We start from the raw sequence: 144,179 nt of genomic DNA, 5'->3' as shown, positions 1-144,179 counted from the left end.
ACCACTATAACTCTAAAAGTACAGGAGATATACATACACTCGCTGTTACTGACATATAGGAAGTCACATATGACATTTCATTTGGCACCATGACATCTGACAGAGTTATTAGTTAAAAAAACAATTTTTGACCTTTCAAGGTCACTCAAGGTCAAACATTATCTGGTCAAGGTCAAACATTATCTGATTCCCTTCTAACCAACACCCCTGACAAAAAGTACATTCCGGCAAGTCCTCGGTCTCTGACCGATTTCTAGTTTGTTTGTTTGCTTTCTTGTTTGTTTCCTTGTTTGTCCGGGCGATATCTCAGCCATGATTTGAGCTAGGAAGCTGAAATTTGGGCACAATAGTGAGCAAGTACTTTGTCAAAAACGGTATTATTTTTTTTTGATAAATCAATTAAGTGATGAGTTACTTAATTATTATCGATTAATTGAGTACTTATATATTTCCTTTCTCTTCTGGGCATTATCTCAGGCACCTTTTGAGTTAGGAAGCTGATATTTGGACATGGCAATGTCTAAGTGATTTGGCTGTAAAGGCTATTTCTGATTTATTGTACACCGCTCCTTTCCTATGCCATCTCCAGGCATTGCAAATCGTCATTGCCGGGCACCAAAGGGGGCTCGGCAGTGACGCACGCTGAAAGAGAGTACTCAGTTTTCACTCTGGTTTCTTGTTTTCTTGTTTTCTTGTTTTCTTGTTTTCTTTCTTGGTTGTCCGGACGATATCTCAGCCATCCTTTGAGCTAGGAAGCTGAAATTTCGGCACAAGAGTGAGCAAGTCCTTTCTCAAAAACGGTATTTTTTTTTTGATTAATCAATAAATTGAGGAGTTATTTAATTATTAGCGATTAATTAAGTACTTCTTTAATTAATCAAATTTCCTTTCTCTTCTGCCCATTATCTCAGGCACCTTTTGAGTTAGGAAGCTGATATTTGGACATGCCAATGACCAGGTGATTTGGCTGCAAAGGATATTTTTGATTTATTAATTAATCAATTAATTATTTAATGATTCGATTAATGACAAAAAAATGTTTTTTTTTTAAGTTACAGATTCTGATGAAATAGTGGTAGTTTATGTGTTCTCTGACCAAATTGATTAATAATTTAATTTTTTTATGATTATTATTTATTTATTTTCATTATTAATCATTTATTTATTTTCTTTCTCATTTGGCCAATATCTCAGGCACCTTTTGAGCTGGGAAGCTAATATTTGGACATGAGTGACCAAGTGATGTGGCTATCAAGGATATTTTTGATTTATTGATTAATCATTTCATCTATTAATTATTTATTGATTAATCGAGTAATTATTTATTGAGTAATCAATTAATTATTTAATTTTTTATAAATGACTTATTTAATTAAATTTCTAAAAGATACATCTTCGGATGAAGCACTAGTGGTTTAGTTATGCGATTAGCCAATTGATTAAGAAAATATTTTATGATAATCTTTTATTGATTTTAATTATACAATTAATCAATCAATTAGTGTACACCTCTCCCTCCCAATGCAGCCTCAATGAGCTGCACTGCGGTATTGCCGGGCGCCTTAGGCGCCCCGGCAATGCCGCGCTGCAGCATATTTAATTATTTGGCATGGGGCGGTGTACTTTGAATGTATGTGTACTTGTTGATTAATTTATTAATGGATTATTTAATAATTCGATAAATGACTTGATTAATTTTTTTTTTAAGTTACAGATTCGGATGAAATAGTGGTGGTTTATGTATTCTATTAGCCAATTGATTAATTGTTTAATTTTTTTATGATTATTTTTTATTCTTTTCATTATTAGTCATTTATTTATTTTCTTTCTCATCTGGCCAATATCTCAGGCACCTTTTGAGCTAGGAAGCTAATATTTGGACATGACAGTGACCAAGTGATGTGGATATAAAGGATATTTTTGATTTATTGGTTAATCAATTCATCGATTAATTATTTATTGATTAATCAATTAATCTTTTTTTTTCATTTAATGACTTATTTACTTGATTTTCAAAAAGTTACAGCTTTGGATGAAGCACTGGTGGTTTAGGTATGCTATTAACCAATTGATTAAAATATATTTTATGATCTTTATTTATTGATTTTAATGATGCAATTAATTAATCAATCAATTATTATACAAATCTCTCACCCCAATTCAGTCTCTATAAGCTGCACGGTGGTATTGCCGGGCGCCAAAGGCGTCCAGGCAATGCCACGCTGGAGGATATTTATTTATTTGGCATGGGGGCGGTGTACTTTGAATGTATCTGTACTTGTTTATTTCTTTTTTTATACATAGGCTAAGGCTCATAATAGAGCTCACACACCAACAGACACACACGGACGATCACTACCGTCACTTCCTGGGAGACTCTGGGTACCAGCGACGTCATAACAATGGCACCGCTTTTTTCACCATACTCAGCGGGGCATTTCCTCAAGAGGAATTTCCGCTACTTTCCTGTTATCCCGGACCTTTTACGTCAGCGTTTTTTTTTTTTTACCTCAGCGGTCTGTTTCCTCACCCTAATGCTAACTCTAACCCTGAACCTAATGCTAACCCTAACTGTTACGTGGTCCTCCCAGTAACTACCTGGTCTCGGTGACCCCCGGACCATGGGAGGCACCCCGCCAGAAAGATATATGATTTATACGCTTTCGTAACGCAATCAATATGAATTCCAGTCAATAAGAAACCCCACACCAAGGATCCAGAGTAATCAATAATATATTCCCCCAAGGAATCAACAACCATCAACAATCAATCACTAAGATGGCCATCTTACATAGGTGTCCCCCCCTGTCCCCACTCACGACCACTTGGGCCACTGTCCCTCACAATGTCTCTCTTCTCCGCACACGGGCGGTGAAACGAACCCCGGGCGGACGTGCTCCAAATGTGCACGTCTCGTACCGGGGACAGCTGCTGCAGCGCACACCTCCTTGCCACGCAACGGGGCAAAACCAAGCGCGGCTTGCAACGCGCGCGAGGCCCAAGGTGCGACCCGTACGCGTCCTTGTAGACGGTGAGGCGAACTGTGCCAGACGCTGGGTTCCGTGCACGAACCCACGGCAACTTGACGTGTCAAGGGGTAAGTACCCCGCGCAGGTAACTCCTTTTGTCAAACGGGCTTTCAAACGCAGCGTCCTCCACGCTGCTCAATATCGATACCAACTCTCGTCGGAGCTCGGCGAGGAAGAGGAAGAAGATCGTCGCTTCTCCAGGACCTCGTGTCTTTTCTTCTTCCGTTTCCGGTCTCCTTTTTCCCAGAAGGGCTCCTGACCCTTTAATCACAACAACCATTACTCGACTACACATTGATAAGCAAAGACCTGAATAGTAATCCACATAAATCCGTAACACTAACCCTGAACCTAACCCTAATGCTAACCCTGAACCTAACCCTAATGCTAACCCTGAACCTAACCCTAACCTAAAAAACGCTGAGGTAAAAGGTCCGGGATAACAGGAAAGTACCGAATCTCCTCCTCCCCATGGATGCCAACCAAAGGGGATTGTCCGTGCTTTACCTTTTCAAGCAAGCAAGTAGCACATGCCATTTTTAAAGTCTTTGGTATGATTTGAACCAGTCCAAACCGGATGGGTGTTTTTTTAGGAGACACCATCTCATTACTGGATGGCCGTTGACTCCCTACCAGTGATGGGTGTCGGTTTAGTCGCTGACAACCTGACCATGCGGCAGGTAGCACTGGGTTCCATGTTACCGGTGGCAGTTCCAACAGACACCTGATCAATAAAGTCCCAAAAGACTGACTGGCACTTCAACAAACTAAGGATATATTCCCATATGCTGATCGAGTTATAGTGATCCATGGACTCATTATTGTTGGCACACAGACTCATTACAGACGCAGTGAACCAATGTAGCAATTTTTGGTAAACAGGCCGACTAATTGGTCCGTCAGCAAAGCGACAGGTAGGCTCTGCTAGTATTCTAGTAATATAGATAACTACTTGAGGACTATCTCCGAGCTTAGCTCACGTGGGCCTGGACTTCAAATCAACACGTAACTCTCGCCCGTGTCTTGATTGGAACAGTTAAAAACTCGGTGCATCGGCATCTTGAACGCGAGAATAACGTCTGTCAATGAGCTGTGTGCTTGTGACATCACGTGAATGGACGGAAGTTGCTCATTTGAATAACGGAAGTGAACATAGTCCGATTTTATAACACGAATATCCGGCTTATTACCCTCCCAAAAGTTTCTATTTTTGCACTAATGGGTCAGGGATTTCATCCTCTAAAACATATTTCTTCCAAAAATTCCATGAATTTGTCCCTTTATTATCAGGAGCGGTAGATATGGGAGACCAGTCCTGATGAGAAATGGCTGCTTGCAGTGCCTGCCAATCTGCTGAAGTGAAATTTACTCGCCGGCTCTGAAGACTCGCCGGCCTTGAGGCAGCTCTCTGAGAATAGCCAGACATATGCTGACTTTCACAAGCATATGATCAGATGAACCAATTGGGGCAGAGGGAGAACAGGAAACATTTGCGGGAAAGTTAGTCATTACCAAGGCAGGATTTGCCGTTCGGAGAAATCTGGGTGGAAAAGTTCACAGATCGAGTGACTCAAGTCCGTTGCTTAAGTGCCATGGCTGATGAGATGGGTACCAACACCCAGTCAAGTTGCATGGTGACAATTGAACTCGCCACATATGAGGAAGAGAGAGTTGGGATGAGTGGTTAAAAGTTTGTCCATGTTGTCAGAGAGATGTAGCTAGAGTAATAAAGGGCAGGACAACACACCGATGAACAAGAAGTGGTGGCAGGGGGGGAGGGGAGGGGGAGTCGCAGCTAGAGGTAATCCTGGGGGTTTGGAGGTGTAAGGTAAGTACAGGGACAGTGGGAAATTGTGTTCTTGATGTAAAGAGCAACTCCATCACCGGGATGTGGTTCAGGCCTATCAAATTGGAGGAGATAGTAACTGGAGAGAGATACTAAGGAGTCAGGGACGTCCTGTGGGGGGAAAGATTCTGTTAAACAGATGATGTCCGGTTTATCGGCAGAGGCCTGGATTGAGAGATCCATCAGGATAGAGTGGAGACCTCAGATGTTTGAGGTCCCTACAGTTACAGATGGGGGGAGGGTTTGCAAGGTGAGGCTTTGGGGGGAGGGTTGGATGAGGGGTTTCAGTTGGGAAAGGTTTGAGTGAAAGGTGCGGAGTAAGGTTTTAGTGTAAGGTGCGGGGAAAGGTTTGAGTGAAAGGTGCAGGGGAAGGTTTGTGTGTAAGCTGCAGGGAAAGGTTTGAGTGTAAGGTGCGGAGGAAGGTTTGAGGGTGAGGTGCAGGGAAAGGTTTGAGTGTAAGGTGCGGGGGGAGCTTTGAGTGTAAGGTGCGGGTGAAGGTTTGTGTGCAAGGTGCGGGGGAAGGTTTGTGTGTATGGTGCAGGGAAGGTTTGAGGGTAAGGTGCAGGGAAAGGTTTGTGTGCAAGGTGCAGGGAAAGGTTTGAGTGTAAGGTGTGGAGGAAGGTTTGTGTGTATGGTGCAGGGAAGGTTTGAGGATAAGGTGCAGGGAAGGTTTGAGGGTAAGGTGCAGGGAAAGGTTTGTGTGCAAGGTGCGGGGGAAGGTTTGAGTGTAAGGTGTGGGGGAAGGTTTGTGTGCAAGGTGTGGGGGAAGGTTTGTGTGTATGGTGCAGGGAAGGTTTGAGGGTAAGGTGCAGGGAAGGTTTGAGGGTAAGGTGCAGGGAAAGGTTTGTGTGCAAGGTGCGGGGAAAGGTTTGTGTGCAAGGTGTGGGGGAAGGTTTGTGTGTATGGTGCAGGGAAGGTTTGAGGGTAAGGTGCAGGGAAGGTTTGAGGGTAAGGTGCAGGGAAAGGTTTGTGTGCAAGGTGCAGGGAAGGTTTGAGTGTAAGGTGCAGGGAAGGTTTGAGTGTAAGGTGCAGGGAAGGTTTGAGTGTAAGGTGTGGGGGAAGGTTTGTGTGTATGGTGCAGGGAAGGTTTGAGTGTAAGGTGCAGGGAAAGGTTTGAGTGTAAGGTGCAGGGAAAGGTTTGAGTGTAAGGTGCGGGGGAAGGTTTGAGTGTGTGAGGTGAGGGGAAAGTATTGACAGGGTGGGGTTGGGTGGATGCTTTTCCTGATTCCATATTCCCAACTTTGACAGAGATAACGATCATTGGGTGGGACATTTGAACGGTTGTTAAACGCACGGAGAAACGCTGCGCTGTATGAATGGGGGTGTGGGGAAAGGTGGGTGAGGTTTGTGGCTGAGGTTTGTGGACGAGGTGCAGAGCAGACAAAAACCTCAGAATAATAATCCTTTTGAAGGAGAAGAAGAAGAGGCGTATATCGTGGTGGAGAATAAGCACAAATCTGACATTTACAAAAGAGATACAAGGGTTAATTGAAATCATAGGCGTGGTTTTACTTCTCTATTTGGGGGGGGGGGGCAAGGGCTTAATATTAATAATGTGTAGCTGGGTCTGACTTCCAAAATTACCGTTTGTTAGTGTAGTTAAAGTTTACGTGAAATCACAAATACAGTTTACGTTCATTATTGTTACTCACGTTTAAATACAGGATGTTTTTATCTTAATTGTAAACTACTGAAAAAAATTAAGGTGGGGCATTGCCCCCATGTCCCCCCCCCCAAACTCCGCTGGTGGTTGAAATGCATTCTTATAATGATTTTTTAATATTTTCTATTTAATGAAGAAGCATTTGTACTTGATGAAGATTCCGTTTGGAGAATAGAGGGAATGGGGGGAGGGAGAGGTGGGGAGGGAGGGGTTGGGAGGGAGGGGTTGGGTGGGAGTAGAAGGAAATGAAATGGAAATGAGAATCGTTATGGAGTGAAGTATCGTGCATATTGAAAAGAAATTTAAATTGAAACGAGGAGAGGAAAATTAGATAGGACTAGCTGAGGTACCCGGCTTCGCCCGGGTTGAATAAGAATAATACAAATATATGATGAAAAGAACATGTATATTTTAGAGCAATATCACAGTACATTGCCTACATGACGTTTTGTCAATTTTCAATTTCTCAAAACCTCTTGGTATACAACATTTCTGGTTAACTTTGGGGTTTCCTGGGAAAGGGATTCCTGCGACAGAGTTGTTATCGCTGTGACAGATAAACCTGCGTGACAGGTTTTGCGGTTGATTCCGAAGAGAATCATTAGAGTGCCGTTACGTCTCGAGAACGGACCGTTGGCCGTTTTGTCTCGCGCCTGATTTCGCATCGCTCCAGGTTCTTCACCTCGCTTCAACCATTTTCACAACCATCCAGACGTTAATCTGGTGTGTGTGTGTAACGTGGATTTTGAGTGGGAATTTGCGGTTCGTCGATTGGGAGCCGTTGAACGTCCATACCCGAAGGTGTGATTTCCCAGCCGCCTCTTGAGGACACTTTTGCCTATCTTTGGCAGTGTGACTGTCAACCGAGCGGGATTCTGGTCTCGATACAACATCGTTCTGACGATCGCTTCAACATCACCCGTCCCACAATACCCGACCTGTCCCACAGTACCCGAGCCGTCCCACAGTACCCGAGCCATCCCACAGTACCCGAGCCGTCCCACAGTACCCGACCCGTCCCACAGTACCCGACCCGTCCCACAGTACCCGACCCGTCCCACAGTACCCGACCCGTCCCACAGTACCCGACCCGTCCCACAATACCAGACCCGTCCCACAATACCCGACCAGTCCCACAACACCCGACCCGTCCCACAACACCCGACCCGTCCCACAACACCCGACCCGTCCCACAACACCCGACCCGTCCCACAACACCCGACCCGTCCCACAACACCCGACCCGTCCCACAACACCCGACCCGTCCCACAACACCCGACCCGTCCCACAACACCCGACCCGTCCCACAACACCCGACCCGTCCCACAACACCCGACCAGTCCCACAACACCCGACCCGTCCCACAACACCCGACCCGTCCCACAACACCCGACCCGTCCCACAACACCCGACCCGTCCCACAACACCCGACCCGTCCCACAACGATTGAAATGGCAGACTTTGCAGCACCGAGTCAGCTCTGACTGGAGCTAAAAAGCTTTTGACTCTCACAATCGGCAAAGCCAGAGGAGCCCAGTGCCTGGAAGCAGGATGAGGGGAGGTCGGTGGGTACGTTAGTCATTACCGTGTCTGGGAGAGAAGGACTTGCACAGATATGGGTTTGGGAGATTGTGGCTTGGGTCAGATTCCCAGAAGGAATTCGTAGCAATGCCGTTAACCACGATGCCGTTAACCACGATGCCATTAATCACGATGCCGTTAACCACGATGCCGTTAACCACGATGCCGTCCATGGGCATTTCCACTGTGAACACCAACGTGCATTTCCTGGGTTTCACCTGCGCTCCTGCAGCGCCGCACTCTTCCGCATTTGGGGAAGGTCGAGATGAAATCGACCGTCGTTGGTTAACCAAAAAAATATTTCCAACAGTTGAAATAATTATTGTTTCCAACAGTTGGAATTTAATGAAATTTGAATTCGAATAAAATCTCAACTAAAAAAAAAACCGTTTATTCGTTCTTGACGTGAAAAAATGGCACGCATTTTGTCATTATGTGCGACTTTACGTCATTCGTACGGACGTGAAAACATTTGTTTTCCTTAAAAATATATTTAAAATAAATAAAATAGTACATAAATTAACAATAAAAGAAGCTAAAAAAACAATTTAAAATACAATAAAAAGCACATTAAAAATATATAAATATGTACGTACAGTATACTGTACGTACGCGCAACCGCTGCTTCGCATTCACAACAGAGGCGACGTACAGTATTCCTTTACTCTGTCTGTGTTAGCCATGGGTCCGAAGAAGGATAATGCTCATGTTTCCAAGCATAATGTGGTTACGATGGACGATAAGGTAAATCTGATTAAAAGGTATGGAAAAGGTGGAAAAGTGTCGGTGATAGCGCATAGACCTTATCGCGAATCGGAACCGCAATGCGTCATGGGATCGGAAAGGGGCAATAGCGCCGCCACACACTACACCACGGAATTGCAGCTGGCGCGGTTTTTTAAACCATTGATATTGTTACGGTCCGCGGATTAGAGATGTTGTTTGCCGAGCGGAGGCTCCGCGACCGAACAGTTGTTCCCCGACTCACCCGATTCACCCAGACGTTGGCCGTATCGCGCCACCGCTATTCAATCAGGAAAAGACTAAGACGACGAATGCAAAGAGGAAGAAGAAGACGTACAGAAGAGTAACGGGGTTTATTATTATTTACACACACAAGCAAAAAGAGCCGTCACGATTATTTACAGGGGACATGAGACGCAGGTGACACAGTGCAAATGACTAGCTTACCTAACAGGCTTAATTAATACCCAGGACAGAACAAACAAAGACGACTCACACGGGGAATGATGATAGGAATTGGCTGGAAGGAGAGGAAAGTCCAATTTGTTCGGCAGCACGAATCGGCGCGTTCGGCAACCGCCGTCACTTCGCGGCCCTGCTCCAAACTGCCATCCAGGCCCCAAACGGCTGTCGAGTCTTGTTGCTACTGTAGACGCTGCTGCTGGCGAGCAAGGTGACCAATAGCAGGCTTTGTGCTTCCCTGGATGATCTGCTTTTGGACCTCACGACTCAGCCCTGCTCTGACGACCCAGCTCTTTCCTGTCCACCTCACCACGCAGCTCAGCTCAGCCTTTCAGCTCATCTCTTGGACTCATCTGCTTGTCTTTTTGGGGAGCGCCCCGCGGCGGGTTATATAGGCCCCGCCCTTCACCCTTTGCGAACCTCCCCCAAGCATTCTCTCTCCGCCCTCTCAAGCCAAACCCCTCGTTCTGGGTTGGATGAGCGGGGCCGACTTACTCCTCCCCTCTATGACGAGGTGGAGACCCACCTTTCTTCCCCAACCCTGCCTCGTGGTCAATGGCGGCTTTGGAGGGGATGTAATTGCCAAATTGAGGCTTGGCCATTACGAAAGGGGAAATGGAGGTTTTTGGGAATGGGAATGAAGGGAATCTATCTCTTTTACTCGGTGCAATGGAGTGTCATGTTAATGGACGACAAGGCCTTACCCTAAAACACATAATAAGATATAAGCTACTGAACAAGGGTTTTATCGGGTCCTGCAATGTGGTGTTTCATGGAATAACTACCGGGACGCCCCTTTTTACTTTTACACAACACTGGAGGCAGGAGGCGCAGAATAAACAATAATAATAATAAGCACACAATAAAAAAAATACAGTCCTCATATCCACAACACTACACCCTCCTCCTCTTAGGCACGTCCCGGGCCTACAACGTTTATTTAGTGTGACACGTAGGTGTAGTTCCCTCTACTTTTAACCTGACCCTGAGTGTGACAGTTTTAAAACATAGATAGATGTGTCCCGCTGCTCCATTGCACCCTGCCTAACAGACTCACGCCCACAGTTAACCGAATTGCGGAATGGTCTTCAAACTACACACTGACGGTGGGGAGCATTATTTACAATTGACGCTACTTTTATTTACAAAACGTAACCCAGGACCTGTAATTGTTCTTTCTGGGTGGGGGGGGGGGGGGGGGGGGGAAGACAGTCTGCTCTGCATCGACGCACCATGAAAGCACCCAAAAACGCACCAATACACCCTCAAGCACCCATCGGTGCAGTCACCATTGTCCAATGAAAATAAAAACAACAACCCCTAACCCTGCAGGTGATCTCTTGCTCTTTGGCTCCCCCTGCTGGCTATTATTATTTCTTCCAGTTGTTGTCTTTTTTTCCTTTGCTGGTGGCCTATTTGCAATAAAATGCACCTAACGTGTCTGTTTTTATTTTCTTTATTTATGGCCCACAGGGCCGACTAGTGTGGTTCACCTGTGGGGCATCGGTGCCCTGTGATCAAGGTCCGCCAGCAAGATTTCGGGCCCTCATGGCCGGTTCCAGCAGAGGGGCCATGCCCCAACCCATGGGGTCCATCAGTGGTGCTCGGCCACAGACATGTGGTCCATATGTGGTGCATCGATGCAGACAGCTGGTTCTGGGAGTTCCGGGCGCACAATGGCGGACTCACGCACGCTCCGCTTGGCGCCCAATGGCGCACAGGTCATGTGGGAGACAAAAGGGGGACAAGACAGATGAGCGAGGGGTAAGGTCACAAGGGTACACATCAATAAGGCAATGCAAGGTGAAATGCGTACGGAGGGCGAAGTGAGAAAGCTCGTCCCTACCGTACGTCACCCCCCTGTCACCTACACTACCCTTGCCCTTACCCCATATGTACAAAATCTACACATTTACAAATTCGTCGCTACTGTCACGTCTTCCCCCTATTGCCCTTATACCAAATTCGTCACCACAATCCTTCTAGCCAAAATTTGCCATCACCAATTCATCATCAACCCTCATAAGGAGGAAGAGATGGAACATCAAGCACAATGTCACACCCACGTCATGATGCGTCTCACAATCCAAAACATTTGCACATAAAAAATAATCAAAACATGGCATCGTGTGGAGGTACGTCACCTCAGGTGAGTGGATGCAGATGGTGCGAGGGGACTCCAATCCTAACTATCCTCTAAATGACTTTAACACACGTTACACTACCCGGGGTCTCTCCCTGCCAATCCATTGGCCAACTTACACTATGGGTTCTAAAAACCAATTCCCATTGACCAAACTGTGGTGCTTCTCAATTTGGGGTCTCACTCCCCCGATTCATCTCCCGGTGCCCTTGCACAATTTCTGGGCTGTGACGTGTAGCTCTCCCAGCAGGTCTACCCACCTGCACACCTCCACCACTGTAGTTGCCACCCGAGCTTACCTAGCTCCTCACCCTAACCTATCTAATTGGGGAAGGCCCCTCCTGGCTCTGTCACCCCTTGGTGCCCTCTGGCACTGGGCTACCCGGGTCCGTCCTCCGGATCCTCGGGCCCCATCCACAACAACTCTACCGGCTCCCAGAGCCCACCTGCGGCCTCACCTGGCCGACATCCTCACAGTGGTGGAGTGCCCAAACCAACTACACACACTAACAGGCTACACGCCCAGCCATTTCCACAACACTAATGCACCCATTCAAACATCATTCTTCCACCCGCACCACAGATGCCAATATCCAACCACAATTTACCTATACCCTCTACCTAACACTTACACTACCCGCCCCGGGTATTCGTGATGGGGGTCCACTCTTCCCCCATTCACACCTTCGCACCATCCACTCCACTCCATAGTTTCCACCATACTCACTCCACGATCATCCATTCCAATACTCCATATACTCCACACTACCATTTATTCCATACACCTGTTCCTCATACCTGTTGTTGCACACCTGTGCACTCACACCTGGTGCCACCTGCACCCTCCTCCTCTTCCTGGACCAGTTGGTCAACACAACACACATCACCATTACTCACTCAAACACTGCTCCATACACCTGTTCAGTTGCACACCTGTGCAATCACACCTGTTCAATCACACCTGTTCACCATACACTTCCAATCCTCAAACACACGGCATCATCTCATCTAACTACTCCCCTCTGAAACTTGCGCTTCCCAGTCGCCCCTTTAAACTATTGCGCTCCCACGTCATTATCATCCACTCTAATCTACCTGCGTCCCCACTACAGGTATCAGTCACTAACTAACCTTAACGTTACCTAAGGTCATCTCTCTAGGGCCCTACACATTATCCAAACCCTCCCTCGGCGAGCTTACACTGCCATAAACCCCATAAAACTAGTGCTCCTTTGCCCCCCGCTGTGAGGGATGGTGGATTGGCCATCCCACCACATCGGGGACGTCCCACTATCAATTTTGCTTACCAAATTCCAACCAATCAAAATTTTTCCAATTACTGCCAATTCTATTCACTTTTCTAAATTTCGTATCAAATCACTATCACTATCATCATCATCTTCACCGTCCGCTATATCCTAGCCTCGGTGCGTCATGACATCATTAAACTCGGCTTTGCAAAGCCGAGCAATGAATTCGGGTGGTTTGGTCGCCTGCAGGTTGAATCCGTCTGGCTTTCGGTTCAAGGGAGGTGGTTTGGTCGGGCCGAGATTCCACGCACCATCTCGGCGCGGTACCTTGCGGTCCCGGGCCCGATGGCTCAATCTCCCCCGGTCGGAACCCCGCCCCCACGAGGGGGCACCGTTCCGCTTCCTCCCACTCGCCCTTGAACCGTACCGGTCGCCTGGCCCGACAAGGCTCGGACCCGACCGTGCGGGGCGGGGCCAAGCCCGAATCGGCAACGACGCTTCGAAGAGAAACGACGCAGCTTCGATCCGCGCCGGGCCCTGCATCCAACAAAACACACCGCGCCCCGAGTGCTCGCATCGGCTATCCGTCGCCCTAAACGCTAACCCGGTTACCGTCGATGCTTCACCTGCATGCTCACACGCATACGCTACCCCTTTCACCCTCACCGAGGTCGGTGCATCAACGCCGTCCGTACATTCCACCAATGCACTCCCTGTTACACACCACACCTCTTGCGCACACTCGCTGTTCGCACACTCCCTCGGTCCACACCTCTCCTCCGTTACGTCCTCCGTAACACTCACCATGGGCATGCACTCTTGCATCCACCCACTACCGCGCTCACATGGGCTCTCCCACACCCGCGCCATCACCAACTCAGGTGTGCTTCCTCGCATACGTTCCACCACCACCTTACTCTCCGTGTCACACTCCGTACATCCCGACGTGCATTCTCGCTCGCACTCGGTTTCACACTCGCGCTCCGATGTGCCCTCTCGCACCTGCGCCATCACCAACTCACTCTCCGTGTCACACTCCGTACACCCTGTTTCACACAGACCCTCCGACGTGCATTCCCGCTCGTACTCGGTTTCACACTCGCGCTTCGTAACACGCTCACCCCTTGACGCACACTTTTTTCTCACACGCGTGCCATTTCCACTCACACGGGACCCTTCACCAACGCCCGGATGCTTCCTCGATCCCAAGCGCGCGAAAATCCTTTTGTCGCCAAACATCCTTCTACAAAATCTACCCGCACAATATACAGCACGACTCACCTGGGGGATTCCCTTTTCCACGCGCACCTGAAAACTCTTTATTTGGTTAGTGAGCATATGATCATGATTTGAGCAGGGACTTTGTACATATTCCATTTCTCCCTGCAATTCCCGGGCTACCTCCGTCATCTCTTCAATTTTAATTCCCAGCACTGCTTTTTCTTTATTCACCTCGACGACCGCTGGCTTTAATAAAACACCCTCCTCTACCTCAGCGGTCGCCGGCTGCTCCAAACCCCGTGTCGCGATTTCTACCCCGGTCCAGTTACCCGTGCTTTTCTCAACTTCGTTCACCCAGTGCTTCTCGACCCGCGTTACCTCGTCGTGCACCCTTGGGACCCCGCCCGACTCGCGCCTCATGTCCTCCATCATTTTTTTATTATCCCTTTTTGCCTCTGCTATCCGTTTTTCCACTTCACACCTGGATTCCTCCCTCAATTTTTCCAGATCACACCCGGATTCGTCTGACATGGCGTCCCTCTTCCAATTATACATTGACTCTTCCATAGAGGCTCTCATTTGTGTCAGAAAATGCACCCAGTTCATCGGCGCCGCGGGCACGGCCACTGCGGTCACGTGCGCGGCGCAATTTGGTGCTGCTGCAACCTCGTGCGCAAAGGCGCCATTTTGCGCGTCTGAAACCTCCGCAACCACATTGCCATTTTTCTCCCCCTCTCTTTCATCCACATACATTTCCCCGAGGTCCTGGGTCGATTCCACCCCGTCTATCTCTCCCACCGGCATCCCGTCGCCTTGACCAGCCATGGCGCGATTTCAAAATTCGGGTTTTGCTTTAAAACAACACAAATTTCGGTGGTTCCAAATTTTGACCAAATTTTTTCTAGCTGTTTTAAAAATTTGGTTCGGGCCTCGTATCTCACTCCCTGACACCAATTTGTTACCGCCAATAGTACAATTGGTGTTCCAAAATTTGGGCTAAATAAATTTAGTCCCAGGTTCGAATCCCAACTCCTGACTACCAATTTGTTACGGTCCGCGGATTAGAGATGTTGTTTGCCGAGCGGAGGCTCCGCGACCGAACAGTTGTTCCCCGATTCACCCAGACGTTGGCCGTATCGCGCCACCGCTATTCAGTCGGGAAAAGACTAAGACGACGAATGCAAAGAGGAAGAAGAAGACGTACAGAAGAGTAACGGGGTTTATTATTATTTACACACACAAGCAAGAAGAACAGTCACGATTATTTACAGGGGACATGAGACGCAGGCGACACAGTGCAAATTACTGTCTTATCTAACAGGTTTACTTAATACCCAGGACAGAACAAACAAAGACGACTCACGGGGAATGATGATAGGAATTGGCTGGAAGGAGAGGAAAGTCCAATTTGTTCGGCAGCACGAATCGGCGTGTTCGGCAGCCGCCGTCCCTTCGCGGCCCTGCTCCAAACTGCCGTCCAGGCCCCAAACGGCTGTCGAGTCTTGTTGCTGCTGTAGACGCTGCTTCTGGCGAGCAAGGTGACGAATAGCAGGCTTTGTGCTTCCCTGGATGATCTTCTGCTTTTGGACCTCACGACTCAGCCCTGCTCTGACGACCCAGCTCTTTCCTGTCCACCTCACCACGCAGCTCAGCTCAGCCTTTCAGCTCATCTCTTGGACTCATCTGCTTGTCTTTTTGGGGAGCGCCCCGCGGCGGGTTATATAGGCCCCGCCCTTCACCCTTTGCGAACCTCCCCCAAGCATTCTCTCTCCGCCCTCTCAAGCCAAACCCCTCGTTCTGGGTTGGATGAGCGGGGCCGACTTACTCCTCCCCTCTATGACGAGGTGGAGACCCGCCTTTCTTCCCCAACCCTGCCTCGTGGTCAATGGCGGCTTTGGAGGGGATGTAATTGCCAAATTGAGGCTTGGCCATTATGAAAGGGGAAATGGAGCTTTTTGGGAATGGGAATGAAGGGAATCTATCTCTTTTACTCGGTGCAATGGAGTGTCATGTTAATGGACGACAAGGCCTTACCCTAAAACACATAATAAGATATAAGCTACTGAACAAGGGTTTTATCGGGTCCTGCAATGTGGTGTTTCATGGAATAACTACCGGGACGCCCCTTTTTACTTTTACACAACACTGGAGGCAGGAGGCGCAGAATAAACAATAATAATAATAAGCACACAATAAAAAAAATACAGTCCTCATATCCGCAACAATATTAAAATAAAAAGTAGCCTATAACCACCGGGATTTTATGCTGATTCCGAATCTGTGTCTAAAACTTTTCTCCGATGTGTAGTTCTTGAGTTATAAGCGGACATCAAGACAGACAGACAGACACTCCTCCTTTATATATAGAGATAGGATAGTGTTGAGGAAGTATGTAGATATAAGATATATGGGAATACACCAAGGACTAAATATAAAGCAGGTCACACTTTCCATCTGAGGAAGGCCTTCAAAAAGGCCGTTTAAGCCTTGACAATACAAATGAACAATACAAAATGAATACATGCACAAAACGACAAACTCATTTGAATAAAATATTGCAATGGATAAAGCAGCAACACATTGACAAATGACACACACAAAGCAGGACGAATCCGGTTCGGAAAACTCAGCATTGGTGAAGTGGGATTGAGCTCAAATTGCACCATGCACATGCGGAGAACCAGAACCGGAAGTTTAAAGTCCCTTTAGAGTTTAGACCATTTCGATCCTTCAGACCTTTTGACCTTTTTGACCTTTACGCCTTTTGACCTTTAGACTTTCAGACCTTTACAACTTTTCAGAACTTTGGCTGTTACAACGAGACCATTTAGACATTTCATTTGCAATCGATGACCTTTTATTTAGTGCAGTCGTGGCCAAAAATATTGGCACCCTTGCACTTTTTCAAATAACTCACAATTTTCTCTAAAAACAAGTTGAAATTGACAAAGTATCTCGTCTCCACAATTCTTTATTTCACTGTTAATATTCCAGAACCTTTCTTTTTGATTCAAAACTTAATATATCCTTTTAAATCAGAAAATAAAAATAAATGGCATTGACAAAATTATTGAGAACCCAGACTTAATATTTGGTAGCACACACAGCCTTTGGACAAAATAACTGCAGTCAAGCGCTTCCTATAGCCATGAATGAGCTTCCTCCACCTCTCTACTGGCAGTTTGGCCCACTCTTCTTGTGCAAACTGCTCCAGTTCTCCCAGATTTGAAGGGTGCTTCTCCCAACTCCTGTTTTCAGATCTCCGTGTATGCTGTATGTGTCTGCATTTTAAAAAATGCATTTTCTCGGCAACCATTGTTCCGATTGATACAAAATTTTACCATAGAAGCGCCTCCGCATGTAGAATTTTTGTATGCATAGCTATGACGTCATAGGTCACGTAGTACGGACGCCATCTTGGAAAAACGTTACACCCCACGTAACGAAAAAGTTATGCGAAAACGTTACGTTATGACGTCAAACGAAAACGTTACACCTTACAGGGGAGTCTCGCGAGATCTCGGAGACGGTGGGAGGGATTTTCGAAGCTCCACACGGTCTCCACGTTTTTCGAAGTTAAGTCTGTTCACAATTGTATTTTGTCGAAACTGTATTTATCTTTCGGTGTGTGAAGTTATTGTGTGCAACTTTGGTTGTTTCTCGGTGTTTATCTTTCATAAATTGATCGTCTGTTTGCCGTGTCGCGAGCAAGGCCTTTGCCGCGTCGCGAACTATTTGAAATCGAAGTTAAGTGATTGTTCCCATTTGTATTTTCATTAAAACTGTATTTATTTATGGTGTTGTACGTATATTTTGTCCCGACGAAGATTTTTCGGTGCAAATCTTTCATACCTGTATTGAAAATCGTGTTAATTCGTGTCGTGTCTTGAGGCCTTGTACAGTGTACACTGTACAACCTTGAGGCTTTGTTTTTCTCTCAGCGGTCCGTCGTTTGTGATCCAATAACTTTCGTTCTCTGTATTCCCAGCCTTTTCACCCATAGCCTACTTCCTTGTGTAAATCTCAACTCAAAAAAAAACAAAAAAAAAAAACATTTCCTTCTCTGTTCTCATTCGTTTATTCATTCTTATTCGTTCGTTCGTTCTTCGACCACGTGTTTCTCCCCCATTTCCCCAGATAGTTTTCACTGTTATTAACCTTCAATGTTTACACTTTCCCCTCAAGTTATGTATTCCGTCATATTTTATAACACCTTTTCTTCTTCTTCTTTAAAAGGCTGCTTTCGACTTGCTCACCAAATCAATTCATCCCAAAAAAAATATCCATCTCCTATAGTGCCTTTTTTCTACATTCCCTGAACTCTCCTGCACTCCATCCTCCATCCAGCGTCCTTAAACGTATTTTTAACTCGAAGGTCACAAGAAACTCATTTTGCAATAAATGTTCGTTTCCCATAAATCGTACACTTTCTAAAATCCAATCTCACCCCTTCCCTCCAAATCTTCCCCATCACCCCTCCCCTCCAAATCTTCCCCATCACCCATCCCTTTCAAATCTCCCCCCTTGCCCCCTCCCTCCTAAACTACCCCCTCACCCCTCCCCGCCAAGACGCCCCCTCGCCCCTCCCCTCCGAGACTCCTCCCTCACCCCTCCCCTCCAAATCTCCCCCATATCCCATCCCTTTCAAATCCCTCCCCTTGTCCCTTCCCTCCCAAACTCCCCCCTCAACCCTCCCCTTCAAATCTCCCCACCCTCATTGCTTCTCAATTTCCCCCCTCTCACTCCCCCTCCTCAAAGCGTCCTCCCCGCTTCTTCCCCCTTCCAACTCTCACCTCCATCTCCCCCAACCTTCTGCCTCGCTCTTCCCCCTCCTCAAATAACACCTCATTGTGCCTCACCCAATCACCATCAAACCTTTTGTCCGCCCCATCCTTCCCTTTCTCCGAGCTATTCTGAAATCTCTGACACACCTTCAACAGCTCTCCCTACCTCTTCCACCTCTTCCACATCTTACCCTACCCCTCCTCCCCCCCTGTTCTGTATCTGATGCTCCCCCTTCCTCTTCATTAACGGTATGGACCTCAAACATCCGGGGCCTTCGTTCAAACTTAACTGATCTCTCCATACAGGTTGCTTCTGTCAAACCAGACGTGATCTGCTTAACAGAAACTTTCCTCCTTTATGATGTCTCTGATTCCTTAGTATCTCTCCCGGGCTACTCCCTCCTCCGGTATGATAGAGCTGAGCCTCGTCCTGGAGGTGGGGTTGCTATCTTTATCAAAAACTCTCTTCCTCACTCGCCCTGCACTGCACTCTCTCCACCTCACCCCCAGGAATACCTCTGGCTACGGCTTCCCCTTCGCTCCCACCTCTTGTTCATATGTGTGTTGTACCGTCCACCAAACAGTGATGACTCCATCTACATCTCGCTGTCTGATAATATGGACCAACTTCTATCTACTCATCCCAACTCTCTCTTCCTCATATGTGGTGATTTCAACTGTCATCATGCCAGTTGGCTGGGTGTGGGTACCTCTCTCACCAGCCATGGCTCCTCAGCAAAGGACTTCTGCGACTCATTGGGACTGACACAATCTGTCAATTTCCCGACCCGGATCTCAGTCAATGGAGTATCTTCTCTTCTGGACTTGGTTATGACTAACTTCCCTGAAAATGTCTGCTGCTCTTCTTCTGCTCCAATCGGATCATCTGATCATGTCCTTGTTAAAGTGGACATCTCTCTGACCATCCTCAGGGAGCCTGCTCAGCGTCGACGAGTCTGGCATTTCACTCAGGCCAACTGGCACGGTCTTCAAGCAGCCATCAATCATCTGGACTGGTCTCCCATCTCTACCACCTCTGACATCAACTCATCCTGGGAATTCTTCCAAAGTAAATTGCTCTCTCTCATGCACAGATTTATCCCATCTCGTCTTCAGTTGTCATACCCTTCCTCCCGTCCATGGTACACGGAATGTTGTGGTGAGGCTGTTGCCCAGAAACAACTTGCCTTCGTCTCCTGGAAAGCAAATCCAACGGAAGGAAATCTCATTTCCTTTCACAAAGCCCGAAACAAGTGTGTGTCCACCCTCAGGAGAGCCAGGAAACAATATCTCTCCGTTCTCAAGTCCGAACTCTCTTATTTGTCTCCCTCTTCCAAATCCTGGTGGCATCTGGTCAAATCCGTTTCTGGTGTTTGTTCCCCCTCCATCCCCTCCCTTACCTCAAACGGCTACACAGCTGACTCCGCACGTGAAAAAGCTGAATGCCTCAACTCTGTGTTTGCCTCTAAATCTTGTGTCCCAAACCCATCCCTCTCTGTACCCACCATACCCAGTCGTACCCTGCTGCTCCTGGACTCCGTGTCCTTTCCTCCTGACAAGGTGGAAAAGTTTCTGTCAACCCTCGACTCTGATTCTGCAACTGGACCTGACGGCATCAGCCCACGGGTCCTAAAATCCTGCTCTGCCGCTCTATCTCACCCTCTCTCTGTTCTCTTCACCCTCTCTTTTGCTCAAGGTCAACTGCCATCTGCTTGGAAATCAGCCAACATCACCGCTATGCACAAAAAAGGTGCAAAAACAGATCCTAGCAACTACAGACCAATCAGCCTTCTCCCAATTATCAGCAAAGTCATGGAATCCATCATTGCTTCGGATATGAAATCTTTCCTCTTCTCCAATGGCTTGATATCTGATCATCAATTTGGTTTCAGACCAGGTCACTCTACTCTGGACATGCTGCTTCTGCTGTCTCAACAATGGATGGAGGTCCTCAATGCCAAACAGGAAATTAGAGCTGTCTCCCTCGACATATCACGTGCCTTCGACACGGTCTGGCACCCCGCTCTGCTCACCAAACTCTCCTCCTTTGGTATCCATGGAAATCTCCACACATGGCTGGCGGACTTCCTCTCTAGTCGTCGTCAACGTGTGGCCCTGAATGGGTTTCTCTCATCTCCTCTTCCTGTTCAGGCTGGAGTTTCCCAAGGCAGTGTTCTGGGCCCCGTGCTTTTTCTGGTCTTCATCAATGATCTCTCTGACTCTCTTGAAAATCCTCTCTATCTCTTTGCTGATGACTCCACTCTCTGCCGCTCCATTCCTCTTCCCTCAGATCGGCAGTCTGCAGCCTCCTCACTCTCTGAAGACTTGGACAAAATAACAGACTGGTCAAACAAGTGGAACATGTCTTTCAATCCTGACAAATCTCACACTCTTACTATGTCTCTCCGAAAAGATCGACTGGACAACCCTCCCATCTACTTTCTCAACAATCCTCTCCAAGAAGTTCTGTCGCTCAAGCTTTTGGGTCTCACTATCTGCCATGATCTTTCTTGGGAAAACCACATTTCCAAGCTGGCCTCTAAAGCTAGTCGCCGACTGGGCATCCTCCGTCGTGCGAAGTCCTTCCTCGGCACACCTGAGCTCCTCAACACATACAAGGCTTTCATCCGCAGCTCAATGGAATACTGTTCTCCCCTATGGGTCGGTGCTCCTGCCTCACCTAGCTCGGTTTCACGCTGTTGAAACCAAAGCTTTCAGAATTATTGGAATCTCCCGCGATGAAGCTATCTCTGAGGGCCTTTCACTCACTCACCGCAGGCAGGTAGGTGGTCTTTCTGTCTTCTACCGACTCCTCTCCGGCCTTGCACCCCCAGCTCTCTCTGTGCTCTGTCCCCCAAATATTCCTACAGGTCGCACAAGATCTGCCAGCAACCCTCTGATGGTTAAACTGCCGAAATCTCGGCTCTCTGCTCACCTTCACTCTTTCAATCCTCTTTTCTCCCGCCTCTGGAACAAACTCCCTCACTCCCTTCAATCCCACTCCTCCCTCCAGGTCTTTAAAACAGCTGTTCACCACCATCTCTTATCTTCCCCCATCCAAAACCTTGATCTTTTCTACCCCCGCTAATTCACCCCAGATCCACCTTGTTTGAAATTCCAACTTCTTTCCTGGAAGTCCTGGCAGTGTCCATATGTTTTATACCTCTCCCACCACCCCCTTCCCATGCCCCCCCCCCCCCCCCCAAAGCCCTCGCCCTCTCTCAGATCTCTCGATGTCTCCATGTCTCTCGGTCCCTGCTCTCAAATGTTGTGTTTGTGTCCTTCCCCCTCTCTCCCCATCTTGTCTACCGCTCCCGATGTTATATGTTTTATGTGTCGGTTTGTCGTTTTGTGTGATTAATGTTCGCTCTTTCACGAGCCTCGATGTTGTATACAAAAAACCAAAAAAAAAAAAAAAAAAAAAAAAAAAAAAACCTCTACATTTCCCAAACCACTCAATGGAAAATTTGAAACATGGCTCATTGTCAAGTACTCACCATGGGGAATAAGATATGTTGATGGTGATGTCATCGGTGCCTTAATTATGACGTCATAATTCGACAAGTACAACGCTCGATCTGATAGTATGAATAAAACAAAAATTCCTCTGCCACTGTTAGACCGATGGATACGAAATTTTGAGAATATGCGCTCCTCCTGTATATTTTTGAATGATAATTATAACGTCATAGGTCACGTGGTACAGACGCCATCTTGGAAAAAATCGAAAAAAATTCCACCTCTATACACCGAAAAACTGCCTCATGGAAAAAAATTTAAACATGGCTCACTGTCAAGTACTCCCCTTGGGGAATAAGATATGCTAATGATGATGTCATCTGTGCCTTCGTTATGACGTCATAATTCGACAAGTACAACACGTATCTTATCATTGTGATTTTTTTTTTCTCAGCAACTGTTGGTCTGATGGGCACGAAATTTTCACCATCGGAGCGCCTCCTCATGTAGCATATTTTCATGATAATTATAACGTCATAGGTCACGTGGTACAGACGCCATCTTGGAAAAACCGAAAAATGTTGCGCTTCTATACACCGAAAAACCGCTCCATGGAAAAAAATTGAAACATGGCTCATTGTAAAGAACTCCATATGGGGAATAGGTGTTGTTAACTACGACATCACTGGTGCCATAATTATGACGTCATAATTCGACAGGGACAACTCTTAGTCTGATCAGTTTGAAAAGTATTGGGCATGATCTTTGCAACAATTATATTAGAGAATACAAATTTATGATGTCATCGCTCACGTGGTCTGGCAGCCATATTGGATCAAAGAAAAAAATGTTCAAAAACAGAAGAGTTGGCTCACAACAAGTTGACTGCGCAGGGTAAGTATTCTATGAATACCATCTCGTTGAGTTGGTGACGGATGGTGCGAGTTGAAACTGTCATACTTTGTGTCTGAGGTCAGCTTGAATCTGTTTGGCAGTTGATCGAGGTGCTTTCTCCACCATTCGAACAATCCTTTGCTGCAATCTTTGATCAGGTTTTCTCTTGCGGCCACGTCCAGGGAGGTTGGATACAGTGCCATGGGCCTTAAACTTCCTGATAACATTGCGTATGGTGGACACAGGAACATCAATGTCTCTGGAGATGGACCTGTAGCCTTGCGATTGTCCATGCTTGGCTACAATCTTGTGTCTGACCTCCTCAGACAATTCTCTGGTTTTCTTTTTCTCCATGCTCATTGCGGTACACACAGTGACACAAAACAGCAGAATGCCTCCTTTTCTCCATTCAAACTGGTTGAATGAGTGATTTTTTAATATTGCAGGCACCTGTAACTCACCATAGGTGAGTTCAATTCCAAAGTAAAGGAGAATCACCTAATTGAAATCTAATTATTTCGAACAACTTCTAAAAGGTGCCAATATTATTCAGGCAATTTTAGGATTTCTGTGTGGAATAAGCTATGATTTAGTAATTTTTTCAGCTTTTTTTGTTTTGTTCCCTGCAAACCATAGAAACACATATGTGGATACCAAAAGATTTTTTAATTTCAACAATTTTCTGGAAGAAAAGGTGCATTATTATAAAAATGTGCAAGGGTGCCAATATTTTTGGCCACGACTACATCCTTCCATTTATTTGCCACACAAAATACACCACACAAAGCAAGTCCTGGTGGCATCTCTGATTGCTCTTTCTAGATTGTTTTATCTTTGGTTTGGAGAAAGTGATAAAAACTTGTATTTGTCAATACAATGCTTTTTTTTTTGTTGTTCCACCTTTAATGACGCACAAAATGTTTTGATTTGTATTTCAGATGGCGGACAAAAAAGCCAATGAGACTTCAAATGATGTGCTATTTCAGCAAGTGGACAACGACTATTTCCACGAAAAATACGGTACATGATAGCAAATGGGAAACATTCGATCTCAGCTTTCACCTTCCATTCACCTTTCAACAACAACAACAACAACAACAACAACATGCATTTTAAGGCCATTTTCCCTGCTAGACCGGGGGTTAGCCTTCCGGTCCCCATGACAATCTTCTCCATCTTGCCCTATTTTCTGCATCTCTCCTTGTTAATCCCCTTGCCCGCATTTCTTCTTCCACCATCTTTAGCCAAGTCTTTCTCGGTCTTCCCCGTCCTCTACTTCCTTCTACATTCATTTCCATCACTCTTCTCAACCAGTCACTTTCATCCTTCCTCAACACTTTTTTTTTTTTTTTTTTTTTTGTATACTGAATCGAGGCTCGTGAAAGAGCTAACATTTATTTCACAAAGAAATCAACCAGACAAACAAAATATACAAAAAGAGGGAGCGGAAGACAAGATGGGGAGAGAAGGGGAAGCACACAACCACAACATTTGAGAGCAGGGAGAAGTGTGGGAGGGAGAGGGCTTGGGGGCAGGAGGCGTGGGAAGGGGAGGGGGGGGGGGGAAAGGTATAAAACACAAGGGGACCGAAATTAGCGGGGGTAGAAAAGATCAAGGTTTTGGATGGGGGAGGATAAGAGATGGTGGTGAACAGCTGTTTTAAAGACCTGGAGGGTGGAGTGGGATTGAAGAGAGTGAGGGAGTTTGTTCCAGAGGCGGGAGAAAAGAGGAATGAAGGAGTGAAGGTGAGCAGAAAGTCTTGATTTTGGCAGTTTAACCATAAGAGGGTTGCAGGCAGATCTTGTGCGATCTGTAGGAATATTTGGGGGACAGAGCCCAGAGAGGGCTGGGGGGGCAAGGCCAGAGAGGACTCGGTAGAAGACGGAAAGACCACCAACCTGCCTGCGGTGAGTGAGTGAAAGGCCCTTGGAGTTAGCTTCATCGCGGGAGATTCCAATGATTCTGAACGCTTTGGTTTCAACAGCGTGAAGACGGGCTAGGTGTGAGGCAGGAGCACCAGACCAGAGGGGAGAGCAGTATTCCATAGAGCTGCGGATGAAAGCCTTGTATGTGGTGAGGAGCTCAGGTGTGCCAAGGAAGGACTTCGCACGATGGAGGATGCCCAGTCGGCGACTGGCTTTGGAGGCCAGATTTGAAATGTGGTTTTACCAGGAAAGATCATGGCAAATAGTGAGACCCAAAAGCTTGAGTGACAGAACTTCTTGGAGAGGATTATTCAGAAAGTGGATGGGAGGGTTTTCCAGTCGGTCTTTTCGGAGAGACATCGTAAGAGTGTGAGATTTATCAGGATTGAAAGACATGTTCCATTTGTTTGCCCAGTCTGTGATTTTGTCCAGGTCTGCAGAGAGTGAGGAGGCTGCAGACTGCCGATCTGAGGGATGAGGAATGGAGTGACAGAGAGTAGAGTCGTCAGCAAAGAGATAGAGAGGATTTTCAAGAGAGTCAGAGAGATCATTGATGAAGACCAGAAAAAGCACAAGGCCCAGAACACTACCTTGGGGAACTCCAGCCTGAACAGGAAGAGGAGATGAGAGAAACCCATTCAGGGCCACATGTTGACTACAACCAGAGAGGAAGTCCGCCAGCCATGCGTGGAGATTTCCATGGATACCAAAGGAGGAGAGTTTGGTGAGCAGAGCAGGTTGCCAGACCGTATCGAAGGCACGTGAAATGTCAAGGGAGACAGCTCTAATTTCCTGTTTGGTGTTGAGGACCTCCATCCATTGTTGAGAAAGCAGAAGCAGCATGTCCAGAGTAGAGTGACCAGGTCTGAAACCAAATTGATGATCAGAGATCAAGCCATTGGAGAAGAGGAAAGATTTCATATCTGAAGCAATGATGGATTCCATGACTTTGCTGATAATTGGGAGAAGGCTGATTGGTCTGTAGTTGCTGGGATCTGTTTTTGCACCTTTTTTGTGCAAAGCGGTGATGTTGGCTGATTTCCAAGCAGATGGCAGATGACCTTGAGCAAAAGAGAGGGTGAAGAGAACAGAAAGAGGGAGTGAAAGAGCGGAAGAACATGCTTTTAGGACCCGTGGGCTGATGCCGTCAGGACCAGTTGCAGAATCAGAGTCGAGGGTTGACAGAAACTTTTCCACCTTGTCAGGAGGAAAGGACACAGAGTCCAGGAGCAGCTGAGTACGACTGGGTATGGTGGGTACAGAGAGGGATGGGTTTGGGACACAAGATTTAGAGGCAAACACATGACCAAACCATCTCAACCTGTTCCTCTTCACAGCATCAATCACAGGCTCTATTCCCATCATCTTTCGCAATTCATCATTTGTCTTCCTCTCTCTCAACGATACTCCACACATCCATCGAACCATTCGCATTTCCACCCTTTCCAACCTTCGTTGCTGCTTTACGTTCATTACCCATGTCTCGCTCCCATAAATCACAACACTTCTCACACATGCAGCATACACCTTTCCCTTCAGCTTCAATGACACTCCCCTCCTCATCAGCACGCCACTCAGTTCCCGAAACTTCTTCCATGCACATCTCACTCCAGCAACCGTTGCCGAGTCTGATCCACCTTCTCCATTCAGCATGTCTCCGAGGTAGCAAAATGTTTTCACACCTTCCAGTTTCACGCCGTCTCCAAGATCCAACTCAACATTTCCTCCATCTGCAGCTCCCTCTGTGCACACCTTACATTTGAATGTAGCTGCCACACTGGTTAATGACCCTCTCAGACCACTACATTTTTGATGAACCCATTCAGCGCACATTGTACATTGAATGGAGTTCACTCCGACACCCTTCCTGCACACAGCACAGGGCCACTTCCCAGTTCTTTCCACTTCACCACATGCTTTACCACTTGCCATCACCTTCGTCTTTCCGATATTCACCTTCAGACCTTTTGTCTCCATACATTCCTTCCACTTGTTCATCTTTTCCTTCAGTCCATCCATACTTTCCGCAATCAACACCAGATCATCTGCATACAACAACTCCCAAGGTAAACCCTCCTTTACGTTCTGAGCCAGCACCTCCATCACAGCTACAAATAGTAGTGGACTTAGTACCGACCCCTGATGCACTCCCACCTTCACCTCAAACTCACCAATTTTCCCGTCCTTCGTCCTTACAGCTGTGCGCGCTCTTTTGTACATTGCCATCACTACTCTGATCAACCATTCCTCCACCCCTAACTTCCTCAATGCCCATGTCAATACTTTGCGTGGAACCCTATCGAATGCTTTCTCCAGATCAACAAACCCAAGAAACAACTTCTTCCTCTTCTCCATGTACTTCTCCTGCAACTGCCTCAGAATAAAAAGCGCGTCTGTCGTTCCTCTTCCTGGCATAAATCCAAACTGCATTTCGTCGATCTTCACTTTCTTCCTTATCCTCCTCTCCAACACCCTTTCCAATACCTTCATGCCATGCTCCAATAACTTTTTCGCTCGGTACGAGCCACACTCCAGAGGGTCACCTTTCCCCTTGTATAGAGGGACGAGGGTACTCGGTTCCCAATCCACTGGAATGCGGCCTTCTTTCACCACCAGATTACAGATCTCTGTCATTCTCTTCACACCCCAACTTCCTGCTGCCTTCAACATGTCTCCCACAACTCCCGTCGGCTCTCCCACTTTTCTACTCTTCATTGCTTTTATCGCTTCCTCAACTTCCTTCTCAGTTATCTTCTCTGCCGGTCCTAAAACTGGGTTACTCTCTATGTTGCCATCCCATTCATTCTCTGTGTTCAACAGCATTTCCATATATCTTTTCCATCTTCCTTTATTCCATCTGGGTCCACAACGATTTGTCCCACTTCATCCTTCAAGCAACCCACCCCCATCACATCACACCTCTCTTTCGCTATCTGCTTTGCAATCCTGAATACTGCTCTCTGACCCTCTTCCAAATCCAAGCGTTCTCCGAACATTTTCCTACATGCCTCCTGCGCCTTTGCTTCCTCTTTCTTTGCAGCCTTCTTGGCTGCCTTATAACCTTCATGCTCTGCTGTTTCTGCTCCCGTACCCTTTGCCTTCTGCCATTCCTTGAACTTCTTCCTCCTCTCGTCAATCCTCTTTCCAACTTCATCATCCCACCCCCATGTTTCCGAGTGCCTCGGTGGTCCTTTTGCCCATCCACATACCTCACCAACGGCTCCCAACAGACTATATATCTTTCATTGACATCCAACCACTTTCAAGCTCAACCACATCATCCTCTACCGTACTCAGCCTCTCTTTTTATGCCTCCCTTACTGTCACCTCTTTCAACCTCCACACCTTCATTTTCGGTTGGTACTTCACCCGCCGAGCTCTCCTCGCACGTTTCACCCTTATGTAGCAGACAACCAAGTGGTGCTGTGAAACAGCCTCCTCCCCCGGGATCACCTTTGTGTCCCGGAGGTGCCCCCTATCTCGCCTAAGCACCATCAGGTAGTCAACGGTTGTCGTCGACCCACCTGACGTGTATGTAACAAGCTTATTATCCTCTTTCTGGAACTGAGTATTACAAATCAACAAATCAGCTCCATCAGCAAACTCCAAAATCCTTTCACCTTCTCCATTTCTCGCACCATATCCGTAACCCCCATGAACTCCCTCAAAACCATCCATACTCCTTCCCACATGTCCATTTAGGTCTCATCCTACCACAACAACTTCCTCATCTTTCACGTTTTCCATCAGCTTCTATATCGCACACCAGAACTTGTCCTTCTCTTCATCGCTCCGACCAACCTGCGGAGCATATCCCGAGATGACGTTCACCAAGAGCTTTTCAATCATCATTTTCACCATCATCAACCTATCACTCACTCGAGTCACACTCACCACACTGTCTACAAACTCCTCAGAAAACAGGACACCAACACCATTCACGCCGTCCAGGCACCCTTGCCACACAAACTTGTATTTCTGTCCCTGCCTACCCTTCACCATTCTCACACCACTTCCCTTCCATCTCGTCTCTTGCACACAACATATGTCCACTCTTCTTCTGACCAATACTTCCACCACTTCTCCTGATCTCCCTGTCATTGTCCCTACATTCCATGTCCCAAACCTCAGAAACCGATCTCCACTTCGGGCTGTACCCTGCCCAATGCCCATATGTATTTGTAATTGTCATGGTTCTCTTTTTGAGGCAATGTTTTTATGGCCGGATGCCCTTCCTGACGCCAACCCTCTTAGTCGTCTCTTCCGACACGCAGGGTTACGGTGTACCTATTCTAATCCAGGGTACACACTGGGAAACGTTTAAAACACGGAAATTCTGGCGGGGGGGGGGGGGGCATCACGGCATCACGGCTGCTGGGGCCCCGTCAGCACCGCACCAAGTTCGGCCCGGTCAGCACCACACCACGTTGGCCCGGTCAGCACCACACCACGTAGGCCCGGTCAGCACCACACCACATCGGCCCGGTCAGCACCACACCACGTCGGCCCGGTCAGCACCACACCACGTCGGCCCGGTCAGCACCACACCATGTCGGCCCGGTCAGCACCACACCACGTCAGCCCGGTCAGCACCACACCACGGTGGCCCGGGCAGCACCACACCACGGTGGCCCGGGCAGCACCACACCATGGTGGCCCGGGCAGCACCACACCACGGTGGCCCGGTCAGCACCACACCACGGCGGCCCGGTCAGCACCACACCACGGCGGCCCGGTCAGCACCACAACACGTCGGCCCGGTCAGCACCAGACCACGTCGGCCCTGTCAGCACCACACCAAGTCAGCCCGGTCAGCACTACACCACGGCGGCCCGGTCAGCACCACACCACGTTGGCCCGGTCAGCACCACACCACGTTTGCCCGGTCAGCACCACACCACGGCGGCCCGGTCAGCACCACAACACGTCGGCCCGGTCAGCACCAGACCACGTCGGCCCTGTCAGCACCACACCAAGTCAGCCCGGTCAGCACCACACCACGTTGGCCCGGTCAGCACCACACCACATCGGCCCGGTCAGCACCACACCACGTCGGCCCGGTCAGCACCACACCACGTCGGCCCGGTCAGCACCACACCACGTCGGCTCGGTCAGCACCACACCACGTCAGCCCGGTCAGCACCACACCACGGTGGCCCGGGCAGCACCACACCACGGTGGCCCGGTCAGCACCACACCACGGTGGCCCGGGCAGCACCACACCACGGTGGCCCGGTCAGCACCAGACCACGTCGGCCCTGTCAGCACCACACCAAGTCAGCCCGGTCAGCACTACACCACGGCGGCCCGGTCAGCACCACACCACGTTGGCCCGGTCAGCACCACACCACGTTTGCCCGGTCAGCACCACACCTCGTTTGCCTGGTCAGCACCACACCATGTCGGCCCGGTCAGCACCACACCACGTTGGCCCGGTCAGCACCACACCACGTCGGCCCGGTCAGCACCACACCACGTCAGCCCGGTCAGCACCACACCACGGCGGCCTGGGCAGCACCACACCACGGCGGCCCAGTCAGCACCACACCACGTCGGCCCGGTCAGCACCACACCATGTCGGCCCTGTCAGCACCACACCAAGTCAGCCCGGTCAGCACTACACCACGGCGGCCCGGTCAGCACCACACCACATCGGCCCGGTCAGCACCACACCGCGTTTGCCCGGTCAGCAACACACCACGTCGGCCCGGTCGGCCCAGAGCCTGGCGCGAAGTGCAAGGACATCAGCACGTCCAGTGCCAGTCACAGTCGTCATCCGAAAACAGCTCCGGTTGGTGCGAACCACTCGGTCAATGGCGCGAACCAGGTTCCGACACGCCCTTGCTCGCTCGGCCCCGACGAAGGCCTCGCTGGGTGTTCTCCAAACAGGGGCAGAATCGCCCAAGCCGCGCTGGATTTCGGCAGTGGAAGCCTTGCTCGCTCGGCCCCGATGGAGGCCTCGTTGGGTGTTCTCCAAACAGGGGCAAAATCGCGCAAGCCACGCTGGATTTCGGTGGCGGAAAGCAGCCACGAAGCGACGATATTCGGTCGGGCTGTAATGCGAACACCACGGCGGCCCGGTCAGCACCGCACCCTTGGAAAGGACTTAGATATATAAGCAAGCCTCCTTGCTCGAGCGGACCGGAAGCGGAGATCTCCTTTCATTCGATCTAACCTTACAGAACTGCGGAATGTACGACAGGATATTTGGCACAAAATTCCTGTAATTGTGCTTCAGTCGTATACAGGATACATTAGTAAAAGAGCGATCACACTCAAGAAGGCAAAGGACAGACACACAAAATATTGACTGATACTATGAAATGACACTGTTTTGTCATCACCTCCTTTCCCCTCCCGCCCCCCCCCCCCGCCCCCACTCCCTTTACCCGCACACGAAGTGAAAACCTGGGTTAATTAATCGGTTCCTGTCCGTCCGTCCATTTACAAACTTCATTTGTTTAAATTGAATGTTATATTTTGTTATAACACGAATCGGAACATGAAAAGGAAGACAAGTTTGCTGTTTTACAGAACTTTGTCTCTGAATTTGTCCCGATCACACATGTGCAGAGAGGAGTAAGATAATTTTTTTAGTCTGTCTGCCTGTCTGGCAGTCAAACAAAATTGTAAATTATTGTCAATCAATCAAAAATGGCGGTAAATTCCGCAATTAATTAATTTATACGACCTTTACAATCTTTATTTTATTTAAATTGAATATACTTGAACATTGGAGAACACAAATCGCCTTCTTTGCACTCCATTGACATAAATTTTAGCAGTACTTGGACATGTTAAATCGGGTGGTTTATAAGGGTGGTGTATAAGACTATAAGACTGCTTCAGTTGCGCTAAACTTCTGTATATATTTTTAAAGATCTTTTAAATTATTATTTTATTTAAACGAGTGCACCCACTCCCTATGGGGGGGGGGGGGGGGGAGCAGGAAGGGTCATTCCTCTCTGGGATATTTAGATTACTGTAGATCTAGGGTCGGGCATTAAGAGCATCGGGGGTGTGTTCGTTTACCAAGTTTCTTGTGGAGTGCTCGCCAAGGGATTTAAGCATTCAATCAAGCACTCCATTCAAAACCGTTAAAGAATAGCTGGCTTGGCAAGCGCTAGATAGCTGCTTAGAACTGAACACACCCCGGGTTTTCTCCCTTTCAGTTTCGTGTTAAACAGCATTAGCGTCTGTTTAAAAAGGTAATCAAACGTGTTTGTGGTTTATAATATTTTTACTTCGGGTAGGGGCCGTTGCTCCCAGGAAACACCAAGCTAAGGTATTTAAAAACATTAACACGGTGTTTGTTTGACGAGGGAAGGAGGTTGCCGGAGGTTGCCGAATAAGACGATAACCTTTCAAATTTGATTTTCTCATCACAAAATTTTTTATGTACTTAGAGGAAAACCAAAGATAGGTTAAGAATCAGCGTCACAAGAGCTTTAATTATATCTGATGAAAATGACTTGTTTGCAAGTGTAATTTGATGAATTTACCCTAATGTCTGAATATTATTGGATTAATCCAAACTTTTGCACAGCACTGTAGATTATATGGAAATATAAATAACTAAAGCGGCACCCGGTAGAGCGCATATCTCCGCCAGGCTGAGCAGTCGACTTTTTGTATCCCACTGATAGGCCGGATCTGCATACTGAGCTGAACCTTATTATATGTTGAAGGCTCCAAGCATGGACTATATAGTCCTCATCGAGGCTAGGCCTTAAATAAAAGAGCTGCATTGATAGAAAATTGAAGAAAGAGTGAATAGTCTAAGAGCTAAGTCTAAGAATAGTAAAAGAGTGAAAAAAAAAAAAAAAAAAAAAAAAAATAGTCTAAGAGCTTTTACGAAAGTACAAATTTGTTTTTTGAAAGGGGGAAAGTCGTAAGTGTTTGTTAATACATGAGAAGGTAAAGAGTTCCAGAATTTGGCAGTGGCGGGGAAAAACAAACATCATAACCGCCCAACCTTGAGTTGCCAATGGCCACACAATAATCTTGTTCGTGTCACCTAACCAACTCATCCACCAAGTTTTGTCATAACCCGTCCACACCTTTTTGAAATATCGTGGTATATATCGTTATTGGACCCATCTCTCAATGGTGAAGAATCATCTAGGAAATAATAATAAAAACATCGTATCTGAATTCGGATCTTCACCAAAATCAAAATCTAATCATTTCGTCCTTGTCACATACCCAATCTCTCCACCAAATTTCGTCCAAATCCGTCCACAACATTTTGAGATATTCTGTCCACAGACAGACAGACAAACAGACAGGGGTGAAAACATACGGTAACGGCCGTCTCGCACTGACGCGCAGCAGATGGGCTGGTAATGCCTATTTGTACTTATTGTGACTTTGCCCGTTGTCATTTTGACACAATTATTTTTTAGTCTTCTCTATATTCTCATAAATATGGTTTGCTGAATATTTTATGACAAAAGCTCAAATGGTAAAAAAGAAAAGAAAAAAAAGACAAACACATAAGCAATTGCAAAACCCAGTCTCCCGCTGCATGGGCGGATGGGCTGGTGAGTAGTTCTCAATCTGGTGTTAATGATGAACGATTTTGCTTTTTTAATCTGACTGTTATGGAACAAACCCAGATTGACGACTCAATGGCAATTACATTGCCCACTGAACTCTCCTCCCATACAAATTTTTCTTTCCTCTATTGTTTGCATCATTTAAACTTTGCTCTTCAATAAGCTTTGTACTTTCTTTTCCTGTGTCATTGGGTAATGATTTATGTCTGATAATCCAGGTCTCCTAAAGCATATGTATCCACACACTTTTTGAAGAAAGAAAAAAACGGGGGGCTATCGTAATCGGCTCCTCCGTTTGTCTGTCTGTCCGTCACGCTATGTCCTCCTAAACTGTTGGGCAGAAATTAACCTAACTTGGTAGTTATGATCACCACATGGTACGAAGGTGCAAGAGCAAGGTCAATAGGTGGAATACCAAAATAAGGCAATTACGGGCACATCTTAAATGAAACTTTGTACGGTATCTGCAATAAAGATTGGAGGGGGGGGGGGGCATTTAATATTTAAAAAAACATTGGATTTGACTGCCAGTTCATGCCCCAGAGGGAACCTGGGGTCAAAGGGGTTAAAACATGTTTAACTCAAAATTTTACATTTGGGTAATTGCTGATGGAACTTTTCGCCATCTTTCAACTTTGCTTTATGTGGGAAACGTGGGGATTTGCGTTGGCATGCCATAGACTTCGCTCTAATTTGACTTAGGTATGATCCTATATTCACAAAACTTTGGCTTATTGATGTGTTTCTTCAGACAGTGTGAATGTTGTGAAAGAGGAGCCATGTTTGGAGGATCCAAATAATGTCGAGGAAATACCTTCCGATGGTGGCAGATTTGTGAAAATGGAGAATCCAACATCTGGAGGTTTGTATTATGAAAAAACATTTTTAAAGAAAATGTTATAGTACTTGTACATGCGTCATTTGATAACCCACTGCATTATTTTTCCTTTCCAGGTTTTCTTCAACAAATGAGCTTGATGAGTGTGAGGAAAATGGAGAAAAACGAGCTCCGTGCAGTGACAAAGTTTTTCCATTTAAAGAAACTCAGCGCAAAGGAAATTCTCACTGAAATCATGGCAGTTTTGGGGAACGGGGCCGTAACACTCGGCATGGTTAAGAACTGGATCGCAGAGTTTCAGAGTGACCAAGACAACACAGATACTGAATCAAGACCAGAATTGCCATCATTATCCATCATCGATAATCATATCGGCCAAACTGAATCGATGGTTTACGCCCATCGGTGACTTTTCCACGCGTAACTGATTTTAAGGAAAAAATTTAACTTGGACTATATAGAAGGACAATCGCCAAAACTAAACCCCCCAGGTCATGTTTTTACCCTTAAGCAGAATTCAGAAATCGTATTATTGCGCATGTCAATAATTTGAATTGTGGACTTGAATGCTTTCTTTTTGCTGCCATTCCCCTTATTTTGCCTTTGCCACTTTTGACTACTCATCTTTCCTTTACTGAAGACATCGCTTGGAAAAAACAATAATCCTCAATTTCAGTTGGACTTTGTTTGGAAGCAAGAGGGATGCCTTTTTAATTGCTTTAAGAAACTTTTAATGCTCTGGCCCAAATGTGCTCTCACATCTGGTCCAATGCAAATTTACAATATGCTCAGAGGATTGCTACATCCGGTTTTCCTCTTTGTAAAGCACTTTAAAAACCCTCCATATGTCGAATATTCATTGAAGGGAACAAAACTGTTAACAGAGTGGAAGCTCCCATTGAACATTTAGCTTTTATTTTGCAGATATCTATTCATCATGACATTATCTCAACCTGATGAGATCATGACTGTGATTGGCTGAATTGTTTTGCATGGCAACCATCTCATAACTTGGCTTGATTGTATGCGGTATTTCAAAAACCGTTGAACATTTAGCTTTCATATTGCAGATATCTCTTGCTCGTGACATTATCTCAAACTGATTAGATCACGGCTAGGAGTGACTGAATGGTGTTGCCATGACAACCATCTCTGTCACTTGGCGTGTGTACGTGATATTTTAAAAATCATTCAAGATTTAGATTTCATATTGCAGATATCTATTCCTCAACCACGCAAAAGGTGGGGGACCTAGAGTATCAGCTCATTGTTAGTCCACTACCAGTTTCGCCAGAGGGGACTGTAGGTTTGCTCCTGTATGTCTGGCCATCTGTCCGTCTGTCCCACCTGTGATTTTTCAGACTTTTCCCCATTACCCTTTAACATATTGTCATGTGTTTGCCCTGCAGTGAACACCGCAGGCGACACGGATGACCAAACGACCTTAACACTCCGAGGCGTTCAATCCAATGATGACGGTATTCTTTACATGCGAGTGAAAGGAGGATGACGAACTTACCTGGACGGCTTCACCCGACGTCTTCACACCTGGATAATCAATCAACTCAAACCGACACAGAATTAAAATGTACAAATAAACAGGTTTAATGAAAATAAATGCCAGCAAACAGTAAAATGCGCGATAAGACTAATATCCAAAATGGGACGTCCCCACACAGACCCGAATACAGACAAAGGGAAATATAAAATAACGAAAATAAATGCGTTATTTTGGTGGGCACTTAGCTCCGAGCTGTTCTTCAACCTCGTCAGGAATCGTCCCGGATCGTCACAGGCCTCTGCCTAACCGCAGGCTGCACTGCCCGTGGGTGGGAACTAGGCCTCGCTGCGCATTCGCTCACTCCTGGCTCCAAGTGCTAAGGGAACAGGCCAAGCCCGCTCGGTCACTCCAGCCGTGCTCGACCTCACAATCTCGTTCACAAACACGACATGCCATGGAAAAGAAAATTCGGCCGTGCCTTCAATCCGAACCCCGTGCAAACAGAGCACTACGAAATGTTCACGTGACCGGAACTTGACCGTTCACCACCAAAGCCAGAAGATGCGAGGAAGTCAAGAGCCTCGACCATTCGCTATCAAAGTCCGGACCCAAGAGATAAAATGTCCGCCCTCCCACTCCTTTGTACTCAAGGCTCTGACGTCATCCATCCCGACGCAACCAATCCAATACCACTCCACCAGTCTGTCTTTATGTGTGTGTGTGTGTGTGTGTGTGTGTGTGTGTGTGTGTGTGTGTGTGTGTGTGTGTGTGTCCATGTGTGTTTTTGTGTGGTAAAATGGGCGTATCTTTTATTAATAAAGATAAAAAGGTACGTATTTCATTTATCACTCATTTTAGGGGAACTCAAATGGTTCGTGTCATATTAAAACTTGATGTGATAGTAGATCTGGTGATGACGTCATGGCTGACACATATTTGCAAAGCTCCAGCACCTCAAAATTTGTCACTACAGCACTGGAGCTTACACGATCGAGCAGTGTCTGTAGGTAAGTGAGTGAGTGAGTCCGTAAACACTTCAGTCATTATCACTTGAACGAAACACAATTTTCATGAAACTTGGACATAAACTTCATATCTGATTCCGAATGAAGGTGTATTGATCGCATCAAAATCTGCACTCATTCGAGGAGTCAAGTCTACGGGGGATTGGGGAGGGGATGCGGCAAGGTGACGGAGGGTTTGAAAATAGGTATTTCCTCTCTTCTCCAAAACTCCACACACAATTTAAACGAAACTTGACTACAACCTTCATCACCTGTGATGTACCAAATTTGTTCACGGTGTGGCGGGCACAAGGGGTAATAATTCCGCGCACCAGTGGGTGGCGCGAGCGTCCAGGCGGGGAACTAAAATGCATGCCCCGCCTTTCGGCCGATCGGCCACGCCCGGGGGCAAGGTGTGGCCTCGGGACATATATGCGGGCTCTAAGTTCGAGCCCGCCCAGTGCTGATATGTGAGCTCTTAATAAAGACTCTTGTTTGTATCCACGCGTTGTGGCCTACCTCTCTGGCAATCGAGTCGTGTGTGCACAGCACCACACTGGTGACCCCGATTGGTTCAGCCGTTGCTGACCCCCGAACGCGCCATGGCTACCAACGCCGTCGCAATCAAACTCCCGGAGTTTTGGGAAGCGCAAGCCGACGTTTGGTTTGTGCAAGCCGAAGCTCAGTTCCAACTCCGGGGCATCACGGCGGACGAGACCCGGTACTACCACGTGGTTGCTGCCCTCGGGCCCGGCACTGCCACCCGCGTCGTGTCCATCCTTCGGCCCCCGCCGGGTGACCACAAGTACGAGGCGCTCAAACGTCTCCTCCTCACCACGTTCGGGCTCGCGGAGGTCGAACGTGCCGACCGCCTCCTGGACCTTCCCGCCCTCGGCGACACACGACCATCCGTCCGGATGGATTTCATGCTGTCCCTGCTTGGAGACCAGCGCCCAGATTTCTTGTTCCGCGCACTTTTCCTCCGCCAGCTACCGATACAGGTGCGCCTCACGCTGGCCGGTTCCAAAATCACGGAACCCCACGCCTTGGCCGGAGAGGCCGACAGGTTTTTCGCGGCCTGCGACACGCGGTCGGTTTACGGTGCTGCCGTAGTGGATCCCGGTGCAGAGGCTACAGCGCCCCCGGCTTCCCTCGTGGCCGCTGCTGCGCCCCACCCACTACCGCCGCCGCCACCACCACCGCCGCCGGCACGGCCGATGCGGCTGCCACCGCCGCAAACCTGGTGCTACTACCATGCCAGGTTCGGCCGCAAGGCTAAAACATGCCGCCCGCCGTGTTCTTTTGACGGGTCGGGAAACGACCGGGCCGGCGCTCACTTGCGGCCCTCAGCGTCGGCCATTCCGGCAGCCTCCTGTTCATCACGGACACCTTGTCCGGGCGCCGTTTTCTTTGCGACACGGGAGTGCAGGTAAGCGTCCTCCCTGCCTCCGCGTCCGACAAGCAAGCCGCGGGCCGGGGCCCCGCTTTGCTTGCCGCCAACAGTACACCCATCCGCACATTCAGGAAGCGTTGCCTCTCACTGCGGTTCGGAGGGCAGCGCTTTCAATGGTCGTTCATCACCGCCAGCATGCCAATGGCCCTGCTCGGCGCGGACTTCCTATGTGCGCATGGGCTGTTGGTCGACGTTGAGCGCAGACGTCTCGTCCAGGCCGAAACCTTCAGCTCGCTCGCTTGTTCGCTGAGCGGCTCGTTGAGCAGCTCGCTGAGCGGCTCACCGAGCGGCTTGCCAAGCGGCTTGCTAAAAGGTTCCGTCCCGGTGAGGTTAGTCTGCACGCTTCCGGCAGCGGACGAGTTTACCCGCCTCCTCGCCAGTTTCCCGGCCCTCACGCGGCCCACCTTCTCAGCGGTGGCCGTCCAACACGGGGTGGAGCACCATATCCCCACGGTCGGGCCGCCGGTCTACGCCCGGGCACACCGACTCGACCCCACGAAGCTCGCCATGGTGAAAGCGGCGTTCGCCACGCTGAAATGGCTGGGTATCGTACGGCGCTCCAACAGCACTTGGGCCTCTCCTCTGCACATTGTGCCGAAGCCCGGCGGCGGATGGCGGCCGTGCGGTGACTACCGCCGGCTCAATGATGCCACCACCCCCAACCGCTACCCGGTCCTGCATATCCAGGACTTTTCCGCCCGGTTGGCAAACACGACCGTGTTCTCCAAGGTGGACCTCATCCGGGGCTACCACCAGGTCCCCGTACAACCGGACGATGTCGCAAAGACGGCCGTCATCACCCCTTTCGGCCTCTTTGAGTTCCTGCGGATGCCTTTCGGGTTGAAGAATGCGGCCCAGGCGTTCCAACGGCTCATGGACAGCGTCTTGTGCAACTTACCTTTCATCTACGTCTACCTGGACGACATCCTAGTCGCGAGCGCGTCCCGGGAGGAGCACCTGTTCCACCTCTGCACGCTTTTCGAACGCCTGGGCCAGCATGGCCTGATCATCAACCCCGCAAAGTGCCGTTTCGGCGTCGCCGCCATCGACTTCTTGGGGCACCGCATCACCAGGCACGGGGCCGTCCCTTTACTGGCCAAGGTGGAGGCGGTCAGGGGTTTCCCGCGCCCCCGCACGATCAAGGGGCTCCAGGAATTCTTGGGCATTGTAAATTTTTACCACCGCTTCGTGCCCCACGTCGCGCAGCTCCTCCGCCCCCTGCACGAGGCCCTCCGGGGCAAGCCTGGCGCTTGCCCGCCCAGTGCTTACGTGCGAGGTGACATCGCCTGGTCGGAGCCGATGGCTGCGGCGTTTGCGGGCGCAAAGCTGGCCTTGGCCAACGCCACCATGCTGGCGCACCCGGCGCCCGATGCACCGATCGCCCTCATCACCGACGCGTCGGACTACGCGGTTGGTGCGGTGCACGAACAGTGGGTGAGTGGTGCTTGGCAGCCGCTGACGTTTTTTAGCCGGCAGCTCCGCCCGCACGAACGCCGGTACAGCACCTTCGACCGGGAGCTGCTCGGGCTCCACCTGGTGGTCCGACACATCCGCCATCTTCCCGAGGGCCGCCCGTTCACGGCCTTCGTCGATCACAAGCCCCTTATTTTCGTGATGGCCAAGTTCGCCGAGCCATGGTCGGCCCGGCAGCAACGTCACCTCTCTGCCGTGTCCGAGTACACGACGGACATCCGTCATGTCGCGGGTAAGGACAACCCGGTGGCGGATTGCCTTTCCCGGTCCGTCGCACACGCGGTCCACCTCGGGATCGACTATGCCCGGATGGCGGCGGACCAGACCGCCGACCCCGACGTCCAGGCCTTGCGGACTGCCGTCATGGGCCTCCGCGTCACCGAGGTGCCGTTCGACGTCGCGGGCACTGCCCTCTTGTGCGACGTCTCCCTCGGCCGGCCTCGCCCCATCGTGCCCGCTGGCTGGCAGCGCCCGGTTTTTGACGCCATCCACGGCCTGTCCTACCCGGGCACGAAGGCCTCCCAGAAGCTCGTCGTGGCGAAGTTCTTCTGGCATGGCCTCAGGAAGAACGTCTATGACTGGGCCAGGACGTGCCTCGCGTGCCAGCGCACGAAAGTCCACCGCCACACCCAAGCCCTGTTGGCCCCATTTACGGTGCCCGAACGTCGGTTCGACAATGTCCACGTCGACTTGGTGGGACCTCTGCCCCCCTCGCGGGGTTTCACCCACCTCCTCACCATGGTGGACCGCACCACCCGGTGGCCGGAGGCCGTGCCATTGGCGGCGATGGCTGCGGCTGACGTCGCGCAAGCCTTCATTGCCACGTGGGTTGCCCGGTTCGGCGCCCCCTCGGACATCTCGTCCGACCACGGCCCACAGTTCACCTCGGAGCTCTGGGGAGCAGTGGCGCAAGGGCTCGGCGTCAAGCTGCACCGCACCACGGCCTACCACCCCCAGGCCAACGGCCTGTGCGAGCGCTTCCATCGCTCAATGAAGGCCGCGCTCCGGGCCAGCCTCCGCGACGGCAGCTGGGCCGACAGGCTCCCCTGGGTCCTGCTGGGCCTCAGGACGGCGCCCAAGGACGACCTGCGCACGTCCTCGGCGGAGCTGGTCTTCGGACAACCACTGCGGGTACCTGGCGAATTTATCCCCGACTCCACGGCCCCTTGGTCGTGTGCGAGCGCAACAGCGCTCTGCCCTTCAGGAGACCGCCAGGAGGTTCGCCCCGGTGTCGACGGCACACCACGGTTGCCCGTCCTCCCACGTCACCCCGGAGCTTCGCACGGCGGAGTACATTTTTGTCCAGCACGACGCCCACCGGGCACCGCTGCGGCCCCCGTATGACGGGCCCTTCCGCGTGCTGGAGACCGGGGACAAGCATTTCACCGTGGACATCGGCGGTACTCCAGATCGTATCTCCGTGGACCGCCTCAAGCCGGCCCACCTCGACCTGGACCACCCCCCGCAAGCAGCTCTGCCTCCGCGTCGAGGCCGCCCCCTCGCGGGCAGACCCCCGGCACCCCCAGCCCCGCCGTCCCGCTACCCCCCAGCCCTGCACGCATCGCCAGAGGGCGTTTCACCCGGGTCTTCCGGCTTCCCCGCAAGCTCACGCTTCAGGTGCGCGGGAATTCTGGGGGGGCGCGTGTGGCGGACACATTGTCAGTGGGCAATAATTCCGCGCACCAGTGGGTGGCGCGAGCGTCCGGGCGTGGAAGCGCAGCTCGGGCCATGCCCGGAGCAGAGGCGCAGGGTGGAACGGAGATACATGCCCCGCCTTTCGGCCGACCGGCCATGCCCGGGGGCAAGGCGTGGCCTCGGGACATATATGCGGGTTCGATAGTCAAGCCCGCCCAGTGCTTACGTGCGAGCTGTTAATAAAGTGTTTCAGTTTGTACAACGCGTTGTGGCCTACCTTCTTTGCAAACGAATTGTGTGTGCACAGCACCACAATATCCTATATGCAGTACCTGCAGTAAGAGTCGTACTGCCGAGAAGAGGCCCACTCGGAAGTTCAAGAAGTAGTTGGTATTCTGAAGGAGAAGCCAAATATCATCGGCAAACGGGAGAGCCTTACGTGATAATTATTGCTGTGGATTCCTCGTCAAAAATTAAACGAGTGCTGCACTACATGTAGTAGTAGGTGATGATAGCTACATGAATAAACGGCAACCAACATTCTCTTGGTGTTGAACTCTACTCAACATGTATGAGTGCTATAATAGCAGTAGCTGCTGATAGATAGATCCATCTATGAGTGCTATAATAGCAGTAGCTGCTGTTATATAGATACATCTATGAGTGCTATAATAGCAGTAGCTGCTGATAGATAGATACATCTATGAGTGTTATAATAGCAGTAGCTGCTGATAGATAGATACATCTATGAGTGTTATAATAGCAGTAGCTGCTGATAGATAGATACATCTATGAGTGCTATAATAACAGTAGCTGCTGACAGATAGATACATCTATGAGTGCTATAATAGCAGTAGCTGCTGATAGATAGATACATCTATGAGTGCTATAATAGCAGTAGCTGCTGATAGATAGATACATCTATGAGTGCTATAATAGCAGTAACTGCTCATAGATAGATACATCTATGAGTGCTATAATAGCAGTAGCTGCTGATAGATAGATACATCTATGAGTGCTATAATAGAAGTAGCTGCTGTTATATAGATACATCTATGAGTGCTATAATAGCAGTAGCTGCTGATAGATAGATACATCTATGAGTGCTATAATAGAAGTAGCTGCTGTTATATAGATACATCTATGAGTGCTATAATAGCAGTAGCTGCTGTTATATAGATACATCTATGAGTGCTATCATAGCAGTAGCTGCTGATATATAGATACATCTATGAGTGCTATCATAGCAGTAGCTGCTGATATATAGATACATCTATGAGTGCTATAATAGCAGTAGCTGCTGACATATAGATACATCTATGAGTGCTATAATAGCAGTAGCTGCTAATAAATAGATACATCTATGAGTGCTATAATAGCAGTAGCTGCTGATATATAGATACATCTATGAGTGCTATAATAGCAGTAGCTGCTGATATATAGATACATCTATGAGTGCTATAATAGCAGTAGCTGCTGATAGATAGATACATCTATGAGTGCTATAATAGCAGTAGCTGCTGATATATAGATACATCTATGAGTGCTATAATAGTAGTAGCTCCTGATAGATAGATACATCTATGAGTGCTATAATAGCAGTAGCTGCTGATATATAGATACATCTATGAGTGCTATAATAGCAGTCGCTCCTGATAGATAGATACATCTATGAGTGCTATAATAGCAGTAGCTGCTGATATATAGATACATCTATGAGTGCTATAATAGCAGTAGCTCCTGATAGATAGATACATCTATGAGTGCTATAATAGCAGTAGCTGCTGATATATAGATACATCTATGAGTGCTATAATAACAGTAGCTGCTGATAGATAGATACATCTATGAGTGCTGCTGATAGATATATGTATAAATGCGAACCAGACATTCTTTTGATGTGGTTTATGTCCTCTTCCATGTCTGCCAAACTGCTCAATATGCATGTACCGGAACCATGAAGTTGTGGTGCTGTGCACACACGACTCGATTGCCAGAGAGGTAGGCCACAACGCGTGGATACAACAAGTGTCTTTATTAAGAGCTCGCACTTCAGCACTGGGCGGGCTCGAGCTTAGAGCCCGCATATATGTCCCGAGGCCACGCCTTGCCCCCGGGCGTGGCCGATCGGTCGAAAGGCGGGGCATGCATTTCAGTTCCCCGCCTGGACGCTTGCGCCACCCACTGGTGCGCGGAATTATTGTCCCTTGTCCCCACCACACGCGCCCCCCCAGAATTCCCGTGCACCTGAAGGGTGAGCTTGCGTGGAAGCCGGATGACCAGGCCGAAACGCCCCCTGGCGATGCGTGCAGGGCTGGGGGGTAGCGGGACGGCGGGGCTGGGGGGTGCCGGGGGTCTGACCGCCGGGGGGCGGCCTCGACGCGGAGGCAGAGCTGCTTGCGGGGGGTGGTCCAGATCGAGGTGGGCCGGCTTGAGGCGGACCACTGAGATACGATCCGGGGCACCGCCGATGTCGACGGTGAAATATTTGTCCCCGGTCTCCAGCACGCGGAAGGGCCTGTCGTACGGGGCCGTAGCGGTGCCCGGTGGGCATTGTGCCGGACGAAGACGTACTCCGCCGTGTGAAGCTCCGGGGTGACGTGGGAGGACGGGCAACCGTGGTGTGCCGTCGGCACCGGGGCGAACCTCCGGGCGGTCTCCTGCAGGGTGGAGCGCTTTTGCGCCGCGGACCAAGGAGCCGTGGAGTCGGGGATAAATTCGTCCGGTACCCGCAGTGGTTGCCCGAAGACCAGCTCCGCCGAGGACGCGCGCAGGTCGTCCTTGGGCGCCCTCCTGAGGCCCAGCAGGACCCAGGGGAGCCTGTCGGCCCAGCTGCCGTCGCAGAGGCTGGCCCGGAGCGCGGCATTCATCGAGCGATGAAAGCGCTTGCACAGGCCATTGGCCTGGGGGTGGTAGGCCGTGGTGCGGTGCAGTTTGATGCCGAGCCCTTGCGCCACCGTGCCCCAGAGCTCCGAGGTGAACTGGGGGCCGTGGTCGGACGAGATGTCCGAGGGGGCACCGAACCGGGCAATCCAAGTGGCGATGAAGGCTTGCGCCACATCAGCCGCAGACGTCGCCGCCAATGGCACGGCCTCCAGCCACCGTGTGGTGTGGTCCACCATGGTGAGGAGGTGGGTGAACCCCCGCGAGGGGGGCAGAGGTCCCACCAAGTCGCCGTGGACGTGGTCGAACTGACGCTCGGGCACCGCAAACGGGGCCAATGGGGCCTGGGTGTGGCGGTGGACCTTTGCGCGCTGGCACGCGAGGTACGTCCTGGCCCAGTCGCGGACATCCTTCCTGAGGCCATGCCAGACGAACTTCGCCGCGACGAGCTTCTGGGAGGCCTTCGTGCCCGGGTGGGACAGGCCGTGGATGGTGTCAAAATCCGGGCGCTGCCAGCCAGTGGGCACGATGGGGCGAGGCCGGCCGAGTGAGACGTCGCACAGGAGGGCCGCGCCCGCGACGTCGAACGGCACCTCGGTGACGCGGAGGCCCGTGATGGCGGTCCGCAAGGCCTGGACGCCGGGGTCGGCGGTCTGGTCCTCCGCCATCCGGGCATAGTCGATCCCGAGGTGGACCGCGTGCGCGATGGCCCGGGAAAGGCAATCCGCCACCGGGTTGTCTTTACCCGCGACGTGACGGATGTCCATCGTGTACTCGGACATGGCAGAGAGGTGACACTGCTGCCGTGCCGACCATGGATCGGCGACCTTGGCCATCGCGAACACAAGGGGCTTGTGGTCGACGAAAGCCGTGAACGGGCGGCCCTCGAGCAGATGGCGGAAGTGTCGGACCGCCAGGTGGAGCCCGAGCAGCTCGCAGTCGAAGGTGCTGTAGCGGCGTTCGTGCACGCGAAGCTGCCGGCTAAAAAATGCCAGTGGCTGCCAAGCACCACGCACCCACTGCTCGTGCACCGCGCCCACCGCGTAGTCTGACGCGTCGGTGGTGAGGGCGATCGGTGCATCGGGCGCCGGGTGCGCCAGCATGGTGGCGTTGGCCAGGGCCAGCTTTGCACCCGCAAACGCCGCGGCCATCGGCTCTGACCAGGCGATGCCACCTTTGCCCGGCTTGCCCCGGAGGGCCTCGTGCAGGGGGCGGAGGAGCTGAGCGACGTGGGGCACGAAGCGGTGGTAAAAATTTACCATGCCCAGGAACTCCTGGAGCCCCTTGACCGTGCGGGGGCACGGGAAATCCCTGACCGCCTCCACCTTAGCCGGTAAAGGGACGGCCCTGTGCCTGGTGATGCGGTGCCCCAATAAGTCAATGGCGGCGACACCGAAACGGCACTTTGCGGGGTTGATGATCAGGCCATTCTGGCCTAGGCGTTCGAAAAGCGTGCGGAGGTGGAGCAGGTGCTCCTCCTGGGACGCGCTCGCGACTCAGATGTCATCCAGGTAGGCATAGATGAAAGGTAAGTCACGCAAGACGCTGTTCATGAGCCGTTGGAATGCCTGGGCCGCATTCTTCAACCCAAAAGGCATTCGCAGGAACTCAAAGAGGCCGAAAGGGGTGATGACGGCGGTCTTTGGGACATCGTCCGGTTGTACGGGGACCTGGTGGTAGCCCCGGATGAGGTCCACCTTGGAGAACACGGTCGTGTTTGCCAACCGGGCAGAAAAGTCCTGGATATGCGGGACTCGGTAGCGGTCGGGGGTGGTGGCATCATTGAGCCGGCGGTAGTCACCGCACGGTCGCCATCCTCCGCCGGGCTTTGGCACAATGTGCAGAGGAGAGGCCCAAGTGCTGTTGGAGCGCCATACGATACCCAGCCGTTCCAGCGTGGCGAACTCCGCTTTCGCCACGGCGAGCTTCGTGGGGTCGAGTCGGCTTGCCCGGGCGTAGACCGGCGGCCCGACCGTGGGGATATGGTGCTCCACCCCGTGTTTGACAGCCACCGCTGAGAAGGTGGGCCGTGTGAGGGTCGGGAAACTGGTGAGGAGGCGGGTAAACTCGTCCGCTGCCGGAAGCGTGCAGACTAACCTCGCCGGGACGGAGCCTTTCAGCAAGCAGCTTGGCAAGCCGCTTGGTGAGCTGCTCAGCTAGCTGCTCAACGAGCCGCTCAGCGAGCTGCTCAACGAGCCGCTCAGCGAACAAGCGAGCAAGCTGAAGGTTTCAGCCTGGACGAGACGTCTGCGCTTAACGTCGACCAACAGCCCATGCGCACATAGGAAGTCCGCGCCGAGCAGGGCCATTGGCACGCTGGCGGTGACGAACGACCATTGAAAGCGCTGCGCTCTGAACCGCAGTGAGAGGCAACGCTTCCCGAATGTGCGGATGGGTGTACTGTTGGCTGCAAGCAAAGCGGGGCCCCGGCCCGCGGCTTGCTTGTCGGACGCGGAGGCAGGGAGGACACTTACCTGCGCTCCCGTGTCGCAAAGAAAACGGCGCCCAGACAAGGTGTCCGTGATGAACAGGAGGCTGCCGGAATGGCCGACGCTCAGGGCCGCAAGTGAGCGCCGGCCCGGTCGTTTCCCGACCCGTCAAAAGAACACGGCGGGCGGCACGTTCTAGCCTTGCAGCCGAACCTGGCATGGTAGTAGCACCAGTTTTGCGGCGGTGGCGGCCGCGTTGGCCGTGCAGGCGGTGGCGGCCGCGTCGGCCGTGCTGGCGGTGGTGGTGGTGGCGGCGACGGTAATGGGCGGGGCGCAGCAGCGGCCACGAGGGAAGCCGGGGGCGCTGTAGCCTCGGCACCGGGATCCACGATGGCAGCACCGTAAACCGACCGCGTGTCGCAGGCCGCGAAAAACTTGTCGGCCTCTCCGGCCAGGGCGCGGGGTTCCGTGATGTTGGAACCGGCCAGCGCGAGACGCACCTGTATCGGTAGCTGGCGGAGGAAAAGTGCGCGGAATAAGAAAACGGGCGCTGCTCCCCAAGCAGAGATAGCATGAAAACTCATTCCGGACGGAAGGTCCAGGAGGCGGTCGGCACGTTCGACCTCTGTGAGCCCGAACGTGGCGAGGAGACGTTTGAGCGCCTCGTACTTGTGGTCGCCCGGCGAGCGCCGAAGGATGGACACGACGCGGGCGGCCATGCCGGGCCCGAGGGCGTCGACCATGTGGTAGTACCGGGTCTCGTCCGCCGTGATGCCCCGGAGTTGGAATTGAGCTTCGGCTTGCACAAACCAAACGTCGGCTTGCGCTTCCGAAAACTCCGGGAGTTTGATTGCGACGGCGTTGGTAGCCATGGCGCGTTCGGGGGTCAGCAACGGCTGAACCAATCCGGGTCACCAGTGTGGTGCTGTGCACACACGACTCGATTGCCAGATAGGTAGGCCACAACGCGTCGATACAACAAGAGTCTTTATTAAGAGCTCGCACTTCAGCACTGGGCGGGCTCAAACTTAGAGCCCGCATATATGTCCCGAGGCCACGCCTTGCCCCCGGGCATGACCGATCGGTCGAAGGCGGGGCATGCATTTCAGTTCCCCACCTGGACGCTCGCGCCACCCACTGGTGCGCGGAATTATTGTCCCTTGTGCCCGCCACAAAGTGATATTTCGTGGCGAGGAATTCTAGTCAAATATGTATGAATGCTATGGCAATAGCTGCTGATAGATACATGTATGGCAACCGGACATTATACTTAAAAGCCGAAGTTTTGGTCTACCATTGTTATATGTATCAGTAAAGCGCGGTGCTACGAGCGCTCCTTGCTTACCAAGAAGGAAGCGGACAACGCGGGTAAAACAAAAGAGTCTTTATTGACAAGAGGTCACTGTAGCACTGCCGCGCTCCGGGCTGCGCACCCGGTGTATATCCTGAGGCCACGCCTACCCCTCGGCGTGGCCGCCGCCCACTTGGTGCGCAGAATGATGTCACCACACCAGTGGGCTTCCGTGACCGCCACACGCGCCCCCCCCCCCCAGAATTCCCGCGCACCTGGAGGGCCAGTTTGCGGGGCAAACGGATGACCCGGCCGAAGCGCCCTCTGGCGACCGGCGGCGTCCGGGGTGCAGGGACGCCAGCTGGGATGCCCCCGGCTGTACCCGGGATGGGTGCCGGACCGGGGGGCGGCGTGCCGGCGGTGCTGGGCGGTGCTGGGGGTCCGCCCGCAGGGGGGCGGCCCCGACGCGGGGGCCCAGCCACCGGCGGTGGGTGGTCCACGTCGAGGTGGGCCGGCTTGAGGCGGTCTATGGAGACCCGGTCAGGACTGCCGCCGATGTCCAGGGTGAAATGTTTCACTCCGGTCTCCAGCACGCGGAAAGGCCCGTCGTACGGGGGCCGCAGTGGTGTCCGGTGGGCGTCGTGCCGGACGAAGACGTACTCCACGGTGCGGAGCTCCGGGGCGACGTGTGTAGGAGGGCGCCCGTGGTGCGCCGTCGGCACCGGGGCGAACCTCTGGGCGGTCTGCTGCAGCGCGGAACGCTCCTGCGCCACGGACCATGGTGCCGTGGGGTCGGGGAGGAACTCGCCCGGCACCCGCAGCGGTTGTCCAAAAACCAACTCCGCCGCGGAGGCGCGTAGGTCGTCCTTCGGCGCCGTCCGGAGGCCCAGCAGGACCCAGGGGAGCCTGTCGACCCAACCGCCGTCACGGAGGGTGGCCCGGAGCGCGGCCTTCAAGGAGCGGTGGAAGCGCTCACACAGGCCATTGGCCTGGGGGTGGTAGGCCGTGGTTCGGTGCAGCTGGACCCCGAGCCCCCGCGCAACCGCCTCCCAGAGCTCCGAGGTGAACTGGGGGCCGCGGTCGGACGAGATGTCCAAGGGGGCGCCGAACCGGGCGACCCAGGTGGCGATGAACGCCTGTGCGACGTCCGCCGCCATCATCGCCGCCAAAGGCACGGCCTCCGGCGACCGGGTGGTGTGGTCCACCATGGTGATGACATGGGTGAAACCCCGCGAGGGGGGCAGAGGTCCCACCAGGTCCACGTGAACGTGGTCGAACCGACGTTCCGGCACCGTAAACGGGGCCAAGGGGGCCTGGGTGTGTCGGTGCACCTTTGCGCGCTGGCACGCGAGGCACGTCCTGGTCCAGCCGTGGACGGCCTTCCGGAGGCCATGCCAGACAAACTTGTCGGCGACCAACCTCTGGGAGGCCTTCGTGCCCGGGTGGGACAGGCCGTGGATGGCGTCAAAAACCTGGTGCTGCCAGCCTGCGGGCACGATGGGGCGAGGCCGCCCGAGGGAGACGTCGCAAACGAGGGCCGTGCCCGCGCCGTCGAAGGGCACCTCGGTGATGCGGAGGCCCGTGACGGCGGCCCGCAGGGCCTGGACCCCGGGGTCGGCGGCCTGGTCCGCCGCCATCCGGGCATAGTCAATGCCAAGGTGGACTGCATGGGCGACGGCCCGGGAAAGGCAATCGGCCACCGGGTAGTCCTTTCCCGTGATGTGCCGGATGTCCATCGTGTACTCGGACACGGCCGTGAGGTGCCGCTGTTGCCGGGCCGACCATGGCTCGGCGACCTTGCCCATCGCGAAAACCAGTGGCTTGTGGTCGACGAAGGCCGTGAACGCACGGCCCTCGAGCAGATGGCGGAAGTGCCTGACCGCCAGGTGAAGCCCAAGCAACTCGCGGTTGAAGGTACTGTAACGGCGTTCGGGCGGGCGAAGCTGCTGGCTGAAGAACGCCAGCGGTTGCCAGGCACCACGCACCCATTGCTCGTACACCGCGCCCACCGCGTAGTCCGAGGCGTCGGAGGTGAGGGCGATCGGTGCATCGGGCGCCGGGTGCGCGAGCATGGTGGCGTTGGCCAAGGCGAGCTTCGCGCCCGAGAACGCCGCCTCCATCTGCTCGGTCCAGGTAACGTCACCTTTGCCCGGCTTCCCTCGAAGGGCCTCGTGTAAGGGGCGCAGGAGCTGGGCGATGCGGGGCAGGAACCAATGGTAAAAGTTTACCATGCCCAGGAACTCCTGGAGCCCCTTGATCGTGTGGGGGCGCGGAAACCCCTTCACCGCCTCCACCTTGGCCGGTAGGGGGACGGCCCCGTGCCTGGTGACGCGGTGCCCCAAAAAGTCGATGCCGGTGACGCCAAACCGGCACTTGGCGGGGTTCACGATGAGGCCATGCTGGCCCAGGCGTTCGAAGAGCGTGCGGAGGTGATGAAGGTGCTCTTCGCGGGACGCGCTGGCGACGAGGATGTCGTCCAGGTAGACGTACAAAAAATGCAAGCCGTGCAAGACGCTGTCCATTAGGCGCTGGAACGCCTGAGCCGCATTTTTCAAACCGAAGGGCATCCGAAGAAATTCGAAAAGCCAGAATGGCATGATGACAGCCGTCTTCGGGATGTCCTCCGGCCTGACAAGGACCTGATGGTAGCCGCGTACGAGGTCCACCTTTGAAAAGAAGGACATCCCCACCAACCGGGCGGAGAAGTCCTGGATGTGGGGGACGGGGTAGCGGTCGGGGGTGGTGGCGTTGTTGAGGTGCCGGTAGTCCCCGCACGGTCGCCATCCCCCGCCGGGCTTGGGCACGATGTGGAGCGGGGACGCCCACACGCTCTCGGAGCGCCGCACGATGCCGAGCCGCTCCAGCGTAGCAAACTCCGCTTTAGCTACCGCGAGCTTCGTCGGCTCGAGGCGGCGTGCCCGGGCATAGACCGGTGGCCCGGCGGTGGGGATGTGGTGTTCCACCCTGTGTTTGACGGCCCCCGCCGAGAAAGTGGGCCGCGTGAGGGCCGGGAAACCCGCGAGGAGGCGGGTGAATTCGTCCGCTGCCGGAAGCGTACAGATGAACCTGGCAGGAACCGAACCGCTCAGCAAGCCGCTCGGCGAGCCGCTCGATGAGCCGCTCTGTGAGCTGCTCAATGAGCCGGGCAGCGCGCACGCGAGCGAGCTGAACGTCTCAGCCTGGACAAGCCTTCTGCGCTTTACATCCACCAGTAATCCATGAGCACATAAGAAGTCCGCGCCGAGCAGTGCCATGGGCACGTCGGCCGTAACGAACGACCAATGGAAAACCTGCCCTCCGAACCGCAGAGAAAGGCAGCGTTTTCCGTACGTGCGTATAGACTTACCATTGGCCACAAGCAGCGCGGGTCCTCGGCCCGCGGTTTGCTTGTCGGACGTACCGGCAGGAATGACACTCACCTGCGCTCCCGTGTCGCACAGGTAACGGCGCCCGGACAAGATGTCCGTTATGTACAGGAGGCTGTTCGAATTGCCGATGCTCAAAGCCGCCACCGAGCGTCGGCTCGCCCGTTTCCCGACCTGCCAAATGAGCAGGGCGGGCGACACTGCCGAGCCTCGTGGCTGAACTTGGCGTGGAAGAAACACCAGGTGGGTGGCTGCGGCGGCGGAGGCCGCGGTTTTCTTTGCGGCGGCGGCGGTGGTGGGTGGGGCCTGGCGGCCGCCACGAGGCGCCCCTCGGTGCAGGGGTGGGCACCCGCAGGAGGTTCGGGCTCGGGAGCCGCTATGGCCCCACCGAAACTCGCCTGCGTGTCCAAAGCCGCGTAGAACTTGTCGGCCTCGGCTGCGAACGCACGGGGTTCCGTCGTCGCGGAACCGGCCAATGCGAGGCGGACTCGTGCCGGCAGCTGGCATCGAAATAACGCCCGGAATAGAGCGTTCGGGGTTTCGTCGCCCATGAGCGACAGCATATGGTCCATTCGGACCGACGGTCGCGTGTCACCGAGCTCGGGGAGGTCCAAGAGGCGATCGGCCCATGCATCCACCGTGAGGCCGAACGTGGCGAGGAGGAGACGCTTGATCGCCCCGTACCTGCCGTGGGCCGGTGGGTTCCTCAGGACCGACACGACGTGGGCGGCCGCGCCAGCCCCGAGGGAGGCGACCACGTGGCAGTAGCGTGTCTCGTCCGCCGTGATGCGTCGAAGCCTGAACTGGGCTTCGGCCTGCAGGAACCAGATCTCCGCCTGAGCTTCCCAGAACTCGGGGAGCTTTATCGCTACCGCGTTGGTTGCCATGTCGGGTGGTCAGCGACGGCTGACCAGAACGTCGGAGGGTCACCAATTAAAGTGCGGTGCTACGCGCGCTCCTTGCTTATCAAGAAGGAAGCGGACAACGCGGGTAAAACAAAAGAGTCTTTATTGACAAGAGGTCACTGTAGCACTGCCGCGCTCCGGGCTGCGCGCCCGGTGTATATCCTGAGGCCACGCCTACCCCTCGGCGTGGCCGCCGCCCACTTGGTGCGCGGAATGATGTCACCACGCCAGTGGGCTTCCGTGTCCGCCACATCAGCAAATATTAAAAGTAAACAGAACTTAATGTGACATAGGTTTCTTTATTTTCTTTATTTGAATCGTATCAGTGCGTATGTATACGAAGGTTTACTCATTTAGAAATCATAACATTGTAGTGGTTACCTTATGCACATGTCGCAGTTACCTTATTCACTTATCCGCATGTGACGGTTACCATTACGATGGGTTTGGTATAACCCACGCACACGGGCGTTTGGTTGTGTCGTCGTGACGTCGTGACGTCGTGACGCACGCGCGGCTGTTGGAGCCACGCCCTCCGAAAAGGGTGCTTGTTTTATATAAGCCGTTACGACTTCCCTTCGCTCCGCTAGCAGTTGCTGGAGATTTCTGTACAATAAACTACCTTTTGTACCCAACGAAATGGCCTTTTCTTATCGTCTTCGGCAACCGCTAAAACATGATTCATCATCTATGTCAGATCAAGTATATTTAAGAAAAAAACATATTGTGCGTTGAATAATCCATTAAAATTTCACTCTGAAAAAAAAAAAAAAAACCCTCCCGCCCTACCCACTTTTTTGAAAAAAAGTGATGATAAACAGGAAAAAAAATTTAACCAGCCTTATTATGTGCTTCTCCAGGATACTAGACAACTCTTGTATGGTGCTGTTCTCTATTGCGTTCTCATCTTGTGTAATACTGCGCATTGTTATTTGCATATTCTGTATCTATTATCTTATTCTAATATCTACCATCGCTTTCTTTGTCTTGCAGATTGATTGTTCATCGTTGTTGCTAATAAATCTGCATTCAATTGATACATCCTTGTTTATGAACAATCAACTCATCTGAAGATGCCTGCTGCAGTCTGCCCCTTCCCGAGCTGTGTCTACGTTACTGACAGCACTGACAATGCCGTTGCTGCTATCCAGCTCTCCATCCACGCCATGACTCACACGTCCATTGCACCAGCCAAACCGGACAAAGTCAGCCGTCCTCGTATCCAAACCGGCGGTACCAGCGAAGATTGGCAATATTTCACCAGAAGATGGGATGGTTACAAGGCAGCGACCCAGATAATCGGCAATGATGTTCGCGTTCAACTCCTTGAATGTTGTGATGATAACCTACGACGTGACCTCCACCGCAGCAACCCACGCATTGAAATCAAGGACGAGGCAGCTATACTACAAGCCATTCGGTCCCTTGCTGTCCGAGAGGAGAATACCATGGTGTCCCGCGTCAACCTCCACAACATGCGACAGGACCGAGAAGAACCAATTCGTACCTACGCAGCCCGTCTGGCTGGTCAAGCTGAGATCTGCAAGTTTTCTGTTGTATGCTCATGCAATCCCCCTACTGATGTCAACTACACCAAGGACATGGTTCGCGATGTCCTATGTCGGGGACTCGCCGATCAAGATATACAACAGGACATTCTCGGCGATCAAAATCAGAACATGAGCTTGGAGGAAGTTCTCATTTTCGTCGAGGCCAAGGAAGCAGGGAAACGTTCCCAGAATGCCTTGCTCGATAGTGAAGGCGCTCATGGCGCAAGCCAATACAAAAACTGGAAGAACAAAAGAGCCCTGATCACTACCGACAAGCAGGCGGCCATTTGTAGTTATTGCGGCAAAACTGGTCATGGCAAACAGCCGAACATCGACCAAAGGCGTCAATTCTGCAATGCCTACGGGAAAACATGCAGTAAATGCGCCACTCGCGGCCATTTTGCACATGTCTGCCGGGGAGGCACGAAAAAGGCGGACAACAAACCTACGGACAAATCAATGGATGCTCATGATGTGGAAGAAAGCAGCCAGGTCCACGATCTCCTCTGCTCTGTCACGGAACGAGAAACGGCCATTTGGAAGCCGCAAATTAAAAGGGCCATGGCCACCTTGTCAACTCCACTACACCTCGACCACCATATATTTGACCACCTCTCTGGCTGGACCAAGAAGAAGTCTCAACCACAGCCATACATAAAACTCATAGCACGGATCGATAAGGAATCTTATGACCATTTCGGCCAGCCACTGTCATCCCGACCAAAATCGGCCAGGCTCCAGGCCATGGCCGACACTGGCTGTCAAAGCTGCCTCACAGGACTTAATATTTTCCACAAACTCGGGCTGCGTAATGAAGACCTGTTACCTGTCAACCTGAAGATGAATGCTGTTAACAGTGGAAGGGTCCGGATTATCGGCGCCATGCTCCTACACCTGTCTGGTCGCACAGCCAATGGCGACATTATTGAAACCCGACAAATCTGCTACATCTCACCTGACACACGGAACATGTATCTCAGTCGTGAAGCATGCGTCGATCTAGGCCTCGTGTCTAGTAGCTTCCCAACCATTGGCGAATCCAACACAGTTGGTGCTGCAGTGGCAGCAGTTATCGATGCAAATTGTAACTGCCCGGAAAGATCGCTTCCCCCTACACTGCCTACATCTATCCCATTTCCGGCCACTGACGAGAACCGAGAGAGGCTGGAGAAATGGCTACTGGAGTACTACAAAAGCAGCACATTCAATGTCTGCGAACACCAGCCACTACCCCACATGGAAGGTCCGCCTCTCACACTGATGGTTGACCCCGAGGCAACACCAAAAGCGGTGCACACCCCAGTGCCTGTCCCCTTACACTGGCAGGCAGAAGTCAAGGCTGGTATCGATCGCGACATCAGGTTAGGGGTTCTGGAACCGGTGCCAATTGGTGAACCAGTGACATGGTGCAGCAGAATGGTCGTCTGTCCAAAGAAGGATGGGACCCCACGGAGGACAGTTGATCTGCAACCACTGAATGCGCACTGCACACGTGAGACCCACCACACCCAGTCACCCTTCCATCAAGCAATGGCGGTGCCACATAACACCAAAAAGACGGTAACAGACGCCTGGAATGGCTATCACAGCGTTCCAATCAGAGAATGTGACCGCCATCTGACAACGTTCATCACACCATGGGGCCGATACCGTTACTGCACCACTCCCCAAGGTTACATCGCTTCAGGTGATGGATACTCCAGACGATTTGACGAAATTGTATCGGACTTCAAAAACAAGTCCAAATGTATTGATGATACCATCATGTGGAGCGACACATTGGAAGAGAGCTTTTTTCAGGCATGCAACTGGCTCGACCTGTGCGGCCGTAATGGGATTACGCAAAATCCGACGAAATTCCATTTTGGTCAGGACACGGTCGAATTCGCTGGATTCGAGATCACCATGGACAGTGTACGACCATGCCAAAGGTATCTCCAAGCGATACAGGACTTCCCCACACCAAAAACAATTACTGACATTCGCTCCTGGTTTGGGCTAGTCAATCAGGTAACATACTGCTTCAGCATGACCGAGAGGATGCGACCTTTTCGGGACCTCCTAAAACCATGCACCCCCTTCTACTGGGATGCAACACTACAATCCCTATTCGAAGAATCAAAACGACTCATCATATCTGAAGTCGCAAATGGGGTCCGGATCTTTGACAAGGAACGGACAACATGTCTCGCAACTGACTGGTCGAAGGATGGGATTGGCTTCTGGCTCCTCCAAAAACACTGCAGATGCCCTGGTGAAACCCCACAGTGCTGCCCCGATGGCTGGAAAATCACCCTTGCTGGAGGCCGCTTCACCCATGCAGCGGAGTCGCGCTATGCTCCGATAGAGGGTGAAGCTCTAGCAGTGGCCGACAGCCTGGAAAAAGTAAAGTATTTTGTGTTGGGATGCAAGAACCTGATTATTGCCGTCGATCACAAGCCCTTAATCAAGCTTCTTGGTGACAGACGATTAGAGGACATCCATAACACGCGGCTTGCCAACTTGAAAGAAAGGACCCTAGCATATCGTTTCCGAATTATCCACATCCCGGGAAAACGACACTGCGTACCAGATGCGATTTCACGACATCCGTCGGGTGCCAGACCATCGGAACGACTGCCACTGGTGGATGACATTTCCTCCATTATGGATGTGGCCACATCGACTACACTAAGACAGCACACCTTGACTGGGCTGTGGACCACAGATGACGACACTGGCATGGAAATGGCTATTTCTATGGCAGCCATCAAGACACTCGATTCTGTGCGGTCCGTCACTTGGGACGATGTTCGGGACGAAACAGCAAGTGACACTCAGATGCTGCAGTTACTCAATTCTATTGAGCAGGGTCTACCTGCCAGTCGGGACGATTTCCCTGTGTCCATTTTGGAATACTTTCCCTTCCGTGAACACCTCTACACTATTGATGGCATAGTGGTCTACAAGGGGAGGATTATCATCCCACCGAAGCTACGGAAGCTTGTCCTTGAGAATCTTCATGCTGCTCACCAAGGAGTCACGGCTATGACCACCCGGGCCAGCAGCTCGATCTTTTGGCCTGGAATCACTCCCCAGATTCATGAGATGCGCGATCGCTGCTCACACTGCAATCGGATGGCCCCATCGCAACCAAGCGCTCCACCTACAGCCTCAGCTGAACCTGCCTACCCTTTCCAGTACGTTTGTTCAGATTACTTTCATCACAAGGGTCGGAGTTATTTGGTCACCGTTGATCGTTACTCTAATTGGCCAATCATTCAGCTAACAACTGGCGGGGCACAAGGCCTAGTGAAATGTCTGCGGTCGAACTTCGCCACTTATGGTATCCCCGACGAATTGGCATCTGACTGTGGGCCAGAATTCACGGCACATGACACCCAAGACTTCTTGCGTCGGTGGGGCGTTAACCATCGGTTGTCATCCACTGCCTTCCCACACAGCAACTGTCGTGCCGAGATCGCAGTCAAAACATCGAAAAGATTGATCACCGATAACACTGGTTCCAATGGTGAACTAGACACTGATCGGTTCCAACGTGCAATACTCCAGTACCGGAATGCACCGGATCAGGACACTAGGTTGTCTCCAGCCATGATCATCTTCAAGAGGCCAGTCAAGGACTTCATACCCATCATCCCAGGCAGATACTTGCCATCGGACACCTGGCGGGAAACACGCAACAATCGTGAGGAAGCTTTGCGCATTCGGCATGCCAGGGAGATCGAAAGACTCTCTGAACACACGACAAAACTACCTCCACTGGCCGTCGGGGACCATGTCCGGATCCAGAACCAGACCGGCCTGGAACCACGAAAATGGGACCGGACCGGAACCGTGATTGAGGTAAAACAATTCGATCAATACGTTGTCAAGGTGGATGGCTCCGGAAGAATCACTCTCCGGAATCGTAAGTTCCTGCGACGTTTTACGCCTTTCAGCATGACAACTCCCACTACGACTGGCAAAAGTGGCATGCTGCCAACCGTTATGCCAAGTGTTATGCCAATCGTACCGAAATACTTAATGTCTGGTACCCAACCCATCGCCGCTCCAAGAGTCTGTCTCAATCCTGTTACCACTCCCCAGAAGGGTGAACCCCAACATGTCATTGCGCCGGGCTTACCTTCACAGACACTCCGCTCCACCACCGCGATGACACCACCCGCGAGAGTCGCTAACCAACCACATGTGCAGACCACCGCCACACCTCCACGGTCACTGCCTATTTCTGCCCCCTTGACGGTTCGGGTGATGATGGACCAGCTGGAGGGGACTCCGGCGTCGGACAGGGCGATAGTGAACCACCCACCGGAGACTCCCACAATGGACCAGGAAATTACGAACTGCCCTCAGAGGACTCCAACGATTGATCGGGTGGTGACGGGCCGCCCGAAGCGAATTATCAAACCACCAGCCCGATTCAATTCAGTAGAATATCAATTATAAACTCATGTGATCCTTTTTCTCGGTCTCCAGTTTCGTTCTATTCTGTGTCACAATTGAACGTTTTTGGGAAAGGGAGATAGACAACTCTTGTATGGTGCTGTTCTCTATTGCGTTCTCATCTTGTGTAATACTGCGCATTGTTATTTGCATATTCTGTATCTATTATCTTATTCTAATATCTACCATCGCTTTCTTTGTCTTGCAGATTGATTGTTCATCGTTGTTGCTAATAAATCTGCATTCAATTGATACATCCTTGTTTAGATACAACAGGGATAATCTAGATTCTAGATTCTGGTCAGGTGTGCCAGATACACTGAGCCGACAAAGCAAAAGACTGCAAATCCGTTTTACAATTTATAAAAATAAACGGGTTAAACAATATAAAGTCTCCCGTAATTATTTGCTTTAGACGGTGCTAAGCCGAGTCGAGTGGCATACATAGAGTCTCGTGGATCTGAAAACGCCATTTAACGCAAAAGAGGAAGAGGAATCCTGATGTTCACTTTTATTTTTGCACTGTAATGTGTCGGCGGCATACAAATTGCTGTCGTCACAAACAATCTTCTTACAAAGAGGAAGAAGAATAGTGTGCCGTAAACAGGAAGTAGTCAATAACGATTAAGAACTTCCGGGTGATCTTCTTGTGAACCTCGTGCTGTAACAGAGACAAAGGTTCGGTTCATGTGATCGGATCGGATCGCATCTCATCTGAAGAGGTTTGTCCGGAGAGCTTCATTTTATTATTAACACTGAGAAAGATGTAAAACTTTTATGTAAAGATAAAATAATTATCTGTTCGTTGATGACGGGAATGAAGATAAGTTAAACGAGTTTTTATTAAATGTATGTTGAGGTATTTGATTGTTCATTTAATGAGGTGTTTTTCACTCGTGTTGTTTTATTCACTGCATTGTTTTATATACACGTCATCACTAAACTTCGTACATCGATGGTTAAACCTCATTCTTCCTTTTAAATACAAACCAGGCAGAAAGTTTTTGTAATCAACTTGTAGACCCAATGTCACCTCTAAATCAGTAAATGAGGAGGTGTTATAAAGCTTGTAGATGATGGGTGAGGGATCTGTAGCGTTGGGACCGACACTTTTTTTCGTACCAGCTGCTACATCCAAAACTAATGTTGGAGAATATTCTCTAAAAAGTCGTTTAGGCTTCATGTTATATTGTTGCGAATATGGAATTTGGCCTCCATATCCGCTTGTAAATATTCCCCTATTTTCCCCAATACTCCCCAACTATCCCCAATCCCCCATTCCCTAGTCCCATTGTCTGTAAACAACAATCAGTAGAGCCGACCTTCCCCTTATTCCCCCATTAAATGTCGTGCCCAGGTCCACCGCACCACACGTAGACAACTTTCGGACATCTTGCTAGTTATTCTTAGTCTATGTCAGTTAAGGCCTCGTTTCCATTAATTATGACTCTTCGTTGCACCAGAATGTGATTATATGGCACCAGTAGTGAGTTTAGGACCTTTCCCATACCTCCTCCCATCTTCTTCCCCCGTCTACAACAACAGAGGGGCACGGCGCTGCGCGGGGGGGAGTGTGCGTCCTCCCACCGGCTCGGTTAGCCGCCATCGACAATGCGCTCCAGACAACGCGCTCCAGACCATGCGCTCCACGGGGTTACCACAAAGGGGCTCCTTGTCAGCTCCTCGTCAAGGGCGGAGCCGGTAACCCCCCCGCACGCACCCAATGAGAAGCAACGTGCCGATTCCACGAGGCGGAGCTAACGAGCCGAGGGCGTGTCACTCCCCGCCGGATATACGCGGCCCCGCGCCGGATGTGACGTCAGATGCGCCCCCAGCTGAAGAGAAAGAAGGACCTGCGAGCGCTGAGAGAGATGCGCCCCGCCTGAGAAAGAACGTTACCCCCGAGCGCTGTGACCTCCCCGCATCTTTGGACCGGACTGTACCCTGCCTTGAGCCAAGAGTGCACCTTGAGCCATCGCTACTTGCCTTTCCTTGCCATCAATCCCCGTGTGAGTCAGCCGTTGTCCCGTTTACCTGTCGTCTGTCCGGGGTTAAGATAAGCCTGTGTCTAAGTGCCCATCTTTTCTGTGCTTTACCTCTAGCCCCTGTAATCTAACCTTTTCCGTACGAATATAATTGAGAATCGAAACATTGGTGTCTGTCATTATAATCCAGCCGTGTGTCTTCTTTTTCCTTATTGATCCAGCGTAGCGCGGCTCCGTCAACGTTCGAGTACAATCGGGTAATTTGTGCGGACACGACGGCCATTCCGCTCGGCCCACCTTAACATCAAAGTCGTGTCTGTAACAATTGGTGTCGAGGAGTGAGATTCGGACCCGGGACTAAATTAGTTAGGCCCAAATTTTGGGAGGGAAAATCGATTCGGAGCGCGTACTGCGCTCGACAAAATCGATCCGGAGCGCGGTCCCGCGGTTACTGCGCTCGACGAAATTATAACAGCAAAATTTGGATTTGTGTTACGAAACTCGAATTTTGAAAGTCGCGCTATGGCGGATCAAGACGGCTGGGGTCCGGTAGGGGAGAGTGAAGCAGGGTCGGTCCAGGACCAAATTGAGACACGTGAGGAGAGCGAAACAGCGGGGGTAGCAGACGCGCGAAATGGCGCCTCGCACATAGCTACGGCGGCCGCACCCGCTGCACAAGTGGGAGGGATGGCCCAGATGCAGGTCCTCATGGAGCAATTTATGGCGCAAATGCAGGCGTCCCTCAAACTGCAGAGTAACCAATTGGGGGTAATGGGGAACCGGATGGAGGCTCAGAGTGAGCAAATGGGGGTAATGAGGGACGAAGCGAGGGCTCAGAGTGAGCAATTGGGGGTAATGAGGGACGAAGCGAGGGGTACCGGTGAGGGGTTAGACAACGGGATAAAAGAAGTGAAAAATGGGTTAATGGGGGTAGAAAATAGAATGGCTGCCCAGGAGAATCAGATAGAGGGAGTGAAAAATGGGTTAGAGGGGTTAGAAAACAGTATGGAAGGCAAATTGAGGGACATGAGGGACCAAGCGGAAAGGGAAGTTAACCAAATGGGGCAGCAGATAGAGGGGGTCAGAATGGGGGTAGAAACCAAACTGGATGCTCACAGGGAGGAAATGGAGCAGATGAGGGTGGCATCTGGGCAGGAGATGCAAGTGATGGGAGAGGAGATCAGAAGAGGAGTGAGTGAGGAGGTCGGAGGAGTGCGCGAGGAGGTGAGGCACTGTAAGGAGCACATGGAGAAGGAGGTGAGAAAGGGGACTGTAAAGTTACAAGGGGGCATAGAGGACCTGACGCAGGAGGTGGAACAGCTGACGGAGGGACAAAAAGGACTAACGGAGCAGGTTCAAAGGAACACTGCGGTATTAGGAGGGTTAAAAGTGACACAGAAAGAACTAAAAGACGACTTGATAGCGACGAAGAGGGAATGTCAGATGGTACGTGAGGGACTGACAACGAGGTTGGACGAGGTGATAGAGGTAATGGAGACGAAGGATCGGCAGGTGAGGACGCACATGGAAACGGTCAAGGTAGCCTTGGAGGACGAGCTTGAGGAGACGTACCGGGGAATAAAAGAGGTGAAGCACAAATTAGAAGAAGTGGAAGAAGGGATGAGCGAAATTAAGAAGCGACGGAGAGGGGATAAGAAAGAGATAAAAGAGGAGATAAAAGAATTGGTCCAAAGTCTGTGTTTGGATCGTGATGATGTGCTCATTAACCGGATGAGGGATTCGCAGGTGATGGAGGAGAAGCGAAGAGGAAGAGGACCCGGTGTAAGTGGTGACCAATATGGTCGTGCGTATGATGCGCCAGGGGATTTAAGAAGCTTGGGGGTCGAGATAGACCCGGGTGTTCGTGAGAGGCCGTTGGTGAAGTGTGCGACAGGTCTGGTGTGCGAAAAAGGAGGTGTGCAAGAAAGTCCGACTCTGAGGTGCATGAGGAAAGAGTGCGCTGTCAGAAGTAAGGAAGAGTGTCCACCTGTGGTGAGTGTTACAGAGGGTGTGACGGGAGAGTGTGTGCGAGGAAGGTGTGTGACGGACAGGTGCATGGGGAAAGAGTGCGCTGTCAAAGGCAAGGAAGAATGCACACCTGTGGTGAGTGTTACAGAGGGTGTAACGGGAGAGTGTGCGCGAGAAAGGTGTGTAACGGACGGGTGCATGAGGAAAGAGTGCGCTGTCGAGAGGAAGGGTGAGTGCGCGACCGAGAGTGGAGGTGAGAGTAGTGAGAGTGAAACGGAGCGTGAGTTGGTTGTGGCAGGTGAGCGAGGATGTACACCTGGAATAGAAGGATGCACACCTGGAATGGTAGAGCGTGAGTGGGAATGCACGCTGGAATTGGTAGTGAGACACGTGGTTGGGTGTGCGGGTGAGAGCACACCTGTGATTGTCACAAAGGAGGTGACCGAGACAGGGGCGCGAAGAGGTGTATTAGTGAGGTGTGCGAGCGACGAATGTGTGCCAAGGTGTTCGGTGGTCAGGTGTGTGACCAAGTCGGTGAGCGGAATGAGTGTACCGAGGTGTGTAAGGAAAGGTACGAGGAGAATGGGAACGGCTGCATGTATGAGCACGAAAGGGGTAGCGTATGCATGTAAGCCTGCAGGTGAAGCGTCGACGATAACCGGGTTAAAGGTTAGGTCGACTTTTAGCCGAATCGGGCCCTCGGTGCGTGCCGGGCTTCGCGTGCCGCGAGAACCAGCGGAGATCCGAGCCACGGCGGGTTCGAAAGGACCGCCGTGCGCGATCCACGCTGGGCCTCGCTTTGAACGGCCGCGTCCAGGCTCCACTAGGTGGAGCGGGCAGCTGGATAGGAAGGGTCGTCATGGCGACCACGTTTTGTGGAGACGTGCCGGCAGGTCGAGATCGGGACATTGGATGGCTTCACGCCGAGGTGGTGCATGGGATCTCGGCCCGGGTAAGCCTCCGTCCCTGCCCCGAATGCGGGACGCATCCAGCCGCTGGCACAAAACAACCAGCATCCATTGCTTGGCTTTACGAAGCCGGGCTTTGGACAGGAATTGGCGCACCGAGAGGCAGTAGTGAGTAGACTGGGTGATGAGGTTAGTGTTTTGGACCCAAAATTAGAGAAAAACAAAATTTGATGATTGGCAAAGGATTGGCAGTAGTGATTGGCAGATGATGGGTAGTGATTGGCCAAATTTTTAATTTGTTGAAATTTGATGTGCAAAATTGGTAGTGAGAGACCCCCGATGTGGTGGGATGGCATCCCTGCCACCCTTCCCATAGTGGGGGGCAAAGGAGCAATAGCTTATGGGGTGTATGGCAGTGAAAACTAGCCCGGGTGGGTTAGGATATGGTGTGTAGGGATCTAGCGAGGATTGACATTAGGTAACGTTAAGTTTAGTTAGTGACTGATACCTGTAGTGGGGGACGCAGGTAGATTAGTGTGGATGATAATGACGTGGGAGCGCAATAGTTTAAAGGGACGACTGGGAAGCGCAAGTTTCAGAAGGGAGTAGTTAGATGAGATGATGCCGTGTGTGTGTGAGGATGGAACAGGTGTGATTGCACAGGTGTGCAACTGGACAGGTGTGTGGAGCAGTGTGTGAGTAGTGAGTGTGTGGATCAGCGCGAATGCGCTTGGGGAGAGAAGGGTGCAGGTGGCACCAGGTGTGAGAGCACAGGTGTGCAAATACAGGTGTGTGGAGAGAGTTGGAGTAAGTGGTACGGAGTGGTGTGCATGGTGTGAAGGTGTGAATGGGGGAAGAGTGGACCCCCATCACGGATACCCGGGGCGGGTAGTGTAAGTGTTAGGTAGAGGGTACAGGTAAATTGTGGTTGGATATTGGCATTTGTGGTGCGGGTGAAAGAATGGTACATGGATGGGTGCATTAGTGTTGTGGAAATGGCTGGGCGTGTAGCCTGTTAGTGTGTGTAGTTGGTTGGGCACTCCACCACTGTGAGGATGTCGGCCAGGTGAGGCCGCAGGTGGGCTCTGGGAGCCGGTAGAGTTGTGGATGGGGCCCGAGGATCCGGAGGATGGACCCGGGTAGCCCAGTGCCAGAGAGGGCACCGAGTGGGGAGAGCGCCAGAGGGCCTTCCCCAGGTAGTTAGGTTAGGGTAAGGAGCAGGTAAGCTCGGAGGCAACTGCAGTGGTGGAGGTGTGCAGGTGGGTAGACCCACTGGGAGAGGTACACGCCGCAGCCCAGAAATTGTGCGAGGGCACCGGGAGATGAATCGGGGGAGTGAGACCCCAAATTGAAGAGCACCACAGTTTGGCCAATGGGAATTGGTTTTTAGAACCCATAGTGTAAGAGGGCCAATGGTTTGGCCGGAGAAAGACCCCTGGTAGTGTAAAGTTGTTAAAGTCATTTAGGAAATAGTTAGGATTAATGAACCTGTCGCACCATACGCAGCCACTTGCCTGTGGTGATGATGATGACTCCACACCTGTGTTTTCTTTGTTTTGTGTTGCAGGAAGTAAGAATTGTTGTGAGGATTTGTGAGACGCATCACGACGTGGATGAGACATTGGGGTGATTCCATCTCTCCCTCCCTAGGAGGGACTGATGATGAATTGGTGATGGCAAATTTTGATGTTCAGTTGAAAATGGCAAATTTGATTGGTTAGGAGGGAGAGAAGACGAATTTGGTATATGGGAGGAACGGGGAAGACAGTAGGGATGTTTGTTGATTTGTAAAGTAGATGTTTATGAGTGGTGTTGTGTTGTGTGGATACAGTAAGGGGTAAGGGAGGGGCCATGTAGGTTACCTGGTGGGGGGGGCGTACGATAGGAACGTACCTGTCTCACCTGGTTCCCATGTGCCCCCAGTGTGCATTACCTTATATTGCGTGCACTTTTGCGCCCTTACCACCTTACTCACTTGTCTGCTTCTTTTGTCTCCCGCCTCCGAGGATCTGGCTTTGGGGTAGAGAGAGAGGAGAGAGAGGTGCTGGCTACGCAGTTGTGGGCCTGCACTTTCGCTGTTGGCTGCCTGGATCGATACACCATATGGACCGCAATGTTTGTGGCCACCCACAATGGACCGCAGTTCGTTTGCGGCCAAGCACCACCCGTTGATGGACCTATGGGTCAACGTGGCACCTATGCCATACAGGTGAACCACTAATAGTTAACACCACTGAAGGCCACACGAAGAGCAAGAGACACCTGCAGGGTTAGGGGTTGTCAAATTTATTTTTATTCCCATGAACAATGGTGACTGCACCGGATGGTGCTGACTGTGTGGTGGGGTGGTGCTTTTGATGCTGGGAAAGGGTGCTCTGCACGTTATTAAAGGCCGTCGGCCACAGAGCACTCGTGGGTTGGTGTATCGATGCTGGCAAGCGCGCTCTCTCTATGCATAACATCTGCATGTGTTCCTCCAAAAACAGGTCCTGGATCGTAGTGTAAATAGCAGCGTAGTCGTGTAAATAGTGCTCCCTACCGGCTGTATGTTTAGTTTGAGGATTCTTTCCGGATTCGGTTATCCTGTGGGTGTGTTTCTGTGAGGAGAAGGGTGCAACGTCGCAGGGGGACATATTTACTCATTTGTGAATATCTGTAAAACTGTCGCACTCAGGGTGGAGTTAATAGTAGAGGGAACTACATTGCGTGCCACACTAAAGTAGGTAAAAATTTATCGGGTCGGGACGCCCCGAGGGTAGAGAAGGGTGCAATGTTGCGAATATGGAATTTGGCCTCCATATCCGCTTGTAAATATTCCCCTATTTTCCCCAATACTCCCCAACTATCCCCAATCCCCCATTCCCTAGTCCCATTGTCTGTAAACAACAATCAGTAGAGCCGACCTTCCTCTTATTCCCCCATTAAATGTCGTGCCCAGGTCCACCGCACCACACGTAGACAACTTTCGGACATCTTGCTAGTTATTCTTAGTCTATGTCAGTTAAGGCCTCGTTTCCATTAATTATGACTCTTCGTTGCACCAGAATGTGATTATATGGCACCAGTAGTGAGTTTAGGACCTTTCCCATACCTCCTCCCATCTTCTTCCCCCGTCTACAACAACAGAGGGGCACGGCGCTGCGCGGGGGGGGAGTGTGCGTCCTCCCACCGGCTCGGTTAGCCGCCATCGACAATGCGCTCCAGACAACGCGCTCCAGACCATGCGCTCCACGGGGTTACCACAAAGGGGCTCCTTGTCAGCTCCTCGTCAAGGGCGGAGCCGGTAACCCCCCCGCACGCACCCAATGAGAAGCAACGTGCCGATTCCACGAGGCGGAGCTAACGAGCCGAGGGCGTGTCACTCCCCGCCGGATATACGCGGCCCCGCGCCGGATGTGACGTCAGATGCGCCCCCAGCTGAAGAAAAAGAAGGACCTGCGAGCGCTGAGAGAGATGCGCCCCGCCTGAGAAAGAACGTTACCCCCGAGCGCTGTGACCTCCCCGCATCTTTGGACCGGACTGTACCCTGCCTTGAGCCAAGAGTGCACCTTGAGCCATCGCTACTTGCCTTTCCTTGCCATCAATCCCCGTGTGAGTCAGCCGTTGTCCCGTTTACCTGTCGTCTGTCCGGGGTTAAGATAAGCCTGTGTCTAAGTGCCCATCTTTTCTGTGCTTTACCTCTAGCCCCTGTAATCTAACCTTTTCCGTACGAATATAATTGAGAATCGAAACATTGGTGTCTGTCATTATAATCCAGCCGTGTGTCTTCTTTTTCCTTATTGATCCAGCGTAGCGCGGCTCCGTCAACGTTCGAGTACAATCGGGTAATTTGTGCGGACACGACGGCCATTCCGCTCGGCCCACCTTAACATCAAAGTCGTGTCTGTAACAATATATTAGAATCTACCTGGTCTGCTCATTGTCGAGGCAGGTATCTCTTTTCAGTACTCCAGATCAAGGCAAAAGCAAAAAATAGGACTGTGGGTCCTGAAGCTCACCTGGATCAGGAGCAGCAGTCACTCAAACCCCTCGCTGACCCTTTTAGACCCAGATTTTTTTTTATATGCCGTGAACAAATTTGGTACATCACAGGTGATGAAGGTTGTACTACAACCTTCATCACCTGTGATGTACCAAATTTGTTCAACTTGTAGTCAATGTAGATGTACTACAACACAACTTGTAGTCAAGTTTCGTTTAAATTGTGTGTGGAGTTTTGGAGAAGAGAGCAAATACCTATTTTCAAACCCTCCTTCACCTTGCCGCATCCCCTCCCCAATCCCCCCGTAGACTTGACTCCTCAAATGAGCGCAGATTTTGATGCGATCAATACACCTTCATAAGGAATCAGATATGAGGTTTATGTCCAAGTTTCATGAAAATTGTGTTTCGTTCAAGTGATAATGACTGAAGTGTTTATGGACTCTCACTCACTTACCAACAGACACTGCTCGATCGTGTAAGCTCCAGTGCTGTAGTGACAAATTTTGAGGTGCTGGAGCTTTGCAAAAATGTCAGCCGTGACGTCATCACCAGATCGACTATCACATCAAGTTTTAATATGACACGGACCATTTGAGTTCCCCTAAAATGAATGAAAATTAAATACATACATTATACCTTGATTAGTAAAAGATACGCCCATTTTACCACACATATACACACACACACATAAAGACACACATACACGCACATATACACATAAACACAAACACATACACATGCACACACATGCACACACAGACACACAGACATAGACATAGACACACATACACACACACACACACACACATACACACACAAAGACACACTTACACACACAAAGACACACACATAAAGACACACACACACAGACACACATACACACATACACACACATACATACACACACATACATACACACATAAATACACACATAAAGACACACACACACACACACATAAAGATACACACGTAGACACACATACACACACATATACACAAAAACACACATACATACACATGCACACATAAAGACACATACACACTGTAGTGAAATTATACTGAAGGCGAACCCAGGGAGTGCTCGCTTATCCCACTAAAAGGGGCGTCTATAAGACCCGGGACAACCGGGGCGCACGGACACTCCAGCGGCACTTACTGTGACATAGTCCTGTAGTTTGAATGGTACGTACGCCCCAATATGCTGCGCTTGCTTTGTTTTACCTATTGATATCGGACATTGCCCATGTAACACTCTGATTCTAATGTCTGTTGCATGAATGTATTTTACAGGATGTTACTTCAGATCTAAATGATATTAAACCTACCCAAAGGTCAAGTCGTGTCTGTGCTTGATTTTCACGACATTTAATATCATTTAGATCGCCGAAATGACTGAACACAAGATGATCATGGTACCGATTCTCGGCGCCGACGCTCACGCTGAGGGGTCGGGATCGGAGTTCACCCACTGGCTCAAAACGCTGGAGAATTACTTTGCCACTCACGAAACAGAGCCCACCGCTGCGATGAAGCTGTCCGTGTTACAGTCGAAGGTCCATCACACCGTTTTCCGGAGCATTGCTCGATTTGAGACGTACGCTACGGCTCTGGCTGAACTAAAGCGACTTTACGTAAAGACATGGAGCGCCGTGCACGGCCGGCATCAACTCTCCCAGCGGCGACAACAACCGTCGGAATCGATCGATCGCTACGCGCAGGAGCTTAGCTACCTATTGGCGGACTGCGTGCAGGAGGTACGGACCCACGAGCAAGTGCAGGACGACTTGCTCCGAGATTCATTCGTCTCCGGAATTAATTCTGGAGTCTTGAGGCTCCGACTCTTGGAGGTCGCGGAGCTGACATTTACGGAGGCACTATGGCTGGCACGCGTCTTTACAGATGCCCGTGAACAATCCACCGCTTATGATCACCCACGAGTCGTGGCGGGGACTTCTCAACTCGCGCGACCAGAGAGGGTTACCGCCGAGGATATGGGGGAGGACCCGACCACCACGGCCGAGACTCTGGGTGCTCCTGAAGCGGACTCCGCTTCCGGCCCTAACTGCTGCAGCCGCTGCCCGGCCACGGCCTGACCGGTATGCGAAGTGTTATTTTTGTGGGAATCGGCAGCACCCTCGATCTGAATGCCCGGCTCGGGAGGCCATATGCCACCTGTGCTCCACCCAGGGCCATTTTGCAAAGGTCTGCAGGAAGGCCGCACGGGGCACGCGCACCCGCGCGACCTTGAATGGGCTTATCGCTGAGCCAACGGATCGAGCACCGGACGGGGCGCCTCACTCGGCTTTGATGAGCCGACCTCCTTCTCGCGGGCCTCTGGCTGCACGCACGACCTTGGTGAGATACACCGGGCCGCCGAAACAAATGGCGCGAACGCGACCGGCCGCGGAGTGACCGACCTTGACTGGCGTTCGACCGCCTTCTTCAAACAAGCGACATGCTCCTGCTTTGGAAACTCCTCTCGATGTGCGGCAAACGCAGCACGTGACTCGAGCGCCATCTGACGGCGGCTCTTACAAATTACATGCACTCACTCTGGCATGTGAAACTGCAGATGGCAGTGATCCTTCTCACGTGACTCGAGCGCCATCTGGCGGCGGCTCTTACGACTTACACACACTCACTCCGGCAAATGAAACTGCAGATGAGCCAACTATGCGCTTGTCACGAGGATCCTCCATGGGCTGCCCGAATGACCGGCAAACTGCAGCCGGCGTGGGAACGTCCTCTGACAGTGGGTATTACGATTTATATGCTCCTGCTGAGGCCCAACCTGCCGACGATGCCCGGAAGATTGCAGCCGGAGTGGGATCCACCCGCGAGACGCGATCTTCCCGCCCGGCCGGTACAATACCTGCCGGGTCTGCCGGCCTTGCGCAGGCCATCATTCCGCTCAAGGTCGCGGGCGTTTTTGCGCAAGCTTTGATTGACACGGGGTCTACGGATAGTTTTATCGATCAACGACTAGTGCATCAACATGGGTGGCCGGTTCTCGGGACAACACGACGGATCTTCATGGCCTCCCAAGGACTTTGGTTGAGCACAAAAGGGGCATGTCGATTGAAACTTGTGATAAAGGGACGCACGTTCCCGGACGTGTATCTCATGGTATTACCTGCTTTATGTGCCGACGTTCTGTTAGGACTTCATTTCCTTAAGCGACATGGACGTTTGGAAATAGACTTCGGTGGGCCGGACACGCTTGCTGTGTGCGCCCTCGCTCAGATGGACGTGGAGCCTCTCTCGCTGTTCCCCAACCTGACCACTGATTGTACCCCTGTAGCCGTCAAATCGTGGCGCTACTCTCGCGCAGACGCGCAATTCATTGCGGAAGAAACGGCCCAGCTCTTAAAGGACGGTATTATAGAACCCAGTAGGTCACCGTGGCGGGCTCAAGTCTTAGTGGTGCGAAGTGAGGCCCACCGCCGGCGCATGGTAATCGACTACTCACAGACGATTAATCGTTTTACACAGCTGGATGCCTACCCCTTACCGGGGATGGATGCCCTGGTACGCCAGGTGGCCCTGTATTCCGTTTTTAGCACTCTCGATCTGCGTAGTGCGTATCATCAGGTCCCCATCTCTAGGGCTGATCGCGTCTTTACAGCCTTTGAATCGGGTCAGCGGTTGTACCAGTTCACTCGACTCCCTTTTGGGGTAACTAACGGGGTCGCTTGTTTTCAGAGGGCTATGGATGACCTCGTTGCGAAGGAGAACTTGACCGATGTCTTTGTCTATCTGGATAATCTTACTGTTTGTGGGTATGACCAGGAGCATCACGACGCTAATCTGAAGCGCTTCCTCGAGGTCGCGCGGAAATATCGCCTAACCATGAATGCGGCTAAGTGTCGTTACTCTCTACGCACGGTAGATCTTTTGGGGTACACCGTGACCCATGGCTCTGTCTCTCCGGATAAGGAGCGTCTGCGACCTTTGCTCGATATGGCTCCGCCTAGCGATCGGGCTTCGCTGAAACGCGCTCTTGGGCTGTTCGCCCACTATTCAAAGTGGGTGCAAAATTTCTCCGCGAAGCTCCGCCCCCTCGTGGCCTGCGACACGTTCCCCATGGGCCCGGCCACCATGGCGGCCTTCGAGGGCCTTAAAGCCGACATCGCTGGCGCCGCTGTAGCGACGATTGACGAGAGTGCCTCTTTCGTTTTGGAAAGTGATGCCTCGGATCATGCGATAGCGGCGACTCTCTCCCAAGGGGGACGCCCTGTGGCTTTCTTTTCGCGGACTCTCACCTCCGCTGAGCGGAGGCATTCGTCTGTCGAAAAGGAAGCGTACGCGATCGTCGAATCAATTCGGCGATGGCGGCCGTACCTGCTTGGGCGGTGTTTCCAAATCGTCACGGACCAACAAAGCGTTGCATTTATGTACGACACCTTACATGCTCAGCGCATTAAGAATGAGAAAATCACCCGTTGGCGTATCAAACTCGCCGACTTCTGCTACACCATCAAATACCGCCTGGGGGAAGGATAACCTGGTCGCCGACGCCTTATCGCGGCCGGCCACTTGCGTGGGGGTTGTAACTTTGGAGGGACTGCGTGTCTTGCATGGCACTATGTGTCATCCCGGGGTGGCGCGTTTCGTGCATTTTGTGCGCAGTGGTAATCTGCCGTACTCGATTGAGGACATCCGCCGGATCTGCCGTGATTGCACTATCTGTGCGGAGCTCAAACCGCGTTTTTACAACCCTCCTATGGGGACGCTGGTTAGGGCTACTAGACCGTGGGAGCGCTTGGCGATGGACTTCAAAGGGCCGCTGCCGTTGTCGAGTAACTCTTGTTATCTGCTCACTATCGTTGATGAGTATTCACGATTCCCCTTTGCTTATACGTGCGGGGATATGTCGGCTGCCACGGTTATCCGGTGCCTGCAGAATTTGTTTTCTATGTTTGGGTATCCGGCCTACGTGCATACCGATCGGGGAGCGGTGTTCCTGTCTCAGGAGGTGAGGGGCTACTTGCTCCAGAATAATGTCGCTTCGAGCTACACCACCCCGTACCGGCCCCAAGCGAATGGGCAGATCGAACGCTTTAATGGGATTATATGGAGGGCCGTCATGCTAAGCCTCCGGACCCTCGGCCGAGGCCTCGATAAATGGGCGTGGTCGCTACCTGCAGCTCTAAACTCGATCCGGGCTCTCCTATGTACCGCCACCAACCAGACTCCTCACGAAAGACTGTTCCACCACCCTAGGAGCTCGGGTAGTATCCAATCTTTACCCAGCTGGCTCGCTGAGCCGGGGCCCGCCTATCTCAAACGAGCGGTTCGCGCTAGCAAGTACGACCCCCTGGTTGATAAGGTGCGGGTCCTCCAGGCTAATCCCGAGCATGCTCGCGTGTTAACGGCGGACGGCCGCGAGTCTACTGTCTCCGTACGCCATCTCGCCCCATGTGGGGACGACGACAGGGATATCGACGAACCCATCTACGAGTCTATGGACTCTACCGAAGCTTCCTCTATGGAACTACTACCGTCACTTCTGTCGTCACCCACTCCCTTGCCAGAAGGCGCTGGGTTGCCCCCTCCGACACCCACCTCCGGCGACTATTCCGACGCGGGGGACTCCGGGCTTGGGGACGCCGTACCTGGTAGTTTCCGAACACGAACTGGCAGGGTAGTTCGCCGCCCCGACCGCTACGGGTGGACCGACTGACGTGGATTGACGTGACCCATCCGTTTATTGCTGACGCTTGCTTGCCACCTGCCGGGCGGCAGTATAGTTCTAACGGCGGGGAGAATGTAGTGAAATTATACTGAAGGCGAACCCAGGGAGTGCTCGCTTATCCCACTAAAAGGGGCGTCTATAAGACCCGGGACAACCGGGGCGCACGGACACTCCAGCGGCACTTACTGTGACATAGTCCTGTAGTTTGAATGGTACGTACGCCCCAATATGCTGCGCTTGCTTTGTTTTACCTATTGATATCGGACATTGCCCATGTAACACTCTGATTCTAATGTCTGTTGCATGAATGTATTTTACAGGATGTTACTTCAGATCTAAATGATATTAAACCTACCCAAAGGTCAAGTCGTGTCTGTGCTTGATTTTCACGACACACACATAAAGACACACAAACACATACACACATAAAGACACACAAACACATACACACATAAAGACACACAAACACATTCACACCATAAAGACACACAAACACATACACACATAAAGACACATACACAAACACACATACACACATAAAGACACACACACACATACACATGCACACATAAAGACACACACACACACACACACATATACACATAAAGACACACACATACACCAGCACACATAAATACACACACACATAAAGACACACACACACACACACACACATAAACACACATACATACACACACATATACACATAAACACACACACACACACACACACATAAATATACACATAAACACACACACACACACACACACACACATACATATACACACATACACACATAAAGACATACACACATGAACATACATACACACATGAACATAAACACACATAAACACACACACACACACACACACGTACACACATAAAGACACACACACACGTACACACATAAAGACACACACACATACACACATAAAGACACACACACATACACACATAAAGACACATACACACTTGAACACATATACACATAAACACACATACACACATAAAGACACACACACACATACAGATGCACACATAAAGACACACACACACACACACACACACACACATACACATAAACACACACACACACACACACACACACACACACATAAATACACACACACACACACACACACACACATAAAGACACACGCATACACACATACACACATAAAGACATACACACATGAACATACATACACACATGAACATAAACACACATAAACACACACACACACACTCACTCACTCACTATCTCTGCCATGCCGGTCTGTCTGTGTCTGTGTGTCTCTCAGCCATGCCAGTCTGTCTGTCTCTGCCGCGCTGGTCTGGGTCTGACTCTGTCTCTGCTGTACCGGTCTGTGTATGACTCTGCGTCTTCCGCCGCCAAGCAAACATCACTCATCCTTCGATGTGTACGTCTCCCATCCAAGCACAAACCTAGTTTCTGAGATGACAGGATTCTGCGTGTTGAACCTGAAAAGTTTAACAAAGTGGAGACTTCTCGGTGCATGTGTCTGAGACAATTGCAGTGACAGGAAAATAAAAACAGGTTTTATATGTATGAATTGTACAGGGTGTCTCAAAATACATGGAACCCATGTCACTGCTAATAATTCTGCCAATATTAATGTTCTTGTTCTTTTTTTTCAGATTTGAAGAGAGGAGACCATAACAACTAATAATTATCAATCAAAATGCCTTGGACGAAGGAGGAAAAAATATTTTGCGTCACTACTTATTTGGAGACGAAATCATTCAAAACGGTGCAAGCAAAATTTCGCAGGAAGTTCAACTTCAACAACTATCCCCAGAAAAACCAAATTTATCGTTGGGCACACAAATTTCAAGCCACTGGATCAGTAAACAACCTCAACAAGAAGGCAGAAACACCCAGTTCTGGCAGGAAGCTGACTGCAAGATCTCCTGACAATGTGAATGCAGTGAGACATTCTGTCGGAAGGAGCCCGAAAAAGTCCATCCGAAGACGTAGCCAAGAGCTGGGTCTTTCACGTGCGTCAGTGCAAAGAATCTTGATCAAGGATCTTCAGCTGTACCCATATAAGATCCAGATGAAGCATAAACTCACACCAGCTGACATGGCAAAACGTGTAGTGATGTGCCGGTGGTTCGAGAACAAGATCGAAGAGAATCCTGACTTTCTTGATGATGTTTGGTTCAGCGACGAAGCACACTTCTTGCTCTGTGGGCATGTCAATAGCAAGAACAATGTGTTCTGGGGCACACAAGCCCCAGACGAGGTGCTTCAGAGGCCCTTGCACTCTGTGAAATGCACGGCCTGGGTGGCCATCTCAAAACATGGCATAATCGGACCGTTTTGGTTTGAAGACGCAGACGAGGAGGCAGTCACTGTCACAAAGGAGCGTTACATTGTGGTGCTCAACAAGTTCTGGAGGGGACTTGGGAGATGTGGTGGCGTGAATCGAGATGTGCAATGGTTCCAACAAGATGGGGCAACTGATGCAGTGGCTGATGCAGTCACGGTGGAGTGGCTGGACCACCGATTCCCTGATCGGCTGATCAGCAGGTGCCGCGAACCCGAGTGGTCTCCGCATTCACCCGATCTGAACCCCCCAGATTTTTATCTCTGGGGGTTCTTGAAGGACCACGTGTATGAGAATCGTCCTCAATCCATTTCTGAACTGAAAGTGGCCATCACCCAGAAGATTCGTGCCATCAGGAAGGAAGAGTGTGTCAGGGTGATTGACAACTTCGCTCGTCGGCTTCAAGTGTGTCTAAGGCGCAAAGGCGGTCATTTGGAACATGTGCTCTAATAAATGTATCCTTTGAGCTAGAGACCTCAAATCTTCAGTTTTTTTATTGTTATCATATCAGCTTCCAGGAAATGTAATCTTTTTTGGAGTTTCTTGTCTGAATAATAAATTATCATGTTAATGGGTTCCATCTATTTTGAGACACCCTGTACTTTGTATTAAACAAGAGGATAAACTCTGACCCTGAACGCGACATGACGCTGATGTCGTATGTGTAAATTTTGCCAACACATCACTTTCAAACTAGGATAGCATCCGTGTGCTCCTCAGGTCTTTGAAGATGGAGATTTTTGGTCACAAATACATGGAATTAGAGTGGCCGATCGAGCTTATGCCCTTATTATGGGCTCATCAGGATAACGTACTGACAAATCATTTATTTGTGACCATGCTTCACAGCTCAGAGGTGAGTGTGGCTGTCTCTTATGTATACGATACTGTCAGTGTAAATGTGGTGATCAAGCTGGATACGTTTACCGTTTAGCTAAGTGGTTCCCAACCTTTTTGTACTTGCGACCCTTTTCTCAAAACTCCGAAACACACGCGACCCCCCCCCCCCCCCCACCACCAGCCGTTTCAGTTTTACAAATTTTTCTGAGAAGGAAAAGGGAAGAAAGAGAAAACAATCATTAATTCATCAATTTTTACAAATTTTACTGCAATATTCCTTGCACATTATAAAATTCGGGTAATTTTCGTTAGTTAGTCAAACCAAGCTCATCATTTTTTCTCACTGCCATCCATCGTCACACAATCCATGATCGTCATCACTAACATATCATCATCTCTCCAACCTAGCTAGTGGGATGGTTGGGGTTGCATTTGAGCAGCGAGTCTTGGAATTCGTGGCAGGGTGTTTGTAAGAGCCAATCTCATGTCATCCTCGACATCCAATCTGTTCCTGGTCTTCTTTTTGATGTGGACGAGGGTAGAAAATCCGGCCTCGCAGAGGTAAGTGGAGGCAAATGGAAGAAGAACACGTAAGGCCAGCATGCTGGTAGTGAAGAAAGGTAGAGACCTTTTCCATGACGTCAACAGCTTTTGTAGTGGTTTCAAGTGCACTATAGAAGAGGAATTCTTCTTTGATGTCTAAATGAATGTACCTCACGAAGACGAGCAACTGAGAACATGAACTCGCATCCGTTGATTCGTCGAGTTGAAAGGAGAACAACGGAGAATCTTTGATTTCATCCCAAACCTGCTCTTTCACATCCATAGACATATGAGAAATACGCCTCTGAAGAGTATTGTTGCGGATCTTGGTCGTCGGCTCTCCCCTTATCAAGGGGGGGTTAATCCCCTTGTCTTGTTATCTGGCCGACCCGAGTCCTGGGGGTTATAACGCTCCTTCTGGTCGGTATTAGGTAGGGTTATTTGTCAATTTAGTCCCAAATACCTAATTACGAACACCGACCGCGAAGCAGGGAAATAACTCCCGCCCGAACCACGGCGTTAGTGGACACGCCGAGCGAAGTCAGCCGCGATTCGGGCCGTTAACAGGGACTAAACCGGATTCTGAGCGGTTCCTAATCGTGCCACGTTTACCCAATGAGAGAAAAGACGGATGCGATCGGATAAAAGGAAAACCAGGAAGAACAAGTAATTTATTTACAATTTGTACAAGAAGGAGAAGAGGAAACAAAATAAATATACAAGATAGGAAGAGGAAGAAGCAGAACACAGGGCAGTCTTATGGCAGTCTTACTTAATACCCAGGACAAACATACACACTCACACGGGGATTGTAGATGGTTGATGGAACAGGTAGAGGGTCCGGCGATGGGGTCCAGGCTCCGGTCCAGCGGCGAAACCCGGCAGGCAGCTCCGCGTGTAGTTGAGCGCGACTGGACAGTTTTATATAGCGGGGGGAAGCTGGTGTTCTGCGTACGTAATATGTGCACACTTGTGCCAAACGCCCTCTCTCCAAAGTCCTCCTTTGATAAAGGTGCGCTCTCCCAATTGTCCAATGCAACGCGCGTTTCCCAGCGAGTCCTTAACAAGCGCTGCCGTATCTCTCTTTCAAGCCAATGCAATGCGCTCGCTGGCAAGTTCTTTGATCAGCGCACTCTCCCGACCAAGTCCGAGTTCTGCGCACCAATCCTTCTCCGCGTAAGTCTTCTTACAACGCGCGTGCCTCCAACAAGTCCCGTAAGCAGTTCTCTTAACAGCGCCAGCGAGTGAGTCCTCTTACAATGCGCGCGCCTCCAACCAGTCCCTTTGTACTGCACGCTGCCGCTGGGAGTCCTCTTTCAATAGCGCTCTCCCAATTAATTCTCTCCAACAAGCGCGCCTCCGACTCCTGTGAAAGGGCTTTGCGCTCGCTTATATATCTCCACCAGCAAAACGCTCCGCGAGCCCAAAACCACGCCTGTCGGCGATGTCCCTTCGGCCCTGGTTGGCTGGTGAGGGCTTACCGGCTCCGCCTTTGACGGCTGGATGACGTGGCCACACCTTCTTCTTGGCGTTCTGCCCCCTTTCTCGGGCCTCACCGCGTGGCTTATGGCGGCGTTTGGATGGAAGCCCAGCGAGGCTGCGAACGCTGCTAACAAAGGCGCTTAACAAATTGGGAGGGGCCATGAGGCAGACTGGAGGGCGTGTAATGGCGTCGCTTGGAGAGGGAGGTTGCAAACTGAATGGAATGGGGCCTACTTCTTATTTGATTGACACAACGCAGATTCAACTATTGGAAACACGGCCTTATCTAAAACACATACTAATGAAATAACTGGAATCCTATAGTGGCCTACGTGTTGCTTGTGGACTAACTAGGGGTGCTACCTTTAACCTTTAATGATGTTGAATTTATTTACACAAGTGAGGGTTCTCAAAACTGCAACAGTATTATTCGACAAAGATACTTGCTGCATCTTCTTCGCGCTGGCTTCCCCGAGAACGAGCTTCACCATCTTCAACATGCAGCGTTTGATAAGTTTCCCTCCAATGGTGTGAGGCTTTTTGTGTTTGGCAATTTCCAACACAACTTCATATGAGGCCTCCACTGCTGCTGCACTATGTTGCTGAAAAGACCCACTAGCATCGAGCTTTTGACGTTTGAGAAGAATCATGACGTTTGAAGAACTCCAAATCCTTCTCTGCGTGTTCCGGATGCTTCGTCTCTAGGTGACGCTTGAGTTTCGAAGGTTTCATTGACCGCACTCAGGACAACATGGCACAAGACGCATTGTGGTTTCTCGACGCCGTTGTTGGCGAGTACTTTGGTGAAGCCAATGTCGAGGTAGTCTTCCGAGTATTTGCGCCTTTTAGCCATTGCTTCAGATCTGTAAATACAAAAACCCGGAAATAGACTATGTTCATCTCATATCGGCAACACATCGAAAAGAGCGAGCGAAAAATATAGCCAACTCCACCGGCACAACATTATGTTGTGTGTTCTAGGTATCAGTGAAATGAAAGTTTTGGTAATGTTCCCTTCTCCCAAGGCTACCAAGTTCTCCCAAGGCTTCTCGACCCCCCCTCCCCAGCTCACCCTCCGTGACCCCATGGGGGGTCGTGACCCACAGGTTGGGAACCCCTGATTTAGCTGGATACGTGATCAAATTGGATAAGATAATAACTCACAAAGTCCCGGATAAGATAATAACCCGGATCTCACCATCCCACCATCGTCCCACCCAGATTCGTCCCACCATCCCTCAAAATTGCTGCTGTTACCCCCATTCTGAAAAAACCTGGACTAAACCCTGACACCCTAAATAACTTCAGACCCATCTCCAACCTACCCTTTCTGTCAAAGGTTTTGGAACGCGCTGTAGCCACTCAACTCAAGCATCACCTCTCTGCCAATAACCTGTATGAAACATTCCAATCCGGATTCCGGTCCAACCACAGTACTGAAACTGCTCTCCTCAAAATCACCAACGACCTTCTCCTCTCCTCTGATGCTGGCAACCTCAACATTCTCATCCTCCTCGACCTCAGCGCTGCCTTTGACACCATCGATCACACCATCCTCCTCACCCGACTTGAAACCACCTTTAACATTACCGGCACTGCCCTCTCTTGGATTAAATCATACCTCTCTGACAGACGTCAGTTCATCTCCATCAATAACTGCAAATCCCCCACTGCTCCCCTCCCCCAAGGTGTCCCTCAAGGTTCAGTTCTTGGCCCCCTCCTCTTTATCCTTTACCTGTCCCCCCTCGGTCACTTAATCCGCCGTCATGGTCTCCAATTCCACTGCTTCGCCGATGACATCCAGCTTTTCATCTCCACCAAGTCCATCTCCACCGCCACCCACTCTATCCTGACAAACTGCATCACTGAAATAAAATCCTGGCTTCAAATCAACTTCCTCAAACTTAACTGTGATAAATCTGAAATAATCATCATTGGCCCAAAAACGCTCACCAAGTCCACCCATAACTTTGCCCTCAACATCGACGGTTTCCCAGTGTCCACCTCCCCTCACATCCGGAATCTTGGCATCATCTTTGACCAAACCCTCTCCTTCGACAAATACACTAAACAGATCACAAAGACAGCCTTCTTCCACCTGAAAAACATCGCCCGTCTCCGTCCATCCCTCTCCTCTGTGGCTGCAGAAACCCTCATCCACGCCTTCATCACTTCCCGTCTGGACTACTGCAATAGCCTCCTTTATGGTTCACCCTCAACAATCACCAATAAACTCCAATACATTCAGAACTCCGCTGCCCGTCTACTCACCCATTCCCGGACCCGTGACCACATCACCCCCGTCCTTTACAAGCTTCACTGGCTCCCCATCTCCCAGAGAATCCAGTACAAAATCCTCCTCTTGACCTACAAAGCCCTCCATAACCTGGCCCCATCCTACCTGGCTGACCTCCTCTCCAGACACACTCCCACCCGCAACCTCCGCTCTGCTGGTACCAACCTCCTGACCCCCCCCATCCGGACCAAATTTAGATCCTGGGGGGACAGGGCCTTCTCCATCGCTGCTCCCACCCTCTGGAACTCGCTACCTCACACCATCAGAGACTCCTCCTCACTCACCACATTCAAAACATCACTCAAGACCCACCTGTTCAACACTGCATTCAACATTTAACCCACAGCATCTAACCCCTGACTATCTCCTCTCCTTCTCCCTCCTTTGTGCTTTGAATATTTCCCTATTGATTCTTCTTTTTTTGCAATTGTCTTTATGTTTTGCTATGCGTTATGTTTTGCACTCTGTCAAAGCGTCTTTGGGCTTCCTGAAAAGCGCTATATAAAATAAATGCATTATTATTATTATTATTATCTCAGTCAAACTGAGTAAAGGAAATACCATGTCTAACCTTTCTGTGATTAACATAAGCATTGTATCCTTGGCAGATCATGGATGAAATGGAGAGCTTCTTGGAATGGCTCAAGTCCCAAGGCCTGAGAGCAGAAACGGCCCAAGCAGTGATCGATAAGCTTGGAATTGAGAATCAGAAGGTTATTCGAGCTTGTACTGAGTCGGATCCATTACGGACCGAGCTCCTCTCTCTTGCCGAAGAGAAATTACAATTTGCAATGTATGCTGACTTCGGTAAATTTATGAATTCTTTTTCGAAGCCACAAGATGTCCAGATTGCAGGTTCTTCTCTGTTGGGAAGTATTTTCGTCACCTTCGAGAATGTTATTCGGGAACTTTCCCGTTTCTGTGAAAAGATTTTCGGATCCAAAAATGTGCACCAGGACAACGTTTCTGGTTTCTGTGGAATCGGGCTGAGTGATTTCCGCAGTCTCCAATTTCAGGATGATGGATTAACACCCAAATCTGGTACGTGACGTATTTTTAAAAATACAACAAGTAACCTTATGACAACAAGCATGTCAACAAGTAACCTTTATGTTCTGTGATTATTTTTTTATTTTTACCTCTGCCACCAAAGGTGGTTGGAGGTTATGTTTTCACCCCTGTCTGTTTGTCTGTGAGCAGGCTATCTCAAAACATTGTGGATGGATTCTGATGAACCTTGGTAGACAGGTTGCGTGTGTGACGAGGACGTATTGGTTAGATTTTGGTAAAGATCCGGATGCGGATCCTATAATTAGCCCTTCCGCTGCACAGCAGGAGACAGAGTTGTGTGTGTGTGTGTGTGTGTGTGTGTGTGTGTGTGTGTGTGTGTGTGTGTGTGTGTGTGTGTGTGTGTCGTTAGTTTTTGTCGTGTAGCGGGAGCATTGACTGGTGGTATTTCAGCAGCGGTAAAAACTGCTAATGAAAGGAAGGCTCAAATACAGGCTCAAAAAGAGTTGGAAAGACATAACAAGGAGTTGGAGAACCAAATTAGTGGAAGTGGTGTAATTGTCGAATTTGCTGAAAAACATGAAAGCCTACCTGATAAATCACTGCTTCCTGATAAATCACTGATAATCCAGATAAATCACCTACCTGATAAATCACTCCGGTGTGTGTGTTTGTGTGTTTGTCTGTCCGCTCACTTATACTTGCCGACAGGTCACAATTTTAAACCGATCCTCACGAAACTTCACCAAATGGTAGAGTTGGTGGTCTGACAGAATCTTATTTTTTTTTGAGGCCAAAGGGCAACCACTTTCCTTCAAATTTCTAAAATCCTCAATTTTCATTCGACTGATTTGAAACTTGAATAGGGTTTACATATCAGCAAACTGGATTCAACCACCAAATATTTTTGACATCAACATAGGCCAAAAGGTCAACAACCTTCTCAAATTTCAAAAATCTGCAATTTTCATCTGATTGACTTGAAACTTAAATCGGATTTTCATATCAGCTAACTGAATTCAACCCCAAACTATTTTTGAGATCAGCATCGGCCAAAATATCAACATAGGCAAAAGGTCAACAACTTTTCAAATTTCTAATATCCGCAATTTTCATCCGATTGACTTGAAATTTGAATCGGATTTTCATAGCAGCAGACTTTCATAGCTGCAGATCACCAACACTACATGGCCAAAAGTATGCGGACACCCCTTATAATTAGTGGATTTGGCTGTTTCAGCCACACCCATTGTTGACAGGTATATATAATCAAGCACACAGCCATGCAATCTCCATAGACAAATATTAGCAGTAGAATGGGCCATACTGAAGAGCTCAGTCACTTTCAACGTGACACCGTCATGGGATGCAACCTTTACAACAAGTCAGTTCGTCAAATTTCTGCACTGCTAGAGCTGCCCCGGTCAACTGTAAGTGCTGTTATTGTGAAGTAGAAACGTCTAGGAGCAACAACAGCTCATATGTGAGGTGGAAGACCACACAAGTTCACAGAACAGGACCGCCGAGTGCTGAAGTACGTAAAAATGCTCTGTCCTCGGTTGCAACACTCACTACTGAGTTCCAAACGGCCTCTGAAAGCAACGTCAGCACAATGAGTTTTCGTCGGGAGTTTCATGAAATGGGTTTCCATGGCCGAGCAGCTGCACACAAGCCTAAGATCACCATGTGCAATGCCAAGCGTCGGCTGGAGTGGTGTAAAGCTCACTGCCATTGGACTCTGGAGCAGTGGAATAGCGTTCTCTGGAGTGATGAATCACGTTTCACCATCTGGCAGTCCGACTGACAAATCTGGGTTTGGCGGATGCCAGGAGAACGCGACTTGCCCGAATGCACAGTGCCAACTGTAAAGTTTGGTGGAAGAGGAATAATGGTCTGGGGCTGTTTTTCATGGTTCGTGCTGGGCCCCTTGGTTCCAGTGAAGGGAAATATTAACGCTACAACATACAATGACATTCTAGAATCGAGACGATTGTGTGCTTCCAACTTTGTGGTAACATTTTGGGGAAGGCCCTTTCATGTTTCAGCATGACAATGCCCCTGTGCACTGTGAGGTCCATACAGAAATGCTTTGTTGAGATCGGTGTGGAAGAACTTGACTGGCCTGCACAGAGCCCTGACCTCAACTCCATCAAATAAAAATTCCAGCTCTTACAACTCTTCCTTCCTACATTCCCTAAACTCACCTGCATTCCACCCCTCCTCCAACGTTTTCAAACGGATCTCTGACTTGAAAATCACAAGAAACTCATTTTGCAATAAATGTTTGTTTTCCATTAATCGTCCAACACTTTGTAAAATCCAAACTCATCCTTCCCCTCCTAAATTCCCCCTCACCGATCCTTTTCAAATCTCCCCCTTGCCCCTCCCCTCATAAACTCTCCCCTCCCCTCCTCCTAAACTCCCTCCTCACCCCTCCCCTTCTAAACTCCCCACCCTCCTTTTTTCTCCAATTCTCCCCTCGAAACCCTCCTCAAAGCGTCCTCCCCACTTCCTCTCCCTTCCAACTCTTACCTCCATCTCCTCCAACCTTCTTCCTCGCTCTGCCCCCCCCCCCCCTCCCTCAAACAACACCTTACTGTGCCTCATCCAATCACCATCAAACCTTTTGTCCTCCTCATCCTTCCCTTTCTCCTAGCTCTTCTGAAATCTCTGACACACCATCAACAGCTCTCCCTACCTCCTCCTCCTCTTCCTCATCTTACCCTACCCCTTCCCTCCCCTGTCCTGTATCCGATGCTCCCCCTTCCTCTTCCTTAACGGTATGGACCTCTAACATCCAGGGCCTTCGCTCAAACCTCATTGATCTCTCCATACAGGTTGCTTCTGACAAACCAGACATAATCTGCTTAACAGAAACTTTCCTCCTTCAAATGTCTCTGATTCCTTAATATCTCTCCCTGGTTACTCCCTCCTCCGGTATGACAGACCTGAGCCTCGTCCTGGAGGTGAGGTTGCTATCTTTATCAAAAAACTCTCTTCCTCATTCTCCCTGCACTTCCTCATTCTCTCTCCACCCCACCCCCAGGAGTACCTCTCGCTACGGCGTCCACTTCGCTCCCACATTTTCGTCCCCCATCGCACCGCGGAGCGAAAGGGGGACTATGGTTTTCCCCTCCGTCCGTGTGTGCGTGCGTGCGTGCGTTGAACATTGTGAGCGGAATATCTTGAAAAATAAATGAACTACTAACTTCTAATCCGGTGTGTGGGTGTACCTAGGCATAAGGAAGAACGCTATTGAAAATTGGGTCACCACGTCAAAATCCAAGATGGCCGCCGCCATATATGTCTGAACCTTGTGAGCGAAATATCTTGAAAAATAAACGAACTACTAACTTATAATCTGGTGTGTGGGTGTATCTACGCATAAGGAAGAACGCTCTTGAAAATTTGGTCGCCACGTCAAAATCCAAGATGGCCGCCGCCATGTATGTCTGAACCTTGTGAGCGGAATATCATGGAAAAATAAGCGAAGTACTAACTTCTAATCTGGTGTGTGGGTGTATCTAGGCATAAGGAAGAACGCTATTGAAAATTGGGTCGCCAGGTCAAAATCCAAGATGGCCACAAAATCCAAGATATGTCTGAACCTTGTGAGCGGAATATCTTGAAAAATAAACCAACTACTCACTTCTAATCTGGTGTGTGGGTGTGTCTCCAACCCACTCGCAAATATTATCGACTCTTTCCACATTTCCTGCGTCTTCCACTTTGTCAACTCACATCACTTCACCGACGGGGGACCTAGGCGTAACGCTTCTGTTCATATGTGTTATGTACCATCCACCAAACAGTGAAAACTCCATCTACATCTCGCTGTTTGATAACATGGACTAACTTATATCGACTCATCCCAACTCTCTCTTCCTCATATGTGGTGATTTCAACTGTCATCATGCCAGCTGGCTGGGTGTGGGTACCACTCTCACCAGCCATGACACCTCAGCAAAAGACTTCTGCGACTCACTGGGACTGACACAATCTGTCAATTTCCCAATCCAGATCTCAGTCAACGGAGCATCTTCTCTTCTAGACTTCGTTATGACAAACTTCTCTGCAAATGTCTGCTGCTCTTCTTCTGCTCCAATCAGTTCATCTGACCATATGCTTGTTAAAGTAAATATCTCTCTGGCCATTCCCAGAGAGCCTCTTCAACGTTGACGAGTCTGGCATTTCACTCAGGCTGACTGGCACGGTCTTCAAGCAGCCATACGTAGTGTGTTCAAAAAGTATCCTACCTTTATTTTTCGTGCGTAAAAAAAAGAAGCTAGGGAGGCGTTGATTGGTGCACGTATGTAGGCGATCCTAATGCACACGTGTGAATTTTTTCCCACCTGCAGAAGCTGTCATTCGACGGCAGACCGCCGATGAGTGAGGACATGTAAGTGAGCGCCGTCGGATTTTCGTTTTTGACAAAATGACAGAAAAACTTGAACAACGCTACTGCATCAAATTTTGTGTTTTTTGGCCTCGGGGATGTTGGATGCTTCCATTGTGATGACTGCAACTTGGTTTCTCGGTCGTACCCATAAACCCAGGACTCATCGCCAGTGATCACTGTGTTGAGGAAGCTGGGATCGCTGTTCACAGTCTCCAGCATGTCCTGTGCGATCTCCAAACGAAGTTGCTTCTGCTCAATCGTTAGCAGTTTTGGTACGAACTTCGCTGAGATTCTCCTGAAGCCCAAATCCTCCTTCATAATGGAATGAACGGTGTTGAATCTTGCGGATCGTTTCCACTTGGGAATCGCCAAGCTTTACACAAAATTTTATGCAGTAGCGTTGTTCAAGTTTTTCCGTCATTTTGTCAAAAACGAAAATCCGACAGCGCTCACTTCCATGTCCTCCCTCATCGGCGGTCTGCCGTCGAATGACAGCTTCTGCAGGTGGGAAAAAATTCATGCGTGTGCATTAGGATCGCCTACATACGTGCACCAATCAACACCTCCCTAGTTTCTTTTTTTTTACGCACGAAAAATAAAGGTCGGATACTTTTTGAACACAGTAGTAAATCATCTGGACTGGTCTCCCATCACTACTGCCTCTGACATCAACTCATCCTGGGAATTCTTCCAAAGTAAACTGCTCTCTCTCATGCACAGATTTATCCCATCCCGTCTTCAGTTGTCATACCCTGCCTCCCGTCCATGGTACACAGAATCTTGTGGTGTGGCAGTTGCCCTGAAACAACTTGCCTTCGCCTCCTGGAAATCAAATCCAATGGAAGGCAATCTCATTTCCTTTTACAAAGCTTGTTTGGAACAAGTGTTTGGAACAAGTTTGGAACATCTGGAACAAGTGTGTCTACGCTCAGGAGAGCCAGGAAACAATATCTCTCTACTCTCAAGAGTGAATTCCCAAACCTGTCTCCCTCTTCCAAATCCTGGCGGCGTCTTGTCAAATCTGTTTCTGGTGTTTGTTCCCCCTCCACCCCCTCCCTTACCTCAAACGGCTGCACAGCTGACTCCGCACGTGAAAAAGCTGAATGCCTCAACTCAGTGTTTGCCTCAAAATCTTGTGTTCCAAACCCGTCTCTCTCTGTACCCAGTCGTACCCAGCTGCTCCTGGACTCTGTGTCCTTCTCTCCTGACAAAGTGGAGAAGTTTATGTCAATCCTTGACTTTGATTCTGCAACTGGACCAGGCGGCATCAGCCCACGGGTCCTAAAATCCTGCTCTGCCGCTCTTTCACGCCCTCTCTCTGTTCTCTTCAACCTCTCTTTTGCTCAAGGTCACCTGCCTTCAGCTTGGAAATCAGCCAACATTTCCACTCTCCACAAAAAGGTGCAAAAACAGATCCTTGCAACTGCAGACCAATCAGCCTGCTCCCAAGTATCAGCAAAGTCATGGAATCCATCATTGCTTCGGATATCAACTCCTTCCTCTTCTTCTCAATGGCTTGATCTCTGATCATCAAATTGGATTCGGACCAGGTCACTCTACTCTGGACATGCTGCTTCTGCTGTCTCAATAATGGATGGAGGTCCTCAATGTCAAACAATAAATTAGAGCTGTCTCCCTTGATATGTCACGTGCCTTCGATAAAGTTTGGTATCCCGCTCTGCTCACCAAACTCTCCTCTGCATGGCTTGCGGACTTCCTTTCTGCTCGTAGTCAAAGTGTGACCCTGCATGGATTTCTCTCATCTCCCCTTTCTGTTCAGGCTGGAGTTCCCCAAGGCAGTGTTCTGGGCCCTGTGCTTTTTCTGGTCTTCATCAATGATCTCTCCGACTCTCTGGAACATCCTCTCTATCTCTTTGCTGATGACTCCACTCTCTGCCGCTCCATACCTCATCCCTCAGATCGGCAGTCTGCATCCTCCTCACTCTCTGCAGACCTTTTCAAAATCGCAGACTGGTCAAACAAGTGGAACATGTCTTTCAATCCTGACAAATCCCACTCTCACTATGTCTCTCAGAAAAGACAATCTGGAAAACCCTCCACAACGACTGGACCACTTGAAGAATCAAAGTTTTTAACGCCAGTAAATTCCCGAATTTTTTTTTCGTTGAATTTTACAATTTTTATTTTGTTGAAATTGAATTAAATACTTGAACACTGTTGAACACAAATCGCCTTCATGTTACTTCCAATAACTTACAGTTTAGCAGTACTTGGACATGTTAAATAGAGTCGTGAATCAGGGTAATGTGGAAGACTGCTTAACATCTGGAATTTTTCTTTTTAACAATCTTTAACTTCATTATTATATTTAAACTGAAGTATACATTCCATGGCGTAACATGTTCTATGAACTCTCAAGATGGTTCTCAATCTCATTTCCCTGCAAAAGTCTGATGTTGATTTGTACACAGGTGATGTCCATTCTGTAAATGTAGAAGGCAGACAACACAACAACGATTCATCTGTCACAGAAGATTCAAAATGTGCTTCTGCAAAGGAAGGTTCAGATGACATTCACATGACAAACGGAAGTGTTTCCTGTTTTGCAACTGGTGAGTGGAAACGTAAAAAATGAACATACAATCTTTTGTGTTGAGAAAATATATAATTTTCGGAAATGTGTGAAATATCTTGCATTTTGATTTTGTAAAAAAAAGAAAGAAAAAAAGTTCTTTGTTTCTGTAGAACAATCCAGAAGTAGTATGGGACAAATAAGGTACAGTCGCAGCTTGACAATGAGGAAGAAGCTTTATTTGAAGAAACAATCACGAAATCAAGACTCACTTCCTATAAATTACAAGTGCATGTCTGTGCCTCGCAACACCAAGATGAATATTAAATTAAACATACACAAAAAGGTTCTAGAAAGGCGAATACGTTATAAGTGTAATGTGTGCAGAATGGATTTTGCTTCAAAGAGTAACATGAAAATACACATGAGGATCCACACTGGAAAACTCCCTCACAAGTGCTCTGTCTGTGATAAAGGTTTCTTGACAAAAAGCAATTTGAAATTACACATGAGGATCCATACAGGAGAGCGTCCTTACAAATGCTCGATATGTGATAAAGGTTTCTCTAAAAAAGAGTTTGAATAAACACATGAGGATCCATACAGGAGAGCGTCCTCACAAATGCTCAATATGTGATAAAGGTTTCTCTAAAAAAGACAGTTTGAATAAACACATGAGGATCCATACAGGAGAGCGTCCTTACAAATGCTCGATATGTGATAAAGGTTTCTTGACAAAAAGCTATTTGAATAGACACATGAAGATCCATACAGGAGAGCGTCCTCACAAATGCTCAATATGTGATAAAGGTTTCTCTAAAAAAGACAGTTTGAATAAACACATGAGGATCCATACAGGAGAGCGACCTTACAAATGCGCGATATGTGATAAAGGTTTCTCTCAAAAAGGCGGTTTGAAAGTACATATGAGGATCTATACAGGAGAGTGTCCTTACAAATGCTCGATATGTGATAAAGGTTTCTCTGAAAAAGGCAGTTTGAAATTACATGTGAGGATCCATACAGGAGAGCGACCTTACAAATGCGCGATATGTGATAAATGTTTCTCTCAAAAAGGCCATTTGAAAGTGCATATGAGGATCCATACAGGAGAGCGTCCTCACAAATGCTCGATATGTGATTAATTTTTCTCAGAAAAAGGCAGTTTGAAATCACATATGAGGATCCATACGGTAGAGCGTCCTCACAAATACTCAATATGTGATAAAGGTTTCTCTGAAAAAGGCAGTTTGAATAAACATATGGGGATCCATACAGGGGAGCGACCCACACAAATGCTCTATGTGATTAAGGTTTCTCGAAAAAGGCAGTTTGAATAAACGAATGAGGATCATGAATAAACATATGGACAAAAAGCAATTTGGAATTACATAGGATCCATACAGGAGAGCGTCCTTCCAAATGCTCAATATGTGATGAAGGTTTCTCTCAAAAAGGCAGTTTGAAAACACATATGAGGACCCATACAGGACAATGACTTCACAAATGCTTGATATGTGATTAATGTTTCTGTCGAAAAGGCAGGTTGAAACACATATGAAGATCCATACAGGAGAGCTGAAATCTGAAATACCAGGATATGAAAAATGAGGTTAAGAGGATTTAAAAATTGAACAAACCTGAAATTGTACCAGTGATTGTCAGAGCAACAAGGAATCTGGAAAATCAAGAAAACCCTAACGAGTACTGAAAAAAACATTATAGGGAATATCACGACAAACTAGCTACAGGTGGAGGCTGTCAGAGGTTCAGTGAGGATTCTAAAACGAGCCCTTGGAACAAAGCTACGAGAATGAAGTTTCACAAACTGGTTCATGAATAATGATCCGCTACCGAAAAATGAAGTGGAGATTTTGAGATCTGGGAGAACTGCCTACCACCTCCTAAAACCCGCCCCTGGAGATAACAACCAAGGAGAGAGAGCGTCCTTTCAAATGTTCTATTTGTGTCAAGGATTTTATTTCTAAATTGAGCTTGAACTTCCATAGTGCAACCCATGCTGGAGTGCTCGCATAAAAAGTGCGCTGACTGTGGGGAAAGTTTTGCAGATAAAGGTTTGTTAAATTCACAAAGCATGACCCATGTCTGGTTCGATGTGCCCTCCTTGTAAGCGATTGTCAGCAGTCGGCAAGGTATTTAGTGAACCAGTAAGGAGAAAGCTATCATGAAAATGCACAGTCCTTTGGGCATATTCCTTGTAAGCACAACTCCTCAGAGTACCATCTGTAATCCATGACAACCAGCACCCCAAACCCCTTGATGAAAGCCATACGGCTGGCTGTCGCCAGAATGTCCACAACAATGACTGCAAATTGGTGTCAGAAATCAAGAAGAATCTCAAAATGCTAACCCCATCTGCATCCTCAAACTAAGTTTAAAGAAAATGACAGTTTTTTTAAAATGTAAAATTTATTAACTTGGTTTTCCATATTCTCATAACAGAGGATTGTTGAAAAGTTCATGCCAAAAACTCAAATGGGAACAGAACTTAATTTCTCAATCTGATCTTGGATATCATCGTGCTTCTTTTAGGGCCTTCCTTAGGTTGCTGTTTGTAATTCCTATCTCTGTCCTTGCCATGTATCCAGCCAAATTCCATTTTAATTTTTTGATTGTGACCACTGTTTAGGAATTTTGTTTTCTATCTGATTTAGTTGTTTTTCTTGTCCCTTTTTGGTTATGCTCAGATGGCATCTTTCCATGGCATTTTGAACATCAATTTTTAATCAATCTTTGCTGTATTCCATGTTTCATTGCCATGTGTGATATTGGGAGAACATCCTTGTTGTAAAATTGTTTATCAGAAGACTCCTGCCTATGTTTTTCATGAACCTTGAATTTGTGAAGGGTTTTACAATAAAGAGAGGTCCTCAAAGCACAAATGCACTGTCTGTGTTATTGTGAATATGGAATGGCACATTATTATCAATTTTATCAGTCGGTGGAGAGTTTGGAGTTGTCCATGTCCCCATAAGTAATCCTGATCAAACCAAGAGTTGTTCACCAATCCAGTTGAGAGCCTTGCATAGCATTCACCATCATGGCATGACTTCACTTCATGCAATGACTGATTGTTGCCAAGCAGCTCAGTTACACAGGTCCCAATGTGGAAGGCCACACAGCTGGTTTCCACCACATTTTCTCAACACCAATGGTAATGCATTGTTAATGGAGGGAATACCTTTAAACACAGACTTCATAAGAAGAGAAGAGGGAAACGAACCCGATGTGGCCACTGACCAGACCACACAGTAAGAATTATTCCAAAAAAAAAAAAAAAAAAAAACTTCCACAAAGATCTTTGCAACTACAGACCAATCAGCCTGCTCCCAATCATCAGCAAGGTCATGGAATCCATCATTGCTTCTGACATTAAATCCTTCCCCTTCTCCAACGGCTTGATCTCAGATCATCAATTTTTATTCAGACCTGTCTCAACTCTGGCCACTCGACTCTGGACATGCTGCTTGGGCTGTCTCAACAATATATGGATGTCATCAATGCTAAACAGGAAATCTGAGCCGTCTCCCTTGACATATCTTGGATACAGTCTGGCACTCCGTCCTGCTCACCAAACTCTCCTGTATGGTGTTCTTTGGTAAAATGCCAGGGGCATAGAAAAGGCCCCTTTATATAAGTGCATGTGCCATTTGGCAAAGTATAGAAAAGAAGGGACATTCCCAAGGAGGGACAAGGGGTGCCAATTTGATTTGTACACCTGCGTGAAGAAGTAAATGTATTTTATTTGTCAGATGTAGGGCACCCCTTTATATGAACTTTTCTATAGCATTACTTGGTTCCTCCTCAGAATACAAGGGTAGTCCAGCATTCACACGAGATTTTTTGAATGCCCATTATTTTGTACTAGCGGGGTCACCCGTGGGAATCCCACGGGCATGGATGTGTGTGACATTTCGACATATTGAGTTATATGCTGCACATTCATTTTTACAAAATGGTTACTGGCAAGTCATCAGATCCAGAAATGGTGTGATGAACACAATTTATTTATTTCACATAATATGTGACCCCTCACTCCTCTCCACCTGACACTCTCCTGTCTCCACCTGACACTCTCCTGTCTCCACCTGACACTCTCCTCTCTCCACCTAGCACTCCTCTCCTCTCCAAACCCTCACATCCCTCTCCTTTCCAATCCCTCACCTCTCCAATCCCTCACACTCCTCTCCTCTCCAATCCTTCACACGCCTCTCCAATCGCGCCTCACACTCCTCTCCAATCGCGCCTCACACTCCTCTCCAATCGCGCCTCACACTCCTCTCCAATCGTGCCTCACACTCCTCTCCAATCGTGCCTCACACTCCCCTCCAATCACTCCTCTCCAATCGTGCCTCACACTCCTCTCCAATCACGCCTCACACTCCTCTCCAATCGTGCCTCACACTCCTCTCCAATCGCGCCTCACACTCCTCTCCAATCGTGCCTCACTCGCCTCTCCAATCGGCTTTCCCCGTCTCGTTTCTCTCCTTTTTCTCCCGTCTCGTTCTTTTTCTTGCTCCAAATCGGCCCGTCGGAATCGGAAATCGGCCCGTCTCGCCCGTCGGCCCGTCGGAATCGGAAATCGGCCCGTCTTGCTTTTGTGCTTGTGCATAAATAAATTGTGTTCATGACACCATTTCTGGTGTTGGGCTAGCGGCTAGGGTGCCGGCTTAGGATCCTGGGTTCGAATCTCGGTCGATCGCCGAATTAATGCCAGGGGGGTTGACTCAGCCTGTCATCCTTCCGAGGTCGGCTAATTGAGTACCAGTTCACTGGTAATTCCCTGTTTGTCGTTGAAGGCGGCAAAAAGGGTTGGCGTCAGGAAGGGCATCCGGCCGTAAAACATTGCTTCAAAAAGGGGACAAAAAAACAACAACTACCACGGTCCCCGAAAAGGCCAACCCCCGCTTTGCGGGGAAAAATGGCCTCTAAACGGTGGTTTTTACACCATTTCTGGATCTGATGACTTGCCAGTAACCATTTTGTAAAAATGAATGTGCAGCATCTAACTCAATATGTCGAAATGTCACACACATCCATGCCCGTGGGATTCCCACGGGTGACCCCGCAAGTTTGCATTGACGTTCGTCGATGGACTCGTTCGCCCGTCTCATTCGTTTTCTTGCTGCATCCTGTTCAAGTCTGCGTTCTTCATCGATCGTCTCATTCATTTTGGAAATAGAAGTTTCCACGCAGCGCATGAATTGTCACGATCCTCAAGAGGAATTTGTCTCGTAATCATCAAATGATAAATGGCAAGTAAATTATATTGTGGAAAATTAAAGATTTCAAATAAACCTATTTAAAGTGTATTCGCACATAACTAATTTTAAAAAACGAAGAAATATCTCTCGGTAATTTCCTGAAACATATTTTACTTCCGGCTAATAATGTTGAATTAAATAAAAACGAAGAAATATATGTCGGCATCATTGTTGACGTTTTTGTGACGACTGTCATCAAACGAAAAAGTAATATATCTTAACGGAAAAGCAAAAGCGAATTTTTAATATATATCGACACGTTGCCGTCGGTGTCATGTTGGGCGGTGTATGATACACCATGACGCGATTTTTAAAAATATATCTCTGCATTTTCCCGCGTGTGTGGAATGTTCTCAATTATTGCTGACACCGAGTCCAAAACCATCGATAAAAATGAAATCATATGGTGAGTTAGATTGGAGATAAAGGCGTGAGAGAGACTCAATGGCCTTGAAGTTGAAGTTACAGGCGTTTGAGAATTCATTTCGTTCTATAAACGGCAACTTTCATTGGATTTCCTTCCCGTTTTTTTTCAACCGAGTCGAAAACTATGTTAGCGACTGTGAAAAATGAAATGATATATCGAATTTTTAATATGTATCGACACGTTGCCGTCGGTGTCATGTTAGGCGGTGTATGATACACCATGACGCGATTTTAAAAAATATATCTGCATTTTCCCGCGTGTGTGGAATGTTCTCAATTATTGCTGACACCGACTCTAAAACCATCGATAAAAATGAAATCATATGGTGAGTTATATTGGAGATAAAGGCGTGAGAGAGACTCAATGGCCTTGAAGTTACAGGCATTTGAGAATTCATTTCGTTCTATAAACGGCAACTTTCATCGGATTTTCTTCTCGTTTTTTTTCAACCGAGTCTAAAACTATGTTAGCGACTGTGAAAAATGAAATGATATATCGAATTTAAAATAGATATCGACACATTGCCGTCGGTGTCATGTTGGGCGGTGTATGATACACCATGACGCGATTTTAAAAAATATATCTCTGCATTTTCCCGCGTGTGTGGAATGTTTGTGGAAAATTAAAGATTTCAAATAAACCTATTTAAAGTGTATGCGCACATAACTAATAAAAAAAACGAAGAAATATCTCTCGGTAATTTCCTGAAACATATTTTACTTCCGGCTAATATGTTGAATGAAATAAAAACGAAGAAATATATGTCGGCATCATTGTTGACGTTTTTGTGACGACTATCATCAAACGAAATAGTAATATATCATAACGGAAAAGCAAAAGCGAATTTTTAATATATATCGACACATTGCCGGCGGTGTCATGTTGGGCGGTGTATGATACACCATGACGCGATTTTAAAAAATATATCTCTGCATTTTCCCGCGTGTGTGGATTGTTCTCAATTATTGCTGACACCGAGTCTAAAAGTAAAACCATCGATAAAAATGAAATCATATGGTGAGTTAGATTGGAGATAAAGGCGTGAGAGAGACTCAATGGCCTTGAAGTTACAGGCCTTTGAGAATTCATTTCGTTCTATAAACGGCAACTTTCATTGGATTTTCTTCCCGTTTTTTTTCAACCGAGTCTAAAACTATGTTAGCGACTGTGAAAAATGAAATGATTTATCGAATTTGATTTGAAATAAAACTGGGGGAGAGCAAGACACCACGGGCCTACAAAACAGGACTCAAAGCTATGCGAGTTAATAAAATGGTGGATATTTGTTTATAGCCACTCCCAGAATGGGTGGAGCTATGGGTGGAGCTACTCTGCAAACCGAGTAAGCCACACCCCGGACAGACACCCAACAGATAGACAGACAGACAGACAGAATCATCTACGGCTATTATAATATAGATTGTTTGGCAATTTTCTACAAGCTATGGAATGTCCTTTCTTTTCTTTGCCACATGGCACATACCCTTATATAAAGGGGCCTTTTCTATGCCCCTGGCATTTTACCCAAGAATGTACCTTCTTTTCCACAGTTTTTCACAAGGCACATACCATGCATGTAAAGGGGCCTTTCCTATGCCCCTGGCATTTTACCCAAGAATGTCCCTTCTTTTCCACAGTTTTTCACAAGGCACATACCATGATAAAGGGGCCTTTTCTATGCCCCTTGCATTTTTCACAAGATACATTTTAAATACAAACAAAATGCATTTGTTCATCGTACAAAACTTTATTCAAGACGATATAAAATACTTGAAAAAGTGACGGGAAAAATATTCAACCAAGACAGGATTTGAACGCACATTCCCCAGCTTGGGAGTCTGATGCTTTATCCATTAGGCCATTGAGCCAGTATGTTAGAATAAAACAAACAAAAAAAAGATCGGAGGTCAAACAGCGGCGTTACACCGTTAGATTTTGAGAAATTCTTAACGCCAGTAAATTCCCGAATTCTTTTTGGATGATTTTTACAATCTTTATTTTATTTAAATTGAATTAAATACTTGAACACTGTTGAACACAAATCGCCTTCATGTTACTTCCAATAACTTTCAGTTTAACAGTATTTGGACAAGTTAAATAGGGTGGTGAATAAGGGTGATGTAGAAGACTGCTTCAATCGTGCTTAACATCTGGAATTTTTCTTTTTAACAATCTTTAACTTCATTACTATATTTAAACTGAAGTGTACATTCCATGGCGTAACATGTTCTATGAACTCTCAAGATGGTTCTCAATCTCATTTCCCTGCAAAAGTCTGATGCTGATTTGTACACAGGTGATGCCCAATCTGTAAATGTAGAAGGCAGACAACACAACGATTCATCTGTCACAGAAGATTCAAAATGTGCTTCAGCAAAGGAAGGTTCAGATGATATTCACATGACAAACGGAAGTGTTTCTTGTTTTGCAACTGGTGAGTGGAAACGTAAAAAATTAACACACAATCTTTTGAGTTGAGAAAATATTTAATTTTTGGAAATGTGTTAAAATATTTTACATTTTGATTTTGACAAAAAATAGAATGTTGTGTTCTTTGTTTCTGTAGAACAATCCAGAAGTGATATGGGACGAATAAGGTACAGTCGCAGCTTGACAGTGAGGGAGAAGCCTTTTTTGAAGAAACAATCACGAAATCGAGACACACTTCCTATAAAATACAAGTGCATGTCTGGGCCTCACAACACCAAGATGAATATTAAATTAAACAAACACAAAAAGGTTCTAGAAAGTGGAATACGTAATAAGTGTAATGTGTGCAGAATGGATTTTGCTTCAACGAGTAACATGAAAATACACATGAGGATCCACACTGGAAAATGCCCCCACAAGTGCTCTGTCTGTGATAGAGGTTTCTTGACAAAAAGCAATTTGAAATTACATATGAGGATCCATACAGGAGAGCGCCCTCACAAATGCTCGATATGTGATAAAGGTTTCTCTCATAGCGGCAATTTGAAATTCCATATGAGGATCCACACAGGAGAGCGTCCTCACAAATGCTCGATATGTGATAAAGGTTTCTCTCAAAAAGGCCATTTGAAATTACATATGATGATCCATACAGGAGAGCGTCCTTACAAATGCTCTATTTGTGATAAAGGTTTCTCTGAAAATGGCAGTTTGAATAAACATATGAAGACCCATACAGGAGAGCGTCCTTACAAATGCTCGATATGTGATAAAGGTTTCTACCGTAGCGGCAATTTGAAATCCCATATGAGGATCCATACCAGAGAGCAACTTCACGAATGCTCGATATGTGATAAAGGTTTTTCTCATAGCGGCAATTTTAAATTACATATGAGGATCCATACAGGAGGACGACCTTACAAATGCTCGATATGTGATAAAAGTTTCTCTCAAAAAAGTGATTTGAAATCACATATGAGGATCCATACAGGAGAGCGACATCACAAATGCTCGATATATGATAAAGGTTTCTCTCAAAAATGCGATTTGAAATCACATATGAGGATCCATGCAGGAGAGCGACCTCACGAATGCTCGATATGTGATAAACGTTTCTCTCGAAAATTCAGTTTGAAATTACATATGACGATCCATACAGGAGAGCGTCCTCACAAATGCTCAATATGTGATAAAGGTTTCTCTGAGAAAGGCAGTTTGAAATTACATATGAGGATCCATACAGGAGAGCGTCCTTACAAATGCTCAATATGTGATAAAGGTTTCTCTCAAAACAGCAATTTGATTAAACATATGAAGATCCATACAGGAGAGCAACCTTACAAATGCTCGATATGTGATAAAGGTTTCTTTCAAAAAGGCAATTTGAAATCACATATGAGGATCCATACAGGAGAGCGACTTCACAAATGCTCAATATGTGATAACGGTTTCTTTCGAACAGACCATTTGAAATCACATGTGAAGATCCATACAGGGCAGCGACCTTGCAAATGCTCGATATGTGATAAGAGTTTCTCTCGAAAAGACAGTTTGAAATTACATATGAGGACCCATACAGGAGAGCGTCCTCACAAATGCTCGATATGTGATAAAGGTTTCTCTCGAAAAGGCAGTTTGAAAATGCATATGAAGATCCATGCAGGATAACTGAAATATGAAATACCAGGATATGAAACTTAAGGGCAATACCACTGGCGCTCCACTGGTGGAATAAATAGTATACTGCACCGACTAAGGGTATTTTAAACCAATTTCAATGGTTTCTTGAAGACAGGTCAGCATGGAGAATCATACTAACATAATCATAAGACTTTAAACAAACAAACCAAAAATACCTATTTTGGGGGGCAACGCCCTCTCCCCCAACCCCATATACCTCCTAAGACCCCAATTTTTCTAATGCCTTGAACAAACATTTGTTCATCATGGGTGATTAAGGTTGTGGTGAAGTTTCATCGAAATTGTGTGTGTAGTTTCAGAGGAAAAAGCAAATTCCTATTTTGTGGGGTCAAACCTGGATCCACTTTGACTCTCGGTAGAACCCCTTGAACCCCGATATTTTTTAAATGCCGTGAACAAACTTTAGTCTCAACACAACAAATATTTTTTTTGCCAAATTTGGTCGCAACCCCATCAGCGGTTTCGGAGAAGAAGTTTCAAGTGTTTTCGGACTTACGGACGAACATGCCATTGCATAAGCTCCCCTAAACTTCGTTATGAAGTTTTAAGCTTCTTCGTTTTCATTATGAAGCTTCGTTTCCAAGCTAAAAATGAGGTTAAGAGGATTTCGAAATTGAAGAAACCTCAAATTGTACCAGTGATAGTCGGAGCAACAGGGAATCCGGATGATCAAGAAAACCCTAACTGAGTACTTTAAAAACATTCTGGGTGAATATCACAACAAACATGCTGCAGGTGGAGGCTGTCAGAGGTTCAGTGAGGATTCTAAAACGAGCCCTTGGACCAAAGCTACGAGAATGAAGTTTCACAAACTGGTTCATGAATAATAATCCTTTAGCAAAAAAGGAGGTGGAGATTTTGAGTTCTGGGAGAACTGCCTCCCACCTCCTAAATATACCTTGTAAGCACAACTCCTCAGCGTACCATCTGTAACCCCTGACAACAAGCCAGCACCCCAAACCCCTTGATGAAAGCCATACGGCTGGCTGTCGCCAGAATGTCCACAACAATGACTGCAAATTGGTGTCAGAAGGCAAGAAGAATCTCAAAATGCTAACCCCATCTGCATCCTTAAACTACATTTAAAGAAAATGACAGCTTAAAAAAATGTAAAATTTATTAACTTGGTTTTCCATCTTCTCATAATAGAGACTTGTTGAAAAGTTGATGCCAAAAACTCAAATGGGAATGAAACTTAATCTGTCAATCTGATCTTGGATATCATCGTGCTTCTTTCAGGGTCTTCCTTAGGTTGCTGTTTGTAATTCTTATCTCTGTCCTTGCCATGTATCCAAACATTTTGAGTTTTTTGATTGTGACCAGTGTTTAGGAATTTTGTTTTCTATCTGATTTCGTTGTTTTTCTTGTCCCTTTTTGGTTATGCCCAGATGGCATCTTCCCATGGCAGTTTGAACATCAATTTTTCATCAATCTTTGCTGTTTCCCATGTTTCATTGCCATGTGTGATATTGGGAGAACACCCTTGTTGTGAAATTGTTTATCAGAACAAAACGCTTGCCTATGTTTTTCATGAAACTTGAATTTGTGAAGGGTTTCACAATAAAGAGAGGTCCTCAAAGCACAATTAATGCACTGTGTTATTGTGAATATGGAATGGCAAATTATGATCAATTATCAGTCAGTGGAGAGTTTGGAGTTGTCCACGTCCCCATAAGTAAACCTGATCAAACCGAGAGTTGTTCACCAAATCAGTCGAAAGCCTTGCATAGCATTTACCATCATGGCATGACTACTGTTGAGGAATTTAGACCTGAAGTAATTGATGAATCAAGAATTCAATGTCCAAACCTTTTGTCAGAAGAAGGATTGACAGATTTTAATTCCCGAGGAGGATCTCACTTTTGTTTACAAGAAGATACACAGTAAGAAACAATAAACCCTTTCCAAACCAAGAAGAACAAACTGCAAATCAAGAAGAGCATACTGCAAATCAAGAAGAGCACACTGCAAGATACACAACAAAATCCTAAGTCAAAGTCCTAAAGTGAAAATCCTGGTACAGTAGAGATGTACATCAAAGAAAACGTCATAAAGACACACCAAATACACCAGCATACACAGTATACAATATCAACATGCAGTATTTACAACCAATCAGAATCCTAAAGCTCTGCAGTCCAGAGCATACTTTTATACTTGTGAAGAAGAGAGAAATGGGGGTGGGGGCTGAGGGAGACAGGGAGGAGCTAAATAGGATTGGTTGCATGAAGAGAAAAAGGGGAGGAGAGTGTTGGGGATTGGTCGAATGAAATATGGGTGGGAGGGATAGAGCAATGGGGATTGGTTGGATGAAATATGGGTGGGAGGGGTAGAGCAATGGGGATTGGTCGAATGAAATATGGGTGGGAGGGATAGAGAAATGGGGAAATGCAATTCGATAGGTCGAGTGAAATGCGGAGCTGGGCAGACATCCCGCTGAGTGGGGAGAGATTAGGTCTGCATAATTGTGTAAGACCACCAGATTCTTGTACCAGATGCGCCAAACATCTACTGCATATAAACGCCGTTGAAAGGCGGCGCCGTGTGTTTCACCGTTTTCGCTTCCAGATTGATCGTTTATCAGCAATAAACCTCCGGAAATATACCTTTATTGGACACAGTTTCGTCTTATATTTCACCCATCGACAGAAAAATATACGATCTTTCGTTCTATGGCATTACCTGTTATGACCGTTGAAGCCTGAATTTTGCTTCGGACTCGACGGTCATTTTCCGCGATTCCGCGGCAACAGTCACCTAGTGGCGCGCTAGTCGCTACACGTGTTTGTTTAGATAATGATTAATGATACTGATAATGAATAATACTGATACGTGACTGATAATGATTGAGACAGTCATCATAGTTTGTGCAATTGATAAGACCTGTACATGCTGCTCAGTGCTGTGCATCCAGTGTGCATGATATTTTATTCATATACTGGACAAAGAATATCGTTTGCTGAACAATGCTGTATTTGTATGTACTTTGTGAATTAGGCTCACAAGATAATGACTTGACCTTTGAATCACACTTCTGGCTGCCAACTTAATATCCCGTGGGGTTTTCAAGTGTAAGTAGTATGATGCCACATGCATTTCTTGTCCTTCATGGATAAGTCAAGCCTAGTGTACATACGTCTTGTAAATGGGGCTTCACCAAACATGTGTGTGAAAATTCTATACATGTCGGCCGACTCGTCATTTTGCCTTGATATTTTGGCATGACAGCTTGGGCTAGCGTACAGATGGCGGGCGATGATTTACAGTATTTGTGTACAGTTGCAATGCAGATTATGCTGCACATAATAAATACAGCAGTAGTAGAAGAAACATGTGCGTGTTTGTTTCCCATAAATTCCAATTAAAATCAGTGCTGGTCACAACTTATTTGCTCGGAAAAAAAGTGAAAAATACAGAATATTGGCAAGGTGCTAAAAAAATAATTGGCACTCGGCCAATAACTCTTATGGTACTTTTATTTACTTTACTTGTCCAACATCATGCTTGAAAAAAACCTTTAAACCCTAGAAATTGATTCTGATTGTAAATTACTGGTTGGTATTTTTGCGAAATTTTCTAGATTTCCTGGCATGAAAAGTTGAAAAACTTGACATTTTGGGGAACACATGAATATTTAAATTTTTGTTTTCATGAATTTGTAATTGTCCAATTTGACCAACCCTGCTATTTTATGAAGGTACAGGGTTGGTACTTTAATGCTGCAGGTATAACTCGAAATCCATAATTTGAGCATCTGGTACAAGAATCTGGTGGTCTGACACATATCAAATCTTCTCAATGAGGGACATCTGTTTTTCCTTTGTCCACACCAGACTTTGTGGAGCCTTGAACTCTTTAATTTATCTTTCAAGATTTCAAGGACATAAGGAGGTCATTCACTTACTGTCTCAATGTAAAGCCTGACACCTTGTAAGAAATAAGTGGGTATATCTTTTACATATTATATTTCTAAATAGAAATTTGGAAATACCTGAATGAGTTTTGCAAGCACATGTCATCTTTTAACATTATTGTTCACAGGATTTGAGCATTTTGCGAGTTAATTAGTGACATGAGAACTTAATGAGTAGTGATAGAAATTTCAATCGACCAAGATTAATGTTAAACTTCAAACAGGCATGTAATTAAATAAGAAGTCCTTATTTAATTTATTACTGCATCAATTATAGGTATTTATTCCCCAATATGTCATAAAAGAGTATATGAAAAACCATACGCAATTTGTCAAGATTTTAAAACTCAGTCATAAGACCAATTGCTGCATGCGGAGCATGTTGCCTCAGGGAAACAGTTATCACTCGGTTGCTATGACAACCACATTCTTTGTCAAACTCCAAACTCAACTTTTCCAAATAAGTCAAAAGATCATTATATTGAATATATATATATATCTATCTATATATATATATATATATATATATATATATATATATATATATATATATATATATATATATATATATATATATATATATATATATATAATTTAGGGTGGGCTTCAAAAAATCAAAATGCAGATTTTCTCTGGGACATGGTCTATTGTTGTTCCTTTTGGTGTCAAAGGAAACCATACCAAATTTGAATGGAATCCAATAATATTTAGGAGTGCCACATCAGTGATGAATTTTCCCCCATGCAAAAATGGAATTCCCATTTTTTGGGCTGTATATACACAAAATAAATACATAATTATATATATACATTAAATATAATATTAAAAATAAATATATAGTAAATATACATTAAATAATAAATATACATAAATACACATTATACATTATATATATAGTTATATACAATATATTATACATACAGTTTTGAGACTTCCTATGATCACTATCTGGGCAATTTTCATGCATGTTTTGTACAGGTTCCCGGGGTCAGGGGTACGCTTTTTTAGTGTGTAATATGTAGGCCTAACTTATTGACTGTGGCTCTTTTGTAGAGAGTGACCCTGTGGAGTAAGAATTAACAGGATTTTACCCACATTCTTGCTTATTGTGCAGATATGGCATGTGCTAGTACCAGTGTTTCATTGCAAACTCGGGCTCAGGATAATGTGTATCTCATTGGGTCCACTTCTGGAGATGCCATCAAAGGTGCCAAGCTCCCCGACTGTGCATCAATCTCTTGTCCTGTTTTTCCATCACCTGAAGAAGGAGAATCGCACTGCCCGGGAGAGTGCAACCCTCACCATTGAAGAGGTTGTGAAGTTCTGGGAAAAAGCTCACCTACCTACAACGACGAAGCAGCACTGCATCCATCGTTTGGAGAGGCTATATGAAGAATGGAGGAGCCTCCAAAAAGGTGCAAAGCGGGGTGGTGCGACCCAAGAGAAAAAGGAAGCATCCTTCAAGGCCTCCTTGGAGAAGACGTTTGATCTTAGGCATGCAGATTCGGAGGCCATAATCACCAACCCCGAGGACAGGAAGTTTCTTCACGATCAATTCTCAGAGAGGAAGGCTTAAATGGGATCTGTAGACACTGTGTTGGAAGCAAAAACGAAGCGAAAGAAAGAAAGGGAAGAAAAGGAGAAGACTAAGGCAGAGAAGGAAAATAAGAGACAGGAAATGGTCATGAAGGGTGCTACTGCTATGGAAGTCACAGACTCAGACTCTGACTCTGAGACCACGGCACAGGCTGGTTCTTCATCATCTGATGGTGGGATATCTCGTCCCAAGAAAAGAAGGCCTATCAACATTGTCACTCCTGAAGTCGCAGCTTCTTTGGATCGTACGAAAACAAGTGACCGAATGGCTGTCCACAACTTGGCATCCATTTGTAGAGCAGTAGGATGGGATCCTGCAGAGCTGGCACTGAACCGATGGACAGTGCGGCGGAATCGCATGATGCATCGATGCAAAACCATGGACGAAATAAAAGAAGCATTTCATCATAATGTGCAGGGTCCTTTAGTGGTCCATTGGGATGGAAAGCTTCTTCCCGATGTCACTGGAGATTTTGTGCATGTGAAGGTGGATCGTCTTCCAATCCTTGTGTCCAACCAGTACAATGGAATGGAGCAGCTGTTGAATGTTCCCAAGTTACCTGACGGGGGAGGAGAAGCTATGACAACCACTGTAGTGGACACACTGAAGAGCTGGAACCTTGTGGGCAAGGTGAAGGCTTTGTCTTTTGACACAACGGCCAGCAATTCAGGTGTTCGTGGAGGGGCTGCTGTCCTCATTGAAAAGAAGCTACAGACTGAACTACTTCATTTGGCTTGCCGCCATCATGCGCACGAAATCATTCTGGGAGATGTTTTCACCACTCTTTTCGGTCCTTCATCAGGCCCTGACATCCAGCTTTTTAAGCGGTTTCAGGCAAAGTGGCCGTCCATTGCCCATCACCAACCAAAAAATGGATTCACAGATCCTGATACGGCAGCTGAGTTTGCACAGAACAATGACATGATGGATGAAGCTCTGGAATTTGCTCTTGTGTGTTTGAAAGATTAGCAGCCACGAGATGATTATCGTGAACTCCTAGAACTGACTGTCATCTACATGGGAGGAATCCCACCTCGTGGAATCCGGATCATGGCTCCAGGAGCAATGCACAGAGCCAGATGGATGGCAAAAGCACTATATTCACTACAGGTGTTCATGTTTCGGTCAGAGTTCCACTTGACACTTCGAGAGGCGAGAGAACTCCGAGCCTTCAACATTTTTGTCTGCCTTGTGTATGTACAGGCTTGGTTTCGGGCTCCACAAGCTATTGAGGCTCCCCTGAATGACATTAACCTCTTCAAGAAGTTGGAAAAGTTTGAACAAATCAATCAGAAGATGGCTCAGGCAGCCTTGAAGGCACTTGGCCGCCACACGTGGTACATGAGCCCAGTACTAGTGGCATTTGCATTCTTTGACACCAGAATTGACAAAGAAAGCAAGATCAATATGATTGAAGCATTGAAAAATGACGGTGAAAACCCCTCTCCAAAGAGACCAGCTATCAAACGAGGAACCGCCCTGTCAATCGCTGGCCTCATAACAAAACACACCAAGCATTTCTTCAGCATCCTAGGGACCCCAACTGATTGGATGGATAAGGATCCTGGTTCATGGGAGCAAGAAACCAGCTTTCAGGAAGCAAAGAAAGCCGCCAGTGGCTTAGTCGTGGTGAACGACAGGGCAGAAAGGGGTGTCGCATTGATACAAGACTACAATAAGCTCCTTACAAAGGATGAAGAGCAAAAGCAAGCTCTGCTCCAAGTTGTTGCTGCTAACAGGAAGATGTACCCCGATGCCAAGAAGGCAACAGTGGTGAAACAGGCCCAGAAATAGGAGTTACATTTCTCATTATATTTGGGTTTTTTAATATTATGTGATATGGTGTCTCTTCATTTTATGAACTGAACATTTGGATTGTTATCATTGAATTTGAGTTTTCATAGCAATATAGTGCTATTTGTGCAGCTATTGTAACTTGTGTTTGCTAGAATACAAAGAAAGTGAGTGGAGGGTGGATTTTCATAAAACAAACTTCTGGTTTTGCTTTCGATCCATATATAGAAAAGTTTTGTAGACACCTTTAGTTTGAAGGCTGATGTGGCACCCCTATATAAAATCAGATTGCTTTCATATTTGGTGTCTTTTCATTTTGGAACAAAAGGAACAACATAAAGCCATGTCCCAGTAAATATTTTAAAAAAAAAATTTTGAGCACCACCCTAATATATATATATATATATATATATATATATATATATATATATATATATATATATATATATATATATATATATATATATATATATACATATATATACATATATATGTCTTTATATATATATTTCTGTTACGTGCTCCTCCCCAAACCCCGGTCACGGTGTACGTCCGAGCCCCAAAAGGAGTCACGGCAGAAAGATGTGTTATTCTGTGTGTCAAAGATCAATGGTGAAACCACACCAATTGTTACCAACAAACAAGTATTGTATTAAGGTCACACAAGAATAACAGCACAAAAACAATCGTAATCAATTGTACAACCAATATATCATTCCTATGATGGTACCATCAGTTTCGTACAATATAACTCACTGTGCTCCAAGTGAGCGAAAATAACATTCCCAATGTCTCTGTCCCGGCCAAAGTCGATCCACGCTCCAGTGATCGTCAGAACGATGTTGTATCGAGACCAGAATCCCGTTCGGTTGACAGACACACTGCCAAAGATGGGCAAAGGTACCCTCAAGAGGCGACTGGGAAATCACACGTTCGGGTATGGACGTTCGACGGCTCCCAAACGGCGAACCGCAAATTCCCACTCAAAATCCACGTTACACACACAAACCAGGTTAACGTCTGGATGCGGTGAAATGGTTGAAGCGAGGTGAAGAGCCTAGAGCGATGTGAAATCGGGCGCTAGGCAAAATGGCCAACGGGCCCGTACTCGAGGCGTAACTGCCCTCAAACAACGATTCTCTTCGGAATCAACCGCAAAACCTGACACGCAGGTTTATCTGTCACAGCAATAACAACTCTGTCGCAGGAATCTCTTTCCCAGGAGACCCAAAGTTCACTCGTGACCCCCCGTTCGCCAGCGTTTGCTCAAGACCTCAAAGCAGTTCGGCTCCTTCTCCACCCCACTTCCGCCAACCAACGCCAACCAACCATACACATACACAACCAGGTTGGCGTCTGGTTTGCCAGAATGAAGGAAACCATGTTTGATCGGTGGTGTGATTCGAAAGGGGTTGGGAAAGACTTCAAACTGTTGCGACAATTGATCTTGGTGGAGGAATTCAAACAGTGTGTCCACTTGGACATTAAAGTACATCTGGAGAAAAAGAAGGTACCAGAGTTGTATGAGGCAGCAACCGTGGCAGATGACTATGCCTTGACACACAGGATGGGGTTCCACAAACCTAAATTCCCGCCTGGAGTTCGCCAGGGGAGTTATGGTACATCCGGTGCGGAGAACGAAAATTCATGGGGGCGGCCTAGAGATGACTATGAGGACAACTCTGATACCGCCACTTTTAGGGATCAGAAGACTACAGTTCCAAGACAGACTTATCTTCTGGGGGGCTCGAGGCAGACCACGAGTTTTTACTCCGGGCCTACTTGCGCTTTTTGCAAGAAACCTGGACACTTGATGTCCCAATGTTATGCTCTGGAAAGGAAAAATCAAGTGCGGAGTCAGACGAGTACAACTCCGAATGCATTGGCAAATGTGAGAAATCGTCCTTGGAGGACAGAGCCTTGTGAGGGTTCCCATGCCAAAGTTACGGCATCACAGAACGACCTTGTTCAAGAGGGTTACAAACCATTTATTTCAGAGGGGTTTGTGTCACTGGATGGAGACTTAACGAACCAGAGGCCTGTTAGGATATTGAGGGACACAGGAGCACATCAATCTTTGATGCTTGAGGGCATTTTGCCATTGTCAGAGAAGACGGCAACTGGTGTCAGTGTTTGTTTACAGGGGGTTGGTGGCTATGTTAAAGCCCCACTTCATGTCATCCATTTGCAGTCTGATTTTGTGTCAGGACCGGTCACCGTAGGTTTACAAGCCACTCTTCCTGTAGAGGGAGTATATTTTGTTATCGGGAATGATTTGGCCGGTGGTCAAGTTTCTGGTAACCCGATGTTTGTTGAAAAGCCTAGTATGGAAAATAACACCGCACAGGTAGAGCAGGAGATTCCGGGTATCTTACCATCCTGTACCGCGACTCGTGCTATGGGTAGGAAGTGCCCTGAAGAGAAGAGGAAGTACCCCGAAACTGAGTGTCAGCACACACAAGTCAGGGATGGAAGCAATGTTGGCAAGCTCTTTGTAGGTGGACTGAACTTCAACACAAGGGAAGATGTTCTGGATTCTGTCTTCGGCAAATATGGACCACTCTTGGAAATGCTGCTGATAAAAGACAGGGAGACGCAAAAGTCAAGAGGATTTGGCTTTGTCACATTTGAAAACACAAAGGACGCCAAAGATGCAGAAAAGGATTTGAATGGCAAGGATTTGGATGGTCGGACCATAACAGTAGAGAAGGCATGCCATGGGCGTCGAGGGGGCAACAGAGGAGGAAAACGTGGAGGTAGTTTCAGGGGTGGCTATGGCTCCCGGGGTGGGAGTAGTAGTTTTGGTGGTGGCCGCAGTCGATATTACTATGGAGGCTCCCAGAGTTACGGCAGCTCCCGAAGGGATGATTATCAGGGTAGTGGCCAAGAAGGAGACTACAGCTAGATTACATTACAGAATAGATTACAGAATTACAGAATTACTAGATTACAGATTACAGAATTACAGATTACAGAATAGACTACATTCACGTGACTACAGCGACAAGCGGTCCAACCATGATTATTATGAAAGTTAGGAAGAGTTGAAGCACTGAATGCTGCGGAGCAGCCGAGCCAAGATTCTTACACGGATTAACCGTGAACGGCAACTGGTGTCAGTGTTCCTAAAGGCGTCCATGTAGTGAACTTTCCTACATGGATTAACCGTGAACTCCACGTTCCTAAAGGCGTCCATGCAGTGAATACTTCCAGGCCCCACCACCCAACCACCATGGAACCTGGCTCTCAGCTCGGCCTCCCGGAAAAAGTGCTATAGATTTGCTTGACTTTGGATTTTTGATCACAACCCCTTAACTTTCATTCAAAAGAAAATAAAAATAAAAATCAGAGGTTGATGAGATGGAGTTTGGCTTTGCAGGAGTTCAACTGGGAAATTGAGCATGTAAAGGGCAGGGACAATGTCGTTGCTGATGCTTTGTCCAGAGTGAATTAAGTTTGGAAATCTCTGTAGGTTGTTTGAAGTTTTGTTGCTTTATTTTTGGGAAATATTGATTATCGTTGCTCACGGGAATTGATGATTTGGGTGTGAGTTTACTTTTGTTTCTTGGGAGAGTTTTGCCTACAAAGAAAGTTCTCACTATGTTCAAACTTTCTTTCTTGAGGGGGGGGGGAAGTGTTACGGATTCGTCACTTCTGGTGTTGTGGTTTTCATCCACTTGGAACATTTCTGGTTCTATGTATTATTATTATTATTGTCTGAGGTAAATAGCCATTATTATTGTCAAAATGTAAAAAGGTTAATGTTAAATGAAACAGGAAACCGGATCTGGAACCGGAAGATGAAGAAGAAGAGGAGGTGAGAAAAAAGAAAGGAGTGAAAAGTCGGACAAGAAGCTGGTTGCTTTGCGTTCTGGATCGAACGTTGTCGAGCAAGAGTCACGAGTGAACTTTGAATTTCCTGGATCGGAATTCCTGCGATAGGGGTTATCGCTGTGACTGATCAACCTGGGTGTCAGGTTTGGCATTGGGATTCTGAAGAATCATCGCCGGGTCGTTGCGACTCGAGAACGAGCTGTCGGCCATTTTGATTCGTGCACTTCGCGCGTCAAGCAAGGTATTTGCTTCGTCAGCCATTCCCACCGCTTTCAGACATATCTGATGTGTGTGTGTGCACCGTGGCCTTTGGAAGATTAATTTGCAGTTCGCCGACTGAGCCGTGAAAGTTCAGACCTGAAGGGCACCTTTCGATTTCCCATTCACCTTGAGTTTGCCTTACGCAGGGGCGCCTTTGGATTTCCCATTTGCCTTGAGTTTGCTTTACGCAGTTTTGGACCACATGACTCTTAGCGCCGCTTCGGCCGCATACGCCTTTCTGCTGTTTTGGTGGTGTGAGCGGGCCCGTCATCTGAACGGGGTTCGGGTTTCGATTCGACATCGCTCTAATGATCACTGGAGGGGATCAACTTTGAGCTGTAGAGACATTGGGGAATGTTCTTTTTTCACTCACTTGGAGCACAGTGAGTTATCCTATACTAGCTGATGGTACCATCATAAGATGTGTTAATTTTACTTTTGATTGGTATCAAAGGTTGTATCGTTATTACCATCATAAGGTTGTATCGTTATTCTTGTGTGATTTTTAAGACAATATTTGTTTGTTGATAAATCATTGGTGTTGTTTGCCTATTGATTTTTGACACAGAATAACATACTTTTATGGCGTGGCTCCTCTCGGAGATCGGAGGTACACCGTGACCAGGGGGTCGGGGAGGAGCACGAAACACATTCAAAACAATAAGTTCTGATAATATTCTTCAATGTCTGGTGAAACCTTTCCAAGGCCCCTTGGCTCTCGGGATGGTAAGTACTTGATCTTACTTGCTCCACTCCCAACAGGTGTACCACTTGCTGAAAAAGTGTTGACATGAAATTGGAACCCTGATCAGACTGGATGACCAGTAGTCAGTAGACTGTGTGAGTCAGTAGTCAGTAGATCAGACTGTGTGATCAGTAGGCCAACCAAAGTGAAAAATTTAATCAAGGCCTTCGCAATAACTGCCGCAGTAATTTTTCTAAGAGGCACTGCCTCTGGGAACCTTGTGGAAGCGCACATGATGGTCAGCAAATACTGATGTCCAGCCTTAGTTTTAGGTAAAGGGCCTACACAGTCAATAATGACACGGCTGAATGGCTCTTCAAAAGCTGGAATTGGTTTTAAAGGTGCGGATGGGACTTTCTGATTAGGTTTTCCCACCAGCTGGCAAGAGTGGCATGATTTACAGAACTCCGCCACATCACGTCGCAATCCTGGCCAGAAAAAATGTACCAATATTCTGTCACATGTCTTGTTCACTCCAAGGTGCCCGGCCAAAGGTGTCTCATGCGCCAAACTCAATATCTCCTTCCGGTACGGCGGTGGCACCACAATTTGGTAATGAACTTTCCACTCATCGTTTGCTGGCACCTCCAGTGGTCTCCATTTTCTCATTAGTATTTCCCCTTTCATGAAGTAACCAACAGGTATTTTCATAGCCTCTTCCTCTGTAACGGCTATATCAATCAAACTCCGGAGTTCCGAATCTCTGTGTTGTTCTTCAACAAGTCTCTTTCGGTCCAGCACCGTTTGTTCAGCCTCGTTCCCAGATGTCTCCAACGGACACTCCATTTCCTCTTTTGATCCAGATGCCACCTTTTCCTTTGGTTCCTTGATGTCACTCCCTTTCTTATTATCTCTTCCAGACTTTTCCTCCAATATCGCTAAGGAACCCAAATCCACATTGTTGTAAATCAGAGATACAACATTGTCCCAAGAGTAGGTTTAATCGTAACCGTTCTCGAACAGCATCTAGAGAGAAACCAATAATCATTGTATTAATATTACTTCAGGTGAATACAGGTGCATACAGGTGGTATCTCGATAAGCGAGCAGATAGTGTACATTGCAGAATCGTTACCATTCTACGGAAGCCCAGAGGGGCTATAGAGTTACATAGCGATGATGGATGAAGAACTCCTGTCTGCGCTGAAAGGCAGTCTCTTTTATAGGAGCCGCAGAGGTGTCGCGTAGCGGCAATGAGAAGAATAACATCAGTGTCGTAACTTGGATGACGATTTCATCACACACATCACCTTCCTTCTCCTTCTCTTCAGAACGCTTCCTACCCATAGCATGAGTTACTGCACGGGATGGAAAGATACCCGGAATCTCCTGCTCTAAATGTGCTGTGTTATTTTCCATACTGGGCTTTTCAACCAACATCGGATTACCAGAAACTCGACCACCGGCCAAATCATTCCCGATAATGAAAGAGATTCCCTCTACAGGAAGAGTGGCTTGTAAACCTACGGTGACCGGTCCTGACACAAAATCAGACTTCAAATGGATGACATGAAGAGGAGCTTTAACATAGCCACCACCCCCATGTAAAAGAACACTAACACCAGTTGCCGTCTTCTCTGACAATGGCAAAATGCCTTCAAGCATCAAAGATTGATGTGCTCCTGTGTCCCTCAATACCCTAACGGCCTAACAGGTCTCTGGTTCGTTAAGTCCCCATCCAGTGACACAAACCCCTCTGAAATAAAAGGTTTGTAACCCTCTTGGACAAGGTCGTTCTGTGATGCCGTAACTTTGGCATGGGAACCTTCACAAGGCACTGTCCTCCAAGGACGATTTCTCGCATTGGCCAATGCATTCGGAGTTGCACTAGTCTGACTCTGCTCCTGATTTTTCCTTTTCAGGGCGTAACATTGGGATATCAAATGTCCAGGTTTCTTGCAAAAAGCGCAAGTAGGCCCGGAGGAAAAACTCGTGCTCTGCCTCGGGCCCCCCGGAAGATAGGTATGTCTTGGAACTTCAGTCTTCTGATCCCTAAAAGTCGCGGTATCAGATTTGTCCCCATATTCCTCTCTAGGCCGCCTCCATGAATATTTGTTCTCCGATCCTGATTTACCATAACTCCCCTGGCTAACTCTAGGTGGGAAGTTAGGTTTGTGGAACCCCATCCTGTGTGTCAAGGCATAGTCATCTGCCACGGTTGCTGCCTCATACAACTCCGGTACTTTTTTTTTCATCCAGATGTACTTTAATGTCCAAGTGGACACACTGTTTGAATTCCTCCACCATGATCAATTGTCGTAACAGGTTGAAGTCTTTCCCAATCTCCTTCGAGTCACACCACCTATCAAACATAGTTTCCTTCATTCTGGCAAACTCCACATGGGTCTCACTCTCCCTCTTCCTGGCATTCCTGAATTTTTGCCGGTACGCTACAGGGACCAATTCATAGGCTTTGAGAATGGCTTTCTTCACTATCTCATAATCTGCACATTGGTCAATCGGTAAAGCCGAAAATATATCTTGAGCTTTACCCACCAGAACATTTTGCACTAACATAGTCCAGGACCCCACAGGCCATTTTCACATTTGAGCCACCTTATCAAAGTGTAAAAAAAACTTGGCTATCTCCTTTTCATTGAAGGGTGGAACCAGCCTCACATGCCTACCAACATCCCAAGAGTTCTCACTAGTTGTTGAACTAGCCGGCATGGATACTACTTCTTACTACTTCTCTCCTTTCTCCCAGTAATTCCAGCTCCTTGAGTTTAAGTTCCTTCTGATACGCCATGTCCCGTTCCTTTAACTCCCTTTCGGCTCTCCTTTCCTCTGCTCTTTCCTCTGCTCTGCTTTCTTCGGCTTCCTTTTCAGCTCTCCTTTCCTCTGCTCTTTCCTCGGCTCTTCTCTCATCGAGTTCTCGTTCCTCTTCTGCTCTTTCCTTTTCTGCTTTCCATTCCAACTATTTTAACCTTTCCTGGCTCTGCAGTTGCATCTCCATTTTCCGGATCTCCACATTTCCTTTTTCCTCGGGTAACCAATCCAAGGCTACCTCTTCCCATGTTCCTTGTCCAACTAGAGACTCTACCACCAATGTCTGAATCTCAGCTTTCTTCATACTAACTCGGACCTCCAAGTTAAAATATTTGGCCAATATCATGAGTTCCGATCTTTTTAACGCCTGGAACTGTGCCTCATTAGGGAACGCCGCAAACTTTTCTGCGTCAAACACCATGGTGACTATCAGTTAGCACCTGTTAACCTTCACACAAAAAAATTCCAATTTTTGGAAAAATTTGGGAATGTTAGAAAATTCCAAATTTGGGAATTTTGGAAATGTTATGGAATTCTATCCCAGACGGGCCCCCAATTTCTGTTACGTGCTCCTCCCCAAACCCCGGTCACGGTGTACCTCCGAGCCCCGAAAGGAGTCACGGCAGAAAGATGTGTTATTCTGTGTGTCAAAGATCAATGGTGAAAGCACACCAATTGTTACCAACAAACAAGTATTGTATTAAGGTCACACAAGAATAACAGCACAAAAACAATAGTAATCAATTGTACAACCAATATATCATTCCTATGATGGTACCATCAGTTTCGTACAATATAACTCACTGTGCTCCAAGTGAGCGAAAATAACATTCCCAATGTCTCTGTCCCGGCTTCAAGCCAAAGTCGATCCACGTTCCAGTGATCGTCAGAACGATGTTGTATCGAGACCAGAATCCCGTTCGGTTGACAGTCACACTGCCAAAGATGGGCAAACCACAAATCCGCAAACCGCAAATTCCCACTCAAAATCCACGTTACACATGCAAACCAGGTTAATGTCTGGATGCAGTGCCATGGTCAACGCGCGAGGCAAAAGGAGGCTAAACGCGTGAGGCAAAATGGCCAACGGGCCCGTCCTCGAGGCGTGACGGCACTCCAATGATTCTCTTCGGAATCCACCGCAAAACCTGTCATGCAGGTTTATCTGTCACAGCGATAACAACTCTGTCGCAGGAATCCCTTTCCCAGGAAACCCAAAGTTTACCCGTGACCCCCGTTCACCAACGTTTCCTCCAGACCTCAAAGCAGCTCGGCTTTTTTATCCGAACTCTCTTGCTCCGCCTCCTTTTCCTCTTCTTCTTCGTCCGTTGCCCGATCCGGTTTCCGGTTTCTTTTAAAACATTAATTTTTTTTAACTTTTGGAAACAGTTATTTCTAGTTCACTTAAACGATAACAATTAATAGAACATGGAACCAAAAATGTTTACAGTGGATGCGAACCACAACAACGGAAGTGACGAATCCGTAACAACATCCGCCAAACTAACACATCCGCCAAACTAACACATGTGCCAAACGAACAGATCCGCCAAACCAACACATCCACCAAACAAACACATCCGCCAAACAGACACATCCGCCAAACTAACACATCCGCCAAACTAACACATCCGCCAAACGAACACATCTGCCAAACTAACACATCCGCCTAACTAACACATCCGTCAAACTAACACATCCGCCAAACTAACACATGTGCCAAACTAACAGATCTGCCAAACCAACACATCCGCCAAACAAACACATGCGCCAAACAAACACATGCGCAAAACAAACACATCCGCCAAACAAACACATCCGCCAAACTAACACATCCGCCAAAATAACACATCCACCAAACAAACACATGCGCCAAACAAACACATCCGCCAAACAAACACATCCACCAAACGAACACATCCGCCAAACTAACACATCCGCCAAACTAACACATCGGCCAAACTAACACATGCGCCAAACTAACACATCCACCAAACTAACACATCCGCCAAACAAACACATCGGCCAAACAAACACATCCACCAAACTAACACATGCGCCAAACAAACACATCCACCAAACTAACACATCCGCCAAACTAACACATCCGCCAAACTAACACATCGGCCAAACTAACACATGCACCAAACTAACACATCCACCAAACTAACACATCCGCCAAACAAACACATCGGCCAAACAAACACATCCACCAAACTAACACATCCGTCAAACTAACACATCCGCCAAACAAACAAATCCGTCAAACTAATACATCCGCCAAACTAACACATGCGCCAAACTAACACAGCCGCCAAACTAACAAATTCGCCAAACTAACACATCCGCCAAACAAACACATCCGCCAAACAAACACATGCGCAAAACAAACACATCCGCCAAACAAACACATCCGCCAAACAAACACATCCGCCAAACTAACACATCCGCCAAACTAACACATGCGCCAAACTAACACATCCACCAAACTAATACATCCGCCAAACAAACACATCCTCCAAACAAACACATGCGCAAAACAAACACATTCGCCAAACAAACACATCCGCCAAACAAGCACATCCGCCAAACAAACACATGCGCAAAACAAACACATCCACCAAACAAACACATCCGCCAAACAAACACATCCGCCAAACAAACACATGCGCAAAACAAACACATCCACCAAACAAACACATCCGCCAAACAAACAAACACATCTGCCAAACTAACACATCCGCCAAACTAACACATCCGCCAAACTAACACATCCGCCAAACTAACACATCCGCCAAACAAACACATGCGCAAAACAAACCCATCCGCCAAACTAACACATCCGCCAAACTAACACATGTGCCAAACAAACACATGCGCCAAACTAACACATCCGCCAAACTAACACATCCGCCAAACAAACACATCCGCCAAACTAACACATCCGCCAAACTAACACATCCGTCAAACTAACACATGCGCCAAACTAACACATCCGTCAAACTAACACATCCGCGAAACTAACACATGCGCCAAACTAACACATCCGCCAAACTAACACATCCGCCAAATTAACACATCCGCCAAACTAACACATCCGCCAAGCAAACACATCCACCAAACTAAGACATGCGCCAAACTAAGACATGCGCCAAACTAACACATGTGCCAAACTAACACAACCGCCAAACAAACACATCCGCCAAACAAACACATCCGCCAAACTAACACATCCGCCAAACTAACACATCCGCCAAACTAACACATTCGCCAAACTAACACATTCGCCAAACTAACACATCGGCCAAACTAACACATCCGCCAAACTAACACATATGCCAAACTAACACATATGCCAAACTAACACAACCACCAAACAAACACATCCGCAAAACTAACACATCTGCCAAACTAACACATCCGCCAAACAAACACATCCGCCAAACTAACACATCGGCCAAACTAACACATCCGCCAAACTAACACATATGCCAAACTAACACATATGCCAAATAACACAACCACCAAACAAACACATCCGCCAAACAAACACATCCGCCAAACAAACACATCCGCTAAACTAACACATATGCCAAACTAACACAACCACCAAACAAACACATCCGCCAAACAAACACATCCGCCAAACAAACACATCCGCTAAACTAACACATCGGCCAAACTAACACATCCGCCAAACAAACACATCCGCCAAACAAACACATACGCCAAACTAACACATGCGCCAAACTAACACATCCACCAAACGAACACATCCGCCAAACAAACACATCCGCCAAACAAACACATCCACCAAACTAACACATCCGCCACACAAACACATACGCCAAACTAACACATCCGCCAAACAAACACATACGCCAAACTAACACATGCGCCAAACTAACACATCCGCCAAACTAACACATCCGCCAAACAAACACATCCGCCAAACAAACACATCCGTCAAACTAACACATCCGCCACACAAACACATCCGTCAAACTAACACATCCGCCAAACTAACACATGCGCCAAACTAACACATCTGCCAAACTAACAAATCCGCCAAACTAACCATCCGCCAAACAAACACATCGGCCAAACTAACACATGCGCCAAACTAACACATCCACTAAACTAACACATCCACCAAACAAACACATCGGCCAAACAAACACATCCACCAAACTAACACATCCGTCAAACTAACACATCCGCCAAACAAACAAATCCGTCAAACTAACACATCCGCCAAACTAACACATGCGCCAAACTAACACAGCCGCCAAACTAACAAATCCGCCAAACGAACACATCCGCCAAACACATCCGCCAAATTTGATAGAAGAAGATGAACCATGTTGATTTGATTGGAAGATAGTTTAATTAAAAAGTGTGATAAAATCCACATTGTGAAAGCAATGTGGAATCAGAATATTTATGTCAATGTGAAGATACCTTGAACAATGGGCAAGGTGGTAAGTTGAGAAAAGCGAAGGAAAGGTCCAAATATATATATATATGTATGTATATATATATATATATATATATATATATATATATTATATATGTGCTTAACATCTGGCGTGTTTTTTTAACAGGGAACGCAATTACCTGACCTCCGCAAAAGTGTTTTGGCTCTGGTGACAAGGGACCGATACGTGGTTCCCCACCTATCGGTGGTCATTTACCTGCCCGATCAGTTTGGGGATCGGTTGGTGAAACGGTTGTACAAAAAAGGAGGTGTTCCTGGACTCAGCTGCCATCGTCAATTGAAAGTTGGAGAGACTCTTCCTGGAATCACCAGTGAAGAACGACTGTCATACCAACCTCAGAAGACGCAACATACAGGTTACGGTGTATAATGTGGAATAACCCCAACAGATTTTATTTATAGTACACACCGCAGTTTACCTAATACATTCATATATAGGTATAATGGGAAATAGGGGAAATAGCCTGTAAGGGTAGAAAGTTGAACCAGATATTCCACAAAAAGGTACTTGTACATATTATATGTACAACCATTATGGTATAGAGGCCATTAGAGAGGTTGAGAATTGGTATTTGTGGACAAAGGGACATGCCAAGGAGTTTCCAAGAGATGGTACATTTGAGCGAAGTCGATTGGACAGATTAGGACAAGAACTGAAAGCTAGGAAGAGACAGAACCTAACGGTAGACTGGCTGGCATTCCATCATTGGGATGTTGAATCCAGGAAATGGGAACAGCAAGAAAGGATAACGGACCGAGAACTTAAACTAAAAAGGATACAGGATACATTGAAGGAGATACATGCACAACTGCCTTCGAATGTAGGAATAAAAGTGACATTTGCCCCATCTGATTCCCATTTGTCTCCCCAAATAGAACAGTACAGAGAATTTTCTTATGATCCAAGGGAAAATCAGAGACCTAATTGACAAGGAAGTAACAGGATGGGTAGGCCTGAAAGAACAGGCAATGACAAGGACCGGTGTTTTAAGTGTGGAAATATGGGACACTGGAGACGACGTTGTCCATATTCAAATAGGAGACTATTTCATAGGGAAAACCAAGATCAAGGGTACCGGTGCTTACCCGTACCTTAGACAACTATTAGGCCTTCATTGCTGTAGATCCCAAATGACGATTGGCCTCAACAGATTAGATCACTAGACTAAAATGAGCAACTGTCGACGCTTCTTGTGGCTGAACAGTCTTCGGAGCAAGAATGATTCATTTTTTGCTTATTAGCAATATAATAATTAATTGATCAAATGCCAAAGATCCACTAAAGACTTTTTGGGTCTTTAGGAATGGTTCTGTGCTTTTTTTTATGCCAAAGATCCACTAAAGACTTTTTGGGTCTTTAGGAATGGTGCTGTGCTTTTTTGATGCCAAACATCCACTAAAGACTTTTTTGGTCTTTAGAAATGGTTTTGTGCTTTTTTTTCATGAAGATACACTGAAACGGAGGTGTAATAATGTACAATCATGTATAAAATGGTCGACCTTACTTGTATATTTGTATATGTTTCACGATTGTACGTTGTTGGAGGTGACATTTTTGATGTCCTGTTTATAACCTTTCACTCCTGGAACAGATGAAATTGAGGTTCCCATAATAAATAATGGGAGAAATCTTTTAGCTTGCACCAATGGTAGCGAAGGAACGAACAGAACGAAAAATGGTACATCCATTAGCGATTATTAGCGACTATGCGATTTTTTGCGATAACTAGCGATTATTTGGAGTATACGTGACGATTTTTATGAGAATTTTGCGAACATTGAATGAAAAGATCCAGGATTAGAGTTAATTCTGGAAGCCTCATATTTGCCATTTATAAATGTGGTTTTAGGGAGCATTTTGGGCAAAACAATTTTTGAATTTACAAAGTTTGGAACAATTGCTTTGCAAATTTTTTTTTGGGAACCAAGTGACAAGAGTCACATGATGATCAGGTGGGAATTTCGGACTATTGTTTTGCATGATTGATAGGTCAGTGGTCGACTGACATGTAAACGGGTGTGTTGTCAAATTTGGATAAGTTATGGTGGGAGACAAAGGGTGATTTCAATGTGGACATTATAGGGGTTTTCTAAGAATTTTTTTTTTGTCTGTTTGTGTGTCTGCGTTTCTAAAATTAAGGGACAAACTTTATGAAATTGACACCCACGATATGATATGAAATGAAATGATATGAAAAAAAAAATGGTTCCAACGCAAATAAAACATAATGCATGAGTTTGTGCATTTTTTTTTCTTTTAAAAGATTGCTGAAACCGACAGTGTACCTGTCTTGAAATAGATAATATGATGTGGATGGGATCAAATATCCATAAAATCCATAAAATAAAAAAAACATAATTTGATTATGAAGATTATCTCTTTTGTCAAGGCAGATGGAATACAAAGATTTGATGTGCTGAGTTACAAGCAGCCATTAACCTTGGGATCTTAACCTTGGGATTTGATGTACTTACCATTAATTAATAGTAAGAAATTGTGAGTAACCTTGGGATCCCATTTTTGATGAAACTTACGTGAGGACAAAGCTATTTATGGATATGAGCTTCATAAAAAATGTGGGAGTAAAAATAAATTAGCCAAATTTGTAAGAGATCTTACACGAATTTACCAGAGTAATCTGCTCACGGATTTTTGATTTATATATATATATAAACTTGAATTGTATCAGCATATAAATTGTGCTGTATGTATGGATGTGTATTAGGCGTAGATGATATGAGAAAAAAAATAGTAAAGAAAATCTTGCTGAATTGATACCGAAAATGTAAACCAGACTTGAACGTATATTGATTTTCATAAAACATGGATTTTTTCGGAAATGAAGAAGGATGGAAAATGGAAACGAACAAATCAGATTGTGCAATGGACCAAGTTGGTTGATTTTATTAGTTATTAAAATCATAAAAAGATGGGAAAATCTGACTGAGTGATATTTTGGTAATGGAATAAGATTTTAGGAGAGAAATAATAAATGGGAATATTCAGCCACTATTGTGAGTTTTTAAAACGGAATGTATTGTGAATCTTAAACCAAGGGGTAGACATGAACACGCTGTTACGTAGTTTAAACTCAGAACATGATGTTATGTGTATCTGCAACATATTTTGATAATCTGGAACACCTATATTGGCATACTGGTGTCATTAGTACTCACTAGTTGCATAGAAATAGATGAGAAACAGCTATGGGGGCATAACACTTACTTGAATATTTTCTACAACATAAAAAAGGGTTTGAATAAGTCGTGGTTGTACACATGTGATTCATCAAATTAAGCTTTGGAGTTTAAACAAAGTCACTGGTTAACAGATGGAGAATGGATAGTAAATAATTTTTCGATGCTGGGTAAATTAAGTGAGATATTACGAAGACTCATAAGAGCTATTATTCTTCCTTACAGCAGTTGAAAGACAGATTCAAAATAATGAATCTATAAATGAATGTGATAGGGATAACATCCTCAATTTGTACTAATTAATTTATTGTGGGTAAAGGAATTTTTGTTTATTGCAGTGGATTGTTAACAGCAGCCTGAAATGTCCTGTGAGTGTGCATCCATATATTCAGAAATCCCAGATTTTAGAATTTGGTAGAGGTCTTATGTGGAAGAATACTTGCTTGGTAGATAAAAAGGTACTGCATGTTAGCAGCAACTTCTATGGCCATTAAGGCCAAACAAATTGGGAGAAACTGTAATTAAATACGTAATTTACAGATGAGTATTTGGAAAGTAAAAAGGGAATTTATTGATATGGAAGATATTTACAAAGGTTTATTAAAGTGTTACAATATGACAGTTGGCAAGGAAAACTATTGGATGAAAATTAGATCTGTTTATAAAATGAATTTGTTGACCCTTTGAAGTTAATTGTTAGAATTTTTGTTTAACGAGCATTTTGAGTTCAAATTGGAAATAGTTTGGTGGAGGCTTGGTTAAAACCCTTGGTTACAGTGTGTTGGAACAAATTGATAAATCATAGGATGTTGATGAGAATAGAAACAAATATGGATCCAAAATAGAAAGACTTTTTATGATGACATGAATGCGGAGATAAAAAGATTGAATCAAGTAATGTTGCAAATGAGTACAGTAGAGTTAAGATAATGGCAGAACAAAAAATGTTATGAATTGTGTCCGTTTTACAAGATCAGTGAATTAATATCACCACAAGTTACACACCATGAAAATTAAAGTGATATAGGGTACCATTTGAAGATCACATACTAGTAGTAAAAAAAAAAAAAAAAAAACACCTTTAGAGGCCATTTTTCCCCGCAAGTGGGGGTTGGCCTTTTTCGGGCACCGTGGTTGTTGTTGTTTTTCGGTCCCCTTTTTGAAGCAATGTTTTACGGCCGGATGCCCTTCCTGACGCCAACCCTGTTTGTCGCCTTTTACGACAAGCAGGGAATTACCAGTGAACTGGTACTCAATTAGCCGACCTCGGAAGGATGACAGGCTGAGTCAACCCCCCTGGCGTTGATTCAGTGATCGACCGGGATTCAGAACCCAGGATCCTAGGATCCTAAGCTGGCACCCTAGCCGCTAAGCCAACGCCAGGCTCACATATTAGTAGTAAACACTATAGAATTAATTACTCATGTTCAAAAAAAAAAAAAAAGTGGGGAGAAACTATGATAATTAATACATTATGCATAGTTTGCTTGTTTGCAAAGTTTGTTGGGAATTAGATATTCCTGTTTGTGATTTTAATCATATGTACTCATTAATTAATGCATGTATTTTCTTCAAGTAGTGTTAAAAAAAACTGCATGAGTTTAATTTTTCAAACGATATTAATCTGAAAGCAACTTTAAATGCTATTCTTAGTTTAGTAGTGAAAATACATACCTGATTTGGATATTATTCATGTGAAGCATATAAATGAATATAATTTTGGAATGTTTTGGGGAAAACAGCAAATTGTTAAATGTGAAGCTGTTATAAGATATACATGATTAGTTAAAACATTCAGTGTGTCGAAAGCAGATTCAGATGTGGCTGAGTAAAGGATAAGACCAGATCACATCTCAAATGGAGTGATAACGGCATTGGGAAGAAGTTCGAGAAAGAAAATTTGTAGCAAAAAAATGAAGCTAATCTTGGTATACACCCTCCTTCTCAAAGAATGATGAAGGCATTCTCCTTTGCAAGATTGGAGATGGATGCTTACGTTCACCAAGGAAAATTTATGTGACCATTTGCCTGGATCACACTGCAACGTATGGAAGAAAGGCGATCACTTGCTTCTGTTCAAATGTCTCGAACATTCATTACGTCAGCAATTGCGGGATGATGACATCTAACCTGCAACTTCTACTGGATTCGGTGACTTATGTCATTGCTCCACCAACTTCCGGGGAACCAGCGTGGAGCTGTAAGCGGACGGCTGTGCTTCTTCCTCTACAACGGCTGTGCACGATTCTGCTGGTTGCTCCTGGTATGGACCATGGATAACTTCAACACCATGGTCCTAACATTGTTGTGGATGCATCTGGCATCTCTGTTCCACATCTTGCCGGTCAACCAACATCACATCAACACTTGCTCCACGCTCATGAGGAGTGAGGATGCAAGTCGACTACAACTGGATGAAGGCTTTGTTCAAGAACTACTATGGCTCACGGCAAGAGTGGCAAGGATGCTACATGCAGAGCAGGGTCAGTTTATGATTCTGCCCAGCTATCATAACAGCGGAAACCCTACGCGAAATAGTGCAGGTGCTATGAAGACATCAGAAGAAAATGTTTCATACTTGAATTTCAAACACAAGTGATCAGCCTCTTCTTTTCAAACACAGTCAACATTTGTTCTGAAGCAAAACGTATTTTCGAAGAATAATTGCCAAATGTTGCAGATGCTTTATTATTTTTAAAATGGTGAATTGAAATTGTTGTGTCTTGGTAAAGGTGAAGTTTTGTTTGCAGAGATATTTGTGATGCAAATGAAATGAACTGAATTATCAACATGGAAAGAGTCAACGAACAAGGAAATGTTTCATGATCAGATTCTTCCAGGATGACGGTGTATGCCTTAGGTATTGAAAATTGGATGACCAAATTTGTAATTTGAGTATTTTGCAATTTTGCATTGCAGATTAATGGTTAATATAAACAAAAATAAAAAAATGAGGGATTGTGGAATTATAGATAAATATATAATTCATATTTAAAATACAATTTATAAATATTAGTTAAATTGTACTTCAATGTGAATCTTGTTCTTAAAGCATGCAAGGAAATGTGCAAGGAACCTGGAGCAAGCAATCGACCATCTGTGGAATAACCTTGTGACCTCTAAGGATGTGAACAGAGGTAGAATGTTGACTTAGCTCGGACTGTGGAAAAGAGTTAATTATTTCAGATGGAATAGGTCAGAGAGGATTGACCGTTATCGGTTGGAACAATGGCCGCCTCTCCAGCCCTATGTGACAGACATCTAGAGTCAAGCTGCATAATGAAGGCCAGATGTCAGGATGGCACCGGGGAGGCTGGGGAAGACGGCGTCTTGGGCAATTCCGCGGTGACCCTAGACCTCTGGCTTATAAGATTAACGGAGACAGGGCTTATATAACGAACATCGTGCCAAGCTAGATCAGAGAACTCCTTCGAATGGACAATGCGTCGGTTCTGTGTTTTGTGTGTATATTTTCATGTAATGCATTTTCTACTGAACGATCTTTCGACCGGGAATTCCTCGCGCTGTCCTTTTTGTTCAATTATTCCACACTTTCACATCTCTTATTTCTCCTGATCAATGTATTTTCCACATGTACCCGTACAAAATTCCAACCACCAGCTCCGCAGAGTTATCTGTTCTGCCCTCACTATTTCCCATCCTTATGCCTTATTTCCCTTGCTGTGTTTATCGATAGACAGTCCTCAAAGAATCATTTTTCCGTTCTTCTATTGTCTATCACACGCATTCTTAGCACCGACATCGACCCCCATGGAGAGAAAAATTTGTCCTCAGGCAAGCAGATCTCTAAATTCTACTCAAACTGCATCAAATATATAGAGTGCATTCAGAAAGTATTCAGACCCCTTCACTTTTTTCACATTTTGTTATGTTGCAGCCTGATGCTGAAATCATTTAAATTCATTTTTTCCCTCATCAATCTACACTCAATACCCCATAATGACAAAGACAAAACAGGCTTTTAGAAAGTTTTGCAAATTTATTTAAAAGAAAAAACTGAAATATCACATTGACATAAGTTTTCATACACTTTGCTATGACACTTGAAATTTAGCTCCGGTGCCTCCCATTTCTCTTGATCATCTTTGAGATGTTTCTACACCTTGATTGGAGTCAACCTGTGGTAAATTCAATTGATTGGACATGATTTGGAAAGACACACACCTGTCTATATAACGTCTCACAGCTGACAATGCATAGCAGAGCAAAAACCAAGCCATGAGGTCGAAGGAACTACCTGCAGAGTTCAGAGACAGGATTGTGTCGAGGCACAGATCTGGGTAAGCTGACAAAAAAAAATTCTGCTGCATTGAAGGTTCCCAAGAGCACAGTGGCCTCCATAATTCTTAAATGGAAGAAGTTTGGAACAACCAGGACTCTTCCTAGAGCTGGCCGCCCGGCCAAACTGAGCAATCGGGGGGAAGGGCCTTGGTAAGAGAGGTGACCAAGAACCCGATGGTCACCCTGGCTGAGTTCCAGAGATCCTGTGTGGAGATGGGGAGAAACTTCCAGAAGGACAACCTGGTTGTTGAACAAGCTTATAGATGCCGATGAGTCTGGGAAGGGATTTAAAAAGATCTCCAAACAATTTGAAATCAATCATTCGACTGTCCGGAAGATCATCTACAAGTGAAGAAGATTCCAAACAACTGCCAACTTGTTCAGGCCAGGCCGCCCCAGCAAGTTCAGCCCGAGAGCAGACCGCAAGATGCGGAAAGAAGTCTCTAAGAACCACAGAATGTCATCACGGGACCTACAGGTAGCCCTGGCCACTGTTGATGTCAAAGTGCACAAGTCTACCATTAGAAAGAGGCTGCACAAATTTGATCTTCGTGGGAGGTGCGCCAGGAGGAAACCTTTGCTGTCCAGAAAGAACATCAGGGCAAGACTAAAGTTTGCCAATGAACACCTAGGCAAAGACCAGCGCTTCTGGAACAATGTGCTCTGGACAGATGAGTCAAAGGTAGAGCTGTTTGGCCACAGTACCAGAAGACATGTTTGGCGAAAACCAAAGACAGCATTTGACCACAAGAACCTGATACCAACTGTAAAGCATGGTGGTGGAAATATTATGGTTTGGGGCGGCTTTGCTGCATCAGGGCCTGGGCAGCTCACCATCATAGAATCCACTATGAATTCTTCATTGTACCAGAGGGTGCTTGAGGATAATGTGAGGCCATCTGTCGGAGAGTTGAAGCTCAACTGAAGGTGGACCTTGCAACATGACAATGACCCTAAACATACCAGTAAATCCACCAAGAAATGGCGGAAAAGAAAGAAATGGAGGGTTCTGGAATGGCCAAGTCAAAGCCCGGATCTAAATCCCATCGAGATGTTGTGGGGGGATTTGAAACGAGCTGTGCATGCACGAAACCCCTTACACATTGCACAGCTGAAAGAATTCTGCATGGAGGAGTGGGCAAAAATTTCTCCCAGTCGATGTCAGAGACTGGTAGACAGCTATAAGAAACGCCTACTTGAGGTTGTTTCTGCCAAAGCGGGCAATACCACCTATTAGAGCCAAGGGTGTACTTACTTTTTCCACATGCGAAATTTGCATTTATGTTTATTTAAATTATACAATGGACTACAAAATGTAAATGTTTCATGATATTTGTTATATTATATCACCTTTATGTATCAATATTGTTGAAATGAAGATCAAATATCTGTATGTTGAAATATGTTGAAAAAGACAAAACTTTACATGGGGTGTACTTACTTTTTCACATGACCATGTGTCTGCATTTCAGTAAAGTAAAGTGTGTGCCGTGTCTGCATATTAAAAATTCATTTTCTCGGCAACCGTTGGTCCGATTGACATGAAATTTTCACCATAGGAGGGCCTCCTCCTGTAGAATATTTTAGTGAATATTATGACGTCACAGGTCACGTAGTACAGGCGCCATCTTGGAAAAACGTTTCACCTCTATATCTCCTAAACCGCTCAATGGAAAAAATGGAAACATGGCTCATTGTCAAGTACTCACGATGGGGAATAAGATATGTTGATGATGATGTCATCTGTGCCTTAATTATGACGTCATAATTCGACATGTACAATGCTTGATTCGATCAGAATGAATTTTTTTCTCTGCATTTGTAGGTCCGATTGACACGAAATTTTCACCAGAGGAGGGCCTCCTCCTGTGGAATATTTCAATGATTTATTATGACATCATAGGTCACCTGGTACAGGCGCCATCTTGGAAAAACTTCACACCTCCATATCTCTGAAACCACTACATGGAAAAAATTGAGACCTGGCTCATTGTCACCGACTCCCCATGGGAAATAACATATGCTTTTGATGATGTCATTGGTGCCTTCGTTATGACGTCATAATTCGACAAATACAACACTTATCCATCCGATCATTATTTTTTAAAAATCAGCAACTATTGGTCTGATGAACACGAAATTTTCACCATAGGAGCGCCTCCTCCTTCAGAATATTTAATGATAATCATGACGTCATAGGCCATGTATTACAGGAGCATATCTCCAAAACCGCTCCATGGAAAAAATTGAAACGTGGCTCATTAAAAAAAATTACATATGTGGAATATATCCATCATTGCTTCGGATATCAAATCATTCCTCTTCTCCAATGGCTTGATCTCTGATCATCAATTTGGTTTCAGACCAGGTCACTCTACTCTGGACATGCTGCTTCTGCTGTCTCAAGAATGGATGGAGGTCCTCAATGCCAAACAGGAAATTAGAACTGTCTCCGTTGACATATCACGTACCTTCGATAGGGTCTGGCACCCCGCTCTGCTCACCAAACTCTCCTCCTATACCTATGGTATCCATGGAAATTTCCATGCATGGCTTGCAGACTTCCTCTCTGGTTGTAATCAACATGTGGCCCTGAATGGGTTACTCTCATCTCCCCTTTCTGTTCAGGCTGGAGTTCCTCAAGGCCGTGTTCTGGGCCCCGTGCTTTTTCTGGTCTTCATCAATGATCTCTCTGACTCTCTTGAAAATCCTCTCTATCTCTTTGCTGATGACTCCACACTCTGCCGATGACTCCACACTCCATTCCTCATATCTCAGATCGGCAGTCTGCAGCCTCCTCACTCTCTGCAGACCTGGACAAAATCACAGATTGGTCAAACAAATGGAATACGTCTTTCAATCCTGACAAATCTCACACTCTTAATTTGTCTCTCCGAAAAGACCGACTGGACAACCCTCCCATCTACTTTCTGAACAATCCTCTCCAAGAAGTTCTGTCACTCAATCTTTTGGGTCTCACTATCTGCCATGATCTTTCCTGGGAAAACCACATTTCCAAGCTGGCCTCCAAAGCCAGTCGCCGACTGGGCATCCTCCGTCGTGCGAGTAATTCCTTGGCAGACCTGAGCTCCTCACCCCATACAAGGCTTTTGTATGACGTCATAATTCGACAAGTACGACGCTTGATTCGATCAGAATGAATTTTTTTCTCTGCATTTGTAGGTCCGATTGACACGAAATTATCAATCAACAATCTGCAGTTCAATGGACTACTGTTCTCCCCTCTGGGCTGGTGCTCCTGCTTCACACATGGCTTGTCTTCACGCTGTTGAAACCAAAGCTTTCAGAATCATTGGAATCTCCCACGATGAAGCTGACTCCGAGGGCCTTTCACTCATTCACCGCAGGCAGGTAGGTGGTCTTTCTGTCTTCTACCGACTCCTCTCCGGCCTTGCTTCCCCAGCTCTCTCTGTGCTCTGTCCCCCAAATATTCCAACAGGTCGCACAAGATCTGCCAGTAACCCTCTTCTGGTGAAATTGCCAAAATCAAGACTCTTTGCTCACCTTCACTCCTTCATTCCTCTTTACTCCTGCCTCTGGAACAAACTCCCTCACTCTCTTCAATCCCACTCCTCCCTCCAAGTCTTTAAAACAGCTGTTCACCAACATCTCTTATATTCCTCCATCCAAAACCTTGATCTCTTGTACCCCCGTTAATTCACCCCAAATCCACTTTTTTTGTTGTTGTAAATACCGACTTTTTTTCTTTCCTGGAAGTTCCAGCAGTGTCCATCTGTTTTATACTTAACCCCACCTCGCCATGCCTCCTCCCGCCAAGCCTTCTCCCTCCTACAGATCTTCCGTTGTCCCTGTTCTCTGCTGTTGTACTTGTGTGCTTCCCTCTCTCTCTCCCCATCTTGTCCCCCGCTCCCTTTTTTGTATGTTTTGTGTGTCGGTTTTTAATTTTTTTTGTGATTGATGTTAGCTCCTACACGAGCCTCGATCTTGTATCCACCCCCCCCCACCCCCCCCAAAAAAGGTGTTGTTAACGATGACGTCATTGGTGCAATAATTATGCCGTCATAATTTGACAGGGACAACGCTTCGTCTGATCAGTTTGAAATTTATTGAGCATGATCTATGGAACAATTATTTAGAGAATATAAATTTACTAGTGGGGTCACCCGTGGGAATCGCACGGGCATGGACGTGTGTGACATTTGGACATCTTGATTTAGATGCTGCACATTAAATTTTACAAAATGGTTACTGGCAATTCATCAGATCCAGAAATGGTGTAATGAACACAATTTATTTATTTCACATAATATGCGACCCCTCACTCCTCTCCACCTGACACTCTCCTCTCTCCATCCTCACGCCTCTCCAATCCCACTCCTGCTCACACCCCTCTCCAATACCTCCTCACACTCCTCTCCAATCCCTCACACCCCTCTCCAATCCCTCACACTCCCCTCCAATCGCTCCTCACTCTCCTCTCCAATCGCTCCTCACTCTCCTCTGCAATTGCTCCTCACTCTTCGCTCCAATCGGCCCTCACTCTCCAACTCCTTGCTCCTCACTCTCCAACTCCTCACTCCTCAATCTCCAACCCCTAGCTCCTCACTCTCCAAATCCTCGCTCTTCACTCTCCAACTCCTCGCTCCTCACTCTCCAACCCCTTGCTCCTCACTCTCCAACTCCCCGCTCCTCACTCTCCAACCCCTCTCTCCTCAATCTCCAAACCCTCGCTCCTCACTTTCCAACTCCTCGCTCCTCACTCTCCAACCCCTTGCCCCTCACTCTCCAACCCCTCGCTCCTCACTCTCCAACCCCTTGCCCCTCACTCTCCAACCCCTCGCTCCTCACTCTCCAACCCCTCACCCCTCACTCTCCAACTCCTCGCTCCTCATTCTCCAACCTCTCGCCCCTCGCTCTCCAACCCCTTCCTCCTCTCCAATTTCTAACTCCTCTCCAACCCCTGGCTTCTTGCTCTCCAACCCCTAGCTCCTCACTCTCCAACCCCTAGCTCCTCACCCTCCAACTCCTCACTCTCCAACCCCTCGCTCTCCAACCCCTCGCTCCTCACTCTCCAACCCCTTACTCCTCTCCAATTTCTCGCTCCTCTCCCACCCCTAGCGCCTCACTCTCCAACCCCTTGCTCCTCAATCTCCAACCCCTCACTCCACACTCTCCAACCCCTTCGCTCCTCACTCTCCAACTCCTCGCTCCTCACTCTCCAACCACTCGCTCCTCACTCTCCAACTCCACGCTCCTCACTCTCCAACCCCTCGCTCCTCACTCTCCAACTCCACGCTCCTCACTCTCCAACCACTTGCTCCTCACTTTCCAACTCCTCGCTCCTCACTCTCCAACCCCTTGCCCCTCACTCTCCAACTCCTCACTCTCCAACTCCTTGCTCTTCACTCTCCAACCTCCTCACTCTCCAACCCCTCGCTCCTCATTCTCCAACTCCATGCTCCTCACTCTCCAACCACTTGCCCCTCACTTTCAAACTCCTCGCTCCTCACTCTCCAACCCCTTCCCCCTCACTCTCCAACTCCTCACTCCTCACTCTCCAACTCCTTGCTCTTCACTCTCCAACCCCTCCCTCCTCACTCTCCAACCCCTCGCCCCTCACTCTCAAACCCCTCGCCCCTCACTCTCCAACTCCTCGCTCCTCACTCTCAAACTCCTCACTCCTCACGCTCAAACCCCTCACTCACTTTCCAACCCATTGCCCCTCTCCAATTTCTCGCTCCTCTCCAACCCCTAGCTCCTCACTCTCCAACCCCTAGGTCCTCACTCTCCAACCCCTAGCTCTTCACTCTCCAACCCCTAGCTCCTCACCCTCCAACTCCTCGCTCTCCAACCCCTCGCTCCTCACTCTCCAACCCCTCACTCCTCTCCAATTTCTCGCTCCTCTCCTACCCCTAGCTCCTCACTCTCCAACCCCGAGCTCCTCACTCTCCAACCCCGAGCTCCTCACTCTCCAACCCAGGGCTCCTCACTCTGCAACCCCTAGCTCCTCACTCTCCAACTCCTCGTGCCTCACTCTCCAACTCCTCGTGCCTCACTCCTCACTCTCCAACTCCTCACTCCTCACTCTCCAACCCCTCGCTCCTCACTCTCCAACTCCTTGCTCTCCAATCCCTCGCTCTCCAACCCCTCACTCCTCGCTCTCCAACCCCTCACTCCTCTCCAATTTCTCGCTCCTCTCCAACCCCTAGCTCCTCACTCTCCAACCCCGAGCTCCTGTTACGGATTCATCACTTCCGTTGTGGTGGTTTTCATCCACTGTAAACATTTTCGATTCCATGTTCTATTTATTGTTGTCAAAAGGTTTATTGTTTATGAACTGTTTTCAAAAGGTGAAAAAGTTAGTTTTAAATGAAACCGGAACCGGACGACGAAGAAGAGGAAGAGAAAAGAAGGCGGAGCGAGTGGAGTCGGACAAGACGCCTAATTGCTTTGCGGTCTTGAGCGAACGTTGGCGAACGACAGTCACTCGCGAACTTTCGGGTTTCCCGGGAAAGGGATTCCTGCGACAGAGTTGTTATCGCTGTGACAGATCAACCTGCGTGTCAGGTTTTGCGGTGGATTCTGAAGAGAATCATCGCCATCATCGTCGTGCCGTTGCACCACGAGACCGGGCCATCGGCCATTTTGACTCGCGCAGGACTTGCGCTTCGCTCAAGGTTTCGTCTCGTTTCGACCATTTTCACCGCATTCAGACGTCGATCTGGGGTGTGTGTGTGTGACGTGGCTTTTGAGTGGAAAGTCTGCGTGTCGCCGACTGTGAGCCGTGAAACGTCAATACCCGAGGGTGTGATTTCCCCGTCGCCTGGAGGGCGCCTTTGTGCAGCTTTGGCCGCGTGACTGTGACTGTCAACCCAACGGGATTCTGGTCTCGATTGGACATTGATCTGACGATCGCTGGAGCGGATCGACTTTGGCTTGAAGCGGGGGAATAGAGACATTGGGAATCTTCTTCTTTTCGCTCACTTGGAGCACAGTGAGTTATCTTGTACGAACCTGATGGTACCATCATAGGAATGATATATTGGTTGTACAATTGATTACTATTGTTTTTGTACTGTTATACTTGTGTGATCTTAACACAAATACAATATTTGTTTGTGAGTAACAATTGGTGTGGCTTCACCATTGATCTTTGACATACAGAATAACACATTTTTCTGCCGTGACTCCTCTCGGGGCTCGGAGGTACACCGTGACCAGGGCGTCGGGGAGGAGCATGTAACACTCCTCACTCTCCAACCCCTAGCCCATCACTCTCCAACTTCTCGCTCCTCACTCTCCAACCCCTCACTCCTCTCCAATTTCTCGCTCCTCTCCAACCCCTAGCCCCTCACTCTCCAACCCCTAGCTCCTCACTCCCCAACCCCTAGCTCCTCGCTCTCCATCCCCTAGCTCCTCGCTCTCCAACCCCTAGCTCCTCGCTCTCCAACCCCAAGCTCCTTGCTCTCCAACCCCTAGCTCCTCGCTCTCCAACCCCTCGCTCCTCGCTCTCCAACCCCAAGCTCCTTGCTCTCCAACCCCTCACTCCTCTCCAATTTCTCGCTCCTCTCCAACCCCGAGCCCCTCACTCTCCAACCCCTAGCTCCTCACTCCCCAACCCCTAGCTCCTAGCTCTCCATCCCCTAGCTCCTCGCTCTCCAACCCCTCGCTCCTCGCTCTCCAACCCCAAGCTCCTTGCTCTCCAACCCCTAGCTCCTCACTCTCCAACCCCTAGCTCCTCACTCTCCAACCCCTAGCCCCTCACTCTCCAACCCCTAGCTCCTCACTCTACAACTCCTCACTCTCCAACCCCTCGCTCCTCACTCTCCAACCCCTCACTGCTCTCCAATTTCTCACTCCTCTCCAACCCCTAGCCCCTCACTCTCCAACCCCAAGCTCCTCACTCCTCAACCCCTAGCTCCTCACTCTCCAACCCCGAGCTCTTCACTCTCCAACCCCTAACTCCTCTCCAACCCCTTGCTCCTCTCCAACCCTCCTCATCGTTGTTGCAGCAGCAACCCGTGCGAGTCTGTGATCACGTTCGTTGAGGGTCTCGTTCTCCCGTCTCGTTCTTTTTCTTGCTGCAGTCCAGTGGGGTCACCCGTGGGAATCCCACGGGCATGGACGTGTGTGGCATTTGGACATCTCGATTTAGATGCTGCACATTAAATTTTGCAAAATGGTTACTGGCAATTCATCAGATCCAGAAATGGTGTAATGAACACAATTTATTTATTTCACATAATATGCGACCCTTCACTCCTCTCCACCTGACACTCTCCTCTCTCCACACTCACGCCTCTCCCATCCCACTCCTCCTCACACTCCCCTCTAATACCTCCTCACCCTCCCCTCCAATATTTCCTCACACCCCTCTCCAATCCCTCACACTCCTCTCCAATCCCTCACACTCCTCACTCTCCTCTCCAATCGCTCCTCACTCTCCTCTCCAATCGCTCCTCACTCTCCTCTCCAATCGCTCCTCACTCTCCACTCCAATCGGCCCTCACTCTCCAACGCCTTGCTCCTCACTCTCCAACGCCTTGCTCCTCACTCTCCAACACCTAGCTCCTCGCTCTCCAACCCCGAGCACCTCGCTCTCCAACCCCTCGCTCCTCGCTCTCCAACCCCTCACTCCTTGCTCTCCAACCCCTAGCTCCTCGTTCTCCAACCCCTAGCTCCCCAACCCCTCGCTCCTTGCTCTCCAACCCCTCGCTCCTCGCTCTCCAACCCCTCGCTCCTCGTTCTCCAACCCCTAGCTCCTCGCTCTCCAACCCCTAGCTCCTCGCTCTCCAACCCCTCGCTCCTCGCTCTCCAACCCCTATCTCCTCGCTCTCCAAACCCTCGCTCTTCGCTCTCCAACTCCTCGCTCTCCAACCCCTAGCTCCTCGCTCTCTTGCGCCTCGCTCTCCAACCCCCCGCTCCTCGCTCTCCAACCCCCTGCTTCTCGCTCTCCAACCCCTCGCTCCTCGCTCTCCAACCCCTCGCTCCTCGCTCTCCAACCGCTCGCTCCTCGCTCTCCAACCCCTAGCTCCTCGCTCTCCAACCCCTAGCTCCTCGCTCTCCAACCCCACACTCCTCGCTGTCCAACCCCTAGCTCCTCGCTCTCCAACCCCTCACTCCTCGCTGTCCAACCCCTAGCTCCTCGCTCTCCAACCCCTAGCTCCTCGCTCTCCAACCCCTCGCTCTCCAACCCCTCGGTCCTCGCTTCCCAACCCCTAGCTCCTCGCTCTCCAACCCCTAGCTCCTCGCTCTCCAACCCCTAGCTCCTTGCTCTCCAACCCCTCGCTCCTCGCTCTCCAACCCCTCGCTCTTCAACCCCTCGCTCCTCGCTCTTCAACCCCTCGCTCCTCACTCTCTAACCCCACGCCCCTCACTCTCCAACTCCTCACTCTCCAACCACTCGCTCCTCGCTCTCCAACCCCTCGCCCCTCACTCTCCAACCCCTAGCTCCTCGCTCTCCAACCCCTAGCTCCTCGCTCTCCAACCCCTTCCCCCTCACTCTCCAACCCCTCGCCCCTCACTCTCCAACCTCTTGCTCCTCACTCTCCAACCCCTCACCCCTCACTCTCCAACCCTCGCTCCTCACTCTCCAACTCCTCACCCCTCACTCTCCAACCCCTCGCTCCTCACTCTCCAACCCATCGCTCCTTACTCTCCAACCCCTCGCTCTCCAACCCCTCGCCCCTCACTGCCCAACCCCTCGCTCCTCACTCTCCAACCCCTCGCTCTCCAACCCCTTGCTCCTCACTCTCCAACCCCTCGCTCCTCACTGCCCAACCCCTCGCTCACTCACTCTCCAACGCCTCGCTCCTCTCCCGTCTCATTCATTTTGGAAATGGAAGTTTCCATGCAACGCATGAATTGTCACGATCCTCAAGAGGAAGTGTCTTGTAATCATCAAATGGCAAGTAAATTACATTGTGAAAATAAAGATTTCAAATAAACCTATTTAAAGTGTATGCGCACATAACTAATATAAAAAAACGGAGAAATATCTCTCGGTAATTTCCTGGAACATATTTTAGTTTTTACTTCTGGATAATAATGTTGAATGAAATAAGAACAAAGAAATACATGTCGTTTTGTGACGACTGTCATCAAAAGTAAAAGTAATATATCTTGACGGAAAAGCAAAAGCGAATTTTTAATATATGTCGACATTTTCCCCGACTGTTATTTTAGGCGGTGTATTTTCGTGTATCATCGTGGCGCAATTTTTAAAAAAATATCTCTGCATTTTCCCGTGTGTGAGTGAATGTTCTCAATTATTTGTGGCACCGATTCTAAAACCATCGATAAAAATAAAATCAGATGGTGAATTCCAGATAAAATCGTGAGAGTGACTCAATGAATGGGCTTTATTTTACAGGCCTTTGGGAAATCATTTCGTTCCATAAACGGAAACTTTCTTGGGATTCTCTTCCCGGTATTTTTCAACCGAGTCTAAAACTATGTTAGCGACTGTTAAAAATGAAATGATATATCGAATTAGAGTTGAAATAAACCTGTGTGTGAGAGAAAGACAACACGGGCCTAACTAAACAGGCCTCAAAGCTATTCGAGTTAATAAAATGGTGGATATTTGTTTACATGAAGCCTCTCCAAGAATGGGTGGAGCTACTCTGTAAATGGAGTAAGCCACACCCCCGGACAGACAGACAGACAGAATCACCTTTGCCTATTATAATATAGATGATGTCATCGCTCACTTGGTCTGGCAGCCATATTGGATCAAAAAAACAAAAAAACGTTCAAAAACAGAAGAGTTGGCTCACACCAAGTTGACTGTGCAGGGTAAGTATTCTATGAATACCATCTAGGTCATTTCTGTTTCTGGAACTGAGCCGATCACAAATATATGCAGTCAACCACACTGTGCATAATCGAGAGGAGGGTTCAGTTTCCATGCATACAAGCCGTGAAGCCGCACAAGGTATGAGGCAGGAGCGATAGTCCATCAAAGTACGGATGAAAGCTTTGTAGGTGGTGAGCAGCTGAACAGTGCCAATGAAGGACTTTGCACAGCTCCCAGTTGGCGACTGGCTTTGGAGGCCAGCTTGGACATGTGGTTTTCCCAGGAAAGATCACGGCAGATAGTGAGACTCAAAAGCTTGAGTGACAGAACTTCTTAGAGAGGATTGTTCAGAAAGTAGATGTGAAGGTTTTCCAGACGGTCTTTTCGGAGAGACAAGGTGAGAGTGTGAGATTTAGGTGAGTGTGAGATTTATCAGGACTGAAAGACATGTTCCGCTTGTTTGAGCAGTTTGTAATTTTATCCAGGTCTGCAGAAAGTTAAGAGGCTGCGTTTTGCCTGGAACTGTCGATCTGAGGGATGAGAGATAGAACGGCAGAGGGTAGAGTCAGAGCAAAAAGATAAAGATTTTCCAGAGAGTCAGAAAGATCACTGATGAAGATTAGAAAAAGCACAGGGCCCAGAACAAACCCTTGAGGAACTCCATCCTGGTCAGGAATAGGAGATTAGAGAATTCCATTTCGAGCCCCACGTTGACTATGACAGGAGAAAATCCGTGAGCCATGCATGGAGATTTCCATGTATACCATAAGAGGGGAGTTTGGTGAGCAAGGTGGAGTTCCAGACTGTATCGAAGATATGTTAAGGGAGACGGCTCCGATTTCCTGTTTGGCATTGAGGACCTCCATCCATTGCTGAGACAGACCGAAGCAGCATGTCCAGAGTAGAATGACCTGGTCTGAATCCAAATTGATGATCCGAGATCAAGCCATTGGAGAAGAGGAAAGATTTAATATCAGAAATTATGATGACCTTGCTGATTCCATGACCTTGCTGATGATTGGGAGAAGGCTGATTGGTCTGAAGTTGCAAAGATCTGATTTTTATTTTTATTTTAGTTTTTGGAAGGGGTTTTAGTTTTTAGTCTCACTTTTTTAGTTTGAATCTCAAACTTTTAGGGGAGGGGGAGGGAGGGAGAAGGGGTTAGTTCCCCTCTTTAACACTGTTCAAAATTTAGAAATGACTCTTTTTACTTTTAATCATTAATGAAATGAATTAATTTCATAATTTAATTTAATTAATTTAAAAAAATGAATTTAAGATTTATTTATTATTTTAAATATTTTTTTTTGAAAATTTTGAAGAATTTTTTTTTTTGAAGGTCCATTCTTTTGAAGTCCGTGTTTAAAGGTATTCCCTCCATTAACAATGCATTACCATTGGTGTTGAGAAAAATGTGGTGGAAACCAGTTGTGTGGCCTTCCAAATTGGGACCTGTGTAACTGAGCTACTTGGCAGCAATCAGTGATGGCATGAAGTGTAGTCATGCCGTGATGGTAAATGCCATGCAAGGCTTTCGACTGGTTTGGTGAACAACTCTCGGTTTGATCAGGATTACTTATGGGGACATGGACAACTCCAAACTTTCCACTGACTGATAATCTTACTATAATTCACCAAATGTCTGTCTGTCCGTTTGTTCCCAGGTACCGCAAAAACGGCTGTACCGATCGCAACGAAATTTTGGGTGGGTAATCCTGCGACCCCCTGGAGTAAAATAGGCATAATGCAAATCTTCCAATTTCAGGTTTGGTCTCCAGCCTAACGTTATTTTCACACACCTCTGGATACGGTTCTTTTCTTTCGACCTCAAGACCCAAAATACCCCAAAGACCAAAAACACCCCAAAGACCCAAAAGCCCCTAAAGACCCCAAAAACCCCAAAGATCCAAAACACCCCAAAGACCCAAAATACCCTTAAAGACCCTGAAGACCCAAATGGCCCTGAAGACCCAAAAGACCCCAACGATACAAAACACCCTGAAGACTCAAAATACCATGAAGACCCAAAACACAACGAAGACCAAAAACACCCCGAAGACCAAAAACACACCGAAGACCAAAAACACACCGAAGACCAAAAACACCCCGAAGACCAAAAACACCCCGAAGACCAAAAACACCCCGAAGACCAAAAACACCCCGAAGACCAAAAACACCCCGAAGACCAAAAACACCCCGAAGACCAAAAACACCCCGAAGACCAAAATCACCCCGAAGACCAAAATCACCCCAAAGACCAAAAACACCCCGAAGACCAAAAACACCACGAAGATCCAAAACACCATGAAGACCCAAAACACCACGAAGACCCAAAACACCATGAAGACCCAAAACACCATGAAGACCCAAAACACCCCAAAGACCCTTAAAGGCCCAGAGGATCCAAAAGATGCTGAAGACCCAAATGGCGTTGAAGACCCAAAAGACCCTGAATACCAAAAACACCCTGAAGACCCATACCACCCCGAAGACCCAAAATACCCTTAAAGACCCTTTTTACCCAAAATACCCTTAAATACCCGAAATAACCAAAATGCCCTAAAGACACTTAAAGACCCAGAAGAACCAAAAGACCCTTAAGACCTAAAAGCCACTGAAGACACCGAAGACCCCCAAGACTCCAAAGACCCAGAATATCCTTTAAGGCTTAGAGGAACCAAACGACTCTGAAGACCCAAATGGCCCTGAAGACTCAAAACACAATGAAAACCCAAAATACCCTGAAGACCCAAAAGACACCAAAATGGTCAGAGATGCCTATCCCTCTGAAAAAGACGTGTGGTGAGGCGTGCGGAGCGCGCCGAGTCACACTAGTTGATCATAATTTGCCATTCCATCTATCTATAATTCCAGTAATCTGTGTGTGTGTGTGTATGTATGTCTGTGTGTTTGTCTGTGACCGCTGTTTCTCGACAACCACGGGTCCGATATACTTGAAACTTGCCAGGTATATTGCTGGGGACCTGAGGATGTGCCTTTTCAAGGTTTCATATTAATCGGAGAAGTAGTTACCGAGCTATGGCGATTTCTTTACCAAACTCCGCAAGCCGTTCGCTTTGGACCAAACCATTTCATGTAAATAGAGGGGGGATTGTCACCGTACTCGCAAGCCGTTCGCTTTGGACCAAACCATTTCATGTAAATAGAGGGGGGGGGGGGATTGTCACCGTACTCGCAAGCCGTTCGCTTTGGACCAAACCATTTCATGTAAATAGAGGGGGGGGGATTGTCACCGTACTCGCAAGCCGTTCGCTTTGGCTTTGCGAATGGACCAAACCATTTCATGTAAATAGAGGGGGGGGGGGGATATAATTTTAGATATATATATAGTACGGGCATGCCCTAGTATTCACAACACAGACAGTGCATTTGTGCTTTGATGACCTCTCTTTATTGTGAAACCCTTCACAAATTCAAGTTTCATGAGAAACATAGGCAGGAGTCTTCTTCTGATAAACAATTTTACAACAAGGGTGTTCTCCCAATATCACACATGGCAATGAAACATGCAATACAGCAAAGATTGATTAAAAATTGATGTTCAAACTGCCATAGAAAGATGCCATCTGAGCATAACCAAAAATGGACAAGAAAAACAACTAAATCAGATAGAAAACAAAATTCCTAAACTGGTCACGATCAAAAAATTCAAAAGGTTTGGATACATGGCAAGGACAGAGATAAGAATCACAAACAGCAACCTAAGGAAGACCCTGAAAGAAGCACGATGATATCCAAGATCAGATTGAGAGATTAAGTTCCGTTTCCATTTGAGTTTTTGCCATCAACTTTTCAACAATCCTCTGTTATGAGAAGATGGAAAACCAAATTAATAAATTTTACATTTTTTTAAGCAGTCATTTTCTTTGAACGTAGTTTAAGGATGCAGATGGGGTTAGCATTTTGAGATTCTTCTTGCCTTCTGACACCAGTTTGCAGTCATTGTTGTGGACATTCTGGTGACAGCCAGCCGTATGGCTTTCACCAAGGGGTTTGGGGTGCTGGCTTGTTGTCAGGGGTTACAGATGGTACTCTGAGGAGTTGTACTGACAAGGTATATTTAGGAGGTGGGAGGCAGTTCTCCCAGAACTCAAAATCTCCACCTCATTTTTCGGTAAAGGATCATTAATTCATGAACAAGTTTGTGAAACTTCATTCTCGTAGCTTTGTTCCAAGGGCTCGTTTTAGAATCCTCACTGAACCTTTGACAGCCTCCACCTGTAGCTAGTTTGTCGTGATATTCCCCAGAATGTTTTTTTAAGTACTCAGTTAGGGTTTTATTGATTTTCCGGGTTCCTTGTTTCTCCGAAAATCACTGGTACAATTTCAGGTTTGTTCAATTTTGAAATCCACTTAACCTCATTTTTCATATCCTGGTATTTCAGATTTCAGCTCTCCTGTACGGATCTTCAGATGTGTTTTCAAACTGCCTTTTCGAGAGAAACCTTTATCACATATCAAGCATTTGTAAGGTCGCTCTCCTGTATGGGTCTTCATATGTTTATTCAAATCACCTTTTTGAGAGAAACCTTTATCACATATCGAGCATTTGTAAGGACACTCTCCTGTATGGATCATCATATATACAGTCACATGAAAAAGTAAGTACACCCCATGTAAAGTTTTCACTTTTTCAACATATTTCAACATACAGCTATTTGATCTTCATTTCAACAATATTGATAGATAAAGGTGATATCCTTTAAACATAAATAAAGGTGATAAACATAAAGGTGATAAAGGTGATAAACATAAATGCAAATAACAAATATCATGAAACATTTACATTTTGTAGTCCATTATATAATTTAAATAAACATAAATGCAAATTTCGCATGTGGAAAAAGTAAGTGCACCCTTGCCTCCCCTTCCCCTTGTGCACCCTTGGCTATTGCCCCCTTTGGCAGAAACAACCTCAAGTAGGCATTTCTTATAACTGTCTACCAGTCTCTGACATCGACTGGGAGAAATTTTTGCCCACTCCTCCATGCAGAATTATTTCAGCTGTGCGATGTTTGAGGGGTTTTTTGCATGCAGAGCTCGTTTCAAATTCCCCTACAACATCTCGATGGGATTTAGATCCGGGCTTTGACTTGGCCATTCCAGAACCCTCCATTTCTTTATTTTCAGCCATTCCATGGTGGATTTACTGGAATGTTTAGTCATTGTCATGTTGCAAGGTCCACTTTCGGTTGAGCTTCAACTTTCTGACAGATGGCCTCACATTATCCTCAAGCACCCTCTGGTACAATGAAGAATTCATAGTGGATTGTATGATGGTGAGCTGCCCAGGCCCTGATGCAGCAAAGCTGCCCCAAACCATAATATTTCCACCACCATGCTTTACAGTTGGTATCAGGTTCTTGTGGTCAAATGCTGTCTTTCGTTTTCGCCAAACATGTCTTCTGGTACTGTGACCAAATAGCTCGATCTTTGACTCATCTGTCCAGAGCACATTGTTCCAGAAGTGCTGGTCTTTGCCGAGGTGTTCATTGGCGAACTTTAGTCTTGCCCTGATGTTCTTTCTGGACAGCAAAGGTTTCCCCCTGGCACACCTCCCATGTACATCAATTTTGTGCAGCCTCTTTCTAATGGTAGACTCGTGCACTTTGACATCAACAGTGGCAAGAGCTACCTGTAGGTCCCGTGATGACATTCTGGGGTTCTTAGAGACTTCTTTCAGCATCTTGCGGTCTGCTCTCGGGCTGAACATGCTGGGGCGGCCTGGCCTGAATAAGTTGGCAGTTGTTTGGAATCTTCTCCACTTGTAGATGATCTTCCGGACAGTCAAATGATTGATTTCAAATTGTTTGGAGATCTTTTTAAATCCCTTCCCAGACTCGTAGGCATCTATTACCTTCTTTCTGAAGGCCTCAGAGAGCTCTTTTGATCTAGGCATGGTGACGCCGCACACTTCAACAACAAAGAGCAAACCAAACTAAATGTCTGAGGTTTAAATAAGACAGGTTCCTCCAAGATCCTCTCCAACGATGTTCTCATCATTTGCACCTGAGCTGGTGCACCTGATTCTAATTTTAGGTATTTGAAGTAGTGATAAATGTAGGGGTGTACTGTACTTACTTTTTCCACATGCGAAATTTGCATTTATGTGTATTTAAATTATACAATAGACTACAAAATGTAAATGTTTCATGATATTTGTTATGTTATATCACCTTTATCTATCAATATTGTTGAAATGAAGATCAAATAGCTGCAAGTTGAAATATGTTGAAAAAGTCAAAACTTTACATGGGGTGTACTTACTTTTTCAAAAGACTGTACTTTCAAAGCACCTTTTTGAGAGAAACCTTTGTCACATATCGAGCATTTGTGAAGGCGCTCTCCTGTATGGATCCTCATATGTGATTGCAAATGGCCATTTTGAGAGAAACGTGTCACAAACCGAGCATTTGTAAGGACGCTCTCCTGTATGGATCTTCATATGTTTATTCAAATCACCTTTTTGAGAGAAGCCTTTATCACATATCGAGCATTTGTAAGGACGTTCTCCTGTATGAATCCTCATATGCAATTTCAAACTGCCTTTTTCAGAGAAACCTTTATCACATATTGAGCATTTGAGAAGTTGCTCTCCTGTATGGATCATCATTTGTAAGTAGATTACTGTTGGTGGTATGAAAACAGAAAGAAGAAGTGACCCCAAACCGAAACTGACCCAACCCAAAACCGGAAGTGACTCACCACAAACCGGAAGTGACCTCCAAACCGAAACTTACTCAACCCAAAACAGGAAGTGACTCACCCCAAACCGGAAGTAGCCAATTAATTAATTACTTTTCAGATTTCACGAATTTCAAAAAAAATAAAAAGTTATTTTCAAAAAATAAAAAGAATTGATTTTCAAAAATGTTCAATTTGCCATTTTTCACGATTTTCACGATTTTATCAATTTCCCCAAATTTCCAGTTTCTAACAATTAAATAATTATATACAACCAATTTTTTAACCACACGGTTAAAAAATTCTTTTGCGAATATTGGAATATTGCAAGTTGTAAATATTTGTGAATATTTGTGACAGCGAATGTGAGCTCCCACGGAGGGTAAGCAAAACCCCCGGTATGATCCCCAGTGGGTCATGTGGTCAGTAGTCCTCCATATAGGTACTCTCATCCCTTACTATTATAAAATTAATCCTTTGAATAAGAAATAATAACTTAAAAAAGAAAAAGAAAAAGTTTAAAAAAAAGATTTTTAGTTTAAAGAAACATCGTATATTTCAAATGGAATATTGCTACGTTTGTAAACGGGAATATAAACATTATAAAATTCATGAGTGCACCCCCAAACACAGGGCTAAAGAACTACAGATGATGGTTCCGTATGAACGAGAAAAAATATAATGTCACGTTTGTGATAAGAAAGTCTTGAAGAGGAGTTTCCCCACTCATCTTAAATCACACAAACACACAACCAATTATTTAAGGCAATCTCACACCAACAAACACAATGTTAACCTTTCACTGATGTTGGTCCCCTTGAAACCCAAAAATATATATTGTGAAGTTTGTGATAAGTTCCTCTTGAAGAACAGCATTCCCACCCATCTTAAATCACAAAAACACAAGAGACTACTTGGGTACACTTTTAAAGATTGTCCTGGAGCATTTAAGGGACATATAAGTAGGAGGTGTTTTGCTTTTATATCCCCAAAGCCAAAATCAACAAGCGTTACGCCTAGGTCCCCCGTCGTTGAAGTGATGTGAGTTGACAAAGTGGAAGACGCAAGGCGGCCATCTCTGATTTTGACGTGGTGACCCAATTTTCAATAGCGTTCTCCCTTATGCGTCGATACACCCACACACCAGATTAGAAGTTAGTAGTTCGTTTATTTTTCCAAGATATTTCACTCACAAGGTTCAGACATATATATGGTGGCGGCCATCTTGGATTTTGACATGGCGACCCAATTTTCAATAGCGTTCTTCCTTATGCCTGGATACACCCACACAGCAGATTAGAAGTTGGTACTTCGCTTATTTTTCAAGATATTCCGCTCACAAGGTTCAGACATACATGGCGGCGGCCATCTTGGATTTTGACGTGGCGACCCAATTTTCAATAGCCTTCTTCCTTATGCGTAGATACGCCCACACACCAGATTAGAAGTTAGTAGTTCGTTTATTTTTCAACATATTTCGCTCACAAGGTTCGGACATACATGGCGGCGGCCATTTGGATTTTGACGTGGCGACCCAATTTTCAATAGCGTTCTTCCTTATGCCTGGATACACCCACACACAAGATTAGAAGTTGGTACTTCGCTTATTTTTCAAG

The 144,179-nt window shown here is 47.5% G+C and overlaps 2 protein-coding genes and 1 pseudogene across 9 annotated transcripts in view; all 3 read left to right on the top strand.

The window, feature by feature from the left end:
• The window catches only part of LOC137434369 (uncharacterized), a 39,853-nt gene extending 2,451 nt beyond the window's left edge, over positions 1-37,402 (top strand). For 2 of the 3 annotated variants that reach the window (XM_068127286.2, XM_068127288.2), the window contains exons 2-4: positions 24,015-24,096; positions 34,311-34,421; positions 34,514-37,402. In XM_068127286.2, the coding sequence (XP_067983387.2) occupies positions 24,015-24,096; positions 34,311-34,421; positions 34,514-34,806 (486 nt within the window). In that variant the 3' untranslated portion in view covers positions 34,807-37,402. Of the gene's footprint in view, positions 1-24,014; positions 24,097-30,557; positions 31,082-34,310; positions 34,422-34,513 lie in introns of those variants that run through there. The other variant, XM_068127287.2, reaches the window with a different exon arrangement.
• Positions 37,403-58,931: 21,529 nt separating this feature from the next.
• On the top strand, positions 58,932-99,756 carry LOC137434380 (uncharacterized). Of its 6 annotated transcripts, none has more exons than XM_078785418.1 (7): positions 58,945-59,054; positions 59,878-60,341; positions 75,944-76,079; positions 80,993-81,425; positions 88,224-88,364; positions 96,333-96,470; positions 96,603-99,756. In XM_078785418.1, exons 3-7 carry the CDS (start codon positions 75,954-75,956, stop codon positions 98,132-98,134), a joined length of 2,370 nt encoding a protein of 789 aa, XP_078641544.1. In that variant the 5' UTR covers positions 58,945-59,054; positions 59,878-60,341; positions 75,944-75,953; the 3' UTR covers positions 98,135-99,756. The 6 variants fall into 6 exon arrangements, with proteins under 6 accessions (XP_078641543.1, XP_078641547.1, XP_078641549.1 ...); XM_078785419.1 differs by having other exon boundaries at positions 58,974-59,054; positions 96,357-96,470; XM_078785417.1 differs by lacking the exon at positions 59,878-60,341 and having other exon boundaries at positions 58,932-59,054.
• On the top strand, positions 88,372-89,788 carry LOC144893999 (uncharacterized; annotated as a pseudogene).
• Positions 99,757-144,179: the final 44,423 nt, after the last annotated feature.

Source organism: Myxine glutinosa, chromosome 10 (assembly GCF_964187855.1).
Source record: "Myxine glutinosa chromosome 10, kmMyxGlut1.1, whole genome shotgun sequence".
NCBI lineage: Eukaryota > Metazoa > Chordata > Myxini > Myxiniformes > Myxinidae > Myxine > Myxine glutinosa.
Note: the sequence above shows the minus strand (reverse complement) of the source record. Positions and strands in the feature narration are given on the sequence as shown.

Excerpts from the sequence above, each read along its gene's own strand:
- LOC137434380 (XM_078785417.1), top strand. The coding sequence starts at position 75,954 with ATGGAGATTTTTGGTCACAAATACATGGAATTAGAGTGGCCGATCGAG. Across the intron at positions 76,080-80,992 it reads CCATGCTTCACAGCTCAGAG|ATCATGGATGAAATGGAGAG; the intron begins GTGAGTGTGGCT and ends TATCCTTGGCAG. Across the intron at positions 88,365-96,332 it reads TGTTTCCTGTTTTGCAACTG|GTGATGCCCAATCTGTAAAT; the intron begins GTGAGTGGAAAC and ends ATTTGTACACAG.